The following is a 144,179-nucleotide window of genomic DNA, read 5'->3' as shown; positions in this document are numbered from 1 at the left end:
GCATATATATATATATATATATATATATATATATAAATAATCAATCAACAAAATTTTAATTTTACACATTTAAATATTTGATTATTCTTAATTTTGATCATAAGTAGAATTAGAGATCAACTTAATATGTTGATAAGTTAGTTAATAATTCTATTTTGTATTTATTTGATCTTGGGTTGTTAAGAAAATGGAATCATAAGGACCATAATTTCTTTTTTGAACCATTTCAAACACCCTAAAATTACATTTGATTCGTAAAATGTCTATTCTTAAAAATAGAATAATGGTGAGGTAGGGATTGATTAGATACCTAACAAAAGAAAATTTATTATAATCATAAAGAAAATGGCAATGGAACATTTTTTGAAGATAGAGAAGAACTATTCCCAACTTATGCCATGGAAGTGTTCATTTCTATGTTATTCCTTATTGGATGGAATAACACAAAATTTTTGCATATTCACTATTTTCTATATAATCAATCCCTCTATAAATTTTATTATATTTCCATCTTATTTCATTTTAATTTTATAAATAGATATTTTTCAAACTAAACATAACCTAAAGATAGTTAAGAATGAAGTATACTTCTCACTTCCCTCATAAAAAAAAAAATGTAAGACTAGATTGGGTTTAGTTAACCTTCAGTTCTGAAACACTCTATTATAGATGACAAGATAGAGGTCTCTAATTTATTTATTTTTATCATATTGATTTGTACTTTCTTTTTTCTTAGCCTTCCATTTTGACCAAAAATTCAAATAAAATGAAATAAATCAAAATAAAACTTATATGGAACAAAAGCATCCTATAAGATTTACCATTAATGCGCTTCTACTATTGTGTCATGTTAGCATTTTTAATGCAAGCAGGATCCACTTACACCCATATTTTATGAAAGATTTAGACACTAGAATTTCCAAGAAAGTAGTGTTCTATTCATCAATAGGGAGTTGATGTGTAGGTATGACCTTCTAGAGTATATTATCTTAGATAACGCTACTAATCCTACTAACTAAATAATGGCTTAGTTATGCTGACAATTTAAGACCTAACGCTGTAATTCAACAACATATTGTCCGAAGATGAATGAGATGGTTGAGGCTAAAAATAAAAAATTTAAAAATATTTTGGAGAAAAGGACAATCATATATTAAGATTCTCATAACTTTTGCCTTTTATATTCTATGCATATAGGAATTTAGTTCTAATTTCTACTAGGGCCACTCACTCCCTATGCTCTCTTATATGGAATGGATGTGGTGTTGCCAGTGAAAATTGAGATTACTTCATCACATTTCCTCATGGAAGAAAAACTTATTTAGGCAGAATAGAAGTGCTTAGATCAACCAAATTTTTATTGATGAGAAAAAGGATGCAAGCTATTTTCCACTGACAAATATATCTATATAGAATTGCTTGGGCATACAACAAAAAGGTTTGCCTTCAAAGTTTCAAAGAAATAGAGAAGTCTTGAAAAAGATTCTAACCAATTGAAATGACCCAATGAGGAATTTTACTTTGAACTATGGTGGCTTTTATGTGGTAAATAAGGTCTTTTTGATGGTGCAATTATTTTGGTAGACAGGGATGGGGAGCATTTCCATCGACCAGTAAATGTAAACATAATCAAGAAGATTTATGCTTTGTATCTCTAAGTCCTTTGAATCCAAATTTTGATTTGATACAAAGTGTTGATAAATAAATTTTCGGAACAATACCTACAATATTTTGAAAAATAAAGAATTTTCCAAATCAATCACAAGTATATATACATGAAACAAGAACCTAATATAGGATGTGTACTTTGCACCATGGATTCCATTATTGATGTTTGTTAGTATAATCATCCTAAGTTACCCTTGTGTACTTCCTAAGTTACCCTTGTATATCCTACCTCCTTTAGCTATAAAGCCTTGTATAGTGTTAATAAGAAATGATATAGAGAGTTCCTCTTTTATCATGGTATCAGAGCCTAGGGTTCTTTAATTTTTTTTTCTGTCGCCGCCGTCCGCTCTAGCTCTCTTTCTTGTTTCCGGCAACCACAGCAGTTCCCCTCGTCAATCCTCAGGCTCCCTATCGGTGTTCCCTTGGCTTCTCGGTGTCGTCATTATTGTTGCCGCTCTCTCATGCATGTCATGGTCTCTTGGTTTGTCACCCTCTATGTTCATCACTGTCTCGGTCTCTTTGCACTCGTCTTGGTCATGGTCTGTTCGTGGTCTCTTGGTTCGCCGCTTACCTCTATTTCTCCTTCGCCAGCGTCGTCTCAATTCTCTTTCGTCTCATGGACTCTGCTGTTGCCACTCTCTGGTCTCAAACATCTCGGTCTCATGTCCTTTTGGATTCTTCGGCGACGTTCTTGATTCTCTGGCGTTCTTGATTCTTCAGCGATCTTGCTTCCCTCATCTATTAGTGTCGTCTTATCGGCTTTGTCTCTTCGGAAGCAACAACACCGGTTCCACTATTGCACCTTCTAGTGGTCCCTCTGCACGACCGACTGTGATCCGCAGCAACCCTCTCGACACCAAAGAAGCGCCCTTCTCTCTTTATTGTGATTCCAATTTCCAAACTATTTTTAATTCCTACTCTCCAATAAAAGCACACTACTAAAGAAATAAAAAAGAGAAAAATTGTTGTAATTCCTACTCTCTTTACTGTGATTCAAATTTTCCAATATTGTCCTTGCATTTTTTTTATGGCGTCTTTCACTGATGTTGCTCGCCCTATTGAGATTGTTTTGAATGGCTCCAACTACAATGCGTGGGCTCAACAAATGTCAGTTTTTTTGATTGGTCGGTGATTATGGCGTTTTGTTACTGGAACAAAACCAAAACCCAGCAAAACAGCCATGCAATCCACTGAGGAGTTTGATGAGGCTCTTGATGAATGGGAAAATACTCACTGTAAGATCCTTTCCTAGTTTATTAATACATCAGTTCCTACTATTCAGAGTCTACTTCCTAAGTTTCGTAATGCCAAACTTTCTTGGGATTTTTTGGTTAAATGATACAACTGTGGTAGTGATGCTACTCTTGAGTTTCAGTTGGAAACTATACTTTCTTAGATGCATCAAGAACCTAGACAATCCATTGCCAAGTTTCATGCTCAGGTTAATGGCATTTGGGATCAACTTTCTCATGCTGACCCTGCTTTTTATGATGAGCAGTCAATTAAGCTTTTTGCTGCATATCGAGATCGTCGTCAGTTCCTATACTTTATGATGCATATCTGGGATGAATTTGAGAATACTCGAGCTTCTTTGTTACATCGATATCCTCTTTCTACACTTGAGGTTGCTCTTGTGAAGCTCATTTCTGAGGAGACAGGACAACAAACTCGTCGGGTTCATTCTACTAATATGGTCTTGGCTACTACTCCATCTAACTCCTCTACTCCTGCTGCGGCTGTTGCTTCTTCTAGACCGCACTGTTTCAATGGCCAGTGCCACTTTTGTAAGAAAGACGGCCACCGTATTTTCGATTGTCCTAAGAAGAAGGCTAAGGATGCTAGGGATGCTCTCAAGGCTAAGGCATCTTCCTCTTCTAGGCCTGTTGCTACTATCTCCACCAGCTCCTCAATTTCTGCTTCATCTTCTACACCTCCTTTGTCGTCTCTTTCTGCAACTGACCTTAAGGCAATTATCACCCAAGTTCTCTCCCGCACTTCTACTGCCTTATCAGTCTCCACAGGTACCTCTACACCATGGTTTATTGATTCTGGCTGTTGCAATCTTATGACCTCTGATTCCTCTTTAGTGACGCATAAGCAGTCTTTAAATCTTGTTCCCTTCATTTATACTGCTGATGGTTCGCATATGTCTATTAGTCATCTTGATCATGTTTCTACTCCTGCTTTTTCTATCCCTAACATATATGTTGTGCCTAACTTGTCTCTCAATCTCCTTTCTATTGGTCAACTTGTTGAAAGTGGTTTGATCTTAACCTTTTCTCACAAAGGTTGTGATGTGCAGGATTCAGACCAGCTTGTTGGGACCGGGCGAAAATTTGGTCACCTTTTTGAGGTCATGTCTCTGCATTTGCCCCATTCATGTTCTCCTCCATCTCTTTCTGCTGCAGTGTCTTCGGGTGTTTGACATTCTCATCTCGTTCATACCTCATTATCTCATGTTCAGTCTTTAGCTTCTGCACCTTTTGATTTGATTTGGGGACCTACTCCTGTCCCTACTAAGGGCGAGTCTCGTTACTTTGTTATTTTTATCGATGATTACTCTCGGTATACATGGATTTATCTTTTGCATGATCACACTGGGTTACTTACTGTTTTTTGTGACTTTAAGAAAATGATTAAAACTCAATTTAATTGCACCATTAAATTCTTTCGGTTCGACAATGCCCTAGAATATACTTCTACTCCTTTCATTGCAGAACTTCATGAGGCCAGCACCTTATCCCATCGATCATGTCCATTCACCTCCCTACAGAATGGTCATGCTAAACGTAAGCATCACCAAATCCTTGACAATGTTCGCTCTCAACTCTTCTCTGCATCCCTCCCAAAATCCTTTTGGGGAGAAGCTGCTCTTACCACTGTTTACACTATTAATTGGGTTCCAACCCCCACTCTTTCCAATAAATCTCCATATAAGGCTCTCTATGGAAAGGTATATGATTATTCTCTTCTCAAAGTATTTGGTTGTGCTTGCTTTTTTTTTTTCTCCCACCTCATGAACATAGAAAACTTGAACCTCATTCTTGTCTTTGTTGCTTTCTTGGTTATAGCATTGAACACAAGGGTTATCGGTGCTACGACCCCATAGCCAAGCGTCTTCGTGTCTCTCGGCATGTTCAATTTTGGGAACACAAAATGTTCACTAGTATCTCTCCATTTTTTTTTTTGATTATGCCTCATACTCTCCCATTTTCACTGACCCTACCACGGATCTCTCTCCCGATTTTTCCTCTAATGCAGATCATGACAGTTCATCAGGTGATCACTCCGTGTCATCCTCTCCCGAACCTAGCCCATCTGATGATTATGTCATCACATCCACTCCACCCGAGTCCTTTGATTTGGATGTCCGTCGTTCTATTCAGGTAAGGGCACCTCCTACCTATCTTAGTGATTATCACTGTTTTTCTACTCTTGACTCCCTTCACGAGCCTCACAATTATTGCGAAGCTTGTTCTGTTCCTGTTTGGCAGCAAGCTATGTCTAAATAACTTGACGCACTTCACAAAACTTATACTTGGAACCTGGTTGACCTGCCTCATGGAAAGACTATAGTTGGGAACAAATGGGTGTATAAACGGAAAACGAACTCTGACGGTTCTGAAGTAAGACTTAAAGCTTATTTAGTGGCAAAGGGCTTTACTCAGGAATATGGCATTGATTATGAGGAGACATTTGCCCCTGTTGCTCGTATTACCTCCGTTCGCTCACTTTTGGCTATTACCTCTGGTCTCCAATGGCCTTTATTTCATATGGATGTCAAGAATGCCTTCTTACATCGTGATTTGGCTGAGGAGGTATATATGCAGCCCCCTCCACGATATCATCATCCTTCTGCTAAGGTCTATCGTCTCCGTCGTGCTTTATATGGGCTTAAGCAAGCTCCCTATGCTTGGTTTGTCAAGTTCAGCTCCACTGTTGCATAGCTTGGGTTTGCCTCTAGCCCTTATGATTCATCCCTTTTTACCCATCACACAGCTACTGGCATCACTATTCTACTACTTTATGTTGATGACATGATCATTAATGGTGATGATACTTCTAGTATTCATGAGCTTGAGCAATTTCTATGTCAGCAGTTTGAGATGAAAGACCTCGGTTCTCTTCGCTACTTCCTCGACTTAGAAGTGTCTCCTACCTCTGATGGCTACTCTTTGACTCAAGCTAAATATGCTTCTGATCTTCTCACACGTATCGGTATCACAGATTTTAAGATCACTGATAGTCTGTGCTAGAGCCTAACATCAAACTTCGTCCTACTGATGGGGAGCTCCTTCCCGATGCCACTCGTTACCAACAGCGTGTTAGGAGCTTGATTTATCTCACTATGACTAGACCAAACATTGCCTATGCAGTTGATTACGGGTCAAAACTGCTTAATTGGGCATCTTAACCCGGGCTTTTCGGTTTATATTTTTAATTAAATGTCCAAAATTGTCCAATATTTTAATAAAATGCCAAAATCATCATTCTTGAACTTTATTGCACTATTTATGAAGTTTTGGTAATTTTTTTTGTCGCAGGAAAATTCCCGGGAATCAAAACCGACACCTATTCGTATTTCGTACATAACTTTTCCGTCCGAGCTCCGATTGATACAATTCAAATTTCTGGAGAAAGAGGAAAGGATTATCTACAACTTTCGTGTTTTGAGTTTTGTGAGATTCGGGCTCCAGAAGAGCAGAATTTACGACGAATAGAGAACAAATAAAATGAGAAAAAAAATATATATGAATGGGTATTTGACGTGACCCGGCCATGCATGGCCGGGTCGGGTTGGGTAATCCGGGTCATAGGGTTTTTCCCCATCCCCTTTAAATATTCTCTTCCTCCTCCTTCTTTTAGAAAAGGCAGCCCGTGGGGGCTCTCTCACGCTCCTTCTTCTTCTTCTTCCTCTTCATCCTCTTCATCTTCTTCATCTTATTTTTCTCTTAGTTTTTTTTCTTGTCTTTCTTTCCCGCTGGCCTCTCTATCCTGCTCCTCTGTTCTTCCTCACACCAGCCCCTACACCAACTTCCACCCGCAGCCCCTGCTGCACAGCTTTGGCCTCCTCTCTAGCAGAGCACAGCAGCTCTGCAAACTCCACGGATCCCCTCTGCAACTCCCATCCACAGCCCCCAGGCCAGAGCTCCTCCTTCCAGCAGTTACACAGCAGAGCACAGCCCCTGCTACAGCAGTAACCTGCTGGAAGGCCCGTCCACACCAGCAGACAGCTTCATCCTCCAGCCCCACCACTCCTGCTCAACCTGCTGCAAGACCCGTGAAGCACCCCAGCAAGCAAGCTGCCTCTGCACATCTCTCCGGCCTCAAATTCTTATGTTCTTTCTCTCTTATCTTTTCTCTTTCTTTGAATATTACTTTGAATATTGTTAACTTGTTATTTGAGTTTATTGTTATTTTTTTGGTTTTGAATATTAAATAGGGTGTTTCATGATTAGTGAAGTTTAATTGTTTTTTTTTTATTATTCTCTTTCGGTTAATTTCTTTTTCCATAGAGTAGTTTAACATTCCAAGTTATTTAATAAATTTAATTAGGGTCGGTTTCGTCAAAGTTCAAATTTTTTTACAGTTTGGTTAAAGTTCGTATTTTATGTTTTCGGTATCGTTCAAAGTTTAGATTTTTTTTCTCGATGTGTTTGCATTTTTTCGTTCGAGTTCTTGGTTTGAATTATTGATCCATATTAAAGGTTTGATTTTTTTAGTGTGAGTGTGTATGTTTGATTGAGTTTCCATTGCATGTTTTAATTCCTTAATTGTAGTTGCTATCTTTAATAATGCGTGTTTAGGTATTTCCTTAAGTAGACTAGGATTTCCATATTTGATTTTTTTTATTGCAAGCATGAGTGGCTAAGTTCGGTAACTCGGGTTGTGGGTCGATGTTGTTTGCGTTTCATGGTTTATTAGTTTCCCTAAAATATCATTGTTAAACTTTTATTTGGTTAAAACCGAAAATTGAAGGCATCGTTGATAAATCACTAGCTCTTGCTTCTTGTTTTGTTGTTGACGTTAGGCACATCAAAACCTTGATTTAATCTAGGATTTTCATCAACTAATTTATACGACATTCGGTTGATGCGTAATAAGAGTTTTTATTTTCTTCCGTTTGGATGTGGCCAATTTACTCGATCTTTAGTGACAAAATTTCATCTTATTAATGCCTTGATTGGATTAACAAGAAGAGGAGTAAGGCCTAGGAAATTAATAAACGATGGAAGCAAGTAGACATTGACCCGTAACCCGAGTATTTGGTAAATTGTTTCAGTTAATCCGTTTAATTTGGTTGCGTTATTAGATTTACATTTTTGGAAAATTGATAAAATTTTAGTTTCATTTTGATAGTTTACTCAACCTTTTCTCACTTTGTTTACTGTTTTCAAAATCGTAAAAGACCAAAAAGATTTTCAAACCCCATTTTTCAGCAACAGGATTTCACTAAACTTGCGTAAATACTTTGATACTCAGTGGTCCCTGTGGAATACGATCCTGGACTCATCCTTGATACAACTTGACACTTCTGCACTTGGAAGCATAACTCAGAACGAGTCAGCAGTGCACCTTGTTAGCCAATTTTTGTCGACTCCTTGTTTTGTTCACTATGCAGTTGTTCTTCGCATCTTATGATTTGTGAAGGGAACCCTATTTCATGGACTTTTCTTTTCCTCTCAATCGTCGGTCTACCACTGGTTTTCTTTTTCTACTTGGTGACTCTTATCTCCTGGAGGAGCAAAAAGCAAATTGTTGCTGCTTGCTCTAGTACTGAGGCTGAGTATCGGGCTCTTGCTGATACAACTTCTGAGCTTCTTTGGCTTATCCACGATATGGGTGTTCCTCAGCCCTCACGCACTCCGCTTTACTGTGACAATCATAGTGCTGTCTAGATCGCTCACAACGATATTTTTCACAAACGCACCAAACACATCGAGATCAATTGTCATTTCGTGCGTCATCATCTTCAGGAAGGGACACTTCGCCTCCTATCAATTCCTTCGACTGATCAATTGGCTGATATCTTCACAAAGACTCATCCACCTGGTCGCCATCGTGCTTTAGTATGCAAACTCCAATTGACATCTTCAATACCACCTTGAGTTTGAGGGGGGATGTTAGTATAATCTTCATAAGTTACCCTTGTATACTTCCTAAGTTACCCTTGTATACCCTGCCTCCTTTAGCTATAAAGCCTTATACAGTGTTAATAAGAAATGATATAGAGAGTTTCTCTTTTATCAATGTCTAAAGAGTTATTCGAAGTTCGAGGAGAGCTTACTGGCCTCTTCCCTTCTTGAATATGTAACTTGATGGGCAACCACCACAAAATTATGGTGAGGGCGAGACCTCTCCTTGTCACTTAAATATTAGTGTAAGGAAACTCTATCCATCATAGGCTCTTTATGCAAACAAGGGTAACACACATACTAAAATCCTATGAACTGGTGCTTTAGGCCTGTAACTATAATATGGTGCTAAAAAGGATATTAATTCCATGCTCCCAAAATGTCTAATATTCATTTAATCTAAGTTTTATAAAATAGACTACATAAGTCCATAAGAATTGCAACAATCTCCCACTTGGACTACATAGATGAAGTTTTATAAAGAAAAAAAAATTTCTCTAGACACACACGCACCATCTAAACAAATGGTCCAGAATGAGATGATACATATCCAAATTGCAAAAACTTATATTCTATAGGAATACTAACATCATGTTGAAGTAGATTCTTCTTTTTTATCAATCAAAACCCCTTCCCAAAATGTACAAGCTTCTTCCAAAGCATACAACTTCTTGGATGTAGACAATGATATCTATACTTATGGATCTTATATATGATCTTTATAAAGTTCCTCCCCTGAGTGAAATTCAATGGGATCCAAAGATACCATATCTTCATTCATAGGATCCCAAGAACCTAGAACAATCGAAAGTTCAATTCCTTTTGCTGCATTTCACTCAAAGAGTTGAAGGGAGATAGTGCATCAAGTCATTCACAAGGGCCAACTTGATCCTCTTCCCTAGGGATCCCAGATGAGGGAACCCTAAGAGAGCTATTGATTCCAACTATCCTTGTTTACCAACCACATATTGTTTAACCAAATCCAATTCTCTCTTGAGGGATCGTACCATTCGAGTATTTTTTTTCATGCTTTTCCTGAAGGTCTGGAGAAAGCCGCAATCTATAATCTATAGGATTTCCCTAATCCTCTCTTCCCAAAAGGAAGGAAGAACGTGAAATTATTTTTCCTTTCTTTTGGTTAAAACAAACATAATCTCGCGACCATATACATTCTTCTAGAATAAAATCATACATTTCCAACAACATAAGTATAATACTCAAATGGGCACTAACAGTACACTATCAAAACATACACACTCTTATGACCATAAGTGCCACATAAGAGTGGTGAAAATAGAATGGAAAAATGTAACATGCTTATTTTGAAAATGGTTCGAGCATTTGCCTAAGATGCTTTAGCTTCAAAGAAGCTCATTAGTACTAAAAAAAAAAATGTCTTGGTACATCACAAAATGAGATTGAGCCAAAAATGTTTCTAACAGCCTCAATATCCATCAAGATGCATATGTTTCTCAAAAAATCCAATTGAGACCAATACAAATGTCTTTGAAACATATTATAATTAGATTAAATCATGTTGGTCTAGTTAGGCACACAATAGAAGAAGGTCAATTGGGTAAACTTCTAAGTTTATCAAAAATTATATAAGATGTGCAAAACTTAAATTTTTAGATAAAATGTGTCCAATAAGAAATTTGATGAAATATTCAATTTAAGCAGTCACTGATTTGGTTGATTAAAATGATTATAATGAAACATATGAAAAAAGCATAAAGTAAAGAAGAGATAAGAATGGCACACATGATTTATAGTGGTTCTATCATCTAACGTGTGTCCACTCCCTAAACTAACGAGTTTGAGATTTTCACTAATATCTTCATAATTCAATTATGTGGACATATGTCCTATCATTGTTGAATAACCACCAAGTTATGTTGTGACATTAGGGACAACAAAGCCCTATGGGGTTAGCACAGCCTCAATCACATTGTCCTTTAGCGAGCCAAAGTGTCATAGCATTCCAAGAGAGACCGATCCCACTAGGTGTGTACTCCCAATCTCAATGTGCCTCAGCACTCAGGACACTATAGTCCCACTAGGTTAACACCCAAAAAGAAAGACAAACAAGATCAAGAAAAACCTCCATGGTCTTTTTCTACCTTACACAAATGTGTTTTGGAATTTATAATCTCTAAACTTAGAAAGATATAATAAAGTCGCAAACTATTAGGATGATATTCAGTGAATGCACTATGAATCAAAAATACAAAGACAATTAGCTTAACCAGGATAATAGTGAAGACTCCTTCACGATGTGTATTTTGATTAATTTCATTAAAGAAGATTGTGCTCAATTTATAGATGATGCATAAACTTCTTTGAGCTGCAAATTTAACCTTTGAAGTAAATGTCCAATGGTTAGGAAATTCTATATAAAAGGAATGAATCTTGGATCTTTAGCTAAAATGGAAACCTCTAATTATCAAGTCAACCTTCTTGGTTTCTTAACTTAAAAGCTGAACATTGAAGATTATTGTCAAAAGAGCGATCATAGTATTTGTCTAAGATCATAAATAATAATATAGGAAATAATTCAAATGGATTGGTGAGCTACAATTGTAGTCACCCGAAGAATAATAGTATTTTAATAATAAAGAGGGAGGAAAATGGAAATAGGAACAGAAGGGGGTAGTAGGCTTCGTCGACGAATACAAGGATTCGTCGACGAAGGTCTTCAGGACCTCGTCGACGAGAAAATATCGAGAGAAGGATTTGGGCTACTCTAAATTTCGTCGATGAGCAGGAGATTGTTCGACCCCATGGAGTGTCAGTATCTATAGTCTCGGATCGTGATCCACGTTTTACATCACGGTTCTGGAGGAGTTTACAGGAGGCACTAGGAACTCAGCTAGCATTCAGCACAGCTTTTTACCCTCAAACTGATGGTCAAATTGAGAGAACAATCTAGATATTAGAAGATATGCTTCGTGCCTGTGTGCTAGACTTTGGAGGTAGTTGGATTCAGTTTTTGTTGCTAGTTGAATTTGCTTATAATAACAGTTATCAGACTAGCATCGGCATGGCACCTTACGAGGCATTATATGGTAGGAGATGCCAATCTCCTCTTTTCTGGGCTGAAGTAGGCGAAAGGCGAGTCTTGGGTCCAGAGATAATTCAGCAAGTGTGTGATAAAGTTCGACTTATTCAAGATAGGATTAGTGCAGCGCAGAGTTGGCAGAAAAGCTACGTGGATACTCGCCGCCGAGAACTAGAATTTAAAGTGGGTAATCATGTATTTTTGAGAATAACTCCACTGAAGGGGATCTTGAGATTTGGGAAGAAAGGGAAGTTGAGCCCTAAGTTTATTGGCCCCTTTGAGATACTTGAGAAGATTGGGCTAGTAGCCTATCGGCTAGCTTTACTGCCATCTCTATTTCTAGTTCATGATGTATTTCATGTTTCTATGCTAAGGAAATACGTCACAGATCCTTCCCATATCATCAATCATGCGGAATTGGAAGTCAATGAGGCTTTAGCATATGAAGAAGCCCCAGTACAGATCATAGATAGGAAAGAATAAGAATTGCATAACAAGAAGATACCACTAGTAAAAGTTCTATGGAGAAACCACGCAATTGAAGAAGCCTCATGGGAGCTTGAAGATGAAATCAGACGGAAATACCCCTATTTATTTGATGAATTATAGCATTGATGTATGTTCTAAGATGGTAATTTTATTTTGTTGAGTCCAGTGTAATTGTAATGTAGAACATAGGTTAGGTAGTATTTTGGTTTTAGGGGAAATTTTCTTTTATGGTTGCAATCTCCCAGAACTACCTATGTAACCACGGTATTCCTCCGCCATAAGTGAGGGCAGGTAATAAAATAAGTAGACCATTTTCCTTTACTAAATGATGGAGAGTATAGATAAAGATACAGATAGTAAATTTCGAGGATGAAATTTTATAAGGAGGGGAGAATGTAGTGACCCGAAGAATAATAGTATTTTAATAATAAAGAGGGAGGAAAATGGAAATAGGAACAGAAGGGGGCAGTAGGCTTCGTCTACGAATACAGGGATTCGTTGACAAAGCTCTTTAGGACCTCGTCGACAAGAAAATACCGAGAGAAGGATTTTGGCTACTCTGAATTTCGTCGACGAAGGATAAGGTTTGTCAACAAATTTACAGAAAGACTCGTCGACGAGGTAACGTGTCTTGTCGATAAATCTGACCCTATAAATAGTGAAAACTCATATTTTTATTCAATTTCAGTGTTTCTCTCTCTCTCTTACGGTCTCTCTCCCTTCTCTCTTTGATTTTGGACCCGCCAGTCACCGGATCGACGATCTAAAGCCACCACGACGTTCCTGGAGAAATTCTCTTCAAGTTTGCTGGGGCGGATCGTCGGTGGGATCAAGTTGGATTTCATCCCAAATTCAGGGTAAGACCTTTTAGTCAATTTTTGGCCTTCTGACAGTTATAAGAAATGATGTAAGCGAAAAAATATTGATATTCTGTTCTGGCAAATGTTGTTTTCAGGGTGTTGTGTAGGAAGCCATGCGGGTGTTAGGCCAGTATACCATAGGGACTTTCCAGTAGTCAGGTAAGGGAAATATGCTATGTTAGGTAATTTTAAAATATTATATAGTTTATTAAATTATGAATATTATGTATTAAAATATAGTGTGGCTTGAGAATATGAATATAGTACAGAGATATGTTTTACAAATTTCAGTACCATGATTATACGAATTCCAGTACTATGATTATGCAGTTTTCAATGTTATGATTATACAGTTCCGAATACTATGACGTATAGATTACAGTTACAGTTTATTCAGTATCACCGTTAATACAGCTATTTCAGAATCAAGGTTGAAATTAGGAATAGCTTCCCAGGAGGGGGGTAAATTGGATTCAAAAAAATTTCTTTTAATTACTTTTAAAATATCCTAAACTTCTTTTATTTCTTTTAACCAATTCTTGACTTGATTTTTTTTTTAATTCTTTAATCAATCAATAACTTAGTTCTTTTATCCAATCAATAACACAATTAAACAACCAATCAATTAAACACAATCTTCAAACCAAAAAATCAATTTATTTGCCAAGTACAAGTTAAACAACAAACAACCAAACCAAGATATAAAGTATTCAACACTTTGGTAATATAACAACTCAAGATGGTTGTTTGTTTATATTTGCCAAATTTGAACCAAACCCTGTAGTGAACGAGAATTTATGCTTGCTAATGTAAAGCTCGGTATAGATGAATCAAATCACTCTTTCCAAATATTTAGAATTCAAATAAACTCTTGGTAAATTTATCTTTGGGATGTTAACAAGTAACGTACTCCCGTAAGGTTTTCGTAAGATATGGTGTAACCAACTCCCTTTCGGTTTCTGCAACCCAAATCAAAATTAAACCTTAAGTTTATTTGATTTCTAAATATTACACAGTATATATGATTATCAAATAAACCATCCACGCAATTTAAATATGCTGAAAATAAAGAGTAAGGGAAAGAGAGAATGAGACGGAGATTTTTATGAGGTTTGGCTTATACTCAGCCTACGTCCTCGCCTTTGGCAAACCACCAAAGGATTCACTAAACCTGTTCCATTGAAGGGTGGAACAAAACCCGATTACAAGCGATACCACATGCTCAAACACTCCTTCACTAGGCTAAAGCCCACCTCTCCAAACGATCTCCCCTCGTTTGGTCACTCCTTTAGGCTAGAGCCCGCCTCTCTAAGCAATGTCCCCTTGCTTAGACAACGATTCAAAAAATCCTTGGAACATCAAAGAACTACAAGAAACACAAGATAAGATCTGCGTACAAGTATACTCTCTCAAAGAGCAAGTTAGTACAAATTCAGCACTATATACTTCAATGTAAAAAATCAATATGAAATAGAATGAAACTCAAGTGTAGAATTCACCAATATCCTTCTTAGAAGAGGATTAGTAGTAGAAATTCAAAGGAAGAAGGATTAGCACTTTAGAATATCTTAGCAAAAGAGTTTTGCAATGAGTGAACAAGAGAGCTTTGGAAGAACAAGAGTGCTTTCAGCTTTACAAATAGATTTTTCAATTCTTGGATGTATTTTGATTTTCAAAACCATGTATTTATAGGCTTTCAAACTTGTTTCCATGTTGCAAAAGTTTCCTTTAAGAGTTTCCCAAATTTTTAGAAAGCTTAGAGCTCAACCAGCTATATTTTAAAATATTAAAATTTAAAAATTTGCCCGTTGAACAGTGTTCAGACGTCTGAAGTCGCAAGTTCAGACGTCTGAACTGCTACTGCCTTCTTTATATTCTGTCTAGAAAATCTTCAGACGTTTGAACTTAATCTTCAGATATCTGAGGTCGTTCTGTGTGCTATTCAGTCTTCTGAAGTCCCTCCCGTGAACAGTGTTAAGATGTTTGACAACAGTGACCCTGTTTCAGTGTTTTGGCCATAACTATTTTCTGTATAACTCCAAATTAGGTGTTCTTGGTGTCAAAGAAAGCTAAGAGAAAATCCTACAACTTTCATGTTGAACACTTTTTAAAATAATGAGTTTTAGATAGAGAAAAATACATCTTAATGTGGCTGTATAAAAACTAACAATAATTGGAAAAACTCTTTTTGATGCTTTTCATTCCAAAAATGATTTTAACCTTTATAAAATAATTTTTGACTTTATAAAAATATTTTCCAGATATTTTAAAAGGTATTTAGGTCCAAGAAATTAACCTAAGAGTTTCAAAATATTTCAAACGATACTTTAAACATTAAAGTACTTATATGAAAACTTCTACGACTTTTCTCATTTTAGGTTCTTGAGTCTTCATGTTTTGTCCTTGGATTGAGTTCATCTTTTATTCAAGCTTCCATATTCTTTGAGCTTTCTCACTTTGCCTTTCTTTGGTTCTTTTGAATTTAATATTCCTTGGCTTTCAACAACTCATTCATGTCCTCATATTCTTCAAGGTTTAATAAATCATCTTCAAATCCATGCTTTGACTCTTTTAAGCTTCATTTGATCCTTGTGAGCACTTTGACCTTGCTTTTTTCATATTTGATCCTTGTGAGCACTTTAACCTTGCTTTCACATATATGAACCCTGAAATATCATTACTCACATAAATACATTAAATTTCACTTGTTTGTTAGCATCAAAACAAGATAACAAGATTTTAAGCCTTGTAAGGCCAACAATCTCCCCCTTTTAGATGATGACAAACAAAAAACAAAAATTTGAGTAAGCCTTAAAAAGGCTCCCCCTTTCAATAAGTTTCATCTTATCAATCATGCTCATCACTTTCTTTTGGTTTTACAAGCTTTTTCAATCAATATTAAATACTTAAATACTTCTTTTGAATAGATATAATGTTCATGCTCAATTAAGCTCAATTTTTGTTTCACAACTTCTCCCCCTTTTGACATCAATCAAAAAGAAAAGAAATGATTTAAATTCAAATACAAATCATTTTAAGCATATCAATAACCATGTATTCCAAACATATGTACACACTCAAGTTATTGTTTTTTAATATAACATGGGTAGTGTGTAGCTCATAGCATTTATTCAAGATACCAGCTCATATTAATTTGATGGTTTTTATGATACCAATTTAAAATTTAAAATTTAATTCATGATATCAATTGGTTAATGATTCATGACACTCCCCCTGAATTTAATACATTCAATTTTGTTATTAATTTTGCTTCTATCGTCCCATGTAAAATATTGAATCATATCATGTATCAATTATGCTTTTAAGTTTATTATTCATGCTTCATATTGTTTCATATCCTGTATGTTCTCATGAACACACTCATCAAATACCAACATCATGTTAAGATCATCAATGTCACATCATGCTCATAGACATAATCATGCTCATAAATAATTTGACTTTGTGATACCAAGTGAGCTTTTAGATTTGATATCTATTGAAATTTTTAACATGTGAAACCAAAAATACTTTATAGATACCAAAGCTTAATTTCACATAATGTATAGTTCATGGATATCAATATAACTACTATATCTTTCATAACTCATAGATAAAAAACAGTATGTTTATCCATGTGATTCATTTAAAATCATACATGTTCAAGAATTATCCTTATATCAAAAATTTATGCTTAAGCTCAATAATCTCATTCTCAATTTTCAACACAGTGAGCCATACTTTTCAATATAAATCAAGTCAAGTTAATATGTAGCATATAGCATATCAATACATCACATGTATGCAAGTAAGCATGTAGCATGTAACATCAAGGCACTTATAAGCTCAGATTTGATATTTTCTATATATATATATATATATATATATATATATATATATATATATATATATATATTTTCTTTAGTTAAGCCTTGTAAAAAGTCATCCTATGATTTTGGCCAACAATGCCATTTTTTATTTTATATATGTGTGAAGTCATTATTTCATTTTTTGTACCCATATTTTCTTGGGTTTGGAGGAATTTTCAAGGAAGGTTTCTTTTATTTTCCATACTTGCTTGGTTTTAACACATTTCCTCTTAAACGGACATTCAAAGTTTATATGCCCCTTTTTCTTGCATTGATAGCATATGGTGTTTGTGTAGGCATTAGAAGATGTGCAAGTATAGTTTTTGGATTCTTTCGAGAAATATCCCATATAAGAATTCTTTTTCTTTTTATTTTCAATTCCACTGAAACCAATACCTTCTTTATTTAGAGACATTCTTTGTAAGCCAATCATCTTATCAAGGTTTTCCTTTCCTTTTGTAAAGTTGTAAATAATTTTATCCTTATCTTTGATTTGATTCTTGAGATCATTTAACTCTATGTCTTTCTTGTTATCAACCTTCTTTAATGATTTCTCTAATTCTAGAGATAATTTTCTGATTCTATCCTCTAATTTAGAAATATACATATCTTTCTCATATACAATAGAGGATAAGGATCGAAGGTCTTCTATCATTTGGTCATTCTTGCTTTCTAGTTTCTTAATTTTCAAGTTGTTTTCTTTTTCAGCAAGATTTTTGGATTATGTTTCTTTCATTGCTGATTCATACTTATGTTCTAATTGCTTGAGTTTTGAGTTTTTATCTCTTTCAACATTCTTTAGGAATTCTAACTCTTTCATTAAACTTTCATTCTTATTCTTCAATAAGGTGTCTTGTTTATTTGCTTTCATCGGCATCTTATGTACTTTGAATAGATCATTTTGAAGTTCATCATAAGATGGCATACCCTCATCACTTGATTCATCACTACAAGAATTATTTGAAGATTTAGTTGAGGAACTTTCTTCGTTATCCCATGTCATAAAGCACGTGTAAGCAACCTCTTGGTCACTTATTTCATTCTCCGAACTCCTTGTACTATCCCAAGTAGTGACTTTCATGGCCTTCTTGTTTTTCTTTTTAGACTCTTTCTTTAATAGTGGACATTCCGGTTTTAAATGTCCAACTTTATTGCAATTGTAGCATTTAGGAGTTTTATTCTTTGATTTCTTGGCAACTTCTTCTGATTCATCTGGTTCAGATTTTTGATTTCTTCTCTTGAATTTGTTTCTCCTTCTTAGTATCCTTACTAGCTTTTTAGATATGAAGGCTTCTTCATCTTCATCAATTTCACTACTTGAGTTTTCTTTTAAGGCTATTTTTTCTTGGACTTTGGTTTTCCCACTCTTTTCATTCATTGTCATTTCGTATGTGAGAAGAGAACCTATAAGCTCATCTAAGGATGTATTTTTCAGATTTCTACCTTCCGTGATAGCAGTAGCCTTTGGTTCCCATATGGAGGGAAGGCCTCTTAGAATTTTTCTTATCATCTCATAAGTAGTGTAAGTTTTTCCTAAGGCATTTAGGGAATTTATTATATAAGTGAACCTAGTAAACATATTTGTAATTGATTCATCCGGGTTCATCTTAAAGGCTTCATACTCACTTGTGAGCATATCAACCCTTTTATCCCTAACATCCGTTGTTCCTTCATAAGTAACTTCTAGCTTATCCCATATTTCCTTAGTTGATTTACAAGTCATTACTCAATTAAATTCATTAGCATCTAAAGCACAATATAACGCATTCATACCACTAGCATTAACTTGTAGTATCTTGTAGTCTAGATCGGTCATATCATTTTTCTCTTTGGGAACTTGTTTTCCATCAACTATCTTAGTGGGAATTTGGTCACCTTCTATGACAACTTCCCATGCTTTCCAATTCATAGTTTGAAGAAATATTTGCATTCTCTTTTTCCAGAAGGTATAGTTCAAAACACAAAAGATTGGTGGCTTAAGTGAAGATTGTCCCTCTCCAAAGGGAGCTACGCCTAAGTTAGCCATTATGATCTTTTTATAGCTTCTAGTTAAGAGTTGCTATAATCTCGCTCTGATACCAATTGAAAATAGAAATATCTTCCTAAGAGGGGGGGTGAATTGGATTCAAAAAAAAAATTTTTGATTCCTTTTAAAATACCTTAAACTTCTTTTATTTCTTTTAACCAATTCTTGACTTTTTTTTTTTTTTTTAATTCTTTAATCAATCAAAAACTTAGTTCTTTTATCCAATCAATAACACAATTAAACAACCAATCAATTAAACACAATCTTCAAACCAAACAATCAATTTATTTGCCAAGTACAAGTTAAACAATAAACAACCAAACCAAGATATAAAGTATTCAGCACTTTGGTAATATAACAACTCAAGATGGTTGTTTGTTTATATTTGCCAAATTTGAACCAAGCCCTGTAGTGAATGAGAATTTATGCTTGCTGATGTAAAGCCATATATAGATGAATCAAATCACTCTTTCCAAATATTTAAAACTCCAATAAACTCTTGGTAAATTTATCTTTGGGATGTTAACCAAGTAACGTACTCCCGTAAGGTTTCCGCAAGATATGGTGTAACCAATGTACTCCTTTTCGGTTTCTGCAACCCAAATCAAAATTAAACCTTAAGTTTGTTTGATTTCTAAATATTACATAGTATATATGATTATCAAATAAACCATCCACGCAATTTAAATATGCTAAAAATAAAGAGTAAGGGAAAGAGAGAATGAGACAGAGATTTTTACTAGGTTCGGCTTATACTCAGCCTATGTCCTCGCCTTTGGCAAACCACCAAAGGATTTACTAAACCTATTCCATTGACGAGTGGAACAAAAACTGATTACAAGTGATATCCCATGCTCAAACACTCCTTCACTAGGCTAAAGCCCACCTCTCCAAACGATCTCCCCTCGTTCGGTCACTCCTTTAGGCTAGAGTCCGCCTCTCTAAGCAATGTCCCCTTACTTAGCCAACGATCCAAACAATCCTTGGAACGTCAAAGAACTACAAGAAACACAAGATAAGATCTGCGTACAAGTACACTCTCTCAAAGAGCAAGTTAGTACAAATTCAGCACTATATACTTCAATGTAAAATATCAATATGAAATAGAATGAAGTTCAAGTGTGGAATTCACCAATATCCTTCTTAGAAGAGGATTAGCAGTAGGAATTCAAAGGAAGAAGGATCAACACTTCAGAATATCTTAGCAAAAGAGTTTTGCAATGAGTGAACAAGAGAGCTTTGGAAGAACAAGAGTGCTTTCAGCTTTACAAACAGATTTTTCAATTCTTTGATGTATTTTGATTTCCAAAACCATGTATTTATAGGCTTTCAAACTTGTTTCCATGTTGCAAAAGTTTCCTTTGAGAGTTTCCCAAATGTTTAGAAAGTTTGGAGCTCAAACGGCTATATTTTAAAATATTAGAATTTAAAAATTTGCCCGTTGAACAGTATTCAGATGTCTGAAGTCGTGAGTTCAGAAGTCTGAACTGCTACTGCCTCCTTTATATTCTATCTCAAAAATTTTCAGACGTTTGAACTTAATCTTCAGATGTCGGAGGTCGTTCTATGTGCTGTTCAGTCTTCTGAAGTCCCTCCCGTGAACAGTGTTCAGATATTTGACAACAGTGACCCCGCTTCAGTGTTTTGGCTATAACTATTTTATGTATAACTCCAAATTAGGTGTTCTTGGTGTCAAAATAAATCTAAGAGAAAATCGTACAACTTTCATGTTGAACACTTTTTAAAATAATGAGTTTTAGATAGAGAAAAATTCATCTTAATGCGGTTATATAAAAACTAACAATAATTGGAAAAACTCTTTTTGATGTTTTTCATTCCAAAAATGATTCTAACCTTTTTAAAATAATTTTTGACTTTATAAAAATATTTTCCAGATATTTTAAAAGGTATTTAGGTCCAAGAAGTTAACCTAAGAGTTTCAAAATATTTCAAATGATATTTTAAACATTAAAGTACTTACATGAAAACTTCTAAGACTTTTCTCATTTTAGGTTCTTGAGTCTTCATGCTTTGTCCTTGGGTTGAGTTCATCTTTTCTTCATGCTTCCATATTCTTTGAGCTTTCTCACTTTACCTTTCTTTGGCTCTTTTGACTTTAATATTCCTTGACTTTCAACAACTCATTCATGTCCTCATATTCTTCAAGGTTTAATAAATCATCTTCAAATCCATGTTTTGACTCTTTTAAACTTCATTTGATCCTTGTGAGCACTTTGACCTTGCTTTCACATATATGAACTCTAAAATATCATTACTCACACAAATAGATTAAATTTCACTTGTTTGTTAGCATTAAAACAAGATAATAAGATTTTAAATCTTGTAAGACCAACAAAGGTAAATCAGATAGTTGTATATATAGATATATTATATAGTATCAGACCATGTTGGACCATACAGTTACAGAGCATGATACCGTTGCTATAGATATTTATGTTATGAGTGCAACCACTTATTTAGATAATACGTGGTAGTAGATCGATCACCTAGGCCCTTGAAGTGGACAAGCACCCCATCAGATATGGGTTGAGATGGGCAGATCAGACCGATGGAGTATAGTGATTTACCCTGGTTGGCCAGTGAGTGTAGATCCCACCTACGGGCCACACAACTCTGTCATGAGGGGTTAAATCATGACACACAATTATCCACAGGGAAAGTTTTCAGTTATTATCATATATATACAGATTTCCAGAGACAAAGAATATATTTATGTATAGTAGAAGTATTTTAAACAGTAACCTAATATACTGATATGTTAAGCAACATGGAAAAAGTAGTAGTTTCTATTACTTGTACCGCATTTTCAGATTCAGTTATATGCGTTTATACAGAAACAAATTTTCATGGTATTGTACTCATTTGTCACACACTAGTAATAGCATATTTCGTCTTATTGAGCATTGGCTCATCCCAATTTATTTAACATTTTTCAAGTAACCCAGGTAGGCGAGCAGACTAGGCTCGCAAATAGAGGGGCTACTATACTGCCCTGTCAGTAGGTAGTGAGTATGTTTTTGAAGTATTTTTGTATAGTCCCAGCCCAGTTGTGGGTATCTTAGGGAACAGTTGTACATGTATATTTTGGGAAACAAATTAGCACACTGGTATTATATATAATGATTTATGGGTATGTTTATTTGATTTCCTCTTCTTACTGCTTAGGTTGATGATTCAGTTTGGTATCAGAGCATTTTAAATGTCATAGTAAAAAAAAAAATACACAGTTAAATAGCAGGTTGTTACAATAGTACACTGTTTACTAGTGCATCTATAGATACATCTGCAATTGCATCAGTGATTGCATTTGCAAGTGCGTCTATGATTGCATTTGTAAGTGCATCTGTGACTATATTTGCAAATGCAGTGATCGCATCTATAAGTTCATGTATGATTACATCTATAAACTTATCTATGATTGCATTTGTAAGTCGAATCAACTTTGGTTTGACTTTCGATGTTCAATGAACAAAATCCTTCAAGATATGGAATGTTAGAACTCAATAAATTCCAAAGATTTGACATTCCACAAATATAGAAATTCTAATAAAGTTAAGTCAAACGAAGCTTTAAATTTAAATGTATCCATTAAAGCTTTTGTTATTAGCTTAATAAGAAATTAGTCAAGGTCATAATGATGTTATAATATAGGAAATCTATTCAAATAAAAATAGGTTAGCGAGCTATTACTCATGTGCTTCAAAATAAACACTCATTTGTAGTGCATCTGTAAGCTCATCTTTAAAAGCATCTATAATCATTTCTATAAATATGTCTATAAACTCATCTATGTTTGCCATAAGGTTAGGGAGCAATATATACTAAGCATATTTAATCAATCATGCTTATCAATGTTTTGTCACTCATCAAAACCTAACTTCAACATTCTTTCCCTTTTTTTTTTTATGACAACATTTTATGCACAATTTGTAGTAGCGACATGAATCTCCTCTGTACAATCATCGAATAATAGAACATTCACATATAACATTATTATGGAATATTAGAGTACAAAGGAGAATAGTAAAATCATAATGTAATGATTATATTATGTAAGCATGCAATATATCAATTTTTCACACATGTTTCATCAAACATCAAAATCCAATTCCAACATTTATCCCCCTTTTTTAATGATGACAAACCAAATATGAGCATTATGCTCCCCCATACTATATGCCAAAATTTTCATAATGCTCCCTTTAACATATGCCAAGATTTTCTATAATCTCATTATAGATTTTTCAAGAGCATCGAATTTCAAGATTAAGCATTTTTCAGAGTATCGGAACACCAAAGGATCATCATTTAGAGCACATTATCAACAAAAACTTCTCCTTTTTTTTTTTGTTATCATCTGATACGCCCAAAATAGTCTAACCAATAAGAGCAGGTCAACGCCTGGCCCGCGCCTCCTCCGGGTCAAACATTCAGACGAGTAATTAGCTCCAACCCAATAAAGAGGAGGAGAGATCCACGTCAACGGTTTAAATAATCGAGTGATGGGCGCAAGCACTTTATGACCTGAGAGTGATTCACGCCCTCGCGCAATAAAGACGAATCAACCAAGGGTCAACTCGAGCCCCTATAAGAAGGGATCTGGAGAAGAGGTCAAGGTAAGTCATTCAACCTATTCTACTGTTGCATTCGGTTTCTCTAAAGCATCCCTCTTACTTAGGCATCGGAGTGATCTCCCAGAGTACATCCCGGGTCCTCCAAGCTTTTCTATTTTCTATCCTTTTCAGGTCACCGGAGTCCTGGGAGCACCCCTATTGGTCGTCACCGATTTTTCCCCGCAACATCATCAAAATGAATAAAGAAGGGATAAAACATTTAGAAAGCAATCTTTTAATATATGCATAGTATTTACCAAGATAAGGCATTCAAGATATTTATCGCAGCATAACATTACTACATCCCATTGAATTTGTTTGGTAGAAAAGATATCAATACAATTCAAGACTCTCAATCAAAGTTTTCTAACAATACAATTAAATATTCTCATTCAGAATTTTCATTACAATCTCCTTTAATCATAATATCACAAGATTTAAACATTTTTCAAAATATCATAGGATATGCTCATTATAAGAAAAATAGAATAGACTCCCAAAAGTTAAATGTATTTTCTCCTCAATATAAATCACTCATTCCATTGTCTCATAAATAAATATATCAATCACTCTTGGTAGTAAAGGAAAGAACAAAGGAATTCACCTTTTTTTTATGATTAAATATCAAGGTAAATAAATTAATGAACAAAATATGATTATACATATCACAACATTTACTTTTCTCAATTTTCAATCATATTAAAATAAAATTTTATTTTTAATAATATTTTATATAGAGAAGATACAATAAGAAATGTCAATCCTTAAAATAAAATATTAATAATTTGTCTGTTCCATAGAATTGAAGAGGAAAGAAATTCAAAGATGAAAAGGAAAAGAGACAAGAAAGAAGCATGAGAAAAAGAAAAATCACTAGTCATTTGCTAAAAGCTCCATAGGAATGCCTTTCAAATTGGGTTCAAGATTGTTTCTCTTTTAGCAGTATCTCAATGTTTCTCAACTTAACTTAAGAAAAAAAATGCGGCTGCTTTTCCACCTTTGCCAATCATATTTTCTCTCTCAATTTCATGCAAGGTGTTAGGAACTCATTCTCAAAACCTAGGTGTTAAAGAGAAAGAGTTAAGAGGATCTTACACTGCCCTTGGAACTGCTCACTGAGACAATGTGAGATTGAACGGACATTAACACTCCCCCTCGAGCTCATGGGAGAAATGAGGTGACGAGAGCCCATGGGGGGAAATGAGGCAAAAAAAAGTCCAGCCCACGGAAAAGCTAAGCAACGAGGAGAAGTCCAACCCACGAAAGAGTCAAACAATCCAAGGCCCAACTCTGATACCATGTTAGAGAACTCATCCTCAAAACCTAGGTATTAAGGAAAAAGAGTTAACAGGATCTTATACTACCCTTGAAACTGCTCACAGAGACGATATGAGACCGAACGAACATTAATACAAGCCAATTAGAAGTTGAAGGATATTATTTTTACGCAACCCAAATAGCAGTAGAGATATTCTTTTCTTATTCACTCAAACAAAATAAGTGTTTGCTAGGAAAATTGTGAAAATTATGTAAATACATATCCATCCGTTTCCAAAAGTAGGGGACAACAATTTCAAAATGAAAGGAAAATATTTGAACCTTAAAATAAAAGCAAGTACATATTTCAATTCCTTTAGTAATGAGTGATTTAAAAAAAAAAAAAAAAAACCATTAGCATTGCTCAATAGACTTAAGAGAAGCTATTTGGCACTTGTCAATTAAGGATAATAAGAAAAGAATCAAAATGGTAAAGAAAGCAATGAATAAATATGTAATTTTTACATCTCACAATAAATAAAATCTCGTTTCATTTTCCCCACTAATCGGCTACTGTGATAAATTTCATTTCCATGATATGTATGTTGTTCCTTTCCTCTTCCCCAGACATACAAAAACACGAGCTACGAACTACACTAGCTCATAACAGCCATTGGCAGCTTAAAAAAAAAAGTGGAAAATAGCCAAGGCTGCTGTGGCAATAACATTTGCCATGGCCTACAACTTCAAAACACAATCGAAAGCAGTTTACATTATTTCACTTGACTGGGAAAATGACAGGAGACACGATAAGTATATACAACATAGCCAAGGGCCTAAAATGATGAAACGAGTCTTTCCATTACCACCTTATGTGGCCCTCTCGCATCACCTCCATAGGGATTCAAAACAATTATCGATAGAGCTCCTTTTCATAACCTGGGACAACTATTTCCTAATCTGTGTGAAGAGTTCAGAGGGAGGTTTTGCTGTACCTCCAGCACCACTACCGAATGCAGAGAAAGCACCAAATCCTTGACTGCTGAAAGCTGAAAATCCACCACCTAGACAAGTTTGATTACCAGACATAAGAAGGATGTTGGCATGATATTAAACCAAAACAAAGTAAAAACTGTTGTAAATATTACCTGCTACAGGCAAACCACCACCAGAAGCCACTCCTGCAAAACCACCACCAGCTGAGGCTAAACCACCAAACCCGCCACCTGTGGAAGCTGCACCAGAAAATCCACCAACAGCTGAGGCCACACCACCGAACGCACCACCCGTTGAAGCTGCACCAGCAAATCCACTGCTAGCTGAGGCCACACCACCAAACCCTCCACCTGTGGAAGCTGCACCAGCAAAGCCACCACTTGCAGAAGCTGCACCAGCAAATCGACCACTAGGCGAAGCCACACCCGCAAATCCACCACTGCTAGAAGCTAAACCAGCAAATCCACCAGAAGAAGCAACACCTGCAAACCCACCTCCACCGGCAGCATTAAGAAAACCACCACTGGAAGGAGTACCAGAAAAACCACCCCCAAAACCACTTGCAGAAGCAAAACCACCTCCAGATAGACCAGCACCGAGCTGTCTTGACTGGCCAAAAGCTCCAAGAACTGACCCCAGCGCTTGCTGTCCTGGTCCAATCTGTGCTGGCTGACCAAATGCACTTTCAGTGGGAGCTTGAGCTGTGCTCACAGTAAAACCTCCGGATAATGCACCTAAATTTGTTGGTGGAGATGGCTGAGAAATTTGTGGGGACTGAATGCTAAAGGAAGGAGGCCGAAACAGCTCCCCGCTTGGAACTGCCATAGAAAAAGGAGAGCTTGCAGGATTTGCTGCACTAGAAAATGTACCAAATGGATTCGGTTTAGCACTAATTGTGTTTGGGACTGATCCAATCCCAAACCCACTAAGGCTTCCCAAACTAAATTCAGGTAATTGACTAGTCTCAGGAGCTTCCTCCTCCATCTCGTCCTCCTGGGGAATTGCAACATCCAAATTATCACTCTTTCTGCCAGCAGCACTCCCACTAGACTCAGATGCTGGGAACAGTGTTTGTGTACCCAGTGGCTGTTCTGGCTGAGCATTAAATGCCAGGTTAGAAGCATGACTTGCTGTATTGTCAATTTTGGATTGGCTTCCATGAGCTTGTACAGTGGAATTCACATCAATTTTCAAACCAAATTTGTCCATAGGATGGCGAAACTCAGTTTTTGATGACTCTGATGTTGAATTAACAGGAGAGAAAACAGGTAGGGGTACTTTTTTCTCACGAGCTTTAGAAGACAAGGAACTAGAGGAATGGATTATGGAGGAAGAAACTAATGATGAAGATGGTGTAGAAACTATTGGGATAGCATCTTCAGTGCCTTGAGAACTGATTAAAGATCTGCCTGATGACGTAGCAGGTGACGAATTTGGTGCAGTTGATGAAATAGTTGAAGATGGGGGAGCGCTCAGAGACATTGATGGAGCTGTTAGTGATATTTGGAATGTAGGAGGAGGAGATACCTTTACACCTAGCTCATTTTTCCTTGTTTCAGAATCTAACCGGAAAATTCTGCCAGACATGACAGGCATTGCAGGAACAGAAGATGTAGGATCAAATGGAGAATCGGTACCTTTCTGAGATTCATAAGATGAGTGTTCAGTAGTTACAGGTGAATGCTTCAAACTTCCAACTGCTGGTTTTGCAAGTGCAGTTTCTTTTCTACTCGAGGTGGATATTTCACTAGAATCTTTTGGTACTGACAGAGTCTGGGACAATGAGGGTACTTGTGCAGGCGGCTTTGCAAAGATAGATTGTGTTTGATTTAGGTGATTTTCAGTCTGCAGTGTATACTTTGTCTCGTTGAGTGAAACTGAATCAAAGTTGGCCAACCCACCACTTAATTTTCCAGCAGTCAAAGCATGAGTGCCCTTTGGACTATTTTGACCCACAATATATGAATGGGTTGCCAATGCTGGATTGACAGCTGAAAGATTATTTCTTGGTAATCTTTGCAGTGTTGTGGAATTACAACCTATAGCTTGTATTGGTCCAGGAAGATCTTTAGCCCAACTGAATGAAGAAGATGAGCTCTCGAGTTCCGGTGCTGAGCTTGCATCCAGACTTCCTGTAAAAGCATTACACACGCAATGGTGATAAGCAGCCATTTCATGGTAAGCCCACAACTGCTAACTGAAATGCATACAGAAAACTATTGGGTCTTGCTCTGAATCATGACTCACCCAAGGTTCTGGGTGGGTACAGGAAGGTTGAACGTGTTCCACAATCTTTTTGGTGAGTAGATGCTGATCCATCCTGCGTATGAGGGCTAAAATGATGTTTATCCATTGACAATGATGATTTGGATCTGCCCTCCTCACCTTGCAAAAGCATCCTTTTCACAGTTGTTTTTGGAGGCTCAAAGCTAGCCCAACTCTACATCAAGAATCACAAACAGGTAAAAACTTGCCAAACAAGATCCAAGATTTAGGGGGAAAATTAAAGAGAGAGAATAACCCAGACGTGGAAAGAAAAAAAAAATGCATGTGTCAAGGAAATTGTGGCTTGTATATTTTTCATCATATTATCTGAGTGTGCCAAATATATCTGGTCATCAAATCAGGGAAAAGTGATTGTGTCAAGGATGGACAGCAAAGAAAGTTGTTCGCGTATTCAGGGTGGGGAACCTGTAATGATTGTCCTAGCCTATCTTGCAATCGGGCTGGATTGGGGCCTGCATATTTTTCATACTCCTCTGTGAGGAGTATTACAGATTGTTGCAGGATATGGGTTGCACTAGCCTATCTAGAATGATTCATATGTAATTTTCCTTTTGTTTGAGTCATTTGCACTTCATTTGATTAAAAATAAAAAAATAACTAAAATAAATAAAAAAATAAAGAAAGTTGTACACTAACACAGATGTAAATGCACATAAAATTGCATCAGTGCAACACCTAAGATAAACTTCCCAAGAGAAACCATAAAGTATCTTTCTGAATTATATGACTACTTGGAAAGTGAGGAAAAGAATACCAGAACAAGTTTCAAAAAAACGCAGGGGTCCAAACAGAGGACAAGGCACAACACCGCACTATTTTCGAACATTCTTTCTACCTCATATAAACATACAAATGCAATAATAGTAATGCAACATCAAGTGTATATGCATGTGCATGCATGTAGACTGGCATACACAGATGCCTGGTCTGGTTATGCAAGTTGTGGTGCTGAGATAAGTGGCAACTAGGATTTCAACAGGACAATAAAAAATTGCAAAACATGCAAATCCAGGGTAAAATTGTACAATTAGCAGCACCCAACCAATTTTCATAAAATATGGAGCATTCACCGTCAAATTCCCAATGAATCACATGAAGTAGCCTTAATGTAGGGCAAGAAAACCAGTAAACAGAAGCAATTCGAAGAAGCATTACCCGGTCCAGTGAGTCTCTCCTTCTCCTTGCACTGTCTGGTTCATAACTCCCCATAGCACTCGATTGGTTTCCCCTAGACTGATCCTTAATAGCAGAACCTGAAGAAAGTGGGATTTTTGTAATTGACAGGGCATCACCAGCTTTTGTCATTTCAGGAGAGCCAAAAGAGGCACCATCATAGGGGATACCAATTGTCTCGAACAACTCTTTTCTAACTTTCAGTTGTTTGACAGGTGACTCTATACTCAACACAGCCATCTGTTTTGATAGACAGTCAGAAAGTTGCTCCGCCGCTGCTAGCTGTGAATTCATGGTGTTATGTAAACTATGCAAGGACTGCATGTGTCTGCAAAGAGAATACATTCAATTGAATTAAGTTAATAATATTCCTAGCTATGTTTGCAAGCTGAATTAATTAGTGCACATAGTAGATTCTATGTTTCCCAGTAGTATGCCACCAGCAGATTAAAATTGGAGCAACAGAGAGGGTCTTACCAGTTCCTAGGCTAAGAGATGAGATTGGGAGAATTGAATTTTTAAGTGCAAAATAGGTTAATATAACAAAATATCTGGATTTCTCATACCTTGGGGGCCCAAATTTACTTTGGAAAGCTCTCCGACCAACATTAGCTCCACCATTTACACCAAATTTATTGAGCTCAAGAGTATTAAAATGTCTTTCCAATTCAATCAGTTGATTAGTCAATTCCTGGAATAAGATGTGAGAAAAAGTAAGATTTAAGTTTGAAAAAAATACACTTTAGTTAAAACATATGACAACTTGCCTGATTTACTTCTAATATATGTCGCCGCTTCAGCTCAAGTTCAGAATTCAATTTTTGGTGATTCCAAAGGTCCCAGTATCGAATATCAGTAGCTTGCTTAACTATGCCTTCCATGTATATTTTTCTAGCCAAAACTGCACCAGTTTGACAATTAACTAGCAAACTGAAAGCACAGACTTGACCAACTCATACAGTTACGGAAATATATGAACAAAAGGAAATACAAATAAAAGGGAAAAGGCAAGGCAGCACAGTAGGTCAACTTAACTATTTGGAAACTTAGAAGTGACTAGCAGGTATATTGTCTTTTGGATTTGTGCTTCGTCTATAGGTTGGCATTCCCTTGGGGCCTTCTTTCTTAGTAGAACATATTGATTGAATATATATATATATATATATATATATATATATATATTAAAAAAAAAAAAGGTGACTAGCTAAACCGGAACAATGTGCACAAGAAGGTGAGATGCAGATATATCAAGTCCCATGAGATAGAAGACCAGAAGCCCTCTTCACTAGAATGAACCCTAGCTACAGTTTACTTGCCCCCAACGGTTAGAAAAATTCTCATGAAATTTAAAGGAAATCAACTTAAACACCACTGTTTCAATAATCAATGTGTGTCAAGTCGCCACTTCATCTAGAGGCTTGTGTGTCAGATTATGGCCAACAATGTATATCAAGCCTTTAACACAACTCCAGGTGCAGCCCAATTACATGTGGAGAAGTAAACAACAACAAATAACACCCATTATGGGGAATAAGATCATTTTTTAACATGCAAATAGTAAGTGCAACCAAAAAGGGTTGATCACAGGACCTCTTAGTGATCAACTACCATTTGACATCATCACTTCACCTAATAGCTTAAGCCACTAGGTTTCTGGATTAACAATGTCTCTCAAGCATCAACAAGGTGGAATCTATAACATAGATATCTAGACAGTTTCCCCATTTTAATAAAGTTGTTACGGTCCATACCTTTGTCCAACTAATTTACTGCGTGAAATGTCCCTGGAATCTTTGAGATCACACACTCCACCTCTAGTTTTCTATGTCATGTATACAGCATACACATTTCATAGTAAGCTACATTTGAATGTTGGATATTTCGCTATATGTAGATAACTATTGTCAACACGTTTGGATCAGTGTCACAGGCTGAACACTTTCACACCTTATGAAGGGTTGTGCAGCAGTTAAAGTGCTCTTTCTTAACTAGTCAGCCAAAGATTACCGCAGTTTATCACAAGAACAAATTCACAGCAGTTGAAAAAAAGTAAGCGGAAGCAGCAAGGAATTCATGAAATCAAATGGCAAGAAAGTAGTAAACATTTAAGCAACATAATTCATTAACAATACCTCCACAAGCAACATGTGTTTAGCGAGGAGGCAAATAGGCTAAACACAGTTACAAACGCAAGTGACTTTTACATGATTGATGAACAATCATCCTCCCCTAAAGAGCTTTACATGCTATTTTAGCTTTGACACTAGAAAATATCAAATTGTCCAAGAAGTCATACTCCTACTTTACACTATGACTTACACTTACTCAAAGCATAAAACCTATACTATTATTCACATGATGGCACACAAGACAAACAATCACAAGCAAGCATAATGCCTTGAACAAGTTTGGCTCGTAACATTCTCCCCCACTTATACAGTCGTCATTCTCATAAACTTTCACCCGTAGGCACTCTTCAACTTTGTCCATGAACGATTGCAATCCTTCTATTGAAATCCAGCCGATTTCTTTGGTTCCAAGGCATTTCCGCTTCACTATGAGCACATGCCACTTCTTCCTTGATGTGAGCTCTCTATCTACAAGGATGACCATCAACTTCTCTTTTGTCCGGTTGCGCTGTCTTCAGTGGTGCTCTGGTGGACTGGTTTCTGCTTGGATCTTTAGTGTTGGCATTGAATGGCTTGAGGCAGTTGACATGAAACACATAATGCACTTTCATCCAAGCTGAAAGATTAACCCTATAAGAGGCATTCCAGATTTTAGCCAAGATGAGAGCTAGTCCTTCATATTTATGAAATAATCTCCCATATCAACCCATAAAGACTTGATTTGTTCAAGATGGAGCTTAACAAACCCCAAGTCAGCCACATTAAAGTGTGACAGTCTTCTCTCCTAATCTGCACTTTTTTCATTCGCTTGGAAGCTTTCTCTAGCTAAGCTTGGCGACCTCTGCATTTTGGTCTCCATTCTTTGGTGAAGATACATGTTATTGGAATTTTTCCTCTGTACAACTCATCAACTATATAAGGTAACAGCAACTTCTGCCTCAAACAAGCTCAAAAGGACTCTTTTGGTTGTTGAACTCTTTTGAGCATTGAAACAAAATTGAGCCACATTGAGTAGTTGCACCCAATTCTTCTGATTGACGATGATGAAAGTGGGACAAGCACTCTTCCCATACCCCATGGAATCTCTCTGCCTATTCATCTACCTACGGGTGTTAACTTGAAGAGGTGTCAAGCTATGCACTCGGGATTCTAAAATGTTTTGTTCAGAAGTTGCTAGTGAATCTTGAGTCTCAGTCATTGATAGTATCTTGTGACCACTCCAATACTTCACAATATGTTTAAAAAACAATTGTATTGTCTCCTCTGCTGAACAATACTTTGGTGTGACCATACTTCAAAAACCTATCTATAACCACGAGTATATACCTTGTGTCTCCCACTTTGCCATGTTGGTGATGAAATCAAGTGAGACACTCTCCCATGGTCTAGTTGGTACTTAAAGAGGCTCCAATAACTCTACAATCTTCTTTTGCTCTCAGACAAGTGAGACAAATTCAGGTATACTCAACCATATCATCATGCATGCATGGCCAATAATACCTCTTCTTTAGCAATGCCAAAATGCGATGCATCCTGGATGACCTACCCACATGGTGTCATGACAACTCTCTCGGCAATGTCTTCCTCAAATCTATAGCTCAAGGCACAAAGTGACGATTACCATGTGTCATCAGTAATCAATCTATTAACCAAAATTGGCACACTTTGCCCCTCGTCTACCAACTTCATAAGGTTTTGAGCAACTGGGTCTTTTGCAAGGTTCTCCTTAATGTGCTCCAACACTGTCGTGGTAATCTTACTTACTATCAAGTGAGTTACCATCCGTAAGGCCGCAAGCTCAACCTTCCTGGTCAGTACATCTATGAATTGGCACATCCGCCCCACCTCGCACTCAAATAAGAAATTAAACTCACCAAGAACTCTTGCTAATGGGCATGCTTGGGCGACAGCCACACGTGAAGACAATGCATCACCGCTAACATCTCCTTCTCTCGGATTGTGTACATCTAAAAAAAACAAAAAGTGGGGCAGCCCGGTGCACAAAGTTCCCGTGTAGGCAAGATTCGGGGAAGGGGCGGACCATAATGGATCTATAGTACGCAGTCTTACCTTACATTTTTGCAAGAGGCTATTTCCACACGTTGAACCCATGACCTCCAGGTCACACGGCAACAACCTTACCGTTGCGCCTAAACTTGTGTACTTCTGCTCGACTTTATTAAGCTTACAGATCTCATACGCAACAAGGATGCCATCCTATAACAAAATTCCGCCAAGGGCACAATCTGATGTATCTATCTATACCTCAAATGGTTCATGATGTCCAAAAGAGCAAGTATCGAATCTCTTATCTTGACATCCTTCAAGTTGTCAAAGGCTTCCTGACACTTTTTTGTCTAGTTCCACCTGTAACCCTTCTTTAGTACTATTAACAAAGCAATTCTCCTCAATTACCCCCTCCACGAACTTTTAGTAATAGTTGGCAAGTCCAAGATAGGAAACTCCTTCATTGTCATTGGGATCTTCCGATCTTGAATAGCTCCAACCTTCTCCATATCCATCTGGACATGACCTTACTTGATTACATTACCAAGGAATTTGATGCTCTACTAAGAGAAAGAGCACTTCTCTCTCTTCATGTAAAACTATTTTCCTTCAACTTATTGAACACCTTTCGTCATGGTTTGAAAACCTAAACTGAATCAGCCGGCCTAACTGAGTTCAATTGAAACTAGACACCAAGTGGTTTCAATCAACCTATCAAAATTGGATTTCTACAAACCAAGATTGACCTAGGCAGCCCAGTCCGAATCAGCAAGAACTTGTCTGAACTGGGGTTGAAGCCGGGTCAACCCAATGCTTTTCTTAAAAGAAAAAATGCTGATGAAAGTGCATGTGCAGAGATTTGACATCAAGAACTATAACAAATACTCCTCAACAACTTACCACCTTGCCACTTCTAAACTTATGCTCAGTTTTGGAGTATATTATATATAATATATATATCTAAACCTTCTTAAAATATTAATAGTATATCTATAAATATGTATATGCACCATCCAAATAATTATTTTTAAACTAAAACTAAAATAATATATATTTCAAAGAATATTTTATAAAAATAAGAAAAGTAGTTCAAATTTTATTTAAAATAGCTTGCTAGCCTAGTAGTCATTATTTTCGGCTTTATTGGACTAATATATATGATTTTAATTAACATATTTATAGTATTCTAATATATATTAATAATATAATGCTAACATTACCGGTTTAACGACCGACCCAGTTTCCTTTCCAGGTCGGTCACCGGTCCAAATTTTAAAACCATGCCTCCTGTAGATGTTCTTTATATTCCTCTAGATTGGAACTATATACAACAATATCATCCAGGTATACCAAAACATGCATTGAGGTATCATAAAATACCTAGTTCATCAAGGTGCAAAACATTGTTGAAACATTTGTCAACTTGAAGAGCATCACGAATTCATACACCCTATACCATGTCACGCAAGTCATATTTAGTTCATCACCATTTTCTATCTTCACCTAATAGTAGCCTAACCGCAAATCAAGTTTGGCGAAGTACTTTGAATGAATTAGCTGATCAAATAAATCAACAATCAGTGGAGTGAGATACTTGTTGCAACTAGTCATCTTGTTGAGCACGCAGTAGTCCACACACATTCTAATGCTCCCAACATGTTTCCTCTAAAATAACACCGGTGCTCCTAATGGTGCTTTAGAAGGACATATATAGCCCACTTCGGATAACTCATCAAGTTGTTTCCTTAACTCTGCTAACTCTGGAGGCACCATCTAATATGGCCCTTTAGCAAGTGGCTGCACTTCTAGTAACAACTTGATTTCATGCTCCACACTCCATAGTGGAGGCAAATTGTGAGGTAGCTTGTTTGGAATCACAACTTTATACTCCTCCAACACAACTTGGATGGTAGTAGGCACCTGCTCTTGGCCTGAGTCTTCATCTACCACTAGCGTGGAAAGATGTCTTTTCACCCCTTCTCAAACCCTTCCTAAACTGCATGGTCAATAGGAACTTCTCATCGTTCCCATTATATGCAACAACGTGCAACATTCATGGGTGGTCTCCCATCAGACAAAGGGAATAAGAAAATGACATTGGTACCACCTCAGTCTCCCTCAAAACTTTTGTTCCAAGAATCACTGGGAAATCATCCAATGAAACGGTTGCAAAATTTGCATGTCCCACCCACACTCCAAGCTTTATAGTCCATTACTTGGCTACTACTAGAATAGACAGACTTGCAAAGTTAACCGCTTTCATGTGTCCTAAGTCCTTCTCTAAGTTTAAGTTGAGTCTCTACGCTTACATTTAGCTATTAGCCTAGGTAACATTTCATTCTTTGGTCTACTTATCCAACTTGTAAAGTAACCACACTGCACCTAGTTTCGAGGTTTCCTCCCCATCCTTGTCATCTTGCAATGCCCCCTCTACAATGGAAGCTTGCAAGGCATTGATTGATGACTTTTGAGGGCAATCAGTAACTCTGTGAGGGCCTCGTCATAAGAAGCATGTCATCTTACCCATACCATTAGGAGTGTTGCATAATCGAGACAATGGAGCTTCCTTTGAAGTTGATGTCTTGGTGTCGGCTCCCTTACTTTTGGGTTTGCCCTCCTTGAAAGACATTCCATTGTTTCCACCCATGCCACTTTATTTGGACATTGTGAAACTTTCTCTAGCATAATTAGTTAAGCATTCAACAATAGCCTATGTGGTAGGCAAGTCTTGAACTCTTTGTTGATGAAGTTTTGCCCTTACGCATAGTTTCATACCCTCAAGAAAATAGAACAATTTGCCTTTCTCCGACATGTCCTAAATATCCAACATTAAAACAAAAAATTGTTTCACTACTCCTTGATTGAACCATTGACCTTAAGGTCTCTCAATCTAGATTGAGCATTGTACTTAACGTTTCTCAAGAAAATTGGGCCTTGAGCTCTCTCTTCAAGTCTACCCAACAATCAACCACGTAACATCCATTCTCAATTTCATCATACTTGGTACGCCACCACAGCTTAGCGTCACCAACCAAGTACATTGTTGCCACGGATACTTTCACCAGTTTAGCATCGGTCCTCACCATGAGAAAGTATTGCTCCATGTTAAATAAGAAGTCTTCAAACTCCTTAGCATCACAGTCACTCCCATATGTTCTAGGTTCTGGCACCTTTCTTTCTTTATACTCCATAGCATTGCAATTTCCCAGAGCAAGAAGGTTCATTTTGGCAGTCAAATTTGCAATATGATCCTATAAAGTTTCGATCGTCGTTTCCTCTAACATCTACACCATGGAACCCTATAGATGCTTTTGTGATCCCTCCATTGCATCAACATGTAGGCAAGTTTTGCTATCTCCATGGCCACATTGTTGGCTATTTCAGCCTATGCCTCCTGCACTTCAATTCTCTCAATATTCATTGGCATGGTCTATCATTGACGCTTCACACAATCCCATAATACAAAGGCAACTAAATCTGCATAGCAATTAACCAAGCTTTGATATGTCATGGGCCGAACACTTCACACCTTGTGAAGGGTCGAGTAGCACTATTTAAAATGCTCTTGCTTAACTAGTCAACCTAAAATTCCAGTAGTTTATGACATGAAAACATTCACAATAGCTGAATAGTAAGCAAAAGCAACAAGAAAGTCATGAAAGCAAATGGCAAACAAGCGGTAAACATTGAAACAACGTAATTCATTGACACCACCTCCGTAAGCAATGTGTGTTTAGCAAGGCAAGTAAGCTAAACATGAGTACAAAAGCTAGCGAGTTTTACAAGACTGATGAACACTCACCCTCCCCTAAAGAGCTTTATATGCTATTTTAGTTCTAGCACTAGGAAACATCAAATTGTATAAGTCATACTACCACCACTTTACACTACAACTCACACCTACTCAAAGCATAAAACCTATACTATTATTTACATGATGATAACTCATCCCATGCACACCAGACAAGCGGTCATAAGCAAGCATAATGCCCTAAATAAGTTTCGCTCATGACAACTGCGAATGTGGTGCCTTACCAAGGATGGTGACCCTAAAATGATTTTTGTGGATTTTTAATTTTTCTTAGGTTTTATGAAGTTGCCACTAACCTTTTATTTACCTTACGTGTGGCAAGTCACCCGATTTCGACAATTAATTGGTCTATAAGCTAAACCTAGTGCCAAAGAACCAATAATAATGGTTTGTGATACTAGAGCCAAGTCCAGGAGTATGGCTATGTGGGGGGAATGTACTTGCACCCCTACATGCGAACACTACCATGATAACTTTGGAATGTTCAATTAATCAAACATAGACTTTTATTCTTCATTTTGAGTTTCGATTACCTCCCTTTAAATATTGGTACACCTTATGAACATCTAGTATGTTGGTCAAGTACATAGGGCTTCCCCCACCTCTAGAATCACGAGAGGAATTTATCATCACACTTTCAGGTTCAGTCATTAGATTAATTGATTTAGTGTTTTCAATGTTAAACAAGATGCAATATATGAGAATAATTTGCACAATGAAGACAGATCTACCAAATCATGGCAACAAAGGTAAACCAAGATAATGAAATAAGTAATGCAATCCCACAATCAAAAGCAAACATTCAATTAGATCAAGGTCACCCAAAATAAGATGCACTAGTAAAGATAGTGTGATAACACCATAAAGCCAGGGAATACGATCACCTAAAATACTTACTCTAATCTATAGAAGGCAGCTAAGAAAAAAATCAAACACTGTTTCCTTCTTTAAAATATCCCATCTTCCTTATTTCAGAAACAAATATAGAAGGGTCACAATTTAATATACAAAGGGGAACTGTCCCTTGATTTCTCGATAAATCCTTTTTTTGTGATTTTCTAACATATGTGGAAGATCAACTTTATGAAAATACATCAAAGAAAAACCTTAAGCTATAGAAGGAAAAAAATAATAATAATTAAAAAAAAAAAAGATCATCCCTAGCAATTTTTTGAAATTTTATTTTACAATTTTTTATTTTTAAAAACTTTTTAATCTTTGTGATGGAACTAAAGGGTAAAAAATTCTAATAAATAAAATAACAATGATTACCTTATTATAATCAATAAAATGGGGAAAAAACCAGCAAAAACAATTCCTTAATAATTTTCATTTTTTTTCATGAATTTTTAAAGATAAATTTAGATAGAATAACAACAATAAATTAATAATAATAAAGTCACCAAAATAACCCCAAAATAAAAATTCAATTATCCTTTGAATTTTAAATATTTTTTTTCCGTTTTTATGAACTATTAAATATTTTTAATAATTTAAATGAAAAAATTCAATTCAATTAAAAAAAGACGCGCATAAGGTACACACGCGCAAGTGGGAAAGATCCCCATTACTATTCATTGCTACCTACTATAGCTAGGGTTTCTGCCAAAAACTTCCCTCTGCAGGTCACTGCCACTTTGCTGCTAGGACTAGTCAGGAAGCCACTGTCATTAAGCACCCTTGTGCCCTAGCATCGTCGCCGTCAATGCCCATATTGCCATCATAGAACCTCGAACAGTGCTGTTTTCCGGAAACAAGTGGATTTGCCCCTTCACTCTGTGAAGTCTCCATGCAGGAGACTTCAAGTTGTGCATGGTGGTGGAGGCCATAACATGGTGTTTGGAGATATAGGGGACCATGAGTGTGAAGCTTCTATGGTGTATGCACATGTGAGGCCATGTACAATAAGGTTAGATGGATGATGATGATCATGTTTATGATGATGAGGATGATGATGGGCAATGTTTTAAAAAGCGAAAGCATAAGGCAAGGCGGGCGAGGTGAGACGTAAGCCTTAAGGCGTTAAGGCATAAGCATTTTGGGACTTTATTTTTTAAAATAATTAATAAATAAAATCAATTTATATATAGTAAAAAAATAAGAAAATTTTTAGAATAATGGAGAAAAAAATAAAAAATAATAATTTTTAAATATCATATAGGCCAATTTTAGCTAACAAACTCAAACAATACATGTTAAAAATAAGCATGAGCCATACCATTACAAAAAGAAGATAAAAATTCAAATTAAAGCATCACAATGTCTTATCATCTAAGATTCTAAGAATCTAAATCTAAATCAACACTGGAACAACACTGGGAGTCAGCTACGAACAACACTGGAGAGAGCAAGAGTTGAATACTCGAATTAGTTCCAGCAGAGAACTCAGACTGAGAAGAGATCTCAAAGCAAAGAGGTTGTAGGGGGTCACAAAAAGAGACGAGAGGCTGTAGAGGGTCGCTGGAGAGAGATGAGAGGTCTGAATGGGTTGTCAGAGAGAGATGGGACATCGTAAAGGGTGGTTGGAGGCAGATCAAAGGTTGAAAGGGGTCGTGGACTCATTGGAGAGATGAGAAGCTAGAGGAGTCTTCGAAGCCAAACGCAAACTTGGAAAGAGACGAGATCTATAGACGTCGAAGAGAGATGAGAAGTTGGATTCGTCGTTGGAGAGATACGAAAGCTTGGAAGAAAGAAGCTTCGTCGAGAGAGGGGGTTTTTGAAGCTCATCAAAGCCATATCAGGCTATTACTCGTTTATATTTTTATATATATATATATTTTAAATGAGGCTGCTCCCAAAAGGCATACGCCTTTCCATATGAGGCATAGAAGGCACGACTTTTTGCTTGAGGCGTATGCCTTCCCTTGAGGCGTACACATTTTAGGATTTACACCTTTCAAGTTACGTCTTAAGGCATTTTCTGCTCAAAATGCTTCAAGAGGTGCGCCTCAGGAACGCCTTTTAAAACATTGATGATGGGAATAGTGGGATTGTGATGATAGTGAAGCTCATGAGGGTGGGGATTGTGACAATGATAATGATGTTTATGATGATGATAATGGTGGAGGTGGTAATGAGGATGATGATAATGCCAATGGGATGATGATGATTATGATGGATGTTTATGAAGATGGTAGGGATGATGATGATATGGGTGTTGGAGAAGATGGTAGTGTGTTAAGACTAGATGGACAATGATGACATTTGAGGGTGAAAGTGTGATGGTTGTGACAATGAAGATAGAGAGATGATGAAAGAAAGAACATAAAAGAAAATCCTTATGCATGCATCTAGGGAAATCAAGCCAAACTTCTAATAGTCTTTGTTCCCAATGTGGCCATCTCTTTTCAACATGCATCCCTCCTAGGTTTTTTTATTTTTTTTATTCATGAACATATCCTCCCCTTGTGCTTTAAACATGTATTCCTTTCCAATCTTGGACGTGTCTCCCAATTGAATTCACGTGAATCCCCAAGAAATAGACATACCTCCTCCTTTTGCCTCCTTCCCTAGCTCCTTTATAAAGAGCTAAGGTTAGGGTTTTAAGTCTTAAAGCTCAAGCGATTTCCAAAATACCCTTAAGTTGGACTTCTTTTCACTAACTTGCCAAGAAAATGAATTAACTTAGGCCTTGCCCACCTTCAACATAAATTAACCAAATTTAGGTATTAGAGACTCGCAAAAGCATGCCAATTCCCTAGAATTTAGAAATTGAGGTCCAAAGTAAGCCCAGACAATAATGGGTGTCAACAACCATTTTTCTCTATCAATCTTAAGCTCACACCGAATTTTAGAATAGCCCAAAAGCCTATATCATTGTGGAGGACAACCTTGGTATTAAAAAAAAAAAAAATTATCAGCAAAAAGAGAATTCATTAAAAGGGCACCAAGGAGTGCCACCCATTTATAAACACAAAAAGAGAGGGAGAAAAAAGAGATCAATCAGCCCCATGAAAGGGTATCCAAAAAATAAAAAAATCACGATAAAAAAATTATGAGTGTCCGGATGCACTGCCCATTAAACCAGGTAGAAAGAGTAGCAAGCCATCTATCCTCGAGGATTATGGGAGTAGAAGTTCCTTCATGAGCTCTAGGCCTCTAGCATTTCTCTCTCCATGCAATAAAGAAAATAATGAGAGGGATCAAGGACAAGACTTTCCTTTCTCTATTCTCTGAAATACCCTTCCAAGCCAGATTTCTTTTCCCACGGATTCAGCAGAGACCAAGAACTATCCTGAAGGAGTAGTGGCCAGATTCCAAAAAATTCTGACAGGGGCAGTAAAGCAGAAGGTGGTCAACAGTTTCAGCATCATCTTTCCAAAGAAAGCATCTGTTAACCAAAGGGAAACCCCTTCTATGAAGATAATTGAGAGTAAGAATCTACCCAAAGTAACCTCCCATGCTAAAAAAGAACCTTTTGTTGCTGGAAGAGTTCTCCAAATGGCTTTCCAAGGGAAATCAAGTCTGGGATCAGAGCACCTGTCCAGCTGCTTGTAGAAGGAGCTGACCGTAAAGTAAGCATTTTTATTGAGCTTCCAAATGAGCACATCAGGACTGGTCAGTGTTCCCATTGGTGACATTTCTATGAATACGACCATAAAAATCAACAAAAGATTCAAGTTCCCAATCATAAGCATTACTAACATAAGGGGTGTTCCAGGCTGCCTCATTGATGGAATCGTCCACATATATACTCATCAACACATATTTGTTGTCAGCAAGATTGAAGATTGCAGGAAATATGAGCTCAGAGGAGATGAGCCGCACCACCTGTCATGCCAAAAGAAAAAATTGCTGCCATTTCCAACATGAAAATGGATGAGAATGAAAAAATCCTCCCAACCATTCCTAATTGACTTCCAAACACTAACCCAATAAGACTGCCTGGGCTCATTGGAAATCCACCCATTGTTACGAGGCCATACTTTAAAGCAATGATCTTTCTCCAAAGCAACTATCATTCATGATTCTCCACATCCACTTACACTAGAGGGCCTTTTGAAGAGAGACATTTGAGACCTAGACCACCTCTTCATATTGGTTGCTAGACAACAGCCCATCTAACTAATGGAACTTAAAGACTTTCCCCATATTTCCCCAAAGAGGTCTTCTTTGGACATCCTCCAATCTTGGCCACATAAGAAGGAATAGGAAAGAGGGACATGGAATAACTTGGGAGGTTAGGAATAAACAGGGAGGTTAGGAAGATTAGTTTTGATGAGACTACCACCCTCAGATATGCTTCCAATTGGCCAATTTTTTCAAATATTTCATCAATAGGTTCCCAAATCCCTTATTCCTTGAACTTTGTACCAAGAGAGAGGCATGGTAGCTCAAAGGAAAAGTCCCCAATTTACAACCCATGATACCAGCCAAGTGATTCCCATCCACTCACATTTCCAATGGGGGATGAGCTCACTCTTTCCCAAGTTGAATTCTAAACTAGAAATAGCTTAGCTTCTGCCACACAGAAGACCATGGCATCATCCCCAAAGAGGAGGTGAGAAACTTCCAGCTCCCTATCATTTCCTTCCACCGTCAGCCGTTTTAAAATTCTTGATATCATGGAATTTTGCGACAAGAGAGTGAGCATCTCCATGAAAATGATCAAAACCAAATGAGATAGGGGATCTCTTTGTCGTAACCACCTGGAGGAGTGAAAGAATCTTGAAAATGAGAGTTGAGAAGGACAGGTTGGCAATGCACTGCTGTATCCATTTGCACCATAAGCTCCTGAAAGCAATTTTTCGAGAATGAATAGAATGAAATCCCAGAAAACATAGTCAAACGCTTTTTCCATATCGAGTTTGCAGGCAATTCCTCCCTTTACAGCTCTAGAGTGAATTCAAATTTCTGAAGTGAAGAGGGCAACATCATGATTTTCCTCCCTTCAACAAAGGCATGTTGGTGCTACCCTATGACTTCCAGGAGTGTTTCAAGATCACGTATTATCCTCAAGCTGTTTTCTTTCTTTGTATGGATATCCCTAAAAGTGTTTTCATTCCCCCACTTGAGTTTTCCTTTAATCCCTTTCATATTGGACATTAAAACAAAGCTTGCAAAGCCCTCAAAGTGAGAAGTAGACCACCCCTCTTTGATGAACTTTCTGAAACTTTCTTGTTTGGGCGACAGGTATATAAATTGCACATGGACAATCATTGTAGTTAATTTGCATGAAGAGCAATCTCAATACTTAATTTGCATAAGGACAAACATGATCTCTAAATTTTCATTGGAGGGGAATTATAGCTTTAAGCAATGATAAATATGGAAGAAATTTGTTCTGATACACATGCCAGTTTGGAAACTGTCAAACAAAAGATAATTTGAGCCATGCGCATAAGCTAATTGCGCACATCACTTGTGGGTTGCAGTGCCACTTCAAGAAAGGAGCTCTTATACTTTGTTTATCCCACATAGTATGTTTAATTTTTTTGGATGAGATAATTTTATTAAGAACCAGAACAATGTACAAATAGGCTGAGGACAATGTGTCCTCATAGAACAATGACTAACAACCAAAATAATTACAAAAGAGCTGCGCCCCCAATCCCCTTAATGATCAGACAGTGACAATCCCCAAAAAAAAAAATTAAAATAAAAGACAAAAGAAAGGGACCAAAAAAGGCCAACACCACTCTATCCTATAATGAATGTTGAACAAGATAAGCCCCCTAGAAGATTTCGCATTCCTCTCAAGCCAAAGGGTCCAAATGATCACCTTACAGCGTCCCTTTCTGCTTGAGCCAAAACCCCTATAACTTGCTAGCAAGAGATCTCGCCAAAAAAAAAAGAGAGCATTCCAAGGATATACCCACATGGTATATTTAATGTGAATGGATAATTAATTTTGGTAACGGTTAAGAGCTTGCCTATGATAATTTAATTAAAATTATTTATGATCATTTAGCATGATTAGCCATCATAATGCACTTTTAAATTGATTGTTGATCTCTTCATCCTCTTCATGGGGGTTTATAACCAACTACTAGTTTGATACCCTACTCAACATGGGCTAGGAGGCAAATAGGATTATTATTTCCTTGAGCAATCCCATCATCACCAATCCATATTTTTGTGTGCAGAGATTTATCGTTTTTGTAAAATTAGTTAATACTTCATAAGTTACTCATACTTTGATGAGCATGTGATTTGAATGCTGTGTGTTTTCTTGGTAACTTGTCTCCTCTAGATAGAGGCTTTATGACTTACAATAAGTTTGATCCCCCATTAAAAAGGGGACAACTAGGCCCTTGGACTTTTATCGAAGGGCAAACCCAAGGTCAAACCACCCTATGTTTGTCTTATTTTATTTTATCCAACGTAATGATTATGAATCTGATTTCAGAGTAGCTTCTTATTTAGTTGGGGATCTCATGGTTTGCTCAACTTACACCTTTTCACATGGTTTTGAGAGTCAAATCACATTGCAAAACTAGTGCTTGCAAAGGCAAGTAAAATTGTGCTTATTGTTTAATTTTAATGACTTAGGTGTATCCCATGCTACATTTGGAATTTTATTATTTTATGTTTGGGTGTTCACATGCTATGATTTGCAATGAACATTTGAGCTTGGGTTTAATTTCTTAGCTTTATTAGGGTCAACGCTGTAGCTCCCCCACATTTCACTAAAGCTCCTGATGATTTTGGGCTTCCATGAGACAACAGATCCATTGGAACATTAGGATCGAGAAATTTGAAATCGGTGGTTTCCAGCTGTTGACCCATGTTAAGTCCCTTCTCCATGACTCAAATGAGCCCGCAGTTTTCAAATGCCTTCTCCACAACACTCAGCTCTTTCTGCTGAACCAGCTTTGGTTTTGCAAGAAGACTATTTCCCGTTGCTGCTGGGACCGTGACAAGATGCACAAAACCACTTAGATTAGAACTGCAATTAGGGCAGGATCTGATCAGTGTAAACCCCAATCGAATGGAACTAATTGAGAGGATTACCAACTTAGATGCATTTGTTAGAGCCCAACGCTGTAGCTCCCCCACATTTCACTAAAGCTCCTGATGATTTTGGGCTTCCATGAGACAACAGATCCATTAGAACATTAGGATCGATAAATTTGAAATCGGCGGTTTCCAGCTGTTGACCCACTGTTAAGTCCCTTCTCCATGACTCAAATGCACCCGCAGTTTTCACATCCCTTCTCCAATACACTCAGCTCTTCCTGCTGAACGAGCTTTGGTTTTGCTAGAAGAATATTTCCCGTTGCTGCTGGGACCATGACAAGATGCACAAAACCACTTAGATTAGAACTGCAATTAGGGCAGGATCTGATCAGTGTAAACCCCAATTGAATGGAACTAATTGAGACGGTTACCAACCTAGATGCATTTTTTTTTTATTTTTTTTTTTGAAGCTGTTCTATCTAAAGGTCAATTTTGGGAGAAGTGGACTCATCCTGCTTGGAGATTGAGCTGAAGGGCATCTTCTAGATGAGACTTTGAGTTGCAAAGTGGATGCTTTCCCTAAATTATTCAGGCCTTCCCCTTGGAGCTAGATTCAAAGACAAAATTATTTGGGATTCCATTGTGATTAAATTAGAGAAGAAATGGACAGACTGAAAATGACAATACCTTTCAATGGGTGGACTGACCCTTTTAAAGAGTACTCTCCCCAACTTCCCTGTTTACTATATGTCCAAATTCTTATCCCTTTGTTGGGAAAGAGAAAAAAAAACAAGACGACATTCAAAAGAGTCTCTTTGGGCTAGTATGAGTAAGGATTTTAATACCATTTAGCCAAAATGGGGACGATCAAGCAATCAAAGAAAATTTGGGGCTTGGGCAATAAGTCTCTCATCAGATTTAACAAAGCCCATCTTGACAAATAGCTTTAGAGATTCATGATATGATCACCTTTGGAGAAGGTTATTGATGCCATTAAGACTTTGAGCATATTGGATGAATCTCTAAAGAAAGTAAGGAGTCCTATGGAGATAGGGTTTCAAAATGGATATGAAAGGGATCAAAGAGTTATTTGCTTTGATTCACTTTGATGAGGGAAATGGCAGCAGCATCACTTGTCCCCTTCCCTGCAAAAATCAATTCCCGGATAGAATAGAAAGCTATAATTAGCTCTAGTTTTTCCTCCTCTGCTCGTGATACAACCTGGAACATTTCCCTTGTGAGAGTGCACAAGATTTAGAATAGAAAACCATCCCTAACCTTTTTGATATTTGATAATATTTATGGATAGGGAAGGCCATGCAGACTAAGGTGGAAATTGAATAACAGCGGGTATTTTTTATTAAATCTTATTATAATGACCTTGAAAAGGAAATCATGCCTCGGGAGGACCAACTTTCCCTGGAAGGTACTTGGAAGCTCAGTGCTCCAACTAATGTTGCATTTTTTTAGTTTGGGAAGCTACTTGGGACAAGGTGTTGACTATTGACAGCCTTCAAAAGAAAAAAGGGGAAGCATTCTGGTGAACAGATGTTTTCCTAGGAAGCTGAATCAGTGAATCACATCTTATTATACTGTTCTTGGACAAGGAATTTATGGGAGTGGCATTTCTCACATGACAATTTCTTTGGTAGCAGCTGCATCAGTTGAGAAAGACCTTTGGGCATCGGGAGGTATTAATACTTGTACAGAGAGGAAAACTACTTTGATCCATCTCACTAAAGAAGGGTTTTTGAAAAGGATGGATTGTTTAAGACACTTCCTGCGTGGCTTAATGAGCAACATCCACTGGAAATGCAGTGTCTTAGATTACTGGGAATTTTTATTTTATTTTTTTGGATAAAAGGGCATCCAAGTCCATTTTGAACACTCAACTAATCCACTAGTATAATGGGCCCACTCTTCTACCCTTCACTTAAATACCAAGGTCTAATCTCGACTAAAAAGCAACCCTGACATCTTACCTGAGAAGCCTTGAATTTACTGAGGCACCCTTTTGGCTGGGGGAGGGGGCATTTCTAGGATTTCTTATCTATGTTTTTCAGTTGGCAGTTGGCACCCCCCATGGCATCTTTCATCAATTTCTTTTTCCTATTAAAAGAACAGGAAGGAAAAATGAAAAGTGGTTTAGAATGAGAATTATATTCTGGAAATATGTTGGCTCACTATCAATGATTCTTGTTTTATTTTTGCATTGAATTGACAAATACCAAATTTCCCATCAAGAACATCAAATGGTAAAGTTGGGAGCTATTTAAACACATAGGCTCATCAACCTACTAAACTAATTCCAAACCTTATACTTTTCAAAATAGATGTCATAAAATGGTTTTTTGCCTATTTTTCCTTGAAAGTTAGAAGATGGGAGACTCCATTTAATTAGTAAGGATTCCAATTGTTCAGGATAATATAGGTCAGAGAATAATAAGCTTTCTGAATCAATCAACCCACATCATATAGAGAAGATCGTCCATAATTAACGGTGATTCCTACCACTTGAGATATGATGGTTAAAGGCAGGGGCCCTTGGCTACAGTCACTATCATTTAGCCTCCATGATCCAGAACTAATGGTCTATCATTAGTTAACATAATTACCTACCTGGAAAAGAACCCTAATTTCCCAATGTTGATTTCTTAGAAAAGAAGAGATCCCTAAAATAAATATTTTCTAATACCTATAGTTTCACCATCCAAAGGCTACTCCAAAATAAAATTAAACTGAATAGTTTTTTATAGGTCCTTGGGATTTGGTTCACAATTAGCTACCAGACCAGAAGCCTTTCATCTAGATCAAACCCCCTTTAGCTATCTTGCTTCCAATAGATAAAAGGAACTCATTGGAAGCTTTTAGGAAACCCACATAAAGACCACTTTCAAACTAGAAGTGGAATTCAACACATGCATGTTCAGATAGCTGGTACTGTTTAACAAAGTACGTCTTTTTGTTCTTTTTTTTTTTCCCTCGGCAATAAAAGAAGAATTCATTAATAGAATAAGAATATACATCTAGGAGAATAATACATCTCCTTAACAAAGTCTGGAATATCCAGGTAAAAAACCCAAAGGAACAAACTACAGACAAAAGGACAAAAGAGAAAAAACCCATCACAAACTAAAAATCTGATACATAGTGCCAATCATGCTGAATATCAGAAAAGTTTGCCTCATTGTAATTCAGAGTTTGTCCAATTAATTTACCATGTCATGTGTCCCATGATTCCATGGTCTTAAATTTCCACGAAAATGTCGAAATTTCCATCGAAATTTCCAATTTCCGTCACCTTCGAAATCGAAATGGCAGTCGATTTCTGTCTTGCATAATTTCCGTCGAAATCTCAACGAATTATCCGAAATTTATCGAAACTTTGAAATTTTAGCAAAATTTGTCGAAATTTATCGAAACCTTGAGAGTAAAGTGAAATTTCTCTTTTAATTTATTTTATTGAAACAAAAGGTTATCACAAGTGCTTTTGAAATTATATGAAAAAATAAACTTATAGCAATATTTTATTTAAGCATTCATGTCTAAATTATCAATATTTGTATAATAAATAATATTTAAATGATTTATAAATTTCATTTGCATTAATTGAATATGTTTAATGTACATTATCTTACAAACATGTTTGATACACATACTATTTTACAACTTTTCCACCTCATACAAAACATAGATGTATTTAATTTGTAATATATTAGTCTTAAAACTTATATTTTTATGTTTGTTAACCATTTCTAAAGCTTCACAAAGAAATCCATGCTTTACTACTAGTTTCCATTATTTTTTCAAATCGAAATTGAAATCGACATCGAAATCGAAATCAAAATTTCCGTCGAAATTTTCGTATTTTTGGAGCTTCGAAATTTGAGTCGAAATCGAAATTTAAGACCTTGCATGATTTTCAATCACAGTTTCCACCTCTAGTTTTGCAATGCCATGTTTACCATCTCCAAGACCCACTGCCTTAGAGGATGCATCACATTATTGGAGACCCAAAGTTGGAATAAAAATCATATCTATATACTCAATAAATGGAATTTTTCACGTTTTAACAATTGTTTACAATTTTATATCATCTAGATTTAATTAATTCTAAAATATGTTTTAAATTATTCAGAATTTCTTCTCTCCTATATCAAATCTCCCTTGTCTAAACAAATATCCATGTCCTCAATGCAATGGAAAATAACAACAAATTATTTACAAATTAGAGAGAGAGTCTGCGCATACCTTGCAGAGTCATATTGAAAAGATGCTGGACCTCACTAAGCTGCCCATCCATTATGCTCTACAAAGTCAAAGAATAATGGATTTTCAAATATGAAGCAAGCATAGGGACAATGGAAAACAGTGAAAACTATAGTCTTGATGGATATTAAAATATGGGCAACACAAAGTAAGTGGAGTTAGAAGAGGCGTCACTCCAAAGCGAAGTTACAGAGATCGAAACCAGAGATTCGAAAACTAGAAATGGCGAACCCCAAGGTTTTCTTCGACATGGAGGTCGGCGGTGCCCCGGCCGGAAGGATTGTGATGGAGCTTTTTGCCGACACCACGCCGCGCACGGCGGAGAATTTCCGCACACTGTGCACCGGCGAGAAGGGCATCGGGAAGAGGGGAAAGCCCCTGCACTTCAAGGGGTCGACCTTCCACAGAGTGATTCCGGACTCCATGTGCCAGGGCGGCGACTTTACCAACAGCACCGGCAGTGAGTTGATCTACGGCCAGAAGTTCGCCGATGAGAACTTCATCAAGAAGCACACTGGTCCAGGTGTGCTGTCCATGGCGAACGCTGGGCCCAACACCAACAGCTCGCAGTTCTTCATCTGCACCGTGAAGATGTCTTGGCTGAACGGGAAGCACGTGGTGTTCGGGCAGGTCATGGAGGGGTTGGACGTGGTGAAGGCCATAGAGAAGGTTGGATCCAGCTCCAGACGGACTTCGAAGCCCATGAAGGTCGCTGATTGCAGTCAGCTGTCTTGAAATTGATCTGGAATCTGTCTATGATTCCGTCTCTGTTTTGAGATTTATGCAGAAATTAATCGATCTTGATATGTGTTTAGGGTTTGTTTGGGGGGATGGGGGTGGTGTTTTGCGTCGAATGTGGTGGATCTTGTCGTTTTAGGCGGTTCTGGCATCGTTTTTATGTGTTGAAATGAGCTGCCTTAATAAGATAGGCTTTGACTGCGTTAACTTTGCTCCAAAAATAATAATAATAATAATAATAATAAAGTGGAGTTAGAAGAGTATCCTGAATGCTACACTGAGAAAAGTAAAGTAGTCCCCCTTAAAAACTATCTGCAATCAGGATTGCTGCCTCATTTTAGGTTTTGTTTATGAAGGATAAAGAGGAATTGTCATTTGGCATCATGAAAGTTGGAGAGAACTAGTTTCATCTCACTAAAGCAGCAAAGCCATGCATCTAAAGGAAACCCCTCCTACTAGCAGGAATATCTGCAGCGGCGGATCTGGGTTTCATGGATTGGGTTTCATGGAAACAACAGCAAGATGTAGAATTAAAATAAAATATCATACTTGTCTTTCTCAAACTATCGAAGTATCCAGCAATTGAAACAATTTCTGTTTAGCATGTACATAATAATTTGAACACTTGAGAGCTTAATTGCTGGAAGTGGTTGAGAGGTTATCATACAATAAAGTTCATTTATTACTGAAACAAGAATAAGAACCTAAAGCCTAACAAATAACCGACATGAGAACCTTTTTTGTGGAGAATTTAGCGATCAACAGAACAGTACAGTACTATCAGTATTTCTAACAACTAAAAGCTACATAGATAGTCCATGGAAGTATGATTCTTGATAATAAACTTTTACAAGAAAAAATTCAAAAGGTGAGCCAATATCTAGAAATATGAATATTACCCTCCACATTCTGCATTTTTCAGAAAGAGACCCTATGCCCTGCTCTAAAGCTTCAACCGAACTTTTCTGGACAACAGTGCAGGCATCCTTGAAGCCACCTGGTTCTTGTATACATTCCAGAAGTGTATCCAGTTCTTTGGTCATTTCTTTGACCTGAAAGAAATTAGAGATTAATTGGCAAAAAAAACTACAGATAAACATTTTTCATAAAAATAAATGCACGCACACTAGAAAAAAATATATATATTGTACTCAGGAAGAAATATTTACAAAAAACAAAAATATAAATGGAGATTTGAAAATGTAAAAGAAAGCTGTGAACAAAAAAATTATTGATTTTCAATGCCCTACAAAGCAGAAATGAACAAAAAGAAAAAGTTGAGTTGAGCATGTAAGAAGCATCTCAAAACAGAAAATAATGATAGCACATTTTTTTGCAATTACATAACCCTTCTGTACATAATCACAAATTACAATGCCATGTGTGACAGTAGTTGATATAAAATAATATAATAAATTGCCATAACCAACAATTTAACAGCAGTGAACAGGGCTAGACTGCAGTAAAGCAAAACTAATAACAGATCATTGCACTGAAAGAGAAAAATGCATTGAAAGGAAGGGAAAGATATTACATTGCCAAATTGTTTTGATAAGTTTGGTTCAGAATTCTGCAGCCGCAACTGGGGATTTCTCAAAGTTTCCTTGGCAGGATGAAATCTGTAGTTAGGAGACTTCCCTAGCACAGAACTTTCTTGTGATGGCAATTGCAAGCTACTAATGGAAGGTAACTGTTCAATATTCATAGGGCCCACTGAAGTGCCTTGTCCCACACTTTTTCCAGATCTGACTAGAGTTGAATGGCCAGTGTTGTCCTTCGGATTCAAAGCGAATTTAACAAGATTCCCAGGAGCATGCCCAGAACTTACAGAAACAGCAGCATTTTCTGGCCTGTTTCTTTGATTAGAAAGTGAAAGTGAAGATCTTACATTAGACTCTTTAGCTAATACGAGTTTTCCACTTGACCAAGATTGGGATGAATTACTCTGTGAACTAATTGACCCTGTCCTTCCTGATAACTCCTTACCCACCTCAACACTTTTTTGTAACTCTTTATAATTTGATTGGCCAGACACATCAGGTTGAAATTCTCCTTTGAAAGAACTACTGCAAGATTCAACTCCGACAGGCTTTTGAATTACAGTCTTGCTGAGATCTCCAACCACATTACTGGTTCGATCCAGGAGAGAAGTTTTCAAAGATGACTGCTCTGAAATTGTACTTCCATACCCAGGAATCCATGAGATTTGTTTATCTATATCTTGGTCAGATTTTACAGAAGTAACCTTTTGTTGCCCATCAACTCCAATTGCCTGTGAACTTACAAGAGGTTTCATTTCCTGGTTGCCACTAACAGTTTCATTATGGGTTATCTGATCAGCTAAAGGCATGGGAATTGTGGGCCTGTTCACTGCAGAAGGCTTTAAATCATTTTTCCCCAGAGAAATCTCACCACCTCCTTTCCATGTGCTCTCATTTTTGTTCTCTTCCCGTGGCTGGAAACCAAAAACTATCTGGTCTGCTCTTTGATCCCCTGATAAAGAAGACAGTTTGGGCATACCATAATCTGAAGGTAGTGCTGCAGGAGTATCCTCCTCAGCTGGAGGCATGGGAATTGTGGGCCTGTTCACTGCAGAAGGCTTTAGGTCATTTTTTCCCAGAGAAATCTCACCACCTCCTTTCCTTGTGCCCTCATTTTTGCTATCTTCCTGTAGCTGGAAACCCAAAACTGTCTTGTCTACTCTTTGATCTCCTGATACAGCAGATAGTTTGGGCATACCATATTCTGAAGGTAGTGCTGCAGGGGTATCCTCCTCATCAGAAAGCGCAGACGTGTCCTGAGGTGCAAAAGGAGTTTCGTTGACACTGCAGAAGAAACTGATTCAGCATCTCATACTAAAAAACAATATTATAAAACTGAGGAAAAGTATTTGGCGCAACTAAAACCAGATTATATGCCCACTAAGGCACAGAATAAGGAAGTGGTGTAATGCCCAAACATTATGTGGAAGAGGATAAAAAAGACTACCTGGCAACATGAAACATAAGAAGCTTCCCCTCAAGAGTCAGACATAGAAGAACACAATAAGGTGAAAGTTTTCTGTGTTCCTCACCCTCAAGCTGGACCTCAACTTTATCATAGAGGGAAGCTTTGTCAATGCAAAGACCCAATATTAGATTATCATCTCCATTCTCTGTAACAGAAAGGTAGGCCGTTTACATAAAATAAAAATAAAAATAAAAATAAAATAAAAACAAACAAACAAACAAACAAAAACAAAAAAACAAAAAAAAAACCAAAAAAAAAGATTGCATTTAAATTTAATTATAAAATGAAAATTTCAATATAAATGAGGGAAGAACTTTCCCAGAAGTTACTCAAAGACGGGTCCCACCACTATGTGAGAAGTGTAGTTACAAGGTCTACAAGTGTGCCCTCATGTGCTTATATATAACACCGACTGCTCAAGAATCCCATGCCATTGGTGTTCTAGGGAGGACATGATGTATGCAGTCTCACCTCCACACCTGGAGAGATGATTCTGTGATCTGAACCTCTAACCTTCAGGTTTGGATGTAACACCCTTACCACTTGGTCAAGGGTCACCCTCTTTTACTAGTATAAAAATCTGCTGAAATATATTTATAAAGATTTACAGGTATTTCATAGGAAGTGTTCTTTGCCAATAAGACACCATAATCTAGGCCAGTGAATCAACAATAGAAATACAGATCACTCACATAATAAATTCCCAGGTAACGAAGTCTATTTAGGGAAGATTCTGAGCCCCTTGCATCAATCTAAAAATTGAAAAACTATCTTCATGGCAGCACGTTTAATGCATTCAAATATGCTACATGAATCAGACAATACTAAGGCACAAACTCAGAAAAATAAATAAACAAATACATAAGATAATTATAATTAAATAAGGAATTAGTTGCACATACCCCCTTTTAAACTATACCACCAGTGGAAATTTTCTCCCTAAACTTTTATCTTGAACAATTAACCATCTAAGTTGTCTACTCTGTTCTTTTATCCTTCTGCCATCCAACTTACACTTAAAAATTAAACATTCTGTCATCAATGAGGAAACAACCCAAAAATACCCAAATACATTTTAAATCAAAATTATCATGCCATTTGCCACTTAAAGCTTGATAAACATTGTTGGCCCAAAACCTAACAGCTTAAGATTTTAGGTAAAATGGTAATATGACTTCGTATCAGAGCTGTGACTGCCAGGAAGTCCTAGGTTCTAGTTTTGTTGCCTGCATTTATTATGTGGTGATTAAAAATTATCATATTTCTAATGGTTGTTATTTATCATTAGTTCTCTCTCCACAAGGAATCGGGTTGCACATGCAGCGGAGTGTTAAATCTTGATATTCATTGTTGGCCAAAAACCAAGCTTAAGAGTATAGGTAAAGTAGTAATCTGCTAGTCTCTCTTTTCTTAAAAAGAGGGCTCATGCCTAAATGATTTCCTTGAAAAAGGATATCACAAATACATTGATTGACATGTAAGGATTTGAGTATAAGAATGCATTACATTATTTTGTAACATGCCTACATGAACAAATGCCAACGGTTCTCTTTTTTTTTTTCCCGTGTTGGGAGAGAGAACCGAACCAAACTCAAATATATATTTATTTACAACAATTGCTGAGACCAATGAAAGTGACAACTCTCAAATTCTTATTTTTATCTCGCATTAATATGTGGTTTCTCCAAGAAAATGAAAGATACCATCAGATGGGTTTATGGGTGCTTGCTTTTGGACCCTCTTACTTTTTATAAATTTATTAGATTCTTTCTTTTAGACAACAAAACAGTACCTAAATGGATTATATGATGATTATTAATGAGCAAGAAGGAAAAAGCACGTACATTGTCATAGCAAGCTAAACCTAACTGCTTGCCTAAAAAAAAGAATAAATGTTTCACAAAAGATCACCAAAAACCATGATTATCAAGGAGTGGTGGTCAAATTTCTACTTTGGGAGTTTTGCAAGCTTTTTCCTTACTTCCAAATTGAAAGAGATTAAAAGCAAATTCAAATGAGGGAATAAAAACACCTCTGTAGATATCAATGTGAAGAAAGAAGCTATTTTGAGAAAAATTTTGGATCATACTGTTGAAGAAATTTCTATGGAAACTGTAAAGTTTGATACACATTGTTGACTCGCAACCTAACAACTTAAGCTTTTAGGTAAAGTGGTAATCTAACATAGTATCAGACCCAAAGGACATGGGTTCTAGTCTCATTGCCCGCATTTATTATGTGGTGTTTAAAAAATTATTGTATTCCCTATAATGGGTTTTATCTAGCCTGTGTGTTTCTCTCCACGTGCTGTCAGGCTGTATGTTTGGGGGAGTGTAAAAGCTTGATATACATTGTTGGCCCCCAACCTAACAGCTTAAGCTTTCAGGTAAAGAGGTAATTTAACAAAAACAAAGCAAGAAGGATTCTCTTGGGACAAGAATCATCCAGGATCATAAATATGGAAGAAATTGCTTGGGAGCAAAAATCTAGAGCCTTAATGCTCAAGGAGAGGAATCTTGATTCTTAACACCAAATTCTTCCATCATGTAGCCCATGCTCATAGGAGATACATCACCTTGAACAAAGTAGTAATTAATGAGGAAGTTTACATGAAGGTGGGAACATCAGAAAAAGCTATTTGCAAATTCTATGGAACCCTTTACTCTGAGCCTTATAGTAGGAGACCCCCCGTTGAGGGAATAAATTTCAGCAGCAGCTGCACCTCTACAGCTAGGCAGCTTAACATCCTTTTAGTGAGGAAGAAATCCTTCGCGCCCTGAAAAATTGAAACAGTGATAAAGCTCTAGGTCCTCATGGCTTCACCATGGTTTTTTTCCAAACAAATCAGAATGTTCTTAAAGCTGAGGTTATTAAATTCTTTGATGAGTTTAATTCTACAGGGCCGATTTGTGGCCAGCATGAATTCTACCTTTGTTGCTGACCTGAGAGAAGGTGGGTGCTGTTAACATCAAAGATTTTTTGCCTGACAAGTTCCGGGGGCAGTGTTTACAAGCTTTGATCCTAGGTTCTTGCCTCAAGATTGAAAAAATAAACCCTGGAACTCATAGGACAGCATCAGTGTGGCTTTGTCGAAGGAAAATCATGGATACTGCCCCTATTGCTTCGGAAATTGTGGATAGTCACTCCAGAGCTAGAAAGGAAGGATTTGTATGTAAACTCGACATGTAAAAAACATTTGACCATGTTATCCAGATTTTCTTTTGTATGTCCTCAAGAAAAAGGTTTTGGGAACTTATGGTGCAACAGATTGAGCAATGCATCAGCACGCTGTCCTCAATTCCCTTTAATGGTTGCCCTCCAGGCTTCTACCACTCTTCTAGGGGATTATGAAAAGGGGATCCTTATCTCCATTCTTTTCATCACTATAATGGAGATGATAAAATATTCAGTTTTAAAATGTGCAAATTGGATGGCAGGTGAGTAAATGCACAATACATGCAACCTAGGTGGTTAATTGCTTGAAATCATAATTTGGGGTGAGGGGGTGACCACCACTGTCAGTGTAGCTTAAGGAGGAAATATGCAAGTGCAGTTTGAGGATGAAATGTCCAACTGACCCAAAAATAAGTAATAGCTAAACAAGGGAAAAAAAATACTCAATCCCCACGGTTTAAACCCAAAGTATAAATTTCAGAACCTTGAAGCTCAATACTTGGGAATGGAGAGGGGATTGATATTGGTAGTACATTTTAAGGAGGAAATGTGCAATTGATCCATAAAAATATAACAGAAAACAAAGCAAACAATCACTTGATCCCCTTAAGTTTCAATCCAAAAAATAAGTTTGAGCACCTTGAAGCTCAATCCTCGGAAGCAAATTATCTCGCCCGATATCAATGACTGCAGCTTCACTATCGTCAGATGCTGACGAACCAATCAATACAATATGTTGATCTGTGTTCTTTCTGTTAGCTGTAATTGCAAGCTCACTGTGGTAAAAACCAAAACAAGGCAATATTAGCTATCGCCAATCAATGAAAGATTAAGCTAATGAACATTAGAAATGATTATTAACCCATGCATTAAAAGTGATAGGATAACTTACTGTCATTTAAATCCAAATTATCAAATGACAAGAAAAATAATGATTAGCAATTAATCTATATTAACTATTATTCCAATGAGTTCAAGATTTTCTTTTAGAATAGACTACAAAGATTCAACTGAAAAATGGCAAGAAAATGATCTTTAGTCCAATTGCTCGTCAGAGATTACACAATGAATGTCCAACCACACTAAAGATCAGTAAGAAAACAGTTTCAAACCTGAGAGACCTAAGTCGATTGGCAAAAGCACAATTAAACTATGGTTAAGAAATGGAAGAAAAATACAAGGGAGAGTAAAGAGATAGCTGTTGGACAGCAGAAAACATCATTGAGAAGATCTGGCCTATAACCTGTTTAATTCTAATATTTTGATATGACACAAATACCCCAACACAAAAACATAAACACTGTAAATATAGCTACCACCGCTTTAACAATCCCCCTGAAGTCGGGGATATAAAGATATCCCATCTTGCTACAACTTACAACCATTAGAGAAAGCAAGTTCAAATAGTCATTACAGATAGATCTCCATCTTTGTGAATAAATCTCCCATCTAGTAAATGACGAGCTCAGAACATTTTATATCACAACATTCCTCACAAAGTGCAATCAGCTTCAATGTTCTTAGTCATCCCATGAGACACAATATCTCTAGCAATGTAAATAGAAGCCAGATTACTACAAAATATATCCATAGGCTTCGTTACCAAAAAATCCATTTCAAACATAAGAGAATAGACCTTGCTAACTGACAGAATGTGCCATAGGCTCATAGCTGGATACTCTGCTTCATCACCAGATCTTGCTACCGTAGTATGTTTCTTGCAATGGTAGGTAACATGATCACCACCAATAAATGAAAAATATCCAGTAATATGTCTTCATTGTTTTACAAAACGAGCCCAATCCCCACCAAAATATCTACCAATATCAAAGTTTCTATTACGCATGTACACCAAGCAAAATAATCCTACAAGCAGTGTCCTAGCATCCCCACTTGGTATTTTCCAAACACTGACTAACCATCCAACAGAAAAGAATATGTTGGATCTAGTGACAATCAAATAAATCAGCTGACCAACCAACATTATATACCAAATTTTCTCTTGAAAACCAAGTCTGCCATCCTTAGCAAGTTAAAAGCATATGTTTGCTTACACAAGTTTAAGCCTTTAAAAAACTTATCTCCAAACCAAGGAAACAAGAGAGTTGCCACACCTTTGGCTTGAAATTTTTTTGCCAAAGTGAATACTTAATATTTACATCCTCACGCTCGTGAACCCCACTGCCAACACCTCGACCGCAATCCCTCAACCACCCCCCCCTCCCCCTCAATGTATTAAAACTCGTCCCTAGAGCAGCAATTGTTATCAGACATTTTCATACCACATCCACTCACTGTACATTTTCGCCTTCTCCACAACAAGTGCTTCAATCACAACAATTATCCAAAGCCAAAACCTTGCATCAAATATTTTCAATCCCCACTTCCTTCGTCTCAGACCTTGTTTCAGAAACCCCTCACTTCTTCTCAGATACTGCAATCCGAAACCCTAAAACTTCTCCAAGCCTTTACACGATCACTTCTTACTCCAACAACATTAATAAATGCGTTTTGATTACTTTTTCCGAGTTAACTTCAAGGTTATCAATTGTTGAAGCTTGATATACATTGTTGGCCCACAACCTAACAGCTTAAAAACCAGTTTGGTATCGTTGTTGCTTTATGTTTCTATTTCTCCACAATGGGAAATATATATATAGAAACGCATTTGTTTCTGTCGTCATTTTTCTGTTTTTGCTGCCGGTTTTTATTTGTTTGCCAAAAAACTGAAAACCAGATTTTAGGGTTTTCAATTGTTTTGGCAACCTGTTGCCAAAAATTTTAATATCCAGAAATAGTTTTTTAGGATTAAATTATTCATTTTATACACTTTTAAATTAAAATCAAAATTAAATGATCATATGAATTTCAATATAATTAAAATAAAAATATATATAAATTCAAAAAAAAAAAATAATACAGCCAATTACAAAATACTTTTACTATTTTTTCAATAAGCATGTCCAATAAATTTTTTATTGTAAAGTAAAATTTGAAAGTAGAACAATTAAGTAAAATAATTATAATAAATATTATTTTTATAATAGCAAATTTTTTAAATTCATTTTATTTGTAATTTTATTATTTAATCATATTTTTATAATAGTTTGATTTAAAGATGAAAATGAGAATTCTTTTTAATTAGGTTTTTAATTTGTGTTAGTTTTATAAATGTTAACCAAACAGACTGCTGGTTTCTAGTTTTAGTTTCTGTTTCTGGTTTTTGGTTTTCAATTCCGGTTTTTGTTTCTCCAATTTTTGACAATGATACCAAACAGGTCCTAAGCTTTAAGGTAAAGTGGTAATCTAACATGGTATCAGAGCTGGTTACTAGGAGGTCCTCGGTTCTAGTATTTTTTCCCATGTTTATTGTGTGCTATTTAAAAAGTTATTGTATTCCCTGTATATTTATTGAATTTCACGTGCTATTGGGTTGCACATGTAGGGGGGTGTCAAAGCTTAATATACGTTGTTGGCCCAGAACCTAGCAGCTTAACCTTTTAGGTAAAGTGGTAATCTAACATCAATGTCGAGGACAGTGGGGCCACTCAGATTTAGGAACCTTCTGGAAAGAGAATGTCTGTTAATCATGGCCTTAAATTTCCACAAAATTGTCAAAATTCCCATCAAAATTTCCGCTTTCCACCACCCTCGAAATCAAAGTGCCATTCAATTTCCATCTTATATAATTCCCTTCAAGATTTCATCGAAACATCTAAAATTTATCGAAATGTCAAAACTTTTGCAAAAATTGTCGAAATTTTAACTATAGAATAAAATTTCCTTGGAATTCAAATGTGAGCTTTAGACGCAAAGTGAAATTTCTCTCTTAATTTTTCTTTTTCTTTTCTTCTATTGAAACAAAAGATTATCACAAGAATTTTTGAAACTATATGAAAAATTAAACTTCAATATTAGCAACAACATTTTATTGAACCATTCATAAATTATTTTTATTTGTATAATAATAATATTAATTGATTTATGAGTTTCATTAATATTAATCAAGCATGTTTAATACAATATTATATTACAAATATGTTTAATACACATACTATATGACAACTATTGCACCTCATTCACAACATAGATATATTTAATTTATAATATACTAGTCCTAAAATTTACATTATCATGTCTATTAACCATTTCTAAAATTTCATCAAAAAATTACATTCTTTACTACTGATTTCTATTATTTTTTTAAATTGACATCAAAATTGAAATTTCTATCGAAATTTCCACACTTTTGGAGCTTCGAAATTTTATTTGAAATCAAAATTTAGGTGCTAACCATGACAATTGAAAATTTTCATTGGCTTCAGAATATACTAGTCAGGACTTTGTGTACTTGAAAAGGGCTCAAGGGGTCTGCTCTTGCAAGTGGTAAGAGGTTTCTTGCAACTGCAACTTCTAGCAAACAAATTTGGTCACTTTCAGTGCTTGTAAATATTGGAGAACATGAAAGGAACAAATCTGTTTATTTCTTGAAAGGTACAGAGGCTTATGGATGGTGAATATATCTTCTAACAGTGAAGGAATTGTCAATCACCAAAGATGAGAGCAGCTAGAGGGTACATTGTGATGTGATGCAATGTGAGGAATCTGGGTTAACGAACATCAGAAGGATCAAATTAGGAGAGAAAGCCAGAGGAAATCAGAAGTTTCTGCTTGGCTTGTATGCCAATGTCCTTCAAATTTTCTACTGAAGGATTTTTCGTTTTCCAAATAAGTCTCCACAATAGTTGGGGTCCTTTCCATGCTAAATGATGAAGGTTTTCGATTGATCTAATATTTGCAATAAATAAGGGAAGATATACTTCTAGTTTCAAAAGATTTGAGAATAATTTAAAATTCAAACACTATCCTTTTAAAGGTGATCCCAATGTGCCAAAATTCCAGAAGGATTCAGTCAAGCTGGACACAAGAACTCTTATCCTCGTTCTTCAGCCAAATAAAAGTGGAAATAGATTGTTAAAAGGCCCTCATTGATTGGGCCTACTTTCAAATGATAAGGATTCCTTACTCACTTCTAAAAAAACCTCATTACAAGCAGTGTATAATGTAACTCACAATTTCGAGAGTCACGGAGACAACCAAATTGGGGTAGTTGGTGAGAGTTTCACCAACAAAAGAGACTTCGCACAAGAGTCTTTCAGGGAATGCTAACTGAAGAGAAGATGGATACCTAAATTCAAGGTATGCAAAGAAGAGGAAGAAAGTAATTACAAAGATTCATGAAGTTTCAAGCTCGATGATAGTGAATTAGATGCACCCTAAGAAATTCCAGATTGTATTGAGTTAAGATTATAGAATGAAATGATCCTATATGCTCCCTCTAGCTTTAGAGAAGCCATGCTACTAGACAAGTCGTGTCTAAAGCAAGATGGCGACACTTCTGATCACGACCAAGAATTGGATGATAAATATAGGGAGGAAGCCACCTTTCAATTGTAGAGATTCATGAATTTGAGGATAAATACATGCAATCATCCCTTTTGATAGGTTTGAAGAACTCTCAACTCTTTGACAAGGATGCGGCTTGTCTTTTGCCTAGCCAACAATGGAATAAGGGAATTAAAGCAAGTAAACTAACAAACGGGTGTAGGCAACCTTCATGTTTCTTCTTTTGATTATCATAGCACAGATTTTCTTTGGAATCATACACATCCAAGTGGCCTTGAGGTTAAAGGAACTACAGCTAAGGGTATCCTTTCGGGTAATTCTTTACCTCCTCACTTGGCCTCTCCTACCATGCAAAAACTCCCAAGTATTTGCACTGAATTTCTTAATTCTAGAAAAGGTATTCTACCTTTACTACTGAAATATTCTTTTGAAAAGAATGATTACTTCACCAAAGAGTATTAGGTTAGTGAGCTTTATAATTCCAAAAAAGGTATTTTTACATTTGCTTGTGAAATATTCTTTTGAAAAGAATGATTGCTTCGCCAAAGAGTACTAGGTTCTACAACACCCTCGACTTTAGACCCACAAGGGGATGGGGAGACAGCCAAGACCAGAAAGAGTTCCTAGAAAAACTGGGGTGTAATTTAGTTAATCCCCTATGAGAAAAATTGGAAGTTGGCGTTGGCAATTCCTAATTATATTGTTACTCTCGACTACAATGGCTCTCTTCATTGACTTCGTCCTCCATTCTACACACCGATGCTGCTCCAATGCAAACTGAACAGTGCTCCAATGTTGACAATCTCAAACACTCTACTCCATGATGGTTCTCTTCTACTCCGACACTAACTAAATTGTGCTCCAACACCAATGATGTCAAACACACTAATCTCGTGATGATTCTCTTGTTCGACTTTGTCCGCCTCACTCCACTACGCTCGCAATCATGCCATCTTGCTCTTCCATCTCTAAACTAAATTTCTACTAGGGTATCAACACAACCTTGCCTTCACCCCTCATTCCCCTTCGCCCTCAGCCAGTAAAACTCCACTTGTCTCTCGGGTACTCACAAAAGCCCTAACTCTCATCTAAAAATCCTTTATCTCCTCTTCTTGTTTCCCTCAGCCCTTTCACCAACTCACAATAAACCAATGTACTGCCCTAAATCCTTCACTATCTCTCCTTTAGCATACAGCTCCTTACCCAAACCTCCACTTCATGCACAAAACGCATTTAACATTTCTAAACCTCCCTATTCTCGTCTTTAGCGCCCACATGGACCACAACATCTCAATCCATAACAAGTGATTTCCTTCAAAGAGAAAGGGGGTCATTGGTGAATCGTCAAGAGGACCAAAAGGTGCTAATTCTCATTCTCCATTTCCGAAGATGGCCAAATATGCTACTAGGGAACTTAACATGTTCCTCTTCACAAAGACTCTGCACCCTTGGGCGAGAATTCCCAAAGCTCCAAACTATATTGTGCTACCTCAACAAACGATGAATGCCTTCGGGAGATTCATCTTACTGGAGAAAATGCCTCACAAAGGAGTGCCGAGTTTAGTTTGCATTCCAGATGGTGAGGGGGCTTCCTTCTGGATAGATATCTCAGAAGCAAACAAAAGGATTGTTCAAAGGCAAAGTAGAACGACCTAAAGACCACTGTTTGAGATGCCTAGATTGTGGGTCTACCAACATTGGCAACACCAAAATTTTACTCACCAAAAAGACTACTTTTCTCAGCCAAAACCACCTGAGATAAGAAGCAACCTTGATTTGGGTACGCTAAAAGCTCAAGGGAGAGACACGAGACTTAGGTCTCCTACATTAGGAAAAAAAAAAATTCAAATTTAAAGGGGAAAGAAAGCCTAGGATGGGTGACCTTTTGGACCATTACATTGAACCCAAGGGAGCATATATTGGTACATAGTTTGAAGTGTTTTAGTCCCACAAGGAAGCGTTGGTGTGAAGCCAATCAAAGACACGTCTTTTGTTGCTCAAAATACCAACTCAATTGGACATACCTCGTCCAGTAAGGGGAGCAAGTCTCTTTCATCCTCACCAAAATCAGTTTGAAAGAGGATGTTTTGAAGAGGCCCTCGGCAACTTGCAAAAGGATTAAGTCCCAGTTAGGAGTGCGAGGCTTTGATCAAAACAAGGGCAAACAACTTGTCCCATCAGAGAAAGATGAAGAAGAGCATTTCAGCCCTATTTTGTCAAACTACAAAGGACTCCTTGTTGGCCTAACAAGGCTTAGAATCTTATTTTGATGATAACAAATCAAGGGTACTTAACATATTTGGTTAAGTGAAGTTTCAGGGCTAAAATGTTTTGTTAAAGGATCAAGATCTCAAGTATTTGAAGAGTTTATTAAAAGCTTGGAGTTAAAGATAGAAGATCTGATCAAGCTAAAGCCTATTGAAGAAAGAAGTCAAGATAGCCACAAAGAATGGAAGCAAAATGCATGAAGACTTAGTGCTTAGAAAGTGTTAGCTTATAAGAAGTCTCATGTAAGTACTTCACGATTTCAATACAAATGTTTGAAGCTCTTAGGACCTATATTTTGACTTAGAGACCTATTTTTGAAAACCATGGAAAATATTTTTTAAAAGTCTCATTTAAGTTTTCCAAGATCAAAGGTTAAAGTGTTGAAATCAAAGTTTTTAAAAATTCATAAAAGTTGTAAGCTCAGGCAACTAGTGTAGTTCGATCAGGAGACTGACCTTTTTATGCTGACAAAGTTAAGCGAACAGAACTAAGACAGGCGACTGACCACTTAGGCTCAGGCAACTGACTCAGCACTGTGTTTGAAAAATTCGCTGAACTGTAAAGGCTCAGGCGACTGACCCAGGTCACAGTCAACTGACCTTCGTACTTTAAAATTTAAACAGCGAGGGAAAGTTTCCAAAATTGATTTCTTGGACTCCAAACTTGGAGAAAACTTCGGAAACACTGCAAGCAACTTGGGGAACACGAATGAATTCTTTTATTACTCTATAAATACATGTTATTTTCACAAATCAAATACGACAATCACAACAATCAAGCATACATATCTTGAGAATTTGAAATTGCCTCCTGAAATATTTTCAAAAGTTCTTGTCGTGCTTGTGCTAATTCAACTCACGATTTCTGATCATTTCGACTAAGATTTTCAAATCAAATTAGAACTGTGGTGATATTTATCTAAGCATCATTCATTTATATTGTTTATTGTTGAAGTATCTTGTATTTCAATTGTACAAATCTGCTCTAACTGAGAGTTTCTCTTGTATGAACCAAAGTTGTTCTTGTTTCTTGTTTTCTTAATGAGTCAGGGTGGTTGGATCATTGCCTAGCAAAAAGGGGTAATCTTGTTAGAGAGGGATCTCCATCTCATAAGGAGAGAGGTTGTAACTTTGCCTAATAAAAAAAAGTTGGAAAGGAAAATCCTCACAGCAGTTGCTTGGGGTAAGGACGTAGGCTGCTGGCCGAACCTTGTAAAAATCTGGTCTACAGCTCTTCCTCCCTACTCTCTTTAATTTACTGCAAGTATATAACCTGCGTGTATGATTATTAAATACTTGTTGCATATTGGAAGCTGCTGAAATACTAAGTGTGGTTTATATTTGAAATCAGCACATTATCTTATTGATTGTTGGTTGGTTTAAATTAAGAAGTAATATTGAATGCTGATTTTGAATATCACAAGCTGAAGTTGATTTTTGTTAAATTAATCAAAGGAAAGTTTAAGCCTTTACAAGATCAAAACTTTGAATTGTAACTATCCATTGTTTAAGAAAAATCTGATTTTGAATAATTGAAACTCTGAAATTTTAATCAAGCTGATCTTTAACATCATAAAAGATCGAACTTGGATTGATTGTTCACTAAACATCAAAGGATTGTTGATCAATATTATTTTGTTTGTGTGATTGCTAAATATCAATTTGCTAGGTTGTAAAACAAAGTTATAAAGAAATTTTAAAAAACCCAATTCCCCCCCCCCCCCCTCTTGAGAGTATACCTAAATTCTCAATCCTTATCAATAGCCTTGCAAGAAAGACGAGTTCAAGGACCACCACCAATGCACATATTTTTCGAGTCGCACTATTGGGGCTCCATCTTTTGACAAAGCTTGCAACTCTTCCTTCCAAGGAGAAGTGAGTCCAAACCAAGTTTATCTTCCAAAAAACCTAAGTCCTAGAACCCCCTTAACCCATATTGTTTTGGTTAAAAACTTGGAGTCTCCTATAGTGCCAATTCACCCACATTTCGACCTAGAACATGAGGCTTTAGAAAATATGCAAGTCATCCATGCCATTGATGATTGTAATCCACCTATTTTGTTAGAATCTCAAAAAAGCCACCTATGCGTCATAGGGAACCATTCGAGGAGGGCTCTTCCTTGCCCTTAAACCTATTAGAAGATGAGAGGGATAAACTAGAACTTGGAAGCTCATGAACAATTATAAGAGCAGGATTTGGCTACTCTAGAGGTGAGAGAATCAAGCTAAGAAAAGGGGATTCCGGGGATAGTAAAAAGGCCAAGAAACCTAAGAGAGCTCTATCGAGGTTGGCTTCATTGTTCAAACATGACAAGGGTGGCAAGTCATCTAGGGCCCTTTTGTGTGCATAATAAAGATCCTTTCTTGGAACGTTGGTCTAGGTAGTTAAGCCAAAAGGGGAGCGGTTAAGGAGCTTACTTCTAAGGTCACACCTAATATTTTGTTCTTCCAAGAAACTTATCTAAGGGGAAGTTGATTCCTTTACAATTAGAAGCCTCATCAAGGGCATCTAGAGGTCAAATTATCATTGAGATACTAGAATAGCGTCCTTTAAGAAAATCCTTGAGATGTCCTATTCTCTATCTATCCTCCTTCGATATTGAAGGTGTAGGGGACTGGTGGTTCACCTACATTTATAAGTCAAATGGTGTCTCTTTGAGAAGTCAATTCCTTGAGGAGCTTGCAGACATTTTTGGGTTGTGTAGCCCTAACTAGTTTTTTTTTTGGGAACCGGGGGGGGGGGGGGGGGGGGTGGTGTTGGGGGTGGGTAAGAGACAGTGGCGGGAATACTTTAATGTGTCTCACAACTCTACAAAGATCCTAGGGAACACTAGGGCCTTCACAAGTATCAGAAAATTTGACTTCTTTATTCGGGATTGTGGGCTTAGATATATCCCTATTGATAATGGCAGCTTCACTTGGGGGACTTTTGAGGATAGACAGGCTTGATCCCGCATGGACAGATTTCTATTCACAAATGAGTGCGAGGATGGGTTTCCTCATCATGTTCAGCAAGTGCTCACTAGAACCACTTCTGATCACTACCCTCTCCTTTCAGAGTCTAAAAAAAGTGCCCCAAGGGGGAGGGGGGGCACTCCCTTCCTTTTCCTGAACGTGGTTAACTCATCATTCATTTAGGGAGAGGGTTAAAGGCTAGTGGAGCGGGAGTCAAGTGGAGGGGTGGGGGGGTTTTAATTCATGAAAAAACTGAAATTCTTGAAGTCTAAGTTGAAAATATTGGAATAAAGAGACTTTTATAAATGTCAAAACTGCTAAAAACAATATCCTCTCTGAAGTTATTGAATTGGATAGGTTAGAATAGTGCGGCCTTCTCAAGGAGGAGGATACGAGCAGGTTAGAAATCCTCTTATTAAAAGAGGACATGTGCAGGCCTCAAAAGTAGTCAAAGGCAAAATGAGTGAAGGAGGCGGCATTGCAATTATGGTTATATCCATAGCGTAGTGAATAGAAGGAAAGGATACATCAAGGAGTTGATCCGAGATTTTGGCCAAGTAGTTGGTGGTCAATCTCATATTGCAATTGAGATTACGAAATAATATAAAAATTTATTTTTTTGAAGAGATCCCAAATACATTGATGGTGGAAAGAGCCTGGATTGGAATCCCATCCAAGAGAATTCTACTAGGTTCCGGGAAAAGTATTTTGAGACCAAATTTGTCTTTGGCATGTGTAGAGATAAGGCCACTAGCCCCGACGACTTCTTACTGGTGTCTTTCAAAGAAAGTTGGAGAGTGTTGGAAGTTGATATCCTAAATTGTTTTTATGAATTTCATTGCGAGGGTGTGGTCAATGTTAGTGTAAATTCCACTTTCGTCACCCTCATTCCCAAAAAGAAGAGAGCTAGAAGAATTGCCAACTTTAGACTGATAAGCTAGTTACTAGCCTATACAATGGCATAGCATACTTCATCCATGATAGACAAATCCTTGATGCAATATTGGTGACTAATGAGGTGGTTGATGATGTGAGGGGAAGGGGGTAAGATGGGAATTATCTCAAGGTAGATTTTTGAGAAAGCTCGCAATGAGTTTAACTAGGTTTTCTTAGATAAGGTGTTGGGTAAAAAAGGCTTTGGGGACCGATGGAGAAAGTGGATCAAGGGGTGCCTTAGCTTTACTTATCTTTCTGTCACCATCAATGGTCAGCTTAGCAAGTGTTAGGGCCTCAAGAGGTCCCAAACAAGGGCATCCACTCTCCTCGTTCTTGTTCATTCTAGCTGTTAAACACTCTTAGTAGGATGCTTCTCCATGCTCAAGGTAAGGAAGTTATCAAGGGTTTGCATGTAGGGAGGGAGGAAGTGAAGATCGCTCACCTCCAATTTGTTGATGACACCCTACTCCTTCTCAAGGACAATTCTGCTAAATTCTGATGTCCTTCTGTATCTAAAATGGCCTTGAGATTAACATGTCCAATAATGGGACAGAAAACATCAATATGGGAAAGAGAGCTCTTCAAAAAATTTTTTAGTAGGTTGTGAATCCCTTGAGTGCCACCTATCCTATCTCGGTCTCCCTCTAGGAGGGAACTCAAACGCTAAAGTCCTCTAGGATCCTATGGTTGGTAAGGTGGCTAGGAGATTCGAGGGTTGGAAGAAGACTTATTTCTCTTTTGGGGGATAAGTCACTTTAATTAATGCCTTGCTCTCTAACATTCCTCTTTGTTGTCTTTCCATATATACGATTCCTCAATTCCTTCAAAAGTAGCCAAATTGCCAAAAAGACTGATGCATTATTTCCTTTCATTAACTTTCAGGAAACATGGGAAAGACTAAGCTAGGATGTGGTTAGCAAATCTAAGCCTGAGGAACCCCGCTGCCCTGAGGGGTGGTTGGGCATCAGGAATGTCATATTCAAAAGCATCTACCTTATAGGCAAAAGGCTAGGAAGGTTCTCTCTAGAAGTTGACTCCATATGGCCTAACATGATTAAAAGCAAGTATGGGATTAAACGGAATAGGTGGGAAATGAAAGGCAGTAGCATAACTCTCACATGTATAAATGGAAATTTGTGTCCCAAGTAGCTCGTCTTTTCTTTTCTTTTACTCAGTTTAAAGTGGATAATGACAAAAAATCCACTTTTGGGAGGACGTGTGGTTGGGAATAGGTAAAGTCTTCATTGGATTTAAATTTTCTCATTTATTTAAGCTTTCTTTGCTTCATAATGCTCCCATCAGCTCCTTTATTTCTTTTGAGGGAAGTCCTTCTTGGGATTTCCATATCTTTATAAATCTCAATGGAAGAGAGGTCGAAGAGCTCACTAGCCTTCTTTCTTTATTGGACCATCATGTTCCTACCGTTCATGAAGGCAGGCCTTGGATCAATGGTAAGGTTGTTCCTTTTTGACTGGTTGGTGGCGAGTTCAAGTCCAAGGAAACAAGCCTCTCTACATAAAAGCAAGGATTAGTTTGTGTACACTGTGATGACCCTTTCCCCACCCTCGCAAAATGGGGAGCCTTGTGGCCTGAGGACACCCTTTATGTTCCTACCATTCATGACAATGGAAGAGTGTGGGAGGGTGATCCCTCATGTACTTCACTTCTAAATCCATTTTATCACACCTTATAAAACCCCCTCCCCCAACCTTATCCCTTGGAACCACATTCTTTGGAGGTCTAAGGTCCCTAGGAAGATTCAAGCTTTTGGTTGGATTGTAATCCTGGAAACACACAAGATTTGTTTCAGAGGAGAAGGCCCCATTAAGCTCTCAGTCTTGATATGTGCTTCATGTGTTATGCAAGCAATGAAACAAATGCCCATTTTTTTGTGCATTGTAGGGTTGCATTGGAGTTCTGGAATGCTCTTCTTCTCAAGCAGGGGAATACTGGGTGGCCCTGAGAAAGGCGTGAGACTTGTTACTAGTCAACTCCTAAAGTTTGGAAAGAATAGAAACGAAAGAGCTCTTTGGTTTGCAGTTGTCTTCCCCATTCTTTGGACCTTGTGGAGTGAGAGAAATGCTAGGATTTTTAACGGTCGCTCAATCTGTCCATGGTTACTTTGGGATAAAGAAACTTTCCATACATCCATTCAGTTGCACTTTAGGGTGTAACATAACTCTTATTCAAGCTTGCCTCTTCTATTCCCTTGCATTATTCATCCCTTTTTAGAAATCTGGTGAGAGTTTCCAGCAGATTGGAGAAATTGATGAGGGATTTCCTGCAACCAGGCAGAAGATGGCAAGCAGAAGAGAGATCATTTAGTAGGTTGGAACATTGTGAGTAGGTCTAAAAGGGAGGCAGGCCAAAGTCTAGGTAATTTGGTATCTAAAAAGATTTCCTTGGTGGGGAAGTGGTTATGGTGATTTCCCTTGTAACCAAACTCTCTTTGGCACAAGGTTATTTGCTGTAAATTTGGTCTTTCACATTGATAAACATTTTCCCCGCTTGAGATACATAACAAATAAATGGAATAGCCAGATAATGGTTGTGATTGGCACATTTACATTATCAGCAGAGGTTCTCTCTATAAATGCCACGGGGGCAGGACTCAAACCAAAAAAAAACCACACAGATGATGATGAAGAAAAACAACAAGAATTTCCTATTTCACAAGGGTGAAAGCTGAAACAAATAAATATCAACCGTGAAGGGACAACCATATCAGAAAAACAACCAAAATAAAAATCAGTTACAGGTCTATTCAGCAGCACAACCTCGCCACAACAATCTGGGAAGAAGCATGCACATGAGGAAGATTTCAATAGCTAGAACCTCATAAAGCAAGCAACCATGACAAGTCAGTAAGGATCCTGAGAGGAGTTACATGGATAGAGCAGCACAGGCAACACTTTGGCAGAACTGCAGAAGTAGTATACATGGAAAAGATTCCCTCTAGAGCTTCAAGAAGCGGCTATGACCACAACGACAACAGCCATCATAAACCAGAATCCATGGCAGCATGGGAGAAATCACAGATTTGAAGAAACATGTGAGGAGCACAAAAAAAAACAGCCAAGATGACAACCAAAGCCAAAACAAAAGCACATCACAGATAGCAATGAGTCAATCACAGGCTTGCAATGATAAGTAAGAGTTGCCTTCATTGAAAGATCTTGTCACAAACACAGCATCCTACACAGGATGCATGCAACTGGGCAGCAGACAGGATAAAAAGAAAAACAAAAAAAAAAAAAAAACATAAATAAACAAACAAACTCTCAAAATAGAGGAAAGGGAAGAAGAAAAAATAGGCTAAAAGACAAACTGATCAATCACATTTTAAAGAGTTTACTGCTCAGATACCATAACCTGAGATACCTAAGGTAATCAGTGAAAGCACAATGATAATAGGGTTAGGGCAAAAGGGAAAAAGAAGAAGAAGAAAGAGGAGCATAGAGGGAGAATTGTCAGCCAGAGGAGAGAATTTGCTGGCTCTCCAGACCTGACCTATTTAAATAATATATTTTTATATGACACAAATACCCACCATACACAATAAACATAAATACTCAAAATATACATACTGCCAAAACTAGTACCTACCTTTGAGCAAAATCAACTGTGACAAAATAGCACTGTTGTAAAACGTATAATCTTAAAATTTTGGAAGCTGAACAAGAAGAATCAATTAAAAGACTTTAAAAACATACTTTGAAAACATACTGTCACAAGTCAAGAAAGCACCAAGAACAGACAAATACCCAGTGCTAAATTCTACTTAAAACAAACTGAGCCAAGAGTATATGTTTTCTTTGGCATGTTTGCCTCACAGCTATGACCCTTTTTCCTCAACTCAAGAAGAGATCTACTACTCTTGCTTGTTCCTAAAAAAACATCATGTTTCCCTTTTCTCTTTCCTCTCCATTCTGACTATAAATAAATGGATAAAAAATTCTTCAAGCAAGAAGCCTTCCCTTTCAAAAAATTGCAATCAAACAAATTTATTCTAAAGTTTTCATATTCATAAATGCAGTTTCTCAGCAAGCCATGGGCTGATTGAAGTTCATATTAGTGGCAAGTTAGGCATCCTTCAATGATATACAAATGTCAGGACAAACATTCCATCAAGAAAGACTATGTACCAAAATTGCATAAAACCACTGGATATCAAATAAATAGTATTCATACCACTGCTCCAAGTAGCTCAATAAAAGATTCGGTCCACTCCCATAAGGCAAAATGTCATCAATTAAACCCGAGAATAATTCACAGAAGGATAGCACAATTCGCTCTGATGATGCCTATAAAAATGTTCACAAAACTGAAACTCAAAATAGCATTACAAAAAAAATATATGCAATATATAAGAGTGAATAATCAAGGAATCTAGCAATACTAACAGAACACTAAAAATTTTGATGCTCATATAAACGGGACAGCAAAGATATGATTAAAAAATATATTTATATTCTATATTGTAGACAAATTCAATTCAGACAATCAGCAAATAAGATAACCCTCATGCGTAAGCTCAGTTACCCACAGGTCATCATGCATGAAGGCAATCTTTATGTCAGTAGATTCAAAAAGGCATTCCCTAGACACAAAGCAAACTTAAGAATATGTATAAAACTCAAGCGACTTCAGAGTGTAATTCTCCTGATAAGAAAAAAAAGTGCAGGCGCATGCATGCACGTACACACAGAGACACAACCACACATATTGTTGCACTTTTATGTTTAAATGCCTTGGCTACAAGACAATACAAGCCTTCAACTTCTTTAATTGTAACATTGTATGCCAATCAGAGGTATCCCTTGGCATGATTGAAAAAATTAAATGCTCAAGTTGTAATAAAACTATTCACCTATATGTGTTGATTTAAAAAATTTTGGGTAAAAAACACTCACCTCCCCTAAGGTTTGTAAAAAGGCATGGACCTCCCCTAAGGTTTCAAAAATCTCAAAGACCTCCCCTACAGTTTTAAAAATGCCACAAACCTCCCTTGAGGTTTGGCAAAAAGACACAAACCTCTCCTCAAAAGACTTGTCTTTTAGAAAAATACAAGAGGAGGTTTGTGTCTTTTTGGCAAACCTCAAGGGAGGTCACTGGAATTCTTGAAACCTCACAGGAAGTCTGAGATTCTTAAAAACTTGAGGGAGGTCCCTGTCTTTTTTTCAAACCTCAGGGGAGGTCAGTGTCATTTGCCCAAAAAAATTTAAAGGGAAAAATGCATTTTATTAAAGACAGCAAAGAGATAAAGGATACGAGAGAGGAGAACAAAGAGTCCAAAAACAAAAAGAGAGAAGAAAGAAAAAACAAGATTATCTCAACAATGCTGTCCAATGGTAATTATATCCTCAAAGCAGCAACCCTTGCAACACCCTGCACCATAAGCCTAAAGAGATGCCAAACACCACACTGTCCCAAAGCAGCTCCCCAGACAGTCTCTAGCATTCCACTCCAACTCAATTCCACATACCCCAAGAAAATGAACAGTGTAAGAAGAAAATGGGACATCCTCTAAATTACTCCCACATAAGAACACGCATTTGGAGACAATGCCACAGACAGACCGCCTACTCTCCAGGAGATTGTTGGAGTTAAGTCCGAAAAAAAAAAGGACTTTTACCAATAGTTCCTAGAAGAATCTAAACGCCACTTCCTATCAGATATGACTACCTTCCAAAATCACAACACAGAAAACAGCTGCTCCATCTCCCTATCATTCATCTCCCTTACAAATAAAATACTGTGAATATGAGTCACCATCATCCATAATAAAGGAGGAAACCACATCATTATGATGATAAGAAAGACAATAGTTATGAGCAAAAGAACAAGAAAAGGCAGACTCCCTAACCCCCCCCCCCCCCCCCCCCCCCTCCCCACCCCAAACAAAACAAATAAATAAACAAAATCCAAGTATCTTCCATAAAGTGAATACAATTGTCTCTTCACAATTGAAACTAGGTAAGAGGAATATAGAAGGGAAAACGTGCAACATAACCTCCAAGGACTCTCAAAAGAGCATCTAAGCCCCAAATCCACTCATTCTCATGCAACTCAAACTTACTTCTTATAAATCTGCTCCGTAGGGAATTTCTCCCCAAGGGAAACTATTAAAGACATATAGCCAAAGGAGTGTTTCTTAGACACCAAATTACCAAAGCCTAGCCTCCCTCTCCTTACCTGCATACCACCTCCCACTTAACCAAATAATCTCTCCACTCCCCTATCCCAAACCAAATAAAATCCCTCGTAATACTCAGGCTTCTGAACTACCCACCCCCCATGATCCTAAATAAAACTTTTTAAAAAAAAAATTAAATAAAGGATTGTAGGACAAACTAGCGTAAATGGCAGTGATAAAATCCTCTAAGGCAAATAAAACACCTATCCACCCATCCAACCTCTTAGAAATTACCAAAGAAGTCAAAAGGCCAAACCGAAATGCCACATCCAGCTAAGGAGGTCAGCTCCAAAATCCTGTCAAAACTAAGATTGAAGGACCCAACTCCACTCTAGCTCATATTAATTCTAAGACCAGAGACCCTTCAAAAATCTGAAAGATAGCGAGAATGTATACCAATGAAATTTTTTGGTAAAACGGAAGACGTAAAACAAAATAGGTCTCTCCCTCTATTTATAACATATATCAAGTACATTCTAATTACCTTAATACCCTGACTAACTCTCACTTATTTACATAACGTTACAACAACAAAAAACCAACCCTAAAGTCCCACTAGGTGGGATTGGCTACATTAACCCTTTTCCACCAACGTGATCATGGGCAATTTCTTCTGACAAATTCAGGGTTATTAAATCCTCACTCACTATCTCATTCCAAATTATTTTAGGTCTACCCCTAAACCTTCTAGCATCCCTCACAGTAACCAGCTCACTCCTCCTCACAAGCCACCCTATTTGGCCTACGTTGAAGATGCCTAAACCATCTAAGTCGTTTCTCCCTTATGTTATGTTCCACAAAAGCTACACCTAACTTACCATGAATATGCTCATTCCTTTGCTTATCTTCCAATGTTATACCACTCATCCACTTTAACATTCTCATCTCAACAACTTTTACTTTTTGGATATGTTGTTTCTTAGTAGCCCAACATTCTGATTTATATAGCATAGTTGGTATTACAACCGTCCTATAGAACTTCCTTTTAATTTTAAGGGTATTCTATGATCACACAGAACACTTGAAGGACTTCTCCATTCTATCCAAACTGCTTTGACTCTATGCATTACATCTTCAATTTCTGCTTCAACTTGCATAATAGATTCAAGGCATCAAAATCTACTACTAGTATTGATTTCTTACCATCAAGTTTAACCTTTTCTCCAATATTCCTCCTACTATGACTAAAATTACATTTCATATATTATGATTTATTTCTACTTATCCTAAAACCTTTAGATTATAAACCCACTCTCCATAATTCTAACTAAAATTTTACTCCTTCCCTAGTTTCATCAATCAAGACAATATCATTTGCAAACAACATATACCATGGAACCTCATTTTGGATACTCCTAGTAAGTCCATTGATCACTAGAGCAAAAAGATAAGGGCTTAAAGCAGATCCTTGATGTGCAACTATTGTGATTGGAAATTCCCTAGCCTCTCCACCTCTAGTCCTAAAACTAGTCATTAGTCCACACATATCCATCAATCAAGACAATATCATTTGCAAACAACATATACCATGGAACCTCATTTTGGATACTCCTAGTAAGTCCATTGATCACTAGAGCAAAAAGATAAGGGCTTAAAGTAGATCCTTGATGTGCAACTATTGTGATTGGAAATTCCCTAGCCTCTCCACCTCTAGTCCTAAAACAAGTCATTACTCCACACATATCCTTAATGACATCAGTATACCTACCACATATGCCCTTTTATTCTGAAATCCACCAACGAACTTCCGTGGGTACCCTATCATATACTTTATCTAAGTTAATAAAAACCATATCCAAGTCCCTCTACTTTTCCCTAAAATTTTCCATTAATATTCTTAAAGATATATGCCTTTTGTAGTAGATCTCCCAGGCATAAAACCAAATTGATTTTCTAAGACCCTGGTTTCTAACCTTAATCATTGCTCAACTACCCTTTTCCTCCATTAACACTCCTTCTCAAGCTAGAGCATAGATATCAAATGGTCCTAGCTTGTTATAAATCAGCAAGTTGAACTTTGAACATCACATAAGTGGCTGTAATGAACTTCTACACAAGTTTCTCCCAAAAACGTAGCAATCAACTTCAATGTGTTTTGTCCGCTCATGGAAGACCGAGTTAAAGGCAATATGGAGAGCAGCTTCATTATAACACATCAACTCCTAGACTGAGAATATGGAAAACCCAATTCTCCTAACACGTTTTTCAACCAAACATGCTTACATGTAGCGTAAGCCATGTCCCTATACTCTGACCAACCACTTGACCTAGCTACTACAATTTGTTTCTTACTCTTCTAGGAAACCAAATTACCACCAACAAATATACAGTACCCCGATTGTGGATCTTCTGTCTGAGGGTGATCCAGTAAAATCTGCACCAATATATCCCTAAATATAACTGTGATCCTGATCTCAATATATAAGACCTCACCCGATGCACCTTTGAGATATCTTAAGATGTGAATTACTGCATCGCAATGACTTGTCCTCAGAGAGTCCAGAAAATTAACTCAACACTTGCTGTGAAAGATATATTCAGTCAAGTGATTATGAGATAATTCAACTTCCCAACAAGTCTCCAATATCATCTTGGGTTAGGCAACAAATCACTCATATTTGGCGCTAACTTACTATTACAATCCATGGGTGCATCGATAGGTTTGGATCCCAACAGCCCCAGTCTTGTCCAAAAGATCAAGAACATATTTTCCGCTATGACAATAGGTCCCATACGAGCATTGGATACCTTTATATCAAGAAATGTTTCAATGGTCCCAAATCTTTGGTCTTAAACTTAGTCTATAGAAAACATTTTAGGCCATGAATACCTTAATCACCATCACCTATAATTACAAGATCATCCACATACACAATAAGAAGAATCCTACCCAATGAGTTATCAAAATAAAACACAAAGTGATCCATTGAACACTGTTGAAGGCCAAACTCAAGTGCTACAGCACTGAATCAACCAAACCATGCTTTGGGAGACTATTTTAAACAATGCCTTCTTATGCCGACTCACTAAGTTTGACTCCCTAAGCAACAAAACCCAAGTGATTGCTCCATCTAGACCTCCTCCTCAAGATCACCATGCAAGAACGCATTCCTCACATCTATCTGATGCAATGTCCAGTGATGAGTTTTGGCCATGGAGATGAATCGATGTACTAAGGTAAGTCTAGTAACTAGGGAAAAAGTGTCTAAATAATCCAAGCCATACACCTAAGTATGGACAAGCTAAACAAATTTAGGAAGGGCAACAGAGGATAGAGTAGTAACAAAACAATAATAGGAGGGTGCATAAGTCATAGAAAATAAAGTTGAAGATGCAATGTTGTGTACATGTCCGTTTACCTTTCCAGACAACAATGGGAAGATTGACATTGTGTGAAATACAATCATTAGATGAGGAAACCAAAGGCATTGCAGTAAAAACTAGAGTGGACTCTCTTCCTAGGAGCCGCCATCGTGAATACACTGGCGAATTACAACGATCAAGATTATGAGAAGGACTCAAACTTCATAGAGACACAAGTGGATGAATGGGTAAGAACAACAAAGAAGAGGAAGAGACTCATTGAGATCAGGAGCACTTAAAGACTAAGAGTAGCATAGTGGACTCAAATCGAAGGTAACATCGGTAGGAAAAAAAAAATCATAGTACAACTATAACAACGATATCCCTTTTGAGTACGCAAGTAGTCCAGAACAACACATTTTATAGCACAAGGATCCAACTTATCCACCCTGAGATTTAGCTAATGAACAAACGACATGCACCCAAATATACGATGAGGTTAAGAGAACAGAGGTGAATTTAGGAAAGAGAATGGACTAGGGAAATTTACCACTAAGAATAGAGGAAGGCATCTTGTTGATAAGATAGTAAGTAGTCAGTACAACATCACTCAAAACATTTTGAGATCATGCATTTGATAAAGTAAGGCGCAAGTAACTTCAAGAATATGTCTATATTTCCTCTCTACAACTCCATTTTGTTGAGGAGTGTTGGCACAAGATGACTCATGAGCAATACAAAATTGAGTCATATAAGCAGCCAATTGAGTACAGAAATACTCTTTACCATTATTACTTTGAAGTATTTGAATTGGCAAACCAAATTAAGTTTTTATTTCAAAATAAAAGGCATAAAATATATGAAATAACTCAAAAATGATCTTTTATTAAATAAAGCCAAGTCATCCTTGAATAATCATCCATAAAGTTTACAAAGTATTGAAAACCCAACTTAGACACAACCTGACTAGGACCCCAAACATCATAATGGACTAGCATAAAAGGGCTTGCTGGCCGTTTATTGACTCAGGAAGCAAAATAGACACGATGAAGTTCTCCCAACAAACAAGGCTTACACTCAAGACTAGACACAGCACTCAAATCAAGGACTAGCAGTTTCAACTTTTCCAAGGAAGGATGACCAAGGTGACAATGGATTTAAAGTTGTGCGGCAGGAACAATGTAGGCAGTAAAAGAACATAGCAGCTCAATAAAGCCCACCAACTTCATGCCCTCCACCTATTGTTTGCTCATCTTCAATCCCTCAATGGCCACAAAATCAGGGAAGAATGTTACTGAACAATTCATGGATTTGGTAACTTGGGCATATAAAAAACTGAAGGAAGAGAAACAGAGGAAGTCGGATTCACAATCCCAATTCCTATAACAGCGGTGGTGGATCCATCAGCAAGAATAACACAAGGTAAGTTTTCAAGATACTAAAGAGTAGAGAAGAAATTAGGTATACCTATGATATGATCGGTGGCAGCGGAATCTATAACCCAAGGACTAGGACAATAAGTACTAGATGACAGGTAAGTTGTAGGGTTACCTATCTAGGCAAGGGATGCAATGGGACGCTTGATACAGCTAGAATTTGGAATACTCTTCCTTTGACATAGATACAATATGTTGCTCCCCACTTGAGCTCGAAAGTGTGGAGTTTGTGTTGGCTGCATTGGCAGTACTAGAAGGTTTACCATGGGGATCCCAACACTTCTCAATAATATGACCTCATCCACAATGAGTGCACTTGCGAGGACTGCTTCTACCTCGTCCATCTCTTCCAACACAGCCAGTTGAATCACCTCGATAATGCAGCTGCTTGGTTGAAAACCAAAATCACCCTGCATGGTAAAGCTGCTCTCCTAGAGCCAAAGGTTGAAAAGCTAAATGCAAAGGTAGGGGAATGTGAGCTAGAAGAAGCATTAAGGATGCGAGAATAAACATTGTCAAATAATGCCAACTCTACACTACCAAGTTTTGAGAACCGGGCAGCCTCAAACTCAGTCAAACTCACTAGGACTCAAAGAACTATCATCTGCTCCCTCTGCTTCTGCTTCTCGCAACATCAGCAGTTATAGGTTGCACAACGTTAATCACATTATGAATACACTTAATCTCTGCAAAGTACATTAACAATCCTATCTCCATGTTGTAACTAAAAGTACTCCAGAGATAAATCGTCCAGAAGTGTACTACTATTGGAATACAGAAGCTTGACATAATCCCAAATCTCGGTGTATGCTTCCAAATATGCACATCTTTGCAATATGGGGTTCCATCAAGTTCCACAAGAGGGAAACAATCAAAGCATCTTCCTAAATCCACACATATTTTCTCTTCTCATCATAGGGCCTAGATTGGAACAAGTGGTCAGATTTTCCCAATCTTGTTAAATAGACTATAACAGCCTCAGACCACTGAACATAATTCTTTCATCCAACTTTTCAGTAGTCATTTGTGAGAGTGATGAAGGAAACATATTTTTGGGATTCAAAGACTCCCAAACTAGACCAATGTCAAACAATTGAACTTAACCAGAACAACCACGAACAAGATGAATCACTGAAACAACACATGAACAAGTCACCAACAAACTAATATAAAACTGTCACAACCCCACAAAATCAACATATGAACACTGCCACTGCTCCAAGAGACTCACCAATGGCCTTTATTAATACTGAACAACAGCTAACAGATTACCACAAGTGCATGGTCGAAAAAGGTTGGATCTTGAACAAAAAGCATGCCCAACAGCTTGATATTATGGTCTATAGAAGGAATGAAGACATTATGGAGAAAAAAAAAAATGCAGCGAAATTTGGGCAGAAAGTTTCTCATGCGCCCACGCCTGGGTCAGGACTGCCAGCGGTCGGCTGGCACATAGGAGCGCATGAGGTGGTTTCCAGCAATGGGATTTTACAGGGCTACAAATCAACCCTCCATTGTTAACTATGTGGTCGGTTTTTTGAAACATAGAAGGATTTTGATTGCTCTGAGAAGGGAAGCAACGACCAGGGTATTTTCCGGCGAGAGCTGAGTTTACCAGCAATTCATGGACTACTTTCTAGGCTGTAGGAGTGTGGTTGACCCTCCTATAATGGCTGATTTGCATAGGATGACCAGATTTAGGGTTTGGTTTGATGGTGATGGTAGGGTTTATGTTGGATCTTACTCTGATACCATGTTGAAATTTCTGGAAAAATGGAAGGCCTAACACAACAATAGGTCTCTCCCTCTATTTACAATATATATCAAGTACATTCTAATGACCAAAATAACCTCACTAACTCTCTTATTAACATAAGACTAACACACTAATAATGCTAAATGACTAAAATAACCATTAACATATACAAAAGATTCATCATGGTCATCTAGAAAAAATAATGGTGTTAACAGCAAACTGCAAAATGAGAAACAACCAGCTCCTCCCTCCCAACCTTCATACCCCTCACTACCCCACTATCTACCATCTTAACTACCATCTTTATAAATATATTTAAAAAAAAATTCAAACTTAGTTTGGTAAAGATTGAGAAATTCTTCTGAAAAAAAAGTAAACAATATTAAAGTGAGGGTTTGGATTGTCACTCCTTGATACTTAAATGAGATATGGAAAACACATAGATGTTAATAAAGTTGTTCCATCCACTAGGACCAAGCCCGCTACCCACCCAACAAAGAAGACATTAACAATTCTCAAAGACATAGGAGGCTCAAGAATATTCCATGGCAATTCTTCCTCCAAAATGTTCTGCTTTCAAGACTCTTTCACATGTGCACGTAGGTTAAATAACAAGAAAGCATGATGAAAATGGCTAACAACAAAAGGAGGAAACCAAAGTACTGCATAAGCATCTCTGTTTTCATACTACAATCCAGTCCCAAAATCAAATGATCAAACAGCTCACTCCTAAAATGACTGAAACAACAATTAATAATTCCTAGGAGATTCCTACCACACAAAATGAAGATATACAATACAGCAATTTAGTGAAACAATGAACATCATATGCAGAAGACACGTACACAATAAATCAAAAGATAACCAACCATTGGAATTTAAACACGAACAATTCTTCCTCCTAAATTTCTCCTCCTAATCTAAGTTTTATATTTCTGTTTTGTATCAATCTGGACATGTATCAAAGAAATGAATATTGGTTCTCTGGCTGAGCCAATTTATGTAAACTGTACACAAAACAGAAAAAGCAAAACCAACAATAATAGGTTTCTTGATCGAACATTGAAAAAACAACCAATAAGCAAACCAATTGAAATAAACACACTGTCCAAGGAAGATGCTTTGACTTCACAAGTTCCCACACACAAACATGAAAAAAGCTTGATTATAATGCCATGTTCTAGCATTATTCATCAAGCATAAAATTGCTGCAGGATTTCTTCTTCAATATTTACTCACACTTCTCGAGACATTTTAAATTTTTTTCATCCAAAATTTGGCATCTTGTCCTTCAGGATTTCTTCTTCAGTATTTACTCACACTTCTTGAGAGTTCTTAAATTTTTTTTATCAAAAATTTGGTATCTAGTCCTTTAATCTATTTACAAATTGACTCATGTATCCTCAATATCTAACCAGAAACCATTAGTTTAATCACCAAGGATGCAAGCATAACAATATATCAACCATATCAACCCCATTTCCTAAACTGAATCATTTGAAGTTAGCAACAAGTAAGGATTTTTCCACTCCAGTTCATTTTTAAAAAAAAAAAAGGGTATTGCATTCTTGTCAATCTGAAATTTTACACTTTTCCTCTAATCCTTGAGCCATTTTTTACATTTTAACTTGCAGTGATCTGTTTAAAAATAATAATAATAAATAAGCCATACTTTGTGGAACATGCAATGCATAAACCATGACAATGGGTTGTCCCATACTTTGCATTGTACTTATAATTCAAAGTCTCTTCACTGCCATAACCAAGAATGAAATGATGCTGTTTGTTTCATACAAATTTGGTACTAATATTAGAGCAACTTCATTTTCAAAAAAAAAAGGAAATAAATTAATGCAGTCACGTTACTGACTAAAATAAGATAGCAAAAAAATAATTCTTTATAGTTGCAAAAGCAGCCCAACAAAAAGTGGACAACAGAATGGATCCTCCAGCACCTTATTTTTCATTAGTAATCATTCCAGCAAGCTATAAGCAGAAACAGTGAATAGGGCAAGGTTGACAAATGCTATGAAAGTACAATAATAGTTTTTGAATTTTTAAACTCAATTCAGTCAACAATGTTTGACCAGTACACTGACATTGGTAATTTTGCCACTTTTGCTTTTGATCACTTGGACAAGATAATTTTCCTCCTTGCCATCTGCTGATTGTTGGAAGCATCCTAAAATAATGGAGTCATTCCGAACCCACCTGATTGAGTCCACTGATACAATACTTCAGTTAGTGATTTGAGATTAGATACACCAATAGAGTAATATTAGTAGCCTGCTTTTAAAAAAGGATGCATCCAAACATGCACCAAATAAAAACTAATCAACATTTGAGATTATAAAGCGTCCAAGATCCACATACATGAATAAACAGCAAAATGCTTTTGCATGAAAATTTATAATATGAACTAGTCCATTTTAAACAATCTTCAAGGATAGGTTTAAAACAATGCCTAGTAAGATATATTCAACTAAAAACTCAGGCTAATATTTAAAAAATAAAAATAAAAAACAGTTTTCAATAGAACAAGCACCAAGTAATGATGGAAAATTCCACAATCACAAGTCTAGTAGATACCAGAGAGATTTAGAGAACAGAACGAAGGTGGCAGAGATAGAGATCATAGACAAGGGGCTGGTCTTCTATGCTCATTCCAAGGAGAGAGAGAGAAAAAAAGAGAGAGAGAGAGAGAGAGAGAGAGAGACTTTTAAAGCGATGGGTTCCCTTCAGCAAACGGAAGAGGCCAGAATGACGTTTTCAAACACATAGTTTAGTTGTTTTCATTGAAAAGCAAGAGTAGATAAAAAGAGGGAAAAAATAAGCATTGCTTTTCTCAGAAATTTTGTAGCCAACTGGAAAACAATTACGATCAAGACAGCCAATGATTTGAGAGTACTCGAATTATTGAAGAAATCTGGGAGAGAACTTAACCTTGTTTTTTTGTTGGAAAAAGAATACAAATGGATATGGCAACAAATGCATATTTTTAGGTTACTAAAATTGGAATACTCAGAGGTTAGAACCTTCCAGCTGAATTCATACTCATGATGTATGCATCCAAAAGATTGGAACAAATGACGGTTACTGAAATTTTTCTTAGATATGAGTGAAAGATCTTTTTTGAGACTTCTGGATGGAAAGGAAGCTTCAAGATGGTGGTTGTTCAAGGTACAACTTGAACAAACATAAGCTACAAGATGGTGGTTAAACATGATCCTCTTATCATCTTTAACAAAATTAAATGAACCATAATCTTTGCATTGTAGAGGAGAATACCCCCTCCCCCGGGCAGCTCAAGTTGTACCTTGAACAAACACCGTCTAGAAGCTACCTTTCCATCCAGAAGTCTCAAAGAGGAGCTTCCCCCTGTATCTAAAAAATTTTCAATAAAATGGAGATTTCCTACAGGCAACAATGGAGATTTCCCTGGTATACTTGGCCGAAAACTACAGCCATGGGATAATAAGAATTTGGGAAGTTCTAGTTATCATGTGAATGATTCTCAGCCAGCAACTCAAGTTTAATCAGCTTCGAATTTGAACTTAAAAGGGATGCAAGAGTGCACACAGGAAACCAATATACCCCACTGACAAATGTTGAGCCAGAAGGTTTGGTTCTAAGGCCAGCTTAACCTGATAACAGATTGCACCATAAGAAAGGTGGTTGGGCCAGCCAGGTATGGATGAAAAAACTAAATCCCAACCTGGTGATGTCCAGAAGAACCTTCAGCAGCAAAAAATGGATTCTGCAATGAAGTACAACCGCTTTCAAGGCCAGGAGAATGCAATGATGCAGGTGAGAGAGATGTGATCCCTCACATCTTACAATGAAGCCCACTGGATTCTCATGAAAATCTTAGCACACCATTAAGCAAGCAAAACTGAGTCGACAGAAAGTCTCACAAGAGTGTGTTGGGAATGAAATCAATCCCATTTCATGCAACAAGTTGCATCATGCAACAATCCAGGTGGAGGGTCTCAAACATCACAAAGGAGGGGTTGGTGGGGGTTAAAAGTCCCCAACCCAAACTAATCAAATTCTGCCTAAAAAGAGGGATGGTTTGCAACAAACAATTGGGATGACATAGATCCAGCAAAATTTAAGGTTAAAAAGCATATAGAGGCTTTTTTTTGCGGTGGGGTGAGGGGTGATACAGATGTTTGCAAATCATTTGGATGTGCCTAATACTCAGCAGGCCTGTTTCCACTTTGAATATGCACAAGAACTAGGAAAAAGTGTATATATATATATATGAAGAGAAGAAAGTTGCTCCAGCTCAAGATTTAAGCACACGAAGCCTGAGCCTCCATTAGATGGTCTGGCTGATTCTGGAATTTAAGCTGATAAAGGTAATTCTTCTGACAAGAGAGGCTCTTGGTTGGTAGAGCAGGAGGACCAACAGACGGGTATAGGCCCTTAACTATTTCTTCTGCTTCTGAGCAGCATGGTGCTGATTTATTAGTTATCCTTTAGGTACAGAGAGCATTGTGGCTGAGGGAACTAGCCAGTGTTATTCTTCCAGGTATTACAAAATCTTTTTTTTTAATATATAGCAAAAGAAAATTTCATTAATAGGAAGAGAATGACACGAGGGAATATGAGACATCTCCTGAAAAGGCCTGGAACAATCCAAAAACAAATGAATAACCAAAACGATCATATCAACAAGCCAATAGATCCCTCCAATCTCTTCTAACTCCTGGAAACTGATTCCTCCTAAAAATCCCAAACCAACGCACTACAGTGAAGCCAAATACTGAATTTTATCCCAAACCAGCGCACAATTTAATTTCTTCCCAGTGAATATCCATGCATTACTCTCCAACCAAAATCCCCAGAAAACCGCAAGTATTCCACACTTCCATAAAGTTGCCCTTTCCATCCTTCTTCCGAAGCCTGTGAAAGAAATAGCAAACAATTCTCCCACCAAAGAAGCTCATACCCAGCTCTTTCCTGAAATACCAAAAAGCTTATTCCAAATCCTACAAGAAAATTCAGAGTGCAAAAGATGAGAAGCAGTCTCAGAATTTTTGTAACAGACCACACATATATCGGAAGAGAGAGCCTTCAAAGGTCTCCTGATTTGCAGCAAGTTATTAGTATAATTTTATTAAGCACAACCAACCGAGTGAAAGCCTTAATTTTTGGGAGAACCTTGGTAATCCAGATGATATGATAGAGTGGGAAAAAAGAATTTGAGTCAAAAATTCAAAAAAATATTTGCAAGATAACACTCCCGGTTTATCCAAAAACCAAGAGTGAACATCACTCCTCGAAGAAAGATTACTCCCGTTCAATAGAGATAACAAAGAAAATAAATCCACCAACTCCCTATCATTAAGTGGTCTCCTAAAATGGAGTTTCCAAGAAACCAGTGGGCTACTCAAATCCCCAGCAAAGAAAGATATGACTCTATTTTGCTTGGAACCCAGTTGAAAGAGGCACGGGGAATAAGTGGACAAGGATGGTTTACACAGCCAAGGGTCTTTCCAAAAACGGATACAAGAACCCCTCCCCACCTCAAGTTTAGTGTGAGGGATGAAAGAAGTATAAATCTGAGATATGGACATCCATAGACTCCCCAGAGAACAACTTAAATTAACACTGGTATCCCACCCATTCTCATCTGACCCTAACTTGCTTCTTATTACTCTATGCCAAAGGGACGATTCTTCTAGAGGGAAGCACCATAGCCATTCAGCTAAAAGAGCCGTGTTTTTAGACACCAACTTCCCTAGACTCAGTCCTCCCTTCTTTTTCCACCTACAAACCTCACCCCAACTAACTAAGCCCTGTGATCCCCCCACACCAAACCACAAAAAATCTCATAATTCTCTCAAGCTTGCTAGCAATCGACATCAGAATCTTAAAAACAGACAGGAAATCTCACAATTCTCTCAAGCTCCAACTCACTCTATCATAAGCTTTCTCGAAATCTAAATTAAAAATGAACCACCTCTTCTTATTCCTACGAACATCCCCATCACCTCATTGGACACTAGAACAGCATCCACTATTTGTCTTCCCCGCACAAACACACACTGCACTAGAAATAGTATCAACAAGCACTGCAATCAACCTATTAGCCAAAACCTTAGTGATAACTGTTGAGCTCCTAACACTTATTTACGTTCTTATTTATCTCGTTTGGTTAATTATTGAGCTCCTAACACTGTGCATGAGCTATCCAGTAATTGAAGGAAGAATGTTAATCTGAAAAAGACAACTTGCCCATACTTGTTAGATGATTGTTACAAAGAGACCTCAGTCTTGAAAGGCAGTACCTAAGAACCATTAGAGGAATCAGAGGGAAAACCAGGGCCCCTAGGAGTGGTCGGATAGAAGAGGATGCGTGTCATTAAGTCACTTAGGCCAGGTGTTGACGGTGATGATTACTCTCATAAGTTAAGTCTGGAAAAGAAGTGGGTGGAGAAGGAATCTCAAAAGTTTGCAACCACTATCAATTATTGGGGGTAAAAGAGGTCGAGGGCATGGAGGCAGTAAGATTGCTAGTTGAAGAGGTTGAGCTGAAATGTTACAGGTTTGGGGTGTCTAGTTAAACGTAATAAGATTAAGGAAATTATTTGTAGGAATTTCCCTGATGTTGTAATGGTACAAGATCCAAATTTTTAGAGGCAGTGGATAGATTTCTTATTAGAAGTGTTTTGGGTTCCACGTCTAAGGATTGGGTTTGGTTAGCTTCTACTGGTTCTTAAGGAGGCATTATTTTTATTTACAACACTACGTTTGCTTGTAAATTGGATTATTTGATAGGTTCTTTTTGTGTGCCTTTGCTTGTAAATTTGATTATTTGATAGGTTCCTTTCGTGTGCCTGTTTTCTTCGATGTCAAGAGTGATGGTGGCTTACTTCAGTTTATGGGCTTGACTGTCCTTGATGAAGGGAGTTCTTTGCAGCTATTAATGGTCTGCATTATCCTAATTGATTCTTAGGGGATATTTTAATGTGATTAGATATGCTAATGAAAAATTGGGAGGTTCTAAGATCACTTTCAGTGTGAGGGGCTTTGACTCATTTATCAGGGACTGTAATTTGAGAAAGAGATTCCTCCTTTGAATTCTCAATTCACTTGGTTTGCTGATGGTCATAGAACAGTTGCTAGTAGAATCAATAATTTTTTGTTCACTGCATATTGGAAGGATGCTATCATAGTTTATCTTTTTTTGATAACAAAAGAAGATATCTTTGATAGATAAAGAATTTACAAGAGGGAAAATGAGATATCTCCCGAGACAAACTGAGACACTCCATGACTAAACAAATAAAAGTACCCAAGAAGAAATAGATTATCAATTCAGCATGTTCCTCGAATCTCTTTGAAACTCCTGGAATCTTGCCTCATTAAGAAATCCATAATCGACACCACAAAGAGTCCAAGTACTTCATTTTTTTCCCAATCCAGCATCTAGTTCAGTTTTTTGCCAGAAAATATCCAAGTATTACGTTCCATCCATAAACCCCATAATACTGTGAAAAAGCCACACTCCCATAAAGTTTCCCTTTCCTTCTTTCTACCAAGGCCTGTGAAGGATACCTCTAAAAAAATCTTCCACCAAAGGAGGACAAACCCAGCTTTCTCCCATAATGCCACAAAGCATATTCCATATACTCCAAGCAAATTCACATTGCAAAAGAAGGTGAGAAGCTGTCTCAGAGTTCTCGTAACAAAGCACACATACATGGGGAGAGAGAGCCTTCATAGATCTCCTAATTTGCAACAAGTATTAGTATTTATCTTATTAAGCACAACCAACCAATTGAAAGCCTTTATTTTAACCTTAGCCTTCCAAATAGTATAGTATAGCAGGAAAGAGAGTTGGAACGAATCAAAAATTCAAAAAAGATTTGCAAGAAAACAGTCCTTATGGGTCCAAAGACCAAGAACAAATGTCCCTCCTCGAAGAAAGGTCACTCCCACTCAATAATGATAACAAAGATGACAATTCCACCACCTCCCTATCGTTGAGAGGTCTCCTAAAAGGAAGATTACAGGAAATCAAAGGACTGCTCAAGTCACCAACAAAAAAGAAATGGCTATATTTTGCTCAAAACTAAGATGAATGAGATGAGGGAAAGAAGTGGAAAATGGTGCTTTTCCCGGCCAAGAGTTTTTCCAAAAACGAATATAAGAACCCCTCCCCACCTCAATTTTTAGTGTGAGGGGTGAAAAAAGGATAGATATAAGAAATGGACCTCCAAAGACTCCTCAAAGAGCATCTTAAAATAGCATTGGTATTCCACCTACTCTCATCCATTCCAAACTTACTTCTTATTACTTTATGCTAGAGGGACAATTCTTCTAGAGGGAAGGACCATAGCCATTTAGCTAGAAGAGCAGTGTTTTTAGACACCAGTTTACCAAAACCCAAACCCCTCTCCTTTTTAGATCTACAAACCTCATCGCAACTCACTAGATGGTCCCTATGACTCCCACCTCCAGACCACAAAAATTATCTCATTATCCTCTCAAGCTTGCTAGCAATACCCATTGAAATTTTAAAAACAAATAGGAAATATAATGGGATACTAGCAAGACAAGCCTGAATCAAAGTAGTTCTACCCCCAAGAGAGAAGAGAGCTCCCTTCCAACCATCTAATCTCTTCGTCACCTTTTCACTACCCGGTTCCAAAAATCTATAGCTCTAAGGTTACCCTTCAAAGGGACACCTAAGTAAGTTAAGGCCAATCCAAGATACCATACCCACTTCATTATCCCGCTCCCCAACACAATCAACTAGAACATTCATAGCCGCCAAATCACTCTTCCCCATATTAATTTTAAGCCCGGACAACCTCTTGAAAATATGAAGAATACCCAAGATTCTCCTAAAAGAAAGACTATGATCATCTTAAAAAAAGATGGTGTCGTCATCAAACTAGAGATAAGAAACCACCGCACCCTCCTTCCCCACTTCTAGGAGAATAACCAAACCCCTCTCCATTGCCCTGTACACCATCATACTCAAAACATCTACTACGAGGACAAACAAAAAAGGGGATAAGTGGTTGCTATTCATAGTTTATCTGAATAAGTGCCTGCTAGATCAGATAAGTACCCCTTGCTTATCAAGCCTAATCCAATGAATTGGGGCCCAAATCTGTTTAGATTTGAGAATATGTGGTTGACACTGACATATAATGCTCTTCAAAGCTTAGCTAAGGAAGGAGTGAGTGTGATGTGAAAGGATGGGAAGGGAAGGTTCTGTTTTATGAAGAGATTGAAGTTTGTGAGAGAAAAATTCTGAGTGTGGGGGAGGCATGTTTGTTCTTTGAATTCTTGACCAGTTCTAATTTTTTATTTCCTCCCCGTTCTATTATTTGGAATGCCAAGGTACCCCCAAAAAATTAAGGCTTTTGTTTGGTTGGTTGTGCTTAATAAAATCAATACCCATAACTTGTTGCAGATTAGGAGACCTTTGAAAGAACTTTCTCCATACATTTGTGTGCTCTGTTATAAGAACTCCAAAACAACTACTCAACTTCTTTTGCATTGTGAATTTGCTTGGAGGATTTGAAACAAGTTACTTGGTGTTTTGGGTAAGAGTTGGGCGTGTCCTGTTTTGATATAGGACTTGTTAGCTACTTCTTTGGCAAGTTTTGGAAGCGGGAAAGATAGGGCAGCATTGTGGAAATGTGGTATTTTTACAGTTTTGTGGGGCCTATGATTGGAACGTAACTGCATAATGCACATATATTTTGCTAGGGAAAAGTTAAAAATTTGGATTCTGATTTGGGAAAAGATCCTTTATATGGCCTCTTTGTGGTGTGTTGGATTTGGAATTTTTTGGAGAGTCAGCTTTCCAGAGTTACAGCAAGATTGGAAGGCTTTGCTGGGTTGATGTTCACTTTTTCTTCATTGTCTTTAGTTTTTTTAACTGATTTGTTCCAAAATTTTCTCGTGAGATGTCTTATTATCCTTTCTGTAAATTCTTTTCCTATTAATGAAATCTTCTTATGCTATCATAAAAGAAAAAAAATTTGGAATGTGGAAGTTTTCAGTGATGTGTGTAGTACAAATGAGAAGTGATATTTTGCTCAAGTAGGGGTGATGGATAGATTGAAGGTGGAAGTTCCTCCCTCGAATGAATTAGCTAGTGGAAGATTTCAATTGTCTAATGAGTTTGAGCAAGTTCTTTTTAGGGAGGAGGTGAGTTGGGGTAGAAGACTAGAATGAAATGGGTGAAGGAGAGGAACTGTAGTGCGAGGCTTTCTCCTAGGGTAGCAAGGAGTAGAAGATATTAGAGGATGATAGAGGAGTGGTTAGGCTTTCTCCTAGGGAGGCAAGGAGTAGAAGATATTAGAGGCTGATAGGGGAGTGGTTACAGGGGGCTCTAACTATGCGGATGACTACTTGTTTCTATAAGAACCTGTTTTAAGAGGAGGATAAGCATTGGGTTATGATTGGGGATTCGGATTGGTGCCCCATTTCATCAATAAAAGTGGTGTGGCTTGAAAAGCCTTTCTAGGAGGATGAGATTAGAAGAGTGGTGCTTAAGATGGATAGAATCGCCCCTGAGCTGGAAGGGTTAATGATGGTTTTCTTTCAAGATTGTTATTTTTGAAGTAAGATTTTTTTAAAATTTTAACTAGTTTTTTTGCTAAGAGAGTAGTGAGTCAATGTTATTAATCCAACCTTCATTACCGTTGTTTCTAGAAAAAAAATACAACCACCAGAGTTGAAGATTTTCAGCCTCTTGACTAATGTCTTACATAAGAGTTTGGCTAGAGTTATGATGTATGTTATTCCATAATCAAAGTGCTCTTTCTGGTGATTGTCAGATTTTAGATGCATCTTTGAGGTAAACTAGGTTGTTGAAGATGCTGTTAGGAGAAGAAAAAGTGACCTGTTTTGAAATTGGGTTTTGAAAAAACATATTATTGTCTTAACTGGAGTTTTTTCAATAAACGTTTGGACAGAAAGGGTTTTGGGATGAGGAGGAAATGAATTCAAGGTCATCTCCCTTCTGTGACATTTTTCCATCTTAGTGAATTGATAAACCAACTCCTGATTTGAGCATCTAGGTGCATTCAACAGGGAGATCCTCTATACTTTTTTTTTAATTTAAAATTTTCACAGATGCATCGAGTAGAATAATTGAAAAAGGTGTTGATAGAGGATTGTTGGAAAAGGTCAAGGACGGAAATAAGGAGTTTTCTATCTCATCTTTACAGTTTGCAGATGAAATCATTCTCTTTTTTGTCTGAAAATGTGAGTAGCTTCTCCAAAATGTTAACCATCTTGCAAGTATTTGAAAAAGCTTCAATGTTAAGAATTAATTTATTCAAGAGCAATATAGTGGGATTGGGCATTGATTCAAGTTCTCTTTCTTCCTTTCAAGGATAGTGGATTGTGTTGTGTTATGTTGGCTTTACTTATCTAAAGGTCCCTTTCTGCGGTAACCCAACTATAGGTTCCTTTTTGGAACCTGGTATCTGTGAGAATTGCTAGGAGACTAGATGTGTGGAAAGGAGCTTTTTCTACCTTAGACGTCGCATTACACTCATCCATGCTTGTCTCTCGACTCTCTATTTATATTTATAAAATTTTGTGAGGAATCACAAAAAGAGAGAGACAATTTTTCCCTCTTCATTAATGTGCTCAACTCATGATATCCTAATGCCATATATTTGGCAAGTTTTTTACCACATTTAAGGTTTGATGATTAATTTAACTAGGTGTGGTCATGCTAGTAGGGCAGCAGGGCTGGGCAAGAAAAACCAAAAAACCAAACCAAACCTCAAAATCAAACGAAACCAAATCAAAGAATCAATTTAAGGGTCTGTTTGGTATCATTGCTATTTTCTGTTTCTCCACAGTGAAGAAACAGATTATAAAAATGCATTGTTTATGTTGCCAATTTTCTTTTTCTGTTGTTGGTTTTCAATTGTTTGTCAAAAAATTGAAAGCCAGATTTTATGGTTTTCAGTTGTTTTGGCAACCTGTTGCCAGAAATTTGAATATCCAAAAATAGATTTTTTAGATTAAATTATTTATTTTATACACTTTTAAATTAAAATCAAAACTAAATGATCATCTGAATTTAAATATAATTAAAATAAAAATACACATAAATTTCAAAAAATAGTAATAAAGCCAATTACAAAATATTTTTACTATTTTTCAATTGTCATGTCCAATAAATTTTTTATTGTAAAGTAAAATTTGAAAGTAGAACAATTAAAGCAAATATAATAAATTTTATTTTCATTACAGTAACTTTTTTAATGTGTATTATTTTTTATTTTATTATTTTAATCATATTTATAATATTATTTGATTTAAAGATGAAAATGAGCATTTTTTAATTAATTTTTTGGTTTCTAGTTTCTAGTTTCTGTTTTTGATTTTTGGTTTTCATTTCTCTAATTTTTTACTATGATACCAAACAGCCCCTAACCATTTTCTCACATCAATTTCAGTTGAGAATTTTTAATTTTTTCAGTGTCAATTAGGTTTCGGTTTGGCCCATTCAATAAACACAATTAACCAAAACAAACTGATATATTATAAATATATACACTACACATTGTATACAATATTATATAACATTTTATTAATTTAAATTAAAAAAAAAAGTTGTATTGCACTGAGATTGATGCTTAAATTTTAATGATGAATATTTTAAATTTACATGTTAATTATTATGAAAGAAAAAATATTATTTTTAGTGACTTTAAAATTTTTCAATTATACTTAATGCTTCGGTTCGGTTAACCATTGATATTGGTATAAAAACCAGCTAACTGAAATTCGATTAATCATTTTAAACAGTTTGGTTTGGTTAATAGTTCAAGGGGTATGGTTCAATTAACCAAACCATGCCCACCACCACCCGTACATGCTAGCGCTAATTTAGACTCATTTTCTTTCCCAGTTTACTTCTTTACTCGGATGTTGCCCATAGTTAGCCTTTCGCTTTCTCTAGGTGGTAACCTAAGTTCATGTCATTTTGTGATCCAACAAATTAAAATTGTAGAAGAGGTTCGAAGGCTGGGCAGGCACTTTCATTCCTCTTGGTCGCCTTACTTTGTGACATAGTTTTTGTCTTCGTTTCTCTTCTTTTCCTTTGTTTAACTCATCTTTCTTTAAGACTCCTACGAAATTGGCAGCCAAGGTTGAGAAGCTGACGAGAGGTTTCTACCAGTCGCAAAGGGGGGGTTAATAGGGGAGAAGTTATTGGGATGAAAATTCACGAGTCTATGGAATAAGGTTGTTTGTTATGCAATGGGCATTAAAAAGATTCTCCCCAGCAACTGAAGACAGAGTTCCTGGAGCAATATACCAGATAGTTGGCTAAAAAACATGAGGGATTGAAGAGGGAACACTAAGAAATAAATTATGGTCCATGACAACAAAAGAGGAACTCAAAGTGGAAATTTTATTAATAAAATTCAGAGAAACTTAAATTGTGCCTCCAAGAGTGGGTTTATACAAATGTACAAAGAACCCTAAATGCTAAACCTTAAGCTCCCTCCAGAGCTTCTAATCTCAGCCCTTCATTTATTTACACCAGAACTAGGGAAAAAAGATACAAATAAAAGACCAAAAGAGATAAAAACCATTGAAAATAATAAACTGTTACAGTAGCTTGAGCCATACAACATGCCACAATAGTAATGCAAATGTTAAAATTGCCAGGGTAACATGAACAGTAAATCTTGGCCTACACAGCCATCCTTTTAGATCTGGATTCTCCTGCATCAGTTTAGGTCTTGGCAATGTAGTGTCCAAAAACATCACCTAATGTGTAAGTTCTTGTGCCATTTTTATTTAGAGTCCGATTCCCTTCGTCAATCTGGAATATATGCCTTCTAACAAATGGGTGGGATGCTGCGATTGGAATTAATATCACTCATGAAAGCCCTTGGAAATTAATTTTCCAAGACTGCACATGTATTTGCTAATTGGGTGAGATTTAAAATTGGTAAATGGTGAGGAAGCTTGATAGGAAAGACCAAATTATCGGTCCTTTCATTGTTCATATTCATTGTCAATTTGGAGTAATTTGTTTGCTGAAAAGGACAATAGGTCTGCCCTTTGATGTTGAAGTTTTTTCCCTCCGAATACCTAGGATTTCTCAAGGAGAAAAGGAGGGCAAGAAACTTCGGCATTATGCCCTCTTTCAATTGTCTGCCGTATTTGATTGAATTGAGATGCAAGAATTTAGAAATTAAAAAAAAAAAAGATTTGTTAAGACTTGAGAGAAAATAAAAAACACAAAGGAGGGCAAAATATCCTCCAAAACAAATAAAACAAAGATTACACCAAAGCAGCCCTCCCATCTTGATAGTTTTTCTTATCCTTCTCTTTGTGCTGCCATCTTCTTCTCTTAGGTAGTATTTTTTGGGAGCTTGGATTTCGAGGCTTGGATTTGGATATGTGTGGATTTGGAAGAAAATAAAATTTTGTACTACATTTGTCTAAATCCATACAAATCCAAATCCAAGGCCCAAAATTCACGCTCTCAAATGAAAGGTCAATTAATTTCTTCCCTTATGCTTGTATTTTCACTTTTTAAACCTTCACAAATGGCCTATAGGATGCAATGTAGGGAACATTTATGGAAATTGTTTTGGCCTGCTGGGTTGGTTTGTGTTCCATTTTTTGCAACCACGATTCCATCTTTTCACCTTCTTCTAAACATACTTAAATGTTTTATAGTGTCCATAGAATGCGTCCACATGCACTTTTGAGTTGTTTAAAATTTGGACAAGTGGCAAAATTTTTTAAGTATTGACTCCATTATATTGGAAGTTTATACAAGTAACAACATAGCCCAGTGACATATTAGGAGATGTTTCACATTTAAGTTGTTTACCAACAATTTAACATATATTATGATTCGAAAATTGCAACATTTCTTAATAACTTCCCAATAGTTGATGGTAAAGCACATTTCTATTCAATTTAGAATTTAATAATTTAGTTTCAAGTTTTTTTAAAAAAATTTTAACAATTTTTTACTAGTATTATTGAAGAATGGCATATGGTAGCCTCCTTCCTTACAAAATATCTTCTTCAAATGAATTCATTTTTTCACAGGCTAGCCTTATATCAAATTTTTTGAGTTGCTTCTCTTAAACCAAATTTCTAGCTGCTTCACAAGAAACCCAAGTCAAAAGCCAATGCCATGACTACTAAGCAATGAAACCTGTTGATGCAGGCAGCATGGAGGATTTTATTTTATTCTTTTTATTTATGGTATTTTTATTAGTGTTGTATCTTCAAGATTCCAGGTTATTTTTCCTTAGCAAACTAATATTTTGGCTTAATTAGGTTTTAACTTAGTTTTTTTTTTCTTCCTAGTACTGTAGGCATATAAAATGCCCTATGCATTAGGTTTTATTTAGATTTGAATTGAGAATTTACATTGTTGGACATTGATCCTGCATCAAATGCATCAGAGCGGAGTCTGACCCAACATGACTATCACTGTTATTTGACTAGGTTCGCAATTTCAACTCAAACCGCCTCAGATGTTAGTGTTTGACAGAATGTTCAGAGTTTTCACTAAAATTCGTATGGTTCCTGATTTCAAATTAAATTGTCTTGCGCCACCATTGCTCCCTCAACCATCTCTCCGCTGATCCATCTTTTACAACAGTTACTGATTTTTATTTTAAAAAAGGAAGCTGGCTACCTGAATTGAATCCCTTCGAAGCCATCAAAGATTCGAAGGGCTCATCGATTACCTACAGCATTGCTGCTAAGCCATCAATGTTCCTGAAGCCGTGCTCCACATCATTGTCGAATTCATTGTCATCATCAGCATCAAACCCTCTAAGGCAAGGCACGCCACCACCACCGAAGCTGGAACAAAGGTCCTCGTGTTTATCCAGCTACAACTCCTCAATATCCATCATCTGCCACCAATGCTCTCACCATCACTCTCAATCTCGCTCATTAGAGTTTCCATTGACATTGTCAATTAGCAGCAATCGAAGAAAAGCAGTGCCTGAAAGAGCAGTGAAGGAGCAGTCCCCCAATAAACCGTCAAAGACACAGTACCCTAATTTTCATCCCCATGTTACATAAGGATCTAACTAGTCCTCTTGAACTGGTCCAACCAGTTCAGCCTGAAACCATATCAATTCAGACCGAAAAAAAAAAAAAAAAACCCAGAAGAGAAAGATGGTGACAAAGAACCAATTCAATCCAGTCATTGACAGTGACTCAAATGTTTGAATTGAAAGAACAAGCAGCAATACAAACCCAGAAATTCCCAGGTAGCGTATCTCAATTCTCATGTAGTTTCTTACCAAAACCAAATTACCTCTAAATTTGAGCATCTCAAGTCCACTCTCTTGTCCCTAACTGATCCGACTCCAGAAGAAGAGGGAGTAGTTGAACCAGTTAGATATCCAAATGTCATTCGTATCCATAATACTTTGCCTCCTCTGACACAAACTCCTAGCAAGCCAGATTATGGAGTCAGGGTTGCTTTGCTCGAGTTCTCTGAAGAGAGCAACCTGGAGCTACTACATGATTGGTTCAACCAAATCGAAAACATTTTTAGTCACCACTGTCCATTCCAAAGAAAAGGTTGGCATGGCTGTTCTTTGTCTCAAGGGCCTCGTGTGTGCTTGGTCGCACAACTTTGGAGGCAAGCGCCAATTACTGAGTGGAACCTTCTGCAGCATACGATAAAGGAAAATTTCATTCCAACAAGATAAAAGACATTGATGCATACACACTTGACTTCCACAAATTTGTCGTCTGCCATACTTTTGATGAAGATGACATAAAAACATATCATTAAGTACCTTGGGGAACTTCGTTATGACCAATTCATTAAGCTACAATCCTATAACTTTCAATATGTGGATCACGCCACTGCCTTTGCTAGGAATGCTGAGAAAAGTGCAAGTATTGGAGGGATACTTGTAATAAAATTCCTTTTCCACCACCTGCAGCCCCTACCAAACTAAGCGTCTGATTCTAAGCATGTCGAACATTTACCAATCGGTTTCTATAACTGTGGAAAAATTACTCTTGTCGCCATTGTCTTACAAAGACTCAAGTTGGCATAGTACAGACTACTAAAGATCCAGATTTGGAGCCTGCACCTGGCGAGAACTACAATGATGATCAGATTGTGAATGCACTTAAGTATTCCGCACCCCCCCCCCCTCTGCAGGGGGGGGGGGGGGGGGCGGGTGTGAAGATGAGAAGGGTAATGTTAGCTAGAACATGTGACCAATCTAACTCACTCAAGTTCTTTTTGCCACTTGGGGAGATTGATGCAGCCACAAGGAGGATCTCATTTTTATTTTTCGCTTTTTTGTGTATGGTATTTTTATTAAGGTAATATCTTCAAGATTCTAGATTATTTTTACTTATGAAACTTGTATTTTGACTTAATTAGGTATTAATTCAGTTTATTTTGTTTCCAAGCATTGTAAGCCTATAAAAAGCCCTTCTGTATTAGGTTTTCTTTAGATAAGAATCAAGAAATAATGTTGTTGGAGGTTGATCCTGCATCACCTGTATTAGCAGTGAGACAAGATCATTGTGCTACAGGAATCATCATTGCTAGACCATAACACAAAAAACAGTGTTCCATCCATAAAATGTAAACATTCACCATAATGTGCCATTGTATTGTGTGACCCATTTTTCTCATTCTGACAGAACACAGTTGAGAGAGAGAGAGAGAGAAAGAGAGACCTGCTTCAAAAGGTTAGTTGCATTCTCAATGGGGGAAGCCCATGGGCTAGCTGATGCCTTTATTAGATAAGCCATCAAAGCTCAAACAAAGAAGAGGGTTATCAATCCCAAAACAGTGTCATCCCACAACCACCAGCAATATAATGAAATGCAAGCAACATAATCTGACTACATTAAATTTGGACCACATGGTGGGATCACTCAAGGTTAGATTCACGAAGCCAATACCAACAACAACATGCATTTGCAGATAAGATTCATAAATATACTCAAGGTACGGACAAGATAAGACTTTCCATGGGTTTGATTGATAAGTAAAAAGCATATTTAATGAAGACATTTTTTTTTGGAAGAAGGTAATATTTAATGAAAATTTTTAAAAAGCAGTAGTTCAAAACAAAAGAAAAACCGACTCATTTTGCAACACAAAGGTAGATAAAAAAGGAATACAATGAGTTTCTACCAAACACTAAATGTGTCTCTTGACTATTTAGTTGTAGCAAGTCATCAAAGCCCTAGAATACCTTTTAACAGGCAGTCTACATCAGAATTGCCAATCCATGACTTGAATGATAGTGACATGGACAACCTTTCCTTGAATTTTGATGATAGGATGCTAAGAACATTCTTTCTTGCGACAGCTACAGAGTGGCCCTTTACACTCCATTCAACTATGCACACACACACACACCCCAAAAAAAAATAACTAAAGTTAACAAGAGGAAAATCTATGAGCAAGAAAATATAAAATCCCACATTGCTGATATATATATAAAGACAGTGTAATTCATAAAATAACAAAATAAGACAGTTTTCAATGTTTAAAAAAAAATGAGAAGCCCAACTGAGTGGTTCCACCTTTAATAAAATAACAACAAAAGCAACTAAAAATAAAAAAAACAAAAAATCTTTGCGTTCCACTAAGCAATAGGTAAGTATATTGACACCACTTTGCTCAATTTAGGACGAAATCATCCCATGTTGGACAGCAGTCAAGTCCTTTCTAACACAACCCATGTTATTCCAGGTTTATCTCCCCATCATGAAACCTCTAAAATCAATTAAACCACTTTTTCACCATGCAATCTAGTCCACTTTGCAAGGACCCTAGCATCTTTTTGATACAAAAAGAAGGGAGTTCATCAAAGAAGAATGTGCAAAAAGGAGAATATAAGATCCCTGTATGGAATAAAAGATGACAACAAAATAAAAAACAAAATCAAGATAACAACTTCCCTTACCATCTTAACCACTATTCCGCTGCATTATCTTTTCCCTTTGCTACTTCTAGCTACCACTAACTGCTCATCCTTAAATTCTCATTTCAATTACACTTTCATACACAATTTTTTTGGATAAAATAAAATATGTTAAGAAAATAAAGAAGACTATAAATACTGATGGACACAGGAGCCCCAAGTAAGAAGAAAAGCAAAAGAAAGAACTAAAAAAATAACAAATCCCACTAGTCTCTTTGCACACAACCAGCCACACTCCTCTAAACAAACCAAGGCAGAGCACCAGAATGAAGCAAGAAAAAGAATCTGACTCAACACTAAATCTGTAGACAACACCCACACATTGAAGAATCTAGTATTTCCAAATAGACCAAATCACAACAAAAGAAGCGCCTTCATAAAGAATCTTCCTCTCCTTCCCAAACCAAAACCCTTAAAACTTCTAAATGAAAAATAAAAAATAAAAACAAAAAAACAAAACAAAACAAAGTGCATATCAAATACTACCCAGAAACACCAAAAATTCTGCTTCAAATTCACCAAATAAATATAACAATGTAGAAACAGATGTGTTGAACCACTTTGGAAACAAAGGCACACACATCAGGGGATATACTTTTAAGAGTCTTCAACCCAGAGCAGATTTTTGGTATTAATTATGTGAAGTGCAGAACCTGATCTTGGAAGGGGTATTCTTCAATTTCCAACCGGGAAACACAAAAGAAACTGAGCACCACTTGAATCACAGTTAAGATGATCAAAAAATGAGAGATATGCCTGGAAGTTGACCCTAGTTCCAAAGCCTAGACCACAGTATCTTCTCCAGAAGACAGACAAAAATAATCAAGCATCCCTAACAACTGAACAAGATAAGTTGCTTACCTCCTTTACAAATTTCGTCTACAGTAAAATTGTCAGGGGACAATACCCCCATCATAAGACAAGAAGCAATTTTTCTTTATTCTGTTCTCTCCTTCTTGTTTTTGTTTTCTCACCAACCAAATAGATCCCCTCTATGAACTTCCTTTCTTTCCTTTCTTTTCCTTTCTTTTCTCCGAAAGACCCAAACAAATTCAAGGATTCTTGTTTCTTTAGCTCTAAAATCATGAAGAAGCAATAAAGATTTTGAGTTGAGAAATCTTGTTTCTTCAATATTCTGGGATTTTGAATCTTGAATTTAGATTGAAGAATTCTTGCAATCCCTCGTTGCTTAAATATTCTTCGATTGATTTTCATCAACAGCATCAAATTTCTTGTGGCAAAGGGCACCTACTGTAGTATTTTCAAGCGATTGTGATTTCCTTTTTAGTTTCTATCGCCGGTGAGATCTTCTCCTCCCATGTTATTTCTTTTCTTATTACCCTATAAAAATTTCTAATAGTTGATTAGTAGTGGAGATTTTGTGTTTACGATTTGTAGGCTTAGTATATGCATTTTTTTTTTTTAGTGTTTTTCATTTGCAAGTTTTGGAATATACAAAATTTTTCAAAAAGTAGTAGTTTTTTAAAAGGCGAAGGCGTAAGGCGAGGCGTTCTACCCTCTGCGAGGCGAGGCGTAAGCCTTAAGGTGTTGAGGTGTAAGCAGTTTGGGACTATATTTTTAAAAATAATTAATAAATAAAATCAATTTATATATAATAAAAAATGTGAAAAATTTTAAAATAATAGAGAAAAATATAAAAACATAATTTTTAAATATCATATAGGCCAATTTTAAGTTTTAACTAACAAACACAAACAATATATGTTAAAAAAAAATAAGCCTGGGCCATGAGAAAAAAGCCAAATTAAAAATGTCTCAAGATTTCAATTTCTAAAAGCCAGTTGCAGCCAGCGCAGAGAGTACGAGAGGGTCTCGGAGAGAGGCGAGAGACTGCAGAGGGTCGCTGCAGAGAGACGACAGCTCCGGAGGGTTCGTCGAAGGGAAAAAATACGTCAGAAGGAGTCGTCGGAGGCAGATCAGAGTTTGGAAGGGAACGTCCACTCGTCTTGTCGGAGAGAGACGAGAAGCTTGGAGGAATCGTTGGAAGCAGCCGTCGAGTCGTCGGAGAGAGAGGAGGTGCTGGAGGAATCGTCGGAGAGAGAGCAGAGGCTATCTTCGAGGAGAAGACTCACCGACTTCGTCGTCGAAAGAGCAAAAGGGAAGAAGATTCATGGGAGAGAGGGAGGAAAGGGTTTTAGATGTTCTAGGTTTTCTTTTTTAATTTATGCTTTAAACTGAGAAGCCGAAAATGTGTACGCCTTGAGATTTGAGGAGTAACAGGCGAGCATTTACATGAGAGGTGTATGCCCTCTCCCCTAAGGCGTACGCCTTTCGGGATTTACGCATTTCTACCTACGCCTTAGTGCGTTTTAGGCCCAAATTGCCACAAGGCGCACCTCAATAACACCTTTTAAAACACTGAAAAGTACTATTGCATGGTTTTTTTTAATTGTAGTCTAGCTTGATTCACATCAAAATTGTATGCTTTAATTTTTTTTTTTAATGCATTTGTATTAAAAATAGTGTGCGTGGTTTCTACTAGTTGTAGGTGTGATTTTGAAAACTATCTATGTGAAAAGAAAAAGAAAAAAAAAAAAAAGGCAAACGTGTACTCTGCCTATGCGACACAAATTATTTGTACATACAGCCGGTCCCAAGCCCGCATAAAGGAGCAAGGTTGTGTTAGGTAGCTGACAACCAACGTAAAACTTTGTCAGATCTTATTATCATGAATTCTTACCAAATTCAACTAGGTCAAGGGAATAGACCGGGCAATATGAAAGGGTGAGGATAAATAAGTTAGCACAAGAAACTAAGATTAGATTAACAACTTGGAATATAGGAACTCTTACGGGAAAAGTATGGAAATAGTGGAAATAATGTTTAGAAGGAAAATTAACTTAATCTACCTTCAAGAGACGAAATGGATAGGAAAGAAAGCTCGAGAAATTGAAAAATCAAGATTTAAACTTTGGTACTGATATAGAGAAACATAAAAACTGGGAGGGTATTATTGTAGACAAAGACCTAAAAGATAATGTAGTAGATGTTAAAAGAAGGAGAAAAAGATATTTATAAACTTGCTAGAGCTAGAGAAAGAAAATGCGAAGATTTAGGTGATGTAAAATGCATAAAGGACGAGATAATAATGTCTTAATTAGAGAAGATATAAAAGAGAGGTGGCAGAGATACTTGGATAAGTTGTTTAATGAAAACCAAAATGAAAGATTGAACTTTGAAGTGACAAATGAGGAGAAGACTAAAAATAGAATATTTATCGCAAAATTAGACTCCTTGAAGTTGAGGTGACATTAAAAAAGATGAAAAGTGGGAAAACTATAAGACCAAATAAAATACCAATTGAAGTTTGGAAATGTTTAGGAGATAAACGAATTATTTGGTTAACAGATGTATTCAACACTATTATAAAAACCAAGAAAATGCTAAAAGAATGGAGGAAAAGTACATTAGTACCTGTGTACAAAAACAAGAGTGATATTCAAAATTGTAACAACTATCGTTGAATTAAGATTATGAATCATACAATGAAATTATGGGAAAGGATAATTGAACATAGAATAAGATTAAAAACGATGATTTCAAAAAATCAACTTGGTTTTATGCCTGGGAGATCAACAACAGAAGCTATTTATCTTTTAAGAAGTTTAATGGAAAAGTTTTGGGCAAAGAAGAGGGATTTGCATATGGTTTTTATTGATCGAGAGAAAGCTTATGATAAAGTACCTAGAGAAGTTTATTGGTGGGTCTTAGAAAAGAAGGGGGTTTGTAATAGATAGGAGGTCATTAAGAGTACGTATGATAGAGTAGTGACTAGTGTTAGGACTGTAGGAGATGAATCTAGAGATTTTCCAATCACAATAGGTGTACATCAAAGTTCTACTTTGAGTCCTCATCTTTTTACTTTAGTAATTGATGAACTAACTAAGAATATCCAAAATGAGATCCCTTGGTATATGTTGTTTGCAGATGATATCGTGTTAATCGAGAATAGTAGGAGCAAAGTGGAATCTAAGCTAGAACTTTGGAGAGCCACATTAGAGTCTAAAGGGTTCAGGATAAGTAGGAATAAGATAGAATATATGAAATGTAATTTCAGCAATGCAAGGAGTAACAATAAAAAGAAGATTAAACTTGATAATCAAGAGATTTATAACACTAATAGATTTAGATATCTTGGATCTGTTATGCAAGCTGAAGGGGAAATTGAAGAAGATGTAGTACATAGAATTAAAATAGGTTGGGTAAAAGGGAGCGCGTCAGGTGTGTTGTGTGATCATAAAATACCCTTAAAATTAAAAGGAATATGTACAAAAAATAAAATTTGTTGAGATGCAAATGTTAAGGTGGATGAGTGGTTTAACATTAAAAGATAAAGTATGAAATGAATATATACGTAATAATTTAGGCATAGCACCGGTTGAAAACAAGATAAGGGAGGGGCAGCTTAGATGGTTTGGGCATTTGAAACGTAGGCCTAGTAGAGTACCTATAAGGAAGAGTGAGTTAGTTATTGTGTCCAGCATGAAAAGAAGTAGGGGTAGGCCCAAAATAACTTGGAATGAGATAGTGGGGAAGGATTTAATAGCCCTTAATCTAACAGAGGAAAATGCTCTTGATCGGGTGAATTGGGGAAAAGGATTCATATAGCCAGCCCCACCTAGTGGGACTTAAGGCTTGTTGTTGATGTTGCTGTTGTTGTTGTTGTATAAGAGCAGAAGCAAAAATGGGAACAATACAACAACTGCATAAGCAATAAAGCCATCGACAATGCAAAACTCCCAAATCTCTCTTGTGCCAACATGAAATCTCACCAAAAGGTAAATATGGGCGCTAACAGCTGCCACAGTATTCCAACCATTCAGTTGGACTCCATATTAACTGTAAATCACCTTCTAGCAAAAGATTCAGGTTCTAAAGAATTTTTTTTTATATATAGCAAAAGAAGAGATTTCATTGATAGATTACACCAATCTCACTGAACATTCAAAAAGCTCACTCCATTGAAATACCCACAACCAAGTTACACACCACAACGATGACATGTAGAGAATCTTTTCCCAAACCAGCAAATGATTCAACTTCTTCCCTGAAAAGATATGTGCATTATGTTCCAACCATGAACCCTACAAGACCGCAAAAAAACAAAAAACAAAAACAAAACCACAACATTTTCATATCGCAGCACTGTCCACCCAAAATAAAATAGCTAAAAATTACTCCACCAATTCAGGACAAACCCAGTATTCTCTGCAAACGCCAAATAACTTGTCCCATACTCTCTAGGCAAAACCACAAAGCAGAAAGAGAGATAAAATGCTGTCTCTAAATTTTTATAGCGAAGCACAAACATTTGGAATAGAATAAAGAGGAAAAGAAGAATTAGATTGGGACAAGAACTCACCTAATGATTTACAAGGATATACCCCTGAATGTTCCATAGACCATGAACAAACATCCATTCCCAAAGAAAGTTGACAATTATTCAGCAAAATCAACGAGGAGAGCTCAACCAACTCCATATGATTAAGAAATCTCCTAAAATGAAAATCTCAAGAAGCCAAAGGACTAACCGAATCAACAACAAATAAGTAAAGAACACTATTCTGCCCTGAGCTCAAACAGAAAAGACAAGGAAAAAAGGTGGATAAAGCAGCATTCCCCAACCACAGATCTTTGCAAAAATGAATCCAAGAACCCCTTCCCACGACAAATTTAGTGTAAGGAATGAATAAAGGATAAAACTGAAAAATAGAACTCTATGGATTCTCTGAAGAACATCTAAAATTAACATTGGTATCCCACCCATTCTCACCCAACCCAAACTTGCTTCAAATGACTCTATGCCAAAGGGGAAAACGGCACAGCCATTTAGCTAAGAGGGTACTATTTTTAGACACCAACTTCCCAAGACCAAACCCATCCTCCAATTTTGACCTGCACACCATATCCCAACTCCCAACTCCCAACTCACTGAATAATCCTTATGACCCCCGACTCCAGAGCACAAGATATCTCTCATAATTTTCTCAATCTTAATAGAAACCCCCACAGGAATCTTAAATTTTAACAAGTAAAACGGAGTACTAGGTTGACAAGCCTGAATAAGAGTAATTCTAACCCCAAGAGAGAAAAGAGCCCCCTTCCAACAATCTAAATGCTTCCTCGCCCTTTCCACTACCAGATTCCAAAAATTCAAAGAACTAGGATTACCCCCCCCCCCCCCCCAATGCAACAAGAGGACCACTCCCTAGCACGCTTATCGAGCACATTAATAGTAGCTAAGTCTATTTCCCCCGCTGCCAAACCTCTCAAAAACATGAAGAATACCCAAGATTCCCCTGAAAGAAGACCCATGGTCATCTAAAAAGAAAATGGGGTCATCAGCAAACTGAAGGTGTGAGACCACCACTCCCACTCTCCTCACAGCCAGCCCTATCCACCATTCTACTCAAAATATCAGCCACTAAGACACAAAAAGGAGGAATGCAAATTGGAGTGCAGCATTATCATGGTTGTTTTAGCTGGTTTCCTGGAAGACGTTTTGTCCCCCACATATTGTACTTATGTTTAGCTTTATTTAATAAAGACTTTTATTTTATCAAAAAAAAAGTGTACAAACATTTTGTTTGCATGTCCTTGCTTTTTTATTGCTTTTGCCAATACAAAAATAGCCTTATACCAGAGTAGCCAAAGTAAATTTTTTTATAAACACAGAAATTTTATTAGAATATAGCAGAATGTACAGCAAAAAAAAACATAAGAGAAGTAAAGAAAAAGGAAAAAATAGAGGGAATAAAAAATCCTACCTTTACATCAAAAGAAAATAATTACAAAGATCACAGTCTAAGCCCAAAAACTAAACTCAATGCAGTAGAGCCAACCAATCCCACTGCAGGTATTCCAAAGAAACATGACGAAAGAACCCATTTGCCATCATACAGCAACGCAAGTTAAACCACTCTACTCCAAAAAAAATTATTAGAAACAGCTGCACCTTTGAATATTATAGTGTCCCTCTCCAACCAAAGAGGCAAAGACACCAAAGAATGGCCATAACAGTGCATCACCATAAAGCTTTCCTATCTTTCTCTTTACCAAAACTTCTAAATGTGATGGTGCAAAAAGCCTTCAATGTGGAAGGGCAAACCCAGTTTTCACCAAATATACCATATAGCTTATTCCAAATAACCAATGTGAAAGGGCAATGAAGAAACAAATTGCCCAAGCCTCTCCACTCCTGAAACAGAGAACACGTATATTCAGTGACAGGGCTTTATTAGGTCTTCTCCTCTGAAGCAAATCATTGGCATTGATTCTTTCAGTTACCACAGTCCAAATGAAAGTTTTTAAATTCTGAGGGAGCTTTGGCTTTCCAAATCAATGGATACATATCCGCAGTAGAGTCACAAGTCAAGTTAAAGAAAAAAGATTAACCAAATAATTCCCTAGTAGTGTCCAAGCTCCAAACAAGATACAGGATGATAATCCTAAGCTGCGCTAGTCTTCAAACAACATCCTTGGCAGGCATCAGGAGGGGCGTTCCAGTAACATCAAAGAGCAGACAATGGAAGTAAGAAATCAAGAGGGACTAGAGGCTGGTGTCAACAGGAATAATAATAAATAAATAAACTGGATTGGGTAGGAAATTTGGTGTGTCAGGATTTAATTCTGAAAAATATAAGGGTCCTAAAGTGTACGCTCATCAAAAGGATGCAATAATGGGTGCAAAAATGAAGAAATTATATGAAGCAGAAAGAGAGCATTCCAGTGAGATAAAGCCAAAGACTATAAGGAGAGATTCTGAAGGAGAGTTGACCATTGTGGAAGATACACTTGCTAAGATGAAGGATATAGTAAGTGATGGAGTTAGCAAAGGAAAAGAGGCTAAGAAATGGGGAGATTGTTCAAAAAACAATAGTGATGACATCAATGAGTATGACCGTGCACTGGTGTGCTGTTGGATGAGATTCGGAAACAATATGGTTATGTTTCTGATTCCTTTGATGTTCTCAAGGATCTATCATATGTACATCCTACCCCAATGGAAGGATTGGACGGAGTTCCTATTTTTGAGAACGATGATTTGAAAACAGCAGTGCAATGATGGAATTTTACCTACACCAGTGAAGATGATTTCTAGGGAGGACTTTGAAGCCCAAGTTATACTGGATAAATTGGATTTCAAAATGTGCGATGCTGGTGGAATTTAAGTGTGCTTTGATGGGGGTAACCCCAAGGCGAAGAAGGGTTAGATGTAGCTTGCAAATTTGAAGTGCTCGGTGAATTATGACGGAAAGAGATTGAAAAGTAGTTTCTTGAATAAGAGTACTTTTCAGCTTTTTATTTTTATTTTTATATTTTGTAATTGTTTTTTTCATATTTTTATTATTTTTTCTTTTGTTTCTGTTTTTTATTTTTTCGGGTGGACCTCTTGTCCCCTTAGGTTGTAACTTCTCTTCCTCAATCTAAAATACCTTCTTTTATTATCCAAAAAAAGTGGGGATACAATGGATCCCCTTGTCGTAACCCCGGTGAAACGCTGAATCAATTTGCACTTCATTAACATTTAATATTTAGTTTGGGAGTAAAGGGGATATCAAACTAAATAGAAAATGTTAATGAAGTGCAAATTCATAGCCTCTCACTAGTTCTATCATTCTTCTTCTAGAGTTTCCCAAGACAGTCACCAGATCCAGATATCTCCCCATACCACCACGATTATAGCCAAGTAAACTCAGCCTCTCATTCAAACCTTAATCTTCGTGCTCCCATTTCCTTCAATGCCTATTCAATTAGATCAAAAGTCCTCTCCCCCTCATGCAAGGCCACACCAAAGCCATATCTCAATCCAATGGTACAAATTAAACAACCCCATCTCAACATCCATCTCTGCAATCACTTAGTTATTCTATTAAATGGGAATTCCTTATTATAGTTTTTATATAAAAATATCATGTGTAGTAAGAAACTGAACAATAAATTTGAGAAAGGATGCCACATGATGCTTGCAATTTTTATCATGTCTTAATGTCTGAATGTTGAGGGGCAACAATAACAATCCTGCATAACATGAGACTCAATAATAAGTTTTACATGAAAAAACAAAAATCAATGCATAGCATAGGTCTAAAACTAGTTAAAATAAATTCATCGTGTTTCTTTTATATCTTCTTCACCTCACAAAATATCATCCTCACATTTATGTGTTTTATATTATCTAGGCCTTTTGCTCTCTCTAGCCCTAGCAAATTAGCACAAATCACACTCCATCTTTAGTACCTAGTCTATTATTCATTTTAAATATACATGTTTGCTTTTTTGATTAAAAAAAAAAAAAGATATTTTAAGAGAGAGAATGTACAATCAGAGTAAGGACACCAAATCCTCAAAAATTTTAAAAAAAAAATTTTTTTTTTAAAAAGCAAAAACAAAAATAAATTAAAAAGAAAAAATAGAAAGAAATAAATAACTAAAATTAACCAAGAAAACCCCTTTTAAGCCCTTCCCATCAAAGTTCACTGAACATTTCAAATTAGCTAATCCCCTTTGGCTGTTCTTCACCTTAGATTTGCCAACATCAAGCCTAACATCATTACCACCACAGTCAGACAATTTGAGGCCCAAATTATCCAATAAATCTAAGCTTGAAGGTCCTTTCCAGAAATCTCTTGAATTACGGTGGGCAATATTCCATCACAAACCTTTTGCTCTTTATTTGAATCATCATCCTCAAAAATACTAATTCCATTCAAACCTTCTAGTGGCGGCATTGGCACATAAGATAGGCCCCCAAGGTGATCAAAAGAAGAGTCGGAAGAATAACCATGCTGACCCCAAATTTCATTCAAAAATAAGCCCCTGTCAAATTCAAAATCTCTACTGCCTGCACTACATTAAAAATATTTTTTCTTTGATGCCCAAAGAAAAAAGAGTATCTTAAAAGGGGAAAAATACACACACACCTGAAGAGGCAATAGAAGACCAAAAAAAAAAATTTAATTAAGCCAAAAACATGTTACAATTTTCATACAGCACCAGTTTGGCTACTTAAACAATGAGAAGACACCATACATAGACAGTAATAGAATTGAAAACTTATAGCAATCTAGACTAGAACCATGGATTACTATAGCTTGTGATATTAGATCAATAATGGAGGTATGAAGGCAAATTTCTACAACACTTCTCCAAATCTCTAAATGAGAATTGCTAAATTAAAAGCAAAAGCAACCATTTCTAAAGTTGTTGGATGGCACAAGCCAAAAATGATTGCATGGATTATCTGGAACTCATTATCACAACAAGAACTGCTTTTAGCCTGTGAAATCCTACCAAATGTCATTAAAAAAAAAATAAAAATGAAGAATTCAACAAACAACTGCACTAGAAACACAACCAATCTATGCTATATATTAATCTTGAAGCATTGATAGGACTCATTTCACCATCAGGTTTTTTGCTTTTTCTTCTCTTTTTTTTTTTTTTTTTTGCTTTTCTTTTTTCCTTTTCCTTTTCCCTCTTAATTCTCGCTCTCAGCAGCTGGAGCAACCCCTCCCCCCAAAGTTTCCATGTAAGTGGGCCCCACCCAGACACTTGTCGGCAAAGAGGCATCCCAACTTTTCTTTTTTTATCTTTTTTCCTTCTCTCTTATTTCTCTCCCCCCCCCCCCCTCTTAGCAGCAGGAGAAATCCCCCAAGTGCCATGAGAGGGGGCCCACCTCGAACACTTGTAGGCAGGGGGTTTTCATTTTTTTTTTGTTACTTTCCTTTTTTGTTTCCTTTTTCCTTTTAATTCTATCTCTCTTTCTCATATACCTTAAAATTAACATAAATTCAAAGTATAAAACTAATCCATATTATTGGCCTCCACTTTCTTTATCCTTTATTTATATTACATACATTAAAATTATAAAGCATTGGTGGGACACATGTTGCCACCAGGTTTTTTGCTTGTTTCATTTATAATGTCAAATTTAAAATTCCATTTGTGCCTTCCCATTGCAAATGGGTGAAATTTGTGCTTTTCCCATTGCAAATAGTCTTTTCTCCATAATAAACCTTCAAATAATTTGTCAACTAGGAAATTAGTTAATATATATAAAATAGAACATGTGTTTTTGAGCCTAGATACCTACTCTATAATAATTAAAGGATTTAGTTACATTATAGTGTCTCCTGTAGCACAAGTGTACCATCTACAAGTTCACATGGACATTTCATATGAATACAAAGGTGGATGCATTTGGAAGCCTCAAATCTAGCATCATTCAAGTACGCACACAAGGGTAATAATATCACTTAGATACGTTTCAGAGAACCTAAATCATGAAAATTATGACTCAACATGATAACAAAGGATAAACATACTGGCATCAACATTATCCATCACATTTTTAATTGTGTCTTCAACAGCTCCACAGTATAGCTCCCCATGCTTTGAAAGAACAATGTAAGAATTTTCCAATTTTTTGTTCCACCTCAGGTCCTTAACGGAGCTTGTTTGACTTAGTGAACAAGAGAAATACGGTTTTTGCTCCTGTGGGTGATGGCAAAGTAATCAGTTGACTAAAATAATAAAAAAAATTTATGTACAATAAAACAGCAATCAAGGTAAGGAATGGTGATGCCAGTAAAGCTGCTGAACACTCTTATCAAAATTACACATGCAATATGCTGAGTTACTTCACATGGATTTTCATATGCGTGCACTGCAAATATGGAATCTTGACTTAAATTGTACAATTCAATTGTTTCAATTGTGTAGAATTTGAATCTAGCAGGCAATACAAAGTAAGCAAGAAGTTACCACAACTACAACGGTAAACTACTAAAAAGGTGGATGCATTTGGAAGCCTCAAACCTAGCATCATAGAAATATGCACACAAGGGTAATCATGTCACTCAGATATGTTTCAGAGAACCTAAATCATGAAAATTTTGACAAAACATGATAAAAATGGATAAACATAATGGCATCAACATTATCCATCGCATTTTTTAGAGTGTCTTCAACAGCTCCACAGTATAGCCCCCCATGTTTCGAAAAACAATATAAGAATTTTCCAATTTTTTATTCCAATGCAGGCCCTTAACAGAGCTTGTTTTTGCTCCTAAAACCATATCTTCATAACTGTGCACTGCAAATATGGATTCTTGACTAAATTGTGCAATTCAATTGTTTCACTTTTGTAGAACTTGAATCTAGCAGGCAAATCAAAGTAAGCAAGTAGAAAGGACCCAACATATTCAATTGGGTCCCACTCAAACCCAACTGTTTAAAAACAAAAAAAAAAAATCTGCATTTTCTAATGAAAAAGACCTTAAACCCTCTTCCATGGAACTCTAGAATTAAATAAACAAAATCCATCAACTCTTATTTCTCCTTGACTTGTTTTTAAAATTCATGAAGACCCCACAAAGTCTTCATTTGTTAGATTCTCCACAAAAATAGCGTATAAAAATTATTTAGAAGCTTGAAGTGTTTGGGTATGACAACTTTTTGAAGCTTTGGGCAAGGTACTTTTTTAAATTTCTTACAAATGACATATTTTTTTATATATAGATACACATATATGTAAGGCACATGATATTGAGCATCGTGCCCAGCCTCTTTGGACCACTTTTATGCTATTATGTTAGGAGGCTTTGATCAGAGGAAAGGGACGAAAGTTTTGTGGCATTGTATTGTCGTGGCTATAATTTGTTGCATTTGGTTGGAAAGAAGTGCTAGAATATTAAAGGTGTTGCACTTATAGTGGTATGCTTTGGAGTCGAGAGGTTCTTTGTGTCCCTTTGGTGCTCGGCAAATGGATTCTTATATCATTTTTGTTCATATGACTTGCAGCAGGATTGTTTGTCTTTATCAGAGTTGTCTTGTATTTACTTTCTTTTTGTTTAGTTCTTTTCCGTTTGTAATGGGAGGATATCTTGTTCTCCCTGGTTTTTTCATTCTTTTTTTTTGACTTTACTTTACTGTGCACTCCTTTATCCCTTTAATATAATTCTTCATTTATCAAGAACAAAAAAAAATAAAAAGGTAAGGCACATGATCACTCAATGTTCATCAAGATATTCCATTTTTTGGTGTTATATGATTTACATAATTTGTGCCGAATCTTATGACTCAATTCAATTATGGATTCTCAATTGCAAAATTAACATTCTACACACACACACACACCACTTACAACTAATTTTTAGAATTTGTACCAATCTTATCATTCTCAATTCCATATTCTCACATGATAGCTTTCTCTGGAGAGGGTCATTGACAACTAATCTGGTGAATAACCAAGATCATTGGTATTTTTTTTTTTCCAGCAGCATTTTTTTTGTTTTAGTACATTAATGATAAAAACTATGACTTTCCCTCAGGTTTTCAAAGCAGAGAGAAAAATCATTAAGAAAGCTTTGAATTCTTGAAAAAACAGAGCAAATATCTTGATTGTTCACCTTCTTGGAAAGCGAAGGCGAATGGGTTAGAGAGCAAATGCACTAATTTGGTCGGAAAAATCAGGTTATCCATGCGTCAAAACCTCCAACCTTCAGAATTCCAGATGGTTATATGCCCATGAAGTTTGTAATTAAAAGGTTGGGAGGGTTAATCTTCGTTGAGATGTTCCCGAATACAAGAGAGAGGTCTTCTTTGAGACTTCTGGATAGAAAGGCAGCTTTTGATTTGGTGATTTTTCTTATTAATATTTTAATCATTATTTTTGTTGATGATGTTATTATTACATTATAATAATTTGTATTAGCATTGTTGTTATCGTCGTCATTATTGTTACTGCTATCATTAATATTATTGTTGTTTTCTATCTTATTCTTATTATTTTTTTATAGCACAAGAAGAAATTCATTGATAGATTAAAAACATGGAATTCATTGACAGGTTAAAAATATACAGGCAAAGTTGTATGCTGTAGATTTTTTTTTTTTAAATTGCATGGTCTTTTTATGTGGTTTCTACTGGTTGTAGGGTGTGATTTAGAAAATTGTTTATGTGAATAAGTTGAATAAAAAAAAAAACTAACTCAAAAGTGTACTTTGCCTGTGTATCACAAATTATCTTTTTACAAGCAGCCGATTCCAAGCCTGAATAAAGGAGCAGAGTTATGTTAGGTAGCTAACAGCCAGTGTAAAAGTTTTTCAGATTTTATTATCATGAATTCTTACTAAATTCACCTAAGTCAAGGGAATAAACCGTGTCAGTATAGAAGGGAGAGGGCTAATAAGTTAGCACAAGAAACTAAGATTAGATTACCAACTTGGAATATAGGGACTCTTACGGGCAAAAGTATGGAAATAGTGGAAATAGTGTTTAGAAAGAAAATTAATTTATTCTACCTTCAAAGATAAAATGAGTAGAAAGAAAACTAAAGAAATTGAGAAATTAGGATTTAAACTTTGGTACACTAGAAAATAGAAACAAAAAAATGGGGTGGGAATTATTGTAGACAAAGATCTAAAAGATAATATAATAGATGTTAAAAGAATAAGGGATAGGATCATTAAAATCATGATTGCTCTAGGCCTAGAAATAGTGAACGTCGTTAGTGCATATGCTTCCCAAATAGGCTTAGAAAATCTCAAAAGACATTTTTAGGATGATATGGATAGTATTTTACAAGGGATACCAATGTCTAAAAAGATATTCATAGGAGCTTATTTAAATGGACACATTGGAAAGGATAATATAGGCTATGAGAAAATAAATAGAGGTCATGTATATGGAGAGAAAAATGAGGCAGGTGATACAATCTTAGATTTTTCCATGTCTTATGATTTAGTTATATTGAATACTTGCTTTATGAAAAGAGGAAAAACACTTAATAACTTTCAAGAGTGGACATAATAAAATCCAAATAGATTTCTTCTTAAATAAAAATGGGGATCATCTATCTTTTAAGGATTGTAAAGTTATCCTAGGTGAAAATTTGTAGAATCCTAGTATTAGATATACATATTAAAAAGTGGAAGAAAAAAGTAACATAAATCAACACAAAAGGATTAGATGGTGGAGCTTGAAGGGGGATAATATAGTAAAATTCAAGGATAAAATGACTAAAGAGTGTGATTGGACTGTAAGGGATAAGGTAGATGCAAATACTTTTTGGAATAAAATGGCTAAGTCTACTGTACAGATAGCAAAAGAGGTTTTAGCTGAGTCCAAAGGAAGATACTCGGGTAGTAAAGAAAGTTGGTGATGGGATCAAGGAGTCCAAAAAGTCATTAAGACAAAAAGAATTTGGTATAACATATAGCAAAATTGTAGAAATATAGAAAATCTTGAAAAATATAAAGGGGCCAAAAAAATGCAATAAAAAAAATTATTAGTGAAGCAAAACATAGAGCTTATGACACTTTATATGCTAGACTAGATACAAAAGAAGGAGAAAAAAAAATTATTTATAAACTAGCTAAAGCTAGAGAAAGAAAATGCAAAAATATAGGTAATGTAAAATGTGTAAAGGACGAGAATGATGATGTCTTAACTAAAGAAGAAGACATAAAAGAGAGGTAGCGAAGATACTTTGATAAGTTGTTTAATGAAACCAAAATGAAAGATTGAACTTGGAAGTGACATGAGGAGAAGGCTAAAAATAAGAGATTTATTCGCAAAATTAGAGTCCTTGAAGTTAAGATGACGTTAAAAAAGATGAAAAGCAAGAAATAGCAAAGATACTTTGCTAAGTTGTCTAATGAAAACCAAAAGGAAAGATTGAACTTGGAAGTGAGAAATGAGAAGGAGACCAAAAATAGAAGATTTATTCACAAAATTAGAAGTTAAGATGGCTTTAAAAAATACGAAAAGCGGGAAATCTATAGGACCAGATAAAATACCAATTAAAGTTTGGAAATGTTTAGGGGATAAAGGAAATATTTGGTTAACTAAACTATTCAACATTATTATAAAACCAAGAAAATGCCAGAAGAATGGAGGAAAAGTATGTTAGTACCTTTATATAAAAACAAAGGCGAAGTTCAAAACTGTAATAACTATCGGGGAATTAGGATTATGAGTCATATGAAGAAATTATGAGAAAGGGTAATTGAACATAGAATAAGACTAGAAACGAGGATTTCAGAAAATCAATTTGGTTTTATGCTTGGGAGATCAACAACAGAAGCTATTTATCTTTTAAGAAGTTTAATGGAAAAGTTTAGGGAAAAGAAAAAGGGACCTGCATATGGTTTTTATCGACCTAGAGAAAGCTTATGATAGAATTCCTAGGGAAGTTCTTTGGTGGGTTTTAGAAAAGAAAAGGGTTTGCTATAAATATACTGGGATAATTAAGGATATGTATGATGGAGTAGTGACCAGCATTAGGACTATAGGAGGAGAATCTATAGATTTTAAAATCACAATGGGTGTACATCAAAGTTCTACTTTGAGTCCTTATCTTTTTACTTTAGTGATTGAAGAAACTTACTAGGAATAATCAAAATGAGATCCCTTGGTGTATGTTGTTTGCAAATGATATTGTGTTGATTGATGATAGTAGGAGTGGAGTGGAATCTAAGCCATAACTTTGAAGAGCCACATTACAGTCAAAGGGATTTAGGATAAGTAGAAATAAGATAGAATATATGAAATGTAATTTCAGTAATGTAAGAAGTTGTAGTAAAGAGAAGATTAAACTTGATAATCAAGAGATTAATAGCACTAATAAAGTTAGATATCTTGGATCTATTATGCAAGCAGAAGGGGTAATTGAAAAGATGCAGTACATAGAATTAAAATAGGTTGGGTAAAATGAAGGAGTGCGTCAGGTGTGTTGTGATCGTCGAATACCCTTAAAATTAAAAAGAAAGTTTTATAAGACAACTATAAGGCTAGCTATCCTTTATGGTTCATAACAGTGGGCAACTAAGAAACATCATGTACAAAAAGTAGAAGCTGCCGAAATGCGAATGTTAAGCTGGATGAGTGGTATAACATTAAAAAATAAAGTAAAAAATGAGTATATACAAAATAGTTTAAGCATAACATGAATCAAAGACAAGATATGGGAGGGGCAGCTTAGATGGTTTGGGCATTTGAAGCGCAGGCCTAGTAGAGCACTTGTGAGGAGGAGTGAGTTAGTTATTGTTTCTGGCTTAAAAAGGGGTAGGGGTAGGCCTGAAATAACTTGGAATGAGGTAGTGTGGAAGGATTTAATAGCCCTTAATCTAATAAAGAAAAACACTCTCAATCAGGTGAATTGGCGGAAAGCGGTTCATGTAGCTAACCCCACCTAGTGGGACTTAAGTCTTGTTTGTTGTTGTTGTTGTTAAAAATATACAGACAAGAGAATAGGACATCTCCTTAAAAAATTGGGAAGATCCAAATAAAAACAAAGAAGAAAGACAAAAAACAAAGAAAAAAAAACAAAACAAAAAATACAGCGCGCACTAACAATTCAGCCAAAAATGCCAATTGCTCTGAATATCCAAAAAGCTCACCCACCCCTCACCCCACTTAAAGTTCCCAAGATCCACACACCAAAGAGAAGCCAAATAATAAATCTTCTCCCAAACCAGCAAATATGACACTTTCTTCTATAAGAAAATATGTGCATTATGTTCCAGACAAAACCCCCAAAAAACTCCAAAAAAAAAAAAAAAACCCACACGCACACTTCCATAACGCTGCTGTTCTTAAAATGGACGAGTGAGTCAAGTGTGTTGTGTGATCGCAGAATACCCATAAAACTAAAAAGAAAGTTCTATAAGACAGCAATAAATGCAGCCATGCTTTATGGATCGTAATGTTGGGCAATTAAGAAATAACATGTACAAAAAGTAAAAGTTGCCAAAAAATGCGAATGTTAAGGTGGATGAGTGGTATAATATTAAAAGATAAATTAAAGAACGAACACCTATGCAATAAACGAGGCAAAGTACCGATCAATGACAAGATAAGGGAGGGGCACGGCTTAGATGGTTTGAGCATTTAAAATGCAGGCCTAGTAGCGCACCTATAAGGAGGAGTTAATTATTGTTTCTGGTATTAAAAGAGGTAGAGGGTAGACCTAAAATAACTTAGAATGAGGAAATGAGGAAGGATTTATTAGCTCGTAAGCTAAAGAAGGAAAATGCTCTCGATTGGGTGACTTGGTGAAAAAGGATTCACGGAGCCAACCCCATCAGGTAAATTGGTGGAAAAGAATTCATGTAGCCATAGCCAACCCGACCTAATGGGACTTAAGGCTCATTCTTGTTGCTGTTATTCCATAATACTGCCCTTTACTTTTTCCTATCAAAACCAACAAAAGAAACTGCCAAAAATCTTCCTCTTATCACCAACATTCTCCAAAATAATCAAATAATTTGTTCCAAGCCCTCCAGGATAAATCACAATGCATAAAAAGACGCGAAGCAGATTCGGAACAATTAAAGCATAACACACAAATATCTAAAGAGATAGCATTCAAAGATCTCTTAATCTACAACAAATTATTGCTATTGATTCTATCAAGTGCAACCAACCAGATAAAAGAATTGATTTTAGGGGGAACTTTGGCCTTCCACCAAATGGCTCTATTTGGAAGAATCAGTATTAATCAGAAAATCACAAAAAAATAAAAAAATAAAAAAATAAAGATTAGCAAGAATAAATTTCCAAGGAATCCAAAGACCAGGACCAATTATCCGCTTCCAAAGAGACCTGACAATTATTCATCAAGACCAGCAAAGAGGATAACTCTTCCATTTACCTATCATTCAAGGACCTCCTAGAATGAAAATCCCAAGAAGGTAAAGAACCACCCATATCAACAAATAAAAGAAGAAATGGAATCATTCTACCTTGAGCTCAAATGAAAGATTCGAGGGAAAGAGGTGGTCAAAACTACATTCCCCAACCAAATATTTTTTCCAAAAATGAATATTACACCACCTGTCTAACAAGAATCTAGTATGGGGAATAAAGAGGGGATAAATATGAGAGATAGCTTTCCACGAACTTTTCGAAGAACATCTAGATTCCAAATTAGTATCCTACCCATTCTCATCTTGTCCAAATGATTTCAATTTTCAACAACTCTATGCCACAAGGAAGAATCTTCTAGCGGGAACCGCCGAAGCCATTTGTTCAGAAGAGCTGTCTTTTTAAACACCAAGTTTCCAAAACTCAAACCACCCTCTCGTATAGACCTAAACACCACCTCCCACCACATCAAATGATCCTTAAAACTATTCTACCCCCGATCACAGGAAATCCTCCATTATTCTCTCAATCTTACTAGCAACCCCTGCAGGAATTTAAAAATGGACAGAAAATACCACAAGATACAAGAAAGATGAGTCTAAAAGAGAGTAGTTCTAGTTCCAAGAGAAAAAGGAGCAGCTTTCCACCTATTTAAACACTTAACACTCTCTTCACTACCTAATCCCAAAGACTTAACAGATCAAGGATTACTCCCCAAAGGAACCCTAAATAGGGCAATGGCCAGTCCAACACAATGCAACCCACCTCCAAGGACAACTACCTAAGATGCTAAACAGACACATTAATAACTGCAATAAAACTCTTCCCATATTGATCTCAAGCCCAAAAACCTTTTCAAAAATATGGAGGAGACCCAAAAAATATTCAAAAAAGAAGGCCTATGAAGAAGAAAATAGTATCAGCAGCAAACTGAAGGTGTGAAACCCTCCCTCCCCACTCTCATTCTTTTCATTAAACCTCTATCCACAGCCTTATCAACCATCTTACTCAAAACATCAGCCACTAAAACAAGCAAAAACGGGGAAAGAGAGTCACCTTGTCTAATCCCCTTAGTAGCCCTAAACCAAGATTTAGGCTCACCATTCACTAAAACTGTATAATTCACATTAAACATACAATCTCTCATGCATTTATGCCATCTATCTCCAATCCCCTTCCTCATAAAAATCTTATCCAAGAAATTCTCACTCACTCAATCATAGCTTTCTCAAAATCCAGCTTAAAAATCAGCCCCGTCTTCTTTCTTCTCCGAATATTCTCGAGACTTTATTTGCAATCAAAATGGCATCCACAATCTGTCTCAAAATCCAGCTTAAAAATGAGCAGCTTCTTCTTTCTTCTCTGAATATCCTCTACTACATTAGCAATCAAAATAGCAACCACAATCTGTCTTCCCCAACAAAAGCACTTTTTCCCACAGCAACCAATATGGAATCTTCTTTCCTGAAAAAATACGCAAGTTACGTTCATTCCACAAAGCGGAAAAGGTCCATGATCGCATAAATTGGCGGAAAAGGATTCATATAGCCGACCCCACTTAGTGGGACTAAAGCTTGGTTTTGTTGTTGTTGTTGTTGTTGTTGTTTCAAAATATGGTCTTAACTACAAGAAAAAAATTGGACTTCTAAAGAAGCAAATGGTGCGGAAGTTTAGTGTGGCCCCTCTCCTCTTAGCTTAAGGTTTCAAACTATTTTAGCTTAGCCTACCACAAACATGCGCCTATTAGCAGCACCTCCAACTTTCATAGGGAGTACCTGGGCCATCCAACATGTCAAGAATGCCCACGATTGGTAGATTGAGAGCTTTGTGCATTCTTTGGCAGACTGTACAAAATTCGTTTCTGAAATATCCCTAATGAACCAAAAATGGACCCTAAAGAATAGTTAAGGTCAGCTTTTACTAAAGGAAACTCACGTCTTAAACAGCAATCAGCTGAAATTTCTCTTGGAAGCTGATTTGGAAGACTCCTGCCCTGCCCCAAACATGCACCTATTAGCAGCACCTCCAACTTTCATAATGGGAGTACCTGGGCCATCCAACTTGTCAAGAATGCCCATGATTGGTAGATTGAGAACTTTGTGCATTTCTTTGGCAGGCTGTACAAAATTTGTTTCTAAAATATCCCTAATGAACCAAAAATGGACCCTAGAGAATAGTTAAGGTAATCTCCTACTAAAGGAAACTCACATATTAAACAGTAATCAGCAGAAATTTCTGTTGGAAGCTAATTTGGAAGACTCCTTCCCCCAAAAATCTTGCTTTATTTCCTTTGGAAAGATCCTCATGGTAAACAAACCACAGAAAAGGGGTCTGCTCCTTGTCAACAGATGTCATTTGTGCAAAGATGATGCTCAAACAGTAGACCACATCCTTCAAAACTGTTCCTGGATGAGAAAAGGGGAAGATCCTCATGGTAAACAACCTGCAGAAAAGGGGTCTGCCCCTTATCAACAGATTTTATTTGTGCAAGGATGATGCTGAAACAGTAGACCACATCCTTCTACACTGTTCCTGGACGAGACATCTCTGGGATCTGGCCTCTGCACTGACCAGGCAGCAGTGGGTCACTGCTACAAAAGAGTAAGGAATCTAAGCATGGAAAGGAATTCACCCAAGTAAAAAAGTACCGCCTTGACGCTTACTCCCCTAACCATATCTCCTATTACGTGAAGGGAAAGAACTTGAAGAGCTTTCAAAGTTTCAGCTATACCACTGAATATAATCAAATACAGATGAACTAGCATTATTATTAGTTGGCAAAGCGATTCCACATTTTACACACCTATACTTTTCTTGACTTTTTCAACACCCTGTTTTACGAGTAATTTCTTTTTTGTCACTGTTTTTGTACATGGGTGCTCCCCCATGCCCTTTAATGAGTTCTTTGAGTTGAGTTAAATTTTTCTTATAAGTTGTTGGTTAAAGAAATGCAAAATTATACATTGTATTTGCAAATACAACGAACTGAAATCGGCCATACCTTTTTGAGAAGAGAATTAACCGAGAAGAAATGTATATCCCCAGCAACAGAAGCCGCAAGGGTGGAAGAGTCTGCAGACAATGTTAAAATGTGAACTCTGTGAAGGGGAACGTTGACAATACTCAACTCTTCGATAGATGAACCGCTTCCTTTTCCTTTGATCTCCTTGGCGGACTCAATAACATCCTTAGTCCTCGCAACACAAAACCCTACAAAAACCCAAAGCAAGGAGGGTGAACAAAAAAAAAGTACAATAAACTGTTTCAAAGAAAATTAAAAAAAAAAAATGGGGAACGGGAAAAATCAACGGAATGTGGCGGAGGTGCAGAGAGAGAGAGCGTAAACTAACCCTCAGAATGCGCAACAAATATGAGTTGCAAGCGTTCGGAGACGGCCAATGGCTGGGAAGGAAGACTTTCGAGGTTAAAGTTGGAATCTGTAGGCTTGACAGGTACGGCTTCACCAATCCTATCAAAGAAGTAGTCGTTCGTCTCTAGCCGGTCTCCTTCTATCTCCTCCCCAAGTTCAATCATGGTGTTATTATCTCTTTCCCTTCTTTCTTTTACTGCCTGCGAGCTCCCCGGGGAGCTGCGATGACGAAGGCTGGGTCTGAGCTTGACAAAGTAGAAATCATCAGAAATGCGTTTTCATTCGACAGCCAGGATTAAGCGAGAAGTTTTCAACATGGATCGTCTCGACTCCAGAGTGTGTCGGCTTTCAGAATTTGCAGGGCGGCAGGCTTCCTCTATCTCGCCGGAGTGGAGCTCAAGCATAAATTAATAGATTAATAACAATTAATTATATAAAAAATTATTGTTAATACCATAAAAATAAATAAATAGTAATGTGAATTTTTTATAAATTTAAAACAAGTAATAAAAAATAACTAATCCTAAATTTTATCACAATAAAATAATATATATATATATATATATATATATATATAAAAGAAACAATGCTTATTTGTTATTTATTATTTATTTTTTCAAAACTTTCTCTCTCTATATATATATATAAAAGAAACAATGCTTATTTGTTATTTATTATTTATTTTTTCAAAACTTTCTCTATATTTCATTTTATTCTAAGTAATAACTATTCGTAAACTAAACAAGTCATAAGGTATATTGGCACGTTTATAATTGAGTTAACCCAAATTGAATACATTTGATTAGCGAATTAAGCGAGTTTGGATCAAGTATCCAATAAATTATTCATTTGATCCATAGATAATGTTTTTAATTTTAATTTATTTTTTTAAATATCATAGATAAAAAAATAATAAAATTAGTCAAAATAAATGCTCTTTTTTAAATTTAACACACATTTGTTGAAATACTAAAAGGAGAAATTATCAATATATAATTTTTTAAAAAATAATTGATATCTATTTAAATATTAAAGAAAAATTTACATAAAAGTATTATACATTTATTAATGGGTTCACAATCCATTAACTAGTTGGTCAGCTTTGGATTCACAGTCCGAACCCCAAGGGGTAGCACAACCCTTCAAAGGCCCAATCGACTGTCTCTCCACACTCTATATAAGACATATGGTTACACTAACACATATCTAGCAACGGTACCGTGTTCTCAGTATTTCTATAGTCCATCAGGGGTTCTCATTTCCACATTTATGTATTCATAATTCATCATGTTTATATATCTCATTATATCTGTACAGTTCTCATCATTTCTGTGTAATTCTCATCATTTCTATGTATATCTCATCTCATATCTGTGTGTATGTGAGTTCAACAATTTTGTATAAAACATCTCTGTATATATCACATACCAACATTTTCAGTATAAAACATATATATATTTCTCATTTATCATCATTTCTCAATAGAAACATAACTTGTATATCATATTTCATCATTTCTCATTGAAAGCATATCTATATAATGCATTTTCATCACTTCCTAGTAAAAGCATATACGTGTATCTCATTTCACCATTACTGAATAAAAACATATATCATCATTTCTATAAAAGCATTTCTATATTTCTCATATCTTCATATTCGTATTAAACATATCAATATATCTCATATTTTTATTTCTGTATAAAACATCTGTATAACTCGTATCGTTGCTTCTCAATGCAAATCATATTTATCAATAAAAAAAAACACATATTTCCAGTATAAAACAGTTGTTTCATATTTTTTCATGCCACACAAATTTTTAATTGATATTAATAATATAATAATCACAGGGAAAATATTCATTTCATAGCATTCCAAAACTATATACCATATTCTCATTTTCGTATACGATAAATCAGCCAGATCATTTCCCAAAAACATATGTTATAATTTATTCCCCTTACTTGCATACTGAGAAGGTGTTTGCTAGGATCCTTAAACCGATGCTTGCGGCGATCAGAGCTCAAAACCCTGAAACCACATTTTCCAGTTCAATAAGCTCAACCCCAAAATTAAAATTGTCTTAATATTCCTAAGCACACATGCTCCCATTAACCGGTTAAATTCTAAAAACGCAGGTTTGATCCACTTCTCATATTTAAATTTAATTTCTAGCATATTAAAAACACCAATATGATCAAATATCCACAGTTTAATCTAATTCCAAAATATTCCCCAGAAATCTAATTTAATCAAATCCTTACAATTTAACTTAATTCCAAAATATTTCCCAAAAATTCTTCTTAATCAAATCCCTGCAGTTTAACTTAATCCCAGGAATATTTCCAAAAATCTAATATAATCCAATCTTACAGTTTAATTTAATCCTAAGAATATTTCCAAAAATCTAATATAATCAAATACTACAATTTAATAATTAAATACTACAATTTAATCGGTTAAATTTTAAAAACAACAAACATAATTTGTACTCCTCACCTTAGCCCAGGAGTGGTACTTAGGAAGCCCAAATCACAAATCCATTATGATTAAAACAACGAGGATGGAAGCTGGAACCCTAATATTGCGTCTGAACGTCAATTTAACTGAAGATCTAAAGAGAAATTGAGGAGAGAGGGAGAGAGAGAGAGAGGGAGAGAGAGTTAACTTATCCCCAGAGTGGTGCCTACAATGACCCTATGACAAATCCACTTCGGTTAACTTATTGAGGATTGAAGCTGGGACCTCGTGGCGGTGTTCGTTTTTCGATTCGGCTTATGGGTGGAGAATAATTTTAGAGAGAGAAAGAGAGAGAGAGGTCGTGAGGAGAGAGAGAGAGTGAATAGGGGTGAGAAATTGAATCCCAACTCAATTTTGGTCTCTAGAAGTCTCTGACATGTATACATATATATACACATATCACTTTTATTTATATATATATATATATATATATATATATCATATTATTCATTTAATTAATTCAATTTTATAATATTAATTAATTAATTTTATATTTTTTTATTTTTTTATTTTTATTTTTATTTTTTTGAATTACATTTACTCACATATTATTTTTGGGGTCGTTACATTCTCCCTTCCTTATAAAAATTTTGTCCTCGAAATTTACTAATCATCACTTATTAACCAAGCATTTATATGAACTTTCACCTTTATTTGAACTGTTACATGGACTTGAACTGTTATATTGAACCATCTAGTGTTGGGACTTGCTCAATAGCTGTGGGTACCTCTAGTGCATCTCCTCTTCTAATTCCCATGATGTTTCCTCAACCGTGTAATTATGTTAGAGTACCTTAACCAATGGGATTTTCTTAGTACGCAATTCCTGCTCTTTCTGGTCTAAGATTTGTACGGGCACTTCATCATATGATAGAGTATCACCAAGCTTCAGTGCCTCATAACTGATTACATGTGATGGATCTCAAACGTATTTTTTCAGCATATATACATAAAATACGTCGTGAATTTTTAATAGTGTTGGGGTTAACGCTAACTTCTAGGTAACTCGACCCACTCTTTCCAATATCTCAAATGATCCAATAAACCTAAGGCTCAACTTATCCTTTTTCCCAAATCTCATAATCTCTTTCATCGATGCAACTTTCAAAAATATGTAATCCCCTACACCAAACTCTAACTCTCATCGGCGAGTATCTACATAACTTTTCTGTCGACTCTGGACTACTCCGATTCTATCTCCGATGAGTCTGACTTTATCATAAGTCTACTGTACCAACTCTGGCCCCAAAATCTGTCTTTTACCAATTTCATCCCAGTATAATGAAGATTGGCACCTCCTACCATACAACACTTCATATGGTGTCATCTCAATACTGGTCTGGTAGCTGTTATTATAAGCAAATTCAACTAATGGCAACAACCGTATCCAACTACCTCCAAAGTTTAGCACACAAGCTTGCAGGATATCCTTCAGTATCTGTATGGTCCTCTCCGTTTTTCCATTGGTCTGAGGATGAAATTATGTGCTAAACGTCAACTGAGAACCCATGACTCCTTGCAAACTCCTCCAGAAACGAGATGTGAACCATAGGTCTTAGTTCGAAATTATGGACATTAGCACACCATACAATCTAACTATCTCCTGTATGTACAACTCTACTAGTCTACTCATGGAAAAGTTAATTTTGATAGGAAGGAAATGGGTAGCTTTCGTAACTGGTCAACGACTACCTAGATAGCATCCTGTCCATGCAATGCCGGCGGTAACCCTATAACAAAATCCATCGAAATATGCTCCCACTTCCATTCGGGGATATGAAGTGGCCGCAACGATCCCGTCAGTCTCTGATGCTCAGCTTTCACCTACTGGCATGTCAAACACTGCTCTACAAATTCAGTAATTTCCTTCTTTATATTACTCCACCAAAATGACTCCCGAAGATCTGTTAAAATTGGTGTATTCCCAAGAGGGGGGTGAATTGAAATTTTAAAAATTTTCCTAAGTTATGTTTAAATCCACAAGCAGTATACCGCAACCTAGGGTCTTTTTAAACATATTCCAATTACCCAACAATATAAAACTGAGCAGATAAATAAAACAGTTATAGTTGACTCAGTATTTCACAACCATTCAAAGCATGTATGTAAAATAATCAAGATAATACATAATACCATACATGTACGAAAATTAATGTGCAAAGAAAAGGGAACACACGATATGATATCGAGGTTCGGCCAATACTGTCTTTGTCCCCGTCTCAAGTTAACAAGCAAGGGGATTTCAATAAGTTGCTCACTTGCAGGTAGAGCGACACCATTTACAACACCTTCTAGGCTGGTGCACCTAGTTCTCCTAACCGGGTCTGAACCAGACCGGTGCTCTCCTAACCGGGTCTGAGCAAATGTGGGATTATTCACAAGGCTAATCTCCCTCTTCTGAAACACATCGGGAATACAACAGATAATCAAATAATTTTTGTGTACAAACAAAATACTTCTTACACTAAGTAGATATGTACCAATAAGCACAAATACACTCACGTATGATATGAAATCAAGCTCAATGTGAGAATGTGATTCTGTCAAAATGACTTATGCAATCTTTAAGTGAGATGTATATGATAAAGCACTTCAAAGATGCAAACCTTAATAAAAATTTTCTCCGAAAAATATTTTTCAAATGAAGTGTAGGAGAACCTAGAATTTTGCACTCAAATTAATTTATGCCCAAATAAATTTGTTCTTGAAAAGATTTTCAATGTAATGAGTATAAGAGAGTATAAAGGAATTAAAAAATCAAAAATATTTTTATAGGATTTGCAATCTAATCTCCTTTTTTTAAAAATGTGTAATGGAGGGGTAAATATAAAGTCTGAGGGAATTTTGACCATTAGGGACATATTAGGGATTTTAGAATTTTCTTATTGAAAAATTAATCATAATTACTATGGTAAAAATATGTGAACCCAAGAGGTTTGGTCACCCGGTTCATAGGGTCGGTTGCCCAAATACACTCATAAACAAAATTGGGTTCGGTTGGCTGAGCAAGACACCGGTCGGCCGATCCAAGGCGATTTTCCAAAACTTCGTAGGTTCGGTCACCTGATCTAGGATTCAGTTTGTCAGCTCTTGACCTTTGGTCACTCGGTGTGATTTTGAACTACAAGTTCGGGCAGTCGAGGCAGATAAGGAAGCTCACCTTTAAGGTTCGGTTGACTGTGGGCGTTTTAGTTCAAACAAGGTCGGTCACTCGAGCCTTAGTCAACTTGTTAACTTCTGGCCTACAGAGTGTTTGGTCGACTGAGCTGAGTATAAATAGAAGGGTTCGATCGACCGAGGCTTTCTAATTAAGCCTAAAAACCCAACGTCGATCAACCGAAGGCTTTGCTTTTGCCCCAATTTTGACCCTAACCAATTTAAACCTTTTTGTATCAATTTAGTTGTTAAGAAAATGGTTTTCTGTGAAGTGTGTTGGTCCCTAGGATCTGTCTACAGTCGTTCTAAGCTATCCATTCACATCATGCATGTCATGCATTATTACAGACCAAATTATAAAACAAAATGCAATACAATTTAAAATAGATGTTTTTTTTTTCTTGCTCTTCAAACTTCATGGAATATGCTAGGATGTATGATCTAAAGGTCCTCTTGGCTTCCATTTTCCCTTTACCTCATGTGCATGTTAAGATATAGACCCATTCACACTCTAAATGCACACATGAGATACAGACGCTTTGTTAGCATCAAAACAGGGATCGGACTCAAAAAGTCAACAAGATCCCTATACATTTTAGTACTTTCAAGGTGCACTGTATAAAGCGATTGATGCGCTTCTTTTAGAATAATTCTCTTAATCTGAGCATTAGCAGGTATGCAAAGTTTGGCACGGAACCTCAAAACTCCATTATTTGAGATATTAAACTCTGTTCCCAGCCCATTCTGCACTTTATCCATAATCTTTAATAATTCCGCATCTTTCATGTGGGCATCTTAATTCTTTCTTGTAAGATTGGCTGAACTACTAGATTGACAATGAATGCCTACTGATTTCCCTCTGCTAGCTCCACACCAAGCCTTTCTAAATCCATCTGGATCGGATGTTGTATCACCACTATTGACATTGATGAGCACATTGATTTCCTGCTCAAAGCTTCAGCTACCACATTAGCTTTTCTTAGGTGGTAACTGATGGTGCAGACATAATTTTTAATCAGCTCTAGCTATCTTCTATGTCTCATGTTTAATTCTTTCTGTGTGAAAAAGTACTTCAAACTCTTATAATCTATGAAGATCTCGCATCTACCCCCATACAAATAATGTTTCTAAATTTTCAACGCGTAAACCACTACTGCTAACTCCAGATCATGAGTAGGGTAATTCTTTTCATATTTTTTGAGTTGCCATGAAGCATATGCTACAACTTTACCCTACTACATCAAAACACACCCGAGCCCTTTGTGTGATGCATCACTATAAATTACAAAACCTTCTTCTCCCAAAGGAATTCTAGGTACCCGAATCCATAATATAAAAGAAAATAAATAACGAAGAGAGAAACAAAAGGAAAAGAAAGGAAAAAGAAAGAAATTGGCTTGGTAGAGCCCAAACTGTCGATGGTTTTGCTGAGTTGGGAAAAAACTGTCGACAGTTTCAGTCAACTGAGGAGGTCAACTGCCAAACCTCTGACGATTTTGTTAAGGTAGGGAAAACCGTCGACAGTTTTCTTGCGGGTCTACTTACTTAAGGGCTAAACAAGGCATATTTTTCATAACTCAAATATTCCTCTCTCTCTCTAAAAGACTTTTGGGACTCTCTCTCTCTCTACTCTCACTCTCTCATGACTCTCTCTCTCCCGTAGGCTCACCTATATCCCGTGATCACTCTCCGATCACTTTCCTATCCTTTCTTGGCTTGCCGGTTTGTTTTTGGCGGCGAATTGAAAAGCTAGGGTTTTGGATTTTCGGAACATTAGCGGTCTATTTCTCAGGAACAGGTAAGGGGATTAAGTTAAGTCATGTTTTTGTTAAGTTTGAAACGATTAAAATGTGTTATATGTAGGTATATACTTGATTTCAAAGGTTATTTCAAAAACGGACCATTCAAAATGGACTTTATAAATATAGGATATATGATACGGTATTTTGAATAAAATGAACAATGGAAAGTTTGGTTTTACCTTACAAACTAAATATACTGTGTTTTCTTGGTTGTCTAGTGGGTTATAATCAAATACTGAAATCGTGTGGCAAGTGAATAATCTATATGGTTTATTGTATAACCGAATTTGGGTATGGTTGTGAAAATACTGAATTGTTTGTGAAAATATTGGAATTGCCTTTGCAAAATACTAGGTTTTATTTAACGGTTGTGAGCCGAGTTTTATTTAACGGTCGTGAGTTGGGTTTTATTTGATGGTCGGGGGCCGGGTTTTATTTGAAGGCAGGGGGCCAGGTTTTATTTGACAACCGAGGGCCGGGTTTTATTAAATGGTAGGTTTTATACGAAATGAGTTTATAATACATTTTTTATTACCGCATGATATGGCTTAAGAACCCTGAGAACCAATTATTGTGAGCACGGTACCGTTACTAGGGAATTACTATTTGGCCATGTGCGCCCACACTATAGTGGAACTGTAGGGTGGTTTCAGCCGATTGGCTTGCGTAAGGGTGAAGTACCTTCCCTGGGGTCCGGACCAAGAAGTGGTAAGGCAATCAAACCTGCAACTGGATTGTGAATGCCTGCAAATGCACTTACAGATGGTTACTTTGATTGTGTTTGAGTTGATCCCCCAGGGCATAAGTCCAACCTTCTGGCCACATAACTCATACCATGGGGGAAGTAAATGGTGTGTTAGTCTTAGGGAGTGTCTTTTACGCATATCTGTTGATTTATGTAAATAGTGTTATTATTTATTGAACTAGTTTATACTGAGGAAGTAAATGCATATTTTTCAACTATAAAGGTGAGAGTACATATATGTAAATTAAAATGCTTGAATGTTTATGGCAAAATGAAACTCTTTATCTGAGGGCTTACTGAGTAAGGTGAGCGCCTTGATAAGTATCAACTGTAGCCTCACCCAATTAAAATGGGCAAGGTTACAAACAGTATCAAAGAAAAGGGGCATTACATGTATGAGCGTGTAATCTCCCCTGTTATAAAGACCCAAAGAATTATAGTAATTAAATAATAAAATAAAGGAGATAAAAGGAATTTTAAAAAGGGGTTTCAGCAGGGTCTTGTCGACGAGTGTAGAGTGCTCGTCGATGAGCAGGCCTCTTGGGCTCGTCGACAAGGATGTGTGTCTTGTTGATAAAAAATTACCGAGAGGGCTATTTTTAGGGCCTGAAACTCATCGATGAGAAGAAGGTGTTCGTCGACCAACTCCCTTCATAGACTCGTCGACGAGGCCACATGGACAAGCACTCTATAAAAAGCCAAAAATCGTTTTTCTACGAGAGAATTGCATGCAGGACCGTTTCTCTCTCTAAAAATTCATCTTCTCCTCCTTCTCTCTAGAATTTTGGCCTTGTTACACACAAATTCGACAATTGAAAGCCGCCACATTACTCCTAGGAAGATTCTCTACAAATCTGTTGGAGTAATTCGTTGGTTAGGCCAACTTGGGCACCATCCCAAAATCTAGGTAAGTTAGTTATTTTAGGTTTTATAAGTTATTTGATGTTTTTGAACTAAGGAAAATGTTTTAGATAGTATTATACTAAAGTTTGGTTGGGGAAAATGCAATTTCAGGGTGTTGAGCTGGAAAACACACGGGTGTAAGTTTGGAGAATTTTGTAGGCTTCTTAGTAGGTTAGGTAAGGGGATAAATTAAGTTAGTATTTTTAAGAAATTATTATGAATTAAACAACATTTATTTTCAGAAAAATATGTATGATATAGAATTATGTTTGAGAATACTGCTATTGAACAGGGAAATGATTTTAACACATTTTATATGAAAATATGATTTTAGAATAAATTTTGGGCTTATAAGGCTATGTACATTTGTGTGGCATGAGTATAATATTTCCATGAAAATTATGTTATATTGAAATATTATGATTTTTTCCAAGATATGCATGTTATAGCAGATTTCAGGAAAACCGTAAAAATTGTATAGAAACTATGATTTTAAGATTATGTTAAATGGTGCAAGAATTTATGTTTTTTAATTTATGAATTATACCGGCATAAATGCCATGATTTTCATGTTATGAATTATGTCGGCATAAATGCTGTGATTTTACGTTATGAATTATGCCGGCGTAAATGTCGTTATTATGTATGATATGTAAGAAATTATGAAATATGTTTATGTTATGTTTCTCTGAATTATGAAATTGCTATGTTCAATATCACGAAATGTATTATATGTTATCAGAACCCGAATAGTTTAGTTCAGTTTTATGAAGCACGGTACCGTAGCTGTATGTTTACGTTTATGTTAGTGCTACCACACATCTTATGTAAAGTGTAGGAGATGGGAGTCGATGTGGCTTTATGGGAGTGTCGTAGTTCCCCTGGTAGTCTGGCACAGGTGGAACAAGCCCTTCGTACTTACACTGTAACCGATATTGACTTAGCATGGTCGGCCAGCCATTGTTAGGTCCAACCTTCGGGCTGTACAACTCTGTCATATGGGGGGTAAGACATGACGATAACTAACTATCTATCTATCTTGGGTAACAATTTAAGTATGATATGTTTATATAAGATGATTTTCCAGTACAGGAATTTAGTATATTAAACCATATTATGATAAATCATGTTTTATTCAAATATGATACAACTGTTTATACTAGATATGAATTACGAACTATTTATATGTATATCACGAAAAATACTCATGTGGTCACACACTGATATTATTTTATCTCCCTTACTAGGAGGTGTCTCACCCTAGCATTACAAACATTTTAGGAAATCTAGGTAGGAGGGTGGATAGAGCCCCGCAGAAGTAGAAGAGGACTGAGCTACCCTGTCTGTAGGGTAAGTGGGAGAGCTAGGGTCAGATAGATTTTTGGGTTATGACCCTAGGTTACTTTTTGGTCTTTTTGGGATGTATGTGTATATATATATATATGACAGATTTAGTAGAACTCTAGTATGGTTTTTAGTGATTTGTGGCATGTATGTGATTTTATGTTTTCCGCTGCTTAGGTATCAGAGTTTTATGACAGATATATCCCTGGTACCCATGGGTCCAGGTTGATCATGACTTTGGCAGTTGGCAGGTTATTAGAATTATTAAAAATGTTATTATGTGGAAAAATATATATGGTAAATTAGACAAGTTGTTACACCTATCCTCGGGAACTCCCACTTATAAATGTTTATGTGTGTGTAAATATATAGTCTGCATGTGTTTTCTCAATTGATGTTGATTTACAAGCAGCTATATTTTGTTTACATTAAAACTTATGTTGGCCACACACTGATATTAACTTAATCTGCCTTACTGAGAAGTGTCTCACCCCAATATACAGATTATTTTTCAAGACCATCTCGAGATCGAGCTTAGCAAATCCGAGGCGGGGTGATAGCTAGTTTCTATTTGTGAGTTCCTGTAAGAACTCTAATGTATTTAGGTTATGTTTGAAGTCCCTGGATATGTGATATAGTTGTATGGACTGAGTTAGTTTTCTTTCTTTTGGTTGGGATGTAATATAGATATTCAGAGACTTCTATGTATGTTAGCATATTAGAACTCTAGTAATGTATTGGAGGATGTATCATTTATTTCCACTGCTTTTATATAATGAATAGAGTATTAGGAACACAGAGGTTTCTAAAGTAGCACCTCGGGCCCCACGTGGCAGGTCGGGGCATTATGGGTGGTATTAGAGCCTAGGTTTGCTAGGTTCTGCAAACTTTGATAGTGGATGATTACCATAGTATAGGTTGAGATAAGATAAGGATAAGAGTGGGCAGTTAGGCGAGTCTTGGTCTGGAAGCTTAAAGACGGTGATCCTTTGACGGTCTTCTGTGGTTTTCATGTTTTTCCTGGAATGACGATTTCAGGAAAACCACGGTAAATCCATCGATGGTTTGGTTTATAGGTTGAGAGACTAGAACTTGGAAATTTAAGTGGGAATGTTAGGTCGGTTGAGTATGTGCGTAGTGCCGGTGTTATGGTTAGAGGCTGATACCTTGACGATTTTGTGGCAGGATTGTGAGAATGATAATTTTTTTTTAAAACTTAGAACTCCTATATAGTTTTAGCTTCTTTATTCCATACTTGCATTAACCATGATAAATGTTGAATTTCTAAGTCAATTTCTATCCTATCTTCAAGATGGATTCCAGGGGAAAGGACATCTTAGCTAGAGAGGATAATAATGTGGATACTTCTAGTGAGGATGATATGGATGTCTCGGCAGTGTTGCGAGGTATAGTATGGGAGGTTAGGAAGGAGAATCGAAGGGACTCTAGAGAGCAAGATCAGCCACTGGTTGAGCAGGGCTACACTTTTCAACAATTTACTAGGACAAGTCCGCTGACATTTGCAGGAGAAGTAACCCAACTGCAGCTAAAGATTGGGTTCAGGAGATTGAGGAACTGTTGGGTGTGCTAGAGTGCACAGAGGAGCAGAAGGTGCAATATGCCACTTTTAAACTAGTGGGGGAAGCAAAGGGGTGGTGGAGATCAGCAAAACTGGTGGAGAAACAGTGGCCAGGACTTGCGTCTATAACTTGGAGCTGTTTCAGGGAGATTTTCTTTGATAGGTACTTCCCTACTACTACCCAAGAGGTTAAAGCAGAGGAGTTCTTGAATCTAACTCAGGGGCACTTGAACGTACAGCAGTACATGGCCAAGTTTATGGAGCTATCCCTCTTCGCTCCATACATGATCCTAGACGAGCTGAAGAAGGTCGGGAGGTTTGAGGTAGGGAATACACGTACAAGTGGTGGCATTGTTGACTTAGAGTTTTTTTGAGTTGGTGGATAAGGCCATGGTAGTGGAGGCCAGTATTTAGGAGGGTGAGAGAGCAACAAACCAAAAGGAGATGCCCTTACCTTAGGGATTTCAAACTAGTACCAACCAGGGTTCATGGAGGAGGCCTAGTAATTTCATAGGCCAGCGGCAGGAGATGGGACATCGAGCCCATCAGTGGAATTCACTGTGTTCTACCTGTCCTAGATGCCATGAGAGGCATTGAGGAGAGTGTAAGGGTGGATTAGCTAGCTACTACTGATGTGGTAGGGCAGGGCATATGGCGTTGGACTACAGCGCGACATTGACTCACACTCCTCCACAACATCAGTATCGAGGAGGTAACCAGACACCCCGAGGTGGTCACCATAGCGGCATCTTCCAGGCGTGAGTGTACTCGCTTACATCGAGAGATGCAGAGAACGCCGGCGATGTGGTGACAGGTACTCTTTCCATTTTGTCAAGTAGTGTTGTTGTGTTGTTTGACTTAGGTACGACACACTCTTTCATATTTCAGGGATTGGTTAAATTGTGTGGGGTAGAGACTCAGTTGTTAGATGCTGAGTTAGGTGTGGTCACGTCGACAGGGTCAGTTGGTGTGTGTCGTAAGGTAATCAGATATTACCGAATGGAGATTTAGGGGAGAAGGTTGCATGTTAGCTTAATTGTTTTTGACATGCATGGGTTCGATGTCATTTTGGGGATGGACTGGCTAGCATCCAACTATGCGAGTATCGATTGCCACAGGAAGGAGGTAGTGTTCAAATCTCCTGGGGAGTAAAAGTTTAAATTCGTCGAGTCGTGTGTGCACTTTGCACCACGGATTCTTTCAGTAATTCAGGCAAAAAGATTACTTCTGGAGGGTAGTCAGGGGTACCTTGCATTTGTAAAAGAAGCACCAAATGAGGGACCTAAGCTGGAGGATATCCGTACGATAAAGGAGTTCTCAGATGTTTTTTCTGAGCACTTACTGGGATTGCCTCCTGATTGCAAGGTGGAGTTTGCCATTGAATTGAATCCAGGGACAACACCCATTTCTAAGGTTCCATATAGAATGACTTCGACTAAATTAAAGGAGCTAAAGGAGCAGTTGCAGGAACTACTTGACAAGGGGTTCATCAGATTGAGCGTATCACCCTGGGGAGCGCCGGTGTTGTTTGTAAAGAAGAAAGATGGGTCGATGAGGATGTGCATCAACTATAGGGAAACTAATAAGTGACAGTAAAGAACAAGTGCCTGTTACCACATATTGACGATATGTTTGACCAGCTAAAGGGCACACAGGTTTTCTCCAAAATCGATCTGCGATCCGGGTATCATCAGGTGAAGGTTAAATCAGATAATGTACCAAAAACGACTTTTCGTACTAGGTATGGTCATTATGAGTTTTTTGTTATGATGTTCAGTTTGACCAATGCTCCTACGACATTCATGGACTCGATGAACATCGTGTTCCATGAGTACTTAGATCAGTTCGTGGTGGTATTCATTAACGACATCCTGGTTTATTTGAGGAGCCCTGCAGAACATGAAGCTCATTTGAGACTGGTACTTCAGGTACTTAGGGAAAAGAAACTATTTTCTAAATTTAAGAAATGCAAGTTCTGGCTGGAACAAGTTGCATTTCTAGGACATGTAGTGTTTAGGGAGGGAATTTCAGTGGAAGAAAAAGAGATGATTGAGATGGATCACAAAATTCTGCAAGTTAACTCTAGTTCTATAAATGCCCTATATTGTGCACTTGACATTAATGAATTCAATAGAATTATGGCTTGTAAAATAGCGAAGGAAATTTGGGATAAACTTGAAGTAACCTAGAAATGTATCATAGATGTTAGAGACAATAGAATTGATATGTTGACTAGTGAATACGAAGCCTTTAGGATGAATCCTGATGAATCCATTACAAACATGTACACTAAGTTTACACATATCATAAACTCATTAAATGCTCTAGGGAAAACTTATTCCACTTATGAGATGATACGTAAAATCCTTAGAGGACTTCCACCCATTTGGGAACCAAAAGCCACAACCATAAAAGAAGGTAGAAATCTCAAGACCACGTCACTAGATGAACTTATAGGATCCCTTGACACTTGTGAAATGAATATGAAAGAAAGGAACACTAAAAACAAATATAAGAAATCAATAGCTTTTAAAGCATCTAAATAAAGCTCAAGTGAAGAAGATGATGAAACGAGTGAATTAAATGATGAAGAACTAGAATTTATCACTAAAAGACTTGGAAAAATCTTTAAAATAAATAAGAAGTTCACTAGAAAATTCAGAGGTACAAAAACTGAAAAAGGTGAAACAAGTAAAAAGGAAAATAAAAATAAAAATGATCCTCCTAGTTGCTATAATTGTAAAAAGGTCGGACGCATTAAGCCTGACTGCCCACAGCTCAAGAAAGAAATGAAGAAGAAGAAAACAACAATGAAAGCTACATGGGATGATACAAGCTCGAATGAGTCGGAGAATGAATCCAGCGAAAAAGAGATGGCAAATATGTGCTTCATGGCACACAAAGCTGAGGTAAATTCTTACTACTCCTCCTTGGAAGAATCAAGGGATGAATCATGTAATGATTCATGTGAAAGTATGCCTTCTTATAAAGAAATTCAAGCTGAACTATTTAACTTACACAATAGGTTCATCATAGTATCTAAGAGAAACATAGCCTTCAAAGAAAAAAAATGAAAATCTTATGAATCAAATAGAAAGTTTTAAATTGGCCGAAAAAGAAAAGGATTCTCACATTAATGATCTAATGAAGGAAATTAATAATATGTCTCAAGAATTAGAGAAATCACAAGTGAATGATGATGACAAGAAAGATCTAGAGATAAATGATCTCAAAAGTAAAATTGAAGATAAAGAAAAAATCATTTACAACTTCACTAGAGGAAAAGAGAATTTTGAGAAAATGGTTGGGCAACAAAGGATGGCAAATAACAAAGAAGGAATAGGTTACAACGGAATTGCAAACAAAAGAAAGAAGAACTTATTCATGGGATACTTTGTGAAAGAAGCAAAACACTATGCAAGTACATCCTCTACAAACGTACATGAACATACTACTTGCTACTTGTGTAGGAATAAGGGACACATAATGTTTAATTGTCCACTTAAGAAGAAATATGTCAAAGTTAAGAATGAGTGGAGAATTAACACTAAAACTAGACATGATTTAAAAAGAATTAAGAAGGTTTGGATTCCAAAAAGTAACACCATAAATCCTTCCTTATAGGTATTCTTTAGGTCTACTCCATCAAAAGAAAAATGGTACTTGGACAGCGGGTGTTCAAGACATATGATAGGAGATAGAACAAAGTTCACCACCCTAGATCAAAGAGATGGAGGATATGTGACCTTTGGCGACAATGCCAAAGGTAAAATTATCGGCATAGGCAAAATTGGTAAAGAACCCTCACTTACTATTGATGATGTTTTGTTAGTTGATGGGCAAAAACATAATCTTCTAAGTATAAGTCAACTTTGTGACAAAGGTCATGACATAATATTTAAGAAAGGTAAGTGTATAGTTCAAAATCCTAGAAATCATGAAATTTTATTCACAGCCTATAGAATTAACAATGTGTATTGTATAAACCTTGAAAGTCTAATTTCTCAAAATGCAACATGCTTGGCTACCATAAGTGAAGCTAGTTGGCTATGACATAGAAGACTAGGACATGCAAGCATGGATCTTCTATCAAAACTATCTAAGAAGAATTTAGTCAAAGGTTTACCTAATACAAAGTTCATTAAGGATAAAATTTGTGATGCTTGCCAACTTGGAAAACAAATCAAGACAAGCTTTTAAAAGAAGAAACATATATCAACAAGTAGACTCTAAGAACTTATACATTTGGATTTGTTTGGTCCTATTAGAACTCAAAGCTTAGGAGGTAAGCAATATGCCTTCGTAATAGTTGATGACTATTCTAGGTTTACTTGGTTATTGTTTTTAGCATCCAAGGAAGAGGCTTGTAATATGTTGATAAATCTATGCAAGAAACTCCAAAATGAGAAAGGATACAATGTCTCAAATATAAGAAGTGATCAAGGAAGAGAGTTCAAATAAAGATGTTGAAAAGTTTTGTAATGATCATGGAATTAGTCAAAATTTCTCAGCCCCTAGAACTCCACAACAAAATGGAGTCGTTGAAAGAAAGAATAGAACCCTTCAAGAAATAGCTAGAACAACGTTAAATGAAAATAAACTACCTAAGTATTTCTGGGCTGAAACTGTTAATATCGCTTGTTATGTAATAAATGGAGTTTCCATTAAATCAAGCCTAAATAAAACTCCTTATGAATTATGGAAATGAAGAAGGCCTAACATAGCTTACGTTCATGTGTTTTGGATGTAAGTGTTTTGTACTTAATGACAAAGATGACGTAGGGAGATTTGATGCTAAGTCAGATGAAGGTATCTTCCTAGAATATGCTGCAAATAGTAAGGCTTTTAGAATCTACAACAAGAGAACACTAACAACTATTAAATCAATTCATGTAACCTTTGATGAATCAAATCCCTTTGCAAAAGAAATCAAGAATGAAGAAAAAGATGATATTTCACAAAAAGAAGAAGGTCTAGAAATCAAAGAAGAAAAATAAGAGAACAATGAAGAAATTCCAAAAGATAATCCTATAGAAAATCCTGAATTACCAAGGGAATGGAAATATGTAAGAAATCGCCCTCAAGATCAAATCATAGGAGAACCTTCTAGAGGATTAACTACTAGATCATCATTAAAGAATTTATGCAATCACTATGCCTTCTTATCTTAAGAAAAACCAAAGAATATAGAAGAAGCCTTAAGTGATGATTCATGGATAATTGCCATGTAAGAAGAGTTGAATCAATTTGAAAGAAGCAAAGTATGACCATTAGTCCCCAAACCAGAAAATAATTCAATTATAGGAACTAAATGGGTATTTAGAAACAAAAAGGATGAAAATGGAATAGTAGTTAGAAATAAAGCTAGACTTGTAGCTAAAAGATATAACCAAGAAGAAGGGATAGACTATGATGAAACATTTGCTCCCGTAGCTAGAATGGAAGCAATAAGAATGCTCTTAGCTTATGCATCTCATAAAGAATTTAAATTATATCAAATGGATGTAAAGAGTGCATTTCTAAATGGTTATATTAATGAAGAAGTATATGTAGAACAACCTCATGGATTTGAGGACATAAAACATCCAGATCATGTGTTTAGATTAACTAAAGCATTATACAGGCTAAAACAAGCTCCTAGAGCTTGGTATGAAAGATTAAGCAGATTCTTACTAGATAATAGCTTCTCAAGAGGAAAGGTAGATAACACTTTATTCATTAAAACCAAAAACAAAGACATGCTTATAATTCAAATCTATGTTAATGATATCATACTTGGTGCTACAAATGATGAATTATGTAAGGAATTTGCAAAGTGTATGCAAAATGAGTTTGAGATGAGTATGATGGGAGAATTAAATTACTTCCTAAATTTACAAATTAAGCAAGCTAAAAATGGAACATTCATTAATCAATCAAAATACATAAGAGATATGCTTAAAAAATTTGTTATGGAAGGAAGTAAACCCATAGGAACTCCCATGAGTACTTCAATAAGCCTTGATAAAGATGAAAAGGGAAAACCATTTGATATGAAATATTATCGAGGTATGATAGGAAGCTTATTATACTTAATAGCTAGTAGACCCGATATAATGTTTAGTGTGCGCATGTGTGCACAATTTCGATCAACACCTAAAGAATCTCTTTGAGTAGCTGTGAAAACAATCCTAGGATACTTGTTAGGAACAATTGACCTAGGACTTTGGTACCCAAAGGACACCGGATTTGAAATGATTAGTTACTCGGATACTGATTATGCAGGATGTAAAATTGATTGAAAAAGTACAAGTGGTACATGTCACTTCCTAGGGCGATCATTAGTATCTTGGTTTTCTAAGAAAATAAACTCCATAGCCTTATCAACCACTGAAGCTAAATATGTAGCAACCAAGAGTTGTTGTGCGCAAACTTTGTGTATGAAACAATAATTAAAAGACTTTAATCTAGGATATACAACTATTCCAATCAAGTGTGATAACACAAGTGCAATAAATATATCTAAAAATCCTATATTACACTCAAGAAACATAAGACATCACTTTCTAAGAGATCATGTTCAAAAAGAAGACATCCTACTTGAATTTATAAACACAAATGACCAATGGGCGGATATCTTTACAAAACCTCTCTCTGAAGAAAGATTCATATCCATTAGAAGAGAACTCAGATTGTTATATAGTAGGGAAGTAATTTAGAAAAGCTTCAGGATAAGCATAGAAAGAATTTTTACAAATTTACATACTTCAGACGACTAAGCTTGGAAGCTCAGACGACTGGACACTATAGCCTGAAGGGTCAGACGACTGAGCTATCACACCTCAGTCGACTGAGGTGCTACTGCCTTTTCAGATTCCTATTCCGTAAATCATTAGATGACTGAGCTTAATCTTCATTCTACTGAAGTTGTGGGATCTATATATTTTAAAGCACGAAACCCTAACTTCAAGCTACTGGCTGCTACTCCATCACTCACCTGAAGTTCCACCCTTTCATCTTCCTTGCTTCCTCACTCAAAAACCTTCGAATCAAAGCTCCAAACTACTTCTCCTACACTCTTTCACTCGGTTTCAAGGGTTCCTCTTAGCTTGTTTCCTCCAATATACAATGATGCCTCGCACCAAGACCATGACAAACCGAGTTTCTTCTTCCGGGAGGGACGACAACAACATCGAGCATTGGCTAGTCACTCCCCAATCTAAGCTATGTTATTGTTCTACTCTCCATTCTACGGACCCCATCTTTGGTAAGGTGATCGACACCAACTTTTTTGATTCCGAATTCCCTGAAATACTACCTATGTTTAGAAACATTGGTTGAAAAAATTTTGTTGTCTCTGAAGCCAAAGGCATGTTCCCAAATCTTATCAAAATATTTTATGCCAACATGATTCATGGAGGCGGTGTTTTAACTACAGAGGTTAAAAGCAAGAAAATTGTTTTAACTCCTCAAATTTTAGCTCCTATTATGCATATCACTCCAGGAGAATTCAAATGTCCCGTGAAACCTAAGGTGTAGTCCCAAGAGGGGGGTGAATTGGGTTATTTAAAAAAATTTTAGAGTCCTTTTTAAGAGTTCTTGACTTTAACAATCCTTTAAAGACTTCTTATATTTTTGTTGATTAGGCAATCCACACAAGCACTAATTTCTTCTATTCAATCCACAATCACAACAAGCACAACTAATTAATTAACTGTTCAAGTAAAACAACCATAACACAAGAATCAATTCTTAATTTGTAATATTTAGCAGCCCTGTATATGAATGTGCAAGTCTTGTAGTTGGGTTTTGAATTGAATTTTAAAATAACATCCAAACACTTTTTCAAGATTAGAACTTAAATAAACCTTCAGCTAATAGGTTTTGGGTTGTTAACCAATCAATGTACTTCCTTACGGTTTCCGCAAAAGATTGATTAACCAATGTACTCCCTTTTGGTTTCCGCAAGCCCAAGAACAAATTAGACTTTGGGTTTACTTAATTTCCAATACGCGTCATTTTATGATTAAAATAATTACAACATCCATGCAGTTTATATCTTTGCTGAAATTTAAAAAAATTAAGGGAAAGAGAGTGACACTACTGTTTTTACGAGGTTCAACTTACCCCAGCCTACGTCCTCGCCTTAGGTCAACCACTTAAGGATTTCATTATACCTTGTTCCTTCCAGGTGGAACAAAAACCTTTACAATAACCAACGTCTTTTTTAGGAAGAGAAACCTCTCCAAGCAACAACCTATGCTTGGTCCAACGATTCAACAATACCTTGAACCATCAAAGATTTAGTAGAAAGGAATGGATATCTACGTACAAAAACACTCTCAAAACACAAAGCAAGTTGTACAAGTTAAATCTCAAATCGTACTTTAAAACCAAAACTAAATAGAAAATGTGGAGCTCAAGGTTTAGAAGTCACCAAATGTTCTTTCTTATTAATATAAGAATTTTAAATGCAACTCAGAATCATAACCCCTTTTAAATGCAGCAATTTCGTAGAGTTTTCCCCCAGCAAAGGTATGATCGAGAATGAGCTTTAGGAGAGTTTTAGCATAGAAATCATGTATTGCTTGAATGTATTCTTCATTTAGCAAGGAAGGTATTTATAGACCTTTTTAAGGAAAGTTTCCTTATTTAACATGAAGCATTTAGGTAACTTTTCAAAAAATATTAAATTATAGAATAAATTTTTGAAAATATTCCATTTAGGTAACTTTTCAAAAAATATTAAATTATAGAATTAATTTTTGAAAAATTTCCTGCAAGTTTAAAATTCAAAAATTCTCCGCAGAGTCAGTTGACTGGCTCACTTGACTAGGTCACTAGTTAGTCGGCTAGGCAGTCGTCTCTTTTCAAATATTTTTTATTTTTGATTTCTTTAAAATCTAGTTTACTTGAAAAACTTAATTATGACTTTTCAAAAACATGTTCAAGAGTTTTTTTTTTTAAGTGCTGGTCTCTAAGTTTTTGTATCTTAAGGAGCTTCACATATCTAAATAGTGATGACTTAGAGTACTTACAAATATCCTTCTAAGTATGGTATCCTTAATCACTAAGTCTTGCAGCCTCTTCAGGTTCACTTTAGACTTCAAGAATTGATTGACCTTTAAGCTTTTCATTTGTCGTTCATTGCTTCAATATTCTGAGGAGCTTTCACTAGATTGACATTGATCTTCAGCTTACTTCCATGATCAATCGTGAGTGTCCTTTTACTTAGACCTGAAATAAAACCACTCAACAACACAGGTTAAAGCATCCTTTATTTTGTTATCATCAAAATAAGATTGAAAAGTCCAGTTAGGCCAACAATCTCCCCTTTTTGGATGATGACAAATGAGGAGCAAAAATATGAGTAAGCCTTAAAGAGACTCCCCCTTACAACTAGCATTATTCTACTCCCCCTTACAATAAGCATCATTTTAATAATTTGTAGTTTCAAGACCAATTTCAAAAACATACAATATCATGCTCATCATACTCATCATCGATACCATACAATATCATGTACTTCTCGCTTACATATCTCGTGCTCAACTTTTACAATATCTTGCTCAATTACCATTTTTCAATATCATGCTCAACATGCTTAATTTTTGCTCAAATACTACTGCCCCTTTTGACATCAATCAAAAAGGGTAAAAAAAATGTAAATAAACATATGACCACACATTTTTCAATATATTACAATATAGTATATATAGTATGCTACAATAGTCAAGTATTCATGCATGGTTTATATATATAGTGGCATTCATATTTCATCATTCAAATCCAAGATCATGGCAATAGTATCAATATCATTACATGCGCATAAGTATGCTTTATTGCTCAAATACCAAGTAATACCAATTGATACATTCATGGATTCCAATATACGTCCATAGATGCCAATTTTTCATTTATTCATGTGATCCATCATAAGCATACATGGTCAGGACATTTCAAAAATCATGAGATTTTCAAACAAGTATAGTGAGCCATACATCATTAATATTTTAATTGTCTTTAAAGATTTTAAGATACCAATTTTAAAACATATACATGTAGCATATTGCTTATCACATAAGTATGAATCTATTTTTCAAGAAACAAGGAAAGTAACCAAGCTAAGTGTTGTATTATTAAAGTGAACGCCAAAACAAACTTAGAACATACAAAGAGACAAAGGTGATGATACTGAGGAAGGAAGTGATGAAGGTGAAGAAGTGGATGGTGAAGAAGAGGAAGGTGAAGAAGAGGAAAGTGAAGAAGAAGCTGACAAGGAAGATGATGATGATGTTGATAGCTGAATTTTAGACTTTTTATGATGTATTATGCACTCTTTATGTAAACGCTTAATTTTTATGTTGCCTTGAATTTCTTTGCTTGTCTTTCCTATGCTTGTAA

The 144,179-nt window shown here is 36.5% G+C and overlaps 2 protein-coding genes across 2 annotated transcripts; one reads left to right on the top strand and one right to left on the bottom strand.

Annotated features, from left to right (window-relative positions):
• Positions 1–25,487: 25,487 nt before the first annotated feature.
• LOC131160230 (nuclear pore complex protein NUP214) lies at positions 25,488–122,179 on the bottom strand. The gene is made up of 17 exons (XM_058115670.1): positions 121,725–122,179; positions 121,376–121,584; positions 111,051–111,219; positions 98,968–99,114; positions 82,843–82,967; positions 72,244–72,356; positions 57,128–57,264; positions 53,294–53,459; positions 51,840–53,130; positions 51,205–51,357; positions 49,550–49,607; positions 30,220–30,353; positions 30,019–30,143; positions 29,435–29,780; positions 28,241–28,433; positions 26,146–28,125; positions 25,488–26,061 (listed from the first exon to the last, which is right to left on the bottom strand). Exons 1-17 carry the CDS (start codon positions 121,906–121,908, stop codon positions 25,946–25,948), a joined length of 5,646 nt encoding a protein of 1,881 aa, XP_057971653.1. The 5' UTR covers positions 121,909–122,179; the 3' UTR covers positions 25,488–25,945.
• Positions 49,753–50,511, top strand: LOC131160231 (peptidyl-prolyl cis-trans isomerase-like). The gene has a single exon (XM_058115671.1). The coding sequence runs from the start codon at positions 49,790–49,792 to the stop codon at positions 50,300–50,302; it is 513 nt and encodes a 170-aa protein (XP_057971654.1). The 5' UTR covers positions 49,753–49,789; the 3' UTR covers positions 50,303–50,511.
• Positions 122,180–144,179: the final 22,000 nt, after the last annotated feature.

The sequence above is a fragment of the Malania oleifera genome, chromosome 7 (genome assembly GCF_029873635.1).
Source record: "Malania oleifera isolate guangnan ecotype guangnan chromosome 7, ASM2987363v1, whole genome shotgun sequence".
In the NCBI taxonomy this organism is placed as follows: Eukaryota; Viridiplantae; Streptophyta; class Magnoliopsida; order Santalales; family Ximeniaceae; genus Malania; species Malania oleifera.
This window is presented reverse-complemented; position numbering and strand designations above follow the sequence as displayed.

Excerpts from the sequence above, each read along its gene's own strand:
- LOC131160230 (XM_058115670.1), bottom strand. The coding sequence starts at position 121,908 with ATGATTGAACTTGGGGAGGAGATAGAAGGAGACCGGCTAGAGACGAAC. Across the intron at positions 51,358-51,839 it reads TATCAAAACAATTTGGCAAT|GTCAAAGAAATGACCAAAGA; the intron begins GTAATATCTTTC and ends AATTTCTTTCAG. Across the intron at positions 28,126-28,240 it reads GTACCCACCCAGAACCTTGG|GAAGTCTGGATGCAAGCTCA; the intron begins GTGAGTCATGAT and ends ATGCTTTTACAG.
- LOC131160231 (XM_058115671.1), top strand. The coding sequence starts at position 49,790 with ATGGCGAACCCCAAGGTTTTCTTCGACATGGAGGTCGGCGGTGCCCCG.